This window comes from Sphaerodactylus townsendi, linkage group LG16 (genome assembly GCF_021028975.2).
Source record: "Sphaerodactylus townsendi isolate TG3544 linkage group LG16, MPM_Stown_v2.3, whole genome shotgun sequence".
NCBI classification, from domain to species: domain Eukaryota; kingdom Metazoa; phylum Chordata; class Lepidosauria; order Squamata; family Sphaerodactylidae; genus Sphaerodactylus; species Sphaerodactylus townsendi.
This window is the reverse complement of record NC_059440.1, coordinates 10,458,611-10,596,769: the sequence shown is the minus strand read 5'-3', so window position 1 is coordinate 10,596,769 and position 138,159 is coordinate 10,458,611. Positions and strand designations below refer to the sequence as shown.

General features: G+C 53.1%; 8 protein-coding genes and 2 non-coding genes across 16 annotated transcripts in view; 7 read left to right on the top strand and 3 right to left on the bottom strand.

The window, feature by feature from the left end:
• SUPT6H (SPT6 homolog, histone chaperone and transcription elongation factor) overlaps positions 1-10,993 on the top strand; it is a 50,354-nt gene extending 39,361 nt beyond the window's left edge. The window contains 4 exon segments of the mRNA XM_048518592.1: positions 1,199-1,319; positions 1,412-1,578; positions 7,885-8,075; positions 9,479-10,993. Of these exon segments, the coding sequence (XP_048374549.1) occupies positions 1,199-1,319; positions 1,412-1,578; positions 7,885-8,075; positions 9,479-9,665 (666 nt within the window). The 3' untranslated portion in view covers positions 9,666-10,993.
• Positions 10,994-13,405: 2,412 nt separating this feature from the next.
• PROCA1 (protein interacting with cyclin A1) lies at positions 13,406-15,495 on the bottom strand. The gene is made up of 2 exons (XM_048519323.1): positions 15,287-15,495; positions 13,406-14,519 (listed from the first exon to the last, which is right to left on the bottom strand). Exons 1-2 carry the CDS (start codon positions 15,460-15,462, stop codon positions 13,940-13,942), a joined length of 756 nt encoding a protein of 251 aa, XP_048375280.1. The 5' UTR covers positions 15,463-15,495; the 3' UTR covers positions 13,406-13,939.
• A 16,185-nt stretch (positions 15,496-31,680) lies between these two features.
• Positions 31,681-40,541, top strand: LOC125445804 (adenine phosphoribosyltransferase-like). Its single transcript, XM_048519187.1, has 6 exons — positions 31,681-31,902; positions 32,721-32,880; positions 34,526-34,619; positions 38,223-38,369; positions 39,318-39,413; positions 39,491-40,541. The coding sequence occupies exons 2-6, from the start codon at positions 32,758-32,760 to the stop codon at positions 39,646-39,648; spliced, it is 618 nt and encodes a 205-aa protein (XP_048375144.1). The 5' UTR covers positions 31,681-31,902; positions 32,721-32,757; the 3' UTR covers positions 39,649-40,541.
• Positions 40,542-41,287: 746 nt separating this feature from the next.
• RAB34 (RAB34, member RAS oncogene family) lies at positions 41,288-55,822 on the bottom strand. 5 transcript variants are annotated; one of them, XM_048519182.1, is made up of 11 exons: positions 55,696-55,822; positions 52,805-52,902; positions 51,594-51,685; positions 50,230-50,298; positions 49,021-49,122; positions 48,819-48,883; positions 47,616-47,667; positions 46,872-46,953; positions 44,688-44,778; positions 43,486-43,593; positions 41,288-41,990 (listed from the first exon to the last, which is right to left on the bottom strand). In XM_048519182.1, the coding sequence occupies exons 2-11, from the start codon at positions 52,859-52,861 to the stop codon at positions 41,923-41,925; spliced, it is 786 nt and encodes a 261-aa protein (XP_048375139.1). In that variant the 5' UTR covers positions 52,862-52,902; positions 55,696-55,822; the 3' UTR covers positions 41,288-41,922. The 5 variants fall into 5 exon arrangements, with proteins under 5 accessions (XP_048375139.1, XP_048375143.1, XP_048375140.1 ...); XM_048519186.1 differs by having other exon boundaries at positions 50,230-50,295; XM_048519183.1 differs by lacking the exon at positions 55,696-55,822 and adding an exon at positions 55,365-55,662.
• Positions 55,823-61,348: 5,526 nt separating this feature from the next.
• On the top strand, positions 61,349-65,797 carry RPL23A (ribosomal protein L23a). Its single transcript, XM_048519569.1, is given in 6 exon segments — positions 61,349-61,388; positions 62,366-62,484; positions 62,486-62,568; positions 63,785-63,961; positions 64,500-64,569; positions 65,726-65,797. Coding segments are annotated over 6 exon segments (489 nt in total). The 5' UTR covers positions 61,349-61,363; the 3' UTR covers positions 65,741-65,797.
• Positions 63,610-63,682, top strand: LOC125446104. Its single transcript, XR_007246364.1, has one exon. It is a non-coding gene; the product is annotated as a small nucleolar RNA Z17 (small nucleolar RNA).
• Positions 64,001-64,065, top strand: LOC125446102. The gene has a single exon (XR_007246362.1). It is a non-coding gene; the product is annotated as a small nucleolar RNA SNORD42 (small nucleolar RNA).
• A 10,197-nt stretch (positions 65,798-75,994) lies between the features above and the next one.
• On the bottom strand, positions 75,995-84,021 carry TLCD1 (TLC domain containing 1). Its single transcript, XM_048518471.1, has 4 exons — positions 83,758-84,021; positions 82,902-82,984; positions 78,612-78,694; positions 75,995-76,725 (listed from the first exon to the last, which is right to left on the bottom strand). Exons 1-4 carry the CDS (start codon positions 83,946-83,948, stop codon positions 76,339-76,341), a joined length of 744 nt encoding a protein of 247 aa, XP_048374428.1. The 5' UTR covers positions 83,949-84,021; the 3' UTR covers positions 75,995-76,338.
• A 10,252-nt stretch (positions 84,022-94,273) lies between these two features.
• NEK8 (NIMA related kinase 8) lies at positions 94,274-116,861 on the top strand. Of its 3 annotated transcripts, none has more exons than XM_048519495.1 (15): positions 94,274-94,371; positions 96,674-96,879; positions 100,869-101,101; positions 102,402-102,533; positions 104,798-105,006; positions 105,099-105,178; positions 105,723-105,904; positions 106,239-106,389; positions 108,347-108,423; positions 109,712-109,829; positions 110,020-110,170; positions 112,223-112,386; positions 114,301-114,459; positions 114,551-114,709; positions 116,034-116,861. In XM_048519495.1, exons 1-15 carry the CDS (start codon positions 94,325-94,327, stop codon positions 116,060-116,062), a joined length of 2,097 nt encoding a protein of 698 aa, XP_048375452.1. In that variant the 5' UTR covers positions 94,274-94,324; the 3' UTR covers positions 116,063-116,861. The 3 variants fall into 3 exon arrangements, with proteins under 3 accessions (XP_048375452.1, XP_048375453.1, XP_048375454.1); XM_048519496.1 differs by having other exon boundaries at positions 114,534-114,709; XM_048519497.1 differs by having other exon boundaries at positions 94,281-94,412.
• A 5,113-nt stretch (positions 116,862-121,974) lies between these two features.
• On the top strand, positions 121,975-137,832 carry TRAF4 (TNF receptor associated factor 4). Its single transcript, XM_048519371.1, is given in 7 exon segments — positions 121,975-122,228; positions 130,374-130,425; positions 130,666-130,770; positions 131,163-131,324; positions 132,579-132,740; positions 134,395-134,550; positions 136,289-137,832. Coding segments are annotated over 7 exon segments (1,440 nt in total). The 5' UTR covers positions 121,975-122,085; the 3' UTR covers positions 136,949-137,832.
• Positions 137,833-138,159: the final 327 nt, after the last annotated feature.

Below are 138,159 nucleotides of genomic sequence, written 5' to 3'. Positions count from 1 at the left end.
CCCCCCCCCCCCACCCCCCCCCCCCCCCACCCCCCCCCCCCCCCACCCCCCCCCCCCCCCACCCCCCCCCCCCCCCACCCCCCCCCCCCCCCACCCCCCCCCCCCCCCACCCCCCCCCCCCCCCACCCCCCCCCCCCCCCACCCCCCCCCCCCCCCACCCCCCCCCCCCCCCACCCCCCCCCCCCCCCACCCCCCCCCCCCCCCACCCCCCCCCCCCCCCACCCCCCCCCCCCCCCACCCCCCCCCAGGAGATTGTAAGCCCCTTTGAGTCTCCTTACAGGAGAGAAAGGGGGGATATAAATCCAACTCCTCTTCTTCTTCTTAGGGTTGCAAAGACGTATTTTAAAGTTCTTTCATGACCAGTGCTTCATTTCCAAGGGTATCTGACGAAGAGAGCTTTGACTCTTGAAAGCTTACTCCATCAAAATCTTGTTGATCTCTATGTTCCTGCCGGAATGTAACTGGGCCACTGTTTTAAAACCCTGCCAAAGTTAGCATTTCCATTTTCCAACATACTGTGAAGGTTATTAACTAAATTCTTAGCCAAAAGTCACATAAAAAGTTCATCTGGGACAAATTAACCTCCGCCAAATTAGCTTCTTTCAACACCAGAACACTCTGAACCGAGGGAGAAGGTGGTCTGGAATCATGGTATTGAGACCCACAAACAGATAGTCACATGTCTCCCCCTAGAGGAGTGGTTTCCTTTTGCGTGTGCAGGTGTGCTATCACTTTTCATTAAGTTAATAACTGCAGAAGCATCCAGTCATATCCCTTTTCTCATCCAGCATTATCCTTCTGTTTCTTTTTCTTAAAAATTGTGTACTTTACATTCTGTCATAAACAACTGAGAGCCATAATTGCAGGGAATTATGTAAATCAGCATTCATCTTGCTCTTTTTGTATTTGCTTAATTGTGCTTGTGTGCGTTTAAGGTACATGGCTACGTTTTTAAAGTAAAATTGTAGAATGAGTTTAGCAAAACAAGAGAGGAGAAGAAAGAGTGCATGCAAATTTGCTGGCTTGGCTTTCTCTGTCTGGTTTGGCCACTTCCAAGCCTTGCTCCTTAGATGCCGTCTCTCTTCTTAGCTTGTAAAAGGGTGCTGTCCTCTTTTAATATTGTAAGTCTCCTAGTGTCTGTTTTAAGAATTTGCCGAAGGTGGCGTTTTTCAGCCAGAGGCCTTTTGCATAATGCCAGTTGGCAGAACTAACTTCGGGTCTCGTCTCTGTCCCCCACTCAGGGATCACCCCCAGCAGTAGCAGCCGGACCAGAACTCCAGCCTCCATCAACGCTACTCCTGCCAATATAAACCTAGCAGGTGAGTTGGATCTTCCACCCCACTCTCCTGTGCAAGCGTTCGTCCGTTCACTGTTGCTGCTAGCATGCCCCCTGCGCATTTCTCTTTTGCAGATCTGACCCGAGCTGTGAACGCCCTGCCGCAGAACATGACCTCCCAGATGTTTAGCGCCATCGCCGCCGTGACCGGTCAGGGGCAGAATGCCAACGCCACACCTGCCCAGTGGGCCTCTAGTCAATATGGCTATGGAGGCAGCGGAGGCGGGAGCAGCACGTACCACGTAGGTAGCTGGATGCGGGGGGTGCCGATGACTAAAGCTGCATGGTATCTCCCAACTGGTCTCTTCCACCAACACATGCCCTGACTCAGACTTGAGGGCTGGGTTATCGCTGGTCCTGCCACTAGGGTTGCCAACCTCCAGGTGGCGCCTGGAGAACCCCTGCTGTTAAATTGATCTCCAGGGTCTGCAAACTCTGGCTCTCCAGATGTTTGTGGACTACAATTCCCATCAGCGCTGCGCATTGGCCATGTTGGCAGGGGCTGATGGGAATTGCATCCATGAACATCTGGACAGCCAGAGTTTGCAGACCCCTGCCCTAAACAAAACAACTGCTTTGGAGGGTGGATTTGGTGGCATTGTTACCTGCTGAGATCCTGTTTTCTGCAATCTCCCTCCTGCAAATCTCCAGCTATTTCCCAGCCCAGAGCTGGCAACCCCGTCACTGTGGTTCTCTTTCTGATCTGAGCCTTTGGATATTTGGCATCACCAGGAAACAAAGGACCCAAAATTTGGGTGGGAAGCTGAGCTTTTTAATGGGAAACCGTTAGAGCCCCAAGAAGTTGAGGAACCGTCATTTGTCCCTCACATCTGCCAACCTGGGATAGAGCACCTCTCCCCATGAAAACTGTTCTAGCCAGCTAGCTATTGATCACCCAACCAGTCAAGAAAGAGTGTAGCTCCTCTTCTCAAAGCCTCTGGCTCCTGTCAGCTTTGCAGTGTTCTCTGGAGAAGAAACCACGGGTTTTCCACTGTACTTTTTTTCCATCCTACTTTGCTCCAGTCAGTCCCTGTCTATCCACCCACTTTGTTCCACTTGTCCCACTTGACCCTTTGCAAGCTGTTGGCGTAAATGAAAGGGGAGCTGTCAGGAGGTTTGTGGGTCTGCCCCCCTGCCCCACCCCTTGGAATGCTGTTTGAGCTACTGAGTAGGGGGAGAGCCCAGCTAAGCTTCCAGGCAGGGAGAGGGCTTAGCAGGAGAAAAAAATTGCTGAGCTTACACGTGGGCCTTGAGGGCTGAGCTTGCTAATCACCTGGCAGAGGACTGAGAGCGAAGGTCCCCCCTCCTCCCTGCAAACACAGCCCCACCAACAAGAACCTGGCAGAGCTGAAGGCACCTCTTGTCCTCTTTGAGCCTTGTACCTATCAACTGGACGCTACCTGGAGCTGACTGGGCCCCATTGCCTGAAAACATCTATTGATCCCAGCGGTAGAATCCAGAGTGTTCTTTTTGATTCAAACTAAGTGGGTATGTAGGTTTTCTTGCCGTCAAGTCACAACTGACTTACAGCAACCTTGCAGGATTTTCAAGGCAAGGAGCATTTGGAGGTGATTTGCCATTGCCTGCCTCTGCGCCAGCATTCCATGGAGGTCTCCCATCCAAATGCTAGCCAGGGCCAGGGCTGAGAGGGTGTGACTGGGCCAAGGTCACTCAGCAAGCTGAAAAGGCACAAGTGGAGATTTGAACCTGGGTTTCCCAGGTACTAGTTCAGTGACTTAACCACTACAACATGCTGCTTCTTTATCGGTTTTCTTTAATTGGCCACAAAACAGTGAGAGGGATAGGTTAGACCAGGGGTAGGGAACCTGTGGCTCGAGAGCCGCATGCGGCTCTTCTACCCTTGCACTGTGGCTCCATGAGCTGAACCGCCTGCTTCATCCTTGCCCGCCCTGTAGGCAGCAGGGCGGGCTCACCAGTTGCCCGCGGATGGCTGGGCAGCGCCGCGGGCTTCCCCTCTCGTCTGCCTTGTTCGAGCGGGGTGGGCGCTTTCCCGGCGGCCAGCAAGGCCGAGCCGCTGGCCCCATCCCTGCCTGCCCTGCAGGCAGCAGGGTGGGTGCATCCATGCGCTTCTCAGAATGAGTGGAGTAAAAGGTAAAAAAAAACCCAATATATCCAGTGTTATCTTTATTTTAAATGTCAAAAATTATTTGTGGCTCCAAGTGTTTTCTTTTCCCGTGGAAAACGGGTCCAAATGGCTCTTTGAGTGTTAAAGGTTCCTTACCCCTGGGTTAGACAATGCTAAGAAGGATTGGGCTGTGGCACAATAGAGTGGATTGATATGAGAGGGGCTGGACCAGCTGAGGAGTGGGTTTAAGTGAATTTTCAAGTGCCCATTAAAATGTTGGTCAAAGCCTTCACTGCTATGAAGCTAAGCTTGAAAACTGTGAGGTATGTCTCAGGAGATAAAACTGGATCCCAGCTTGGATTTCCTAATTGAGGACTGGACGCAACATTGGATTCTTCACAAGGATTTATTCCCATCACTGAGCTGGAAGGTATCCTTGAAGGAGTACATCTCCTGGAAGGTGTCCTTGAAGGGTTACATCTCCTCCTGCAAGGCGTAGGCAAATTAAAAATGTTCAAGGTCTTCTGTCTCCCTCTGGAGTCAGATGCTCAGACTATGACTTACAAGCTTCAAGGCATACAACACTGGAAAACTTCAGTGGTAGTAGCCCGAATGGTGTAAGAGAAAGTCAACTGTGACTGCCTTCATAAGAAAGAAATCAGAGAGAATTGAGAAGAGTCCATCTGTGAATCTGGGTACTCAGTAGTCCTTGGCAATAAAAAGAGGTTTGAGAAGAATATTTTGGAGAACCAGATTTGTTTTAGACTATAAAAGTTCCCTTCAGTTACCAGGTGTTCTTCAGATTTCACTGCTGCGGGTTAAGTTTTGTCCCGTGCAAGTAGAATATGAGATGAGAAGAAACCCTCTTGAGGGAATTCATTGTTTCATTCTCCATCACTAGAGGCAGGTATCTGTTAGAGAGTTATTGCAAAGCTTAGCTATCCTGGTCAGGAGGGGCATCAATGAACTATTGTGGTACAGCCTGTTGAAGTAAGTATCTGCCGAAAGCACTTTCAGTGGAGGCATAGGTATTCAACTTGTAATGCCTCACAAAAGGGAAGGCAGATATTCAGGCAGTTGCCATATGCATTTCCTCAAGAGGAGCAGCAGTAGAAAAAGGTGAAGTAGCAGCAGCTTCTTTGGTGGAATAAGCGGTAAAACCCACAGGAGCCGGAGGAGTCATGGGCCAAGAAGATCCATCTGCCGTTATAATAGTGTACCTTATCACCAGCACACATGCTGTCCAGGTTGGGTCCCTCTCAGGGATTCCATATACAATTCAGACATCATTCCTCCTCCTATCCATTGGGGGCAGAAAGTCCCATACAGAAACAGAGGTCTTGGCGGAGCTGAATGCATTCTGCCGAGCTGCCTGCCCCAGTGTCGTCTTCTTCACCTCACAGAAGCCAATCCTGATTTTCTTGTCTTTCTTGGAGCCGGAGATGGTTCGGGAGGCATCACATTTATGACTGCTGGGAGCCACCATTTGGAAGTCACTGCCTCTGTCACTGGCCATTCGTGGTGTGGAACTTCCTACTGTTTTTTTATTGGACTCAGTCCTTATTATTTGAATTCCAAAAGGACCCTCAGACTCAACATTATCGAGGGCTCTTGTGGCTGGAACATTCTTGTGTCCCTCATAAGCCTCTTAAAACTGGGGGAAGATGAGAAGAATTACATAAAATCGCTTATCATCTTTCACTGTTTCAATGTATTGTCGAAGGGTTTCACGACTGGATTCAACTGGTTGTGGTGGGTTTTCCGGGCTGTGTGGCCGTGGTCTGGTGAATCTTGTTCCTAACGTTTCGCCTGCATCTGTGGCTGGCATCTTCAGAGGTGTATCTCAGAGGGAAGTCTGTTACATGGCCACACAGCCCGGAAAGCCCACCACAACCAGTTTCACTGTTTCCTTTCCTACCTTTTTCTTTTCAGACCTTTCCCAGTGATCTTAACTATGAACGTTTGGTGGAATGGCCATTCAAAATCCCCATCCAAATGTTTGAGGATTACAGTAATAAAAGGACATAAATCCGAACAAATAACTGTAACTTTGATGGCTAAAGTAATTAGTGCCTGTATGTTTGTTTTACGTTTATGACATTTATAAAGATAACCCTAACCCAACCACAATAAGGAGACACGAGCAGCTTTATATACAAAGCAATATTGTAAAAGTCTTACACCCGAAGGGTTGCAGCACCTAAACGATTTGAAACTTGTTGTCAACAGAAGCCCAAAGCCAGATAGCAGCAAAGGTTTTGGCAAAAGCTCAACGTTAAATAACAGCAGAGGTTTTAACGATTTGGCAGAAGCTCAATGTTAGATAACAGCAGAGGTTTTTACGAGCTACCCAGTGCAGATTCATTTCATGTAGTATTACACTTTTTCAGAAGTCTTCAGAGTTACAAAAAAGCTAGAACTTCTGTGTAGATCTTAGCATATAGCAAGCGCCTCACTGCAGAGCAGGTGGAATGGACAGGTGACCCACCTCCAGATGGAGATGGAAGACTCGTGTCCTCTTTGGAAGAGCCAGTGTGGTATAGTGGTTAAGAGCAGGTGCACTCTAATCTGGAGAACCGGGTTTGATTCCCCGCTCTGCCACTTGAGCTGTGGAGGCTTATCTGGGGAACTAGATTAGCTTGTCCACTCCAACACACACCAGCTGGGTGACCTTGGGCTAGTCACAGTTCTTTGGAGCTCTCTCAGCCCCACCTACATCACAGGGTGTTTGTTGTGAGGGGGAAAAGAGTTTGTAAGCCCCTTTGAGTCTCCTTGCAGAAGAGAAATGGGGGGATAGAACTCCAACTCCTCTTTGCAGAGCATGTAAGTGCAGCCTGCATGTGGATACCTTCTGCCAGTGATGGAGAATTCATTGCTCTTCCTTACCAGCAGTCACAGAAGGATACTTCTCGCATCTGAGCATTTTGCATGATGATTCAACTTACAGCAGATTTTTTTTTGCAGAGCAAGTAATCCCCAGAGCGTTAGGAAAGGCAGTCTTTGCTCACTTTGCCCTCTTTTAAAGGGGAAACGAGGCTGGAATTCTGACAGTAAAAAAGTTGGGGCTTCGTGACGTATGTAAAATATGCAGACCAAACAACTCTGCACATCCCCTCATATTGCCTAATGTGTTTTTGGTGCGGTTGTCAAGAGGCAGAGACTCCAATTAGGGCACTGAAGTCTCTCTCAACCTCTGCCCCCACCCCGACTATTGGAACTCTTCAGCCTCCGGCTGTGCTTCTGCAGATTTGCCCAGAGTGTTCCTTTTGTGCTTCCAAGGAGATTTTCACAGTAGTGAGACCTAGAAACTTGTCTTTTATTTTATTATTATTTATTTTTCAAATTTATATCCCGCTTTATTCAAGGGGCTCACAGGCGGCCAGGACAACCCTAAAATTAAAATACAATAAACATGAAACAATGATAAATTAATCACTAAATAACATATTTAAAATGCAGCAAATTAATACATGATACAGCAATGCCCACAAAGTCCCTCTTAGACCCTCCCGAGGGGGAAGAAAAAGAGTGGGTCCTACAGATGGAATGGACCCTACCTATAAGATGAAAAGGAGGGAGGGGGGGCACTTTCAGCGGCTGGATACCCCAAAAGCCCTGCGGAACAACTCCGTCTTACAGGCCCTGCGGAACTCACCAAGGTCCCGCAGGGCCTGGACCGCTGGAGGAAGAGTGTTCCACCAGGCAGGGGCCAAAGCTGTAAAGGTCCTGGCCCGAGTGGAGGTTGGTTTCATTTTACCGAGTGGTTTCATTTTACGTGAAAGAAGTGGTTTCATTTTACGTGAAAGAAGCTGAGTTCTACGTTCTGCAGAGGGGGACTGATTTCCGCCTGGCATGGTTACTTTCACTGCAGTGATCTTTTCACTGTCCAAACCAGAATAAATTCTGGGCTCTGTTAGCACTGAAGATATAACAGTAGCAGTACCCCAATCCCAAGTGTGCATGTTTTCTCCTTAGCCTTTAACGGGGATACAGCGAAGGTCCGTGTCCTGTAGTGTTTTGCTCAGGAAAGCCACAGAGACAAGAAGAAGAGTTGGATTTATATCCCCCCATTCTCTCCCGTAGGAGACTCAAAGGGGCTTACAAACTCCTTTCCCTTCCCCCCTCACAAAAAACACCCTGTGAGGTAGGTGGGGCTGAGAGAGCTCAGAAGAACTGTGACTAGCCCAAGGTCACCCAACTGGCGTGTGTTGGAGTGCACAGGCTAATCTGAATTCCCCAGATAAGCCCCCACAGCTCAAGTGGCAAAGCGGGGAATCAAACCTGGTTCCTCCAGATTAGAGTACACCTGCTCTTAACCACTACGCCACTGCTGCTCTACCTGCCTTCCACTCACCCTTGTAGTGCCACATTCTGCAGGCCTTCCACTGAGTCACAGTTAGCATTTTGATGTTCCTGAGACCTGCCTTCAACTGACCTCTCGTTGCCTCCCTCTCCCTCGCAGGTCTTCACAACTCCGGCTCAGCAGCCAGTGGCTACCCCCCTGCTGACTCCCAGCTACTCGTACACAACACCCAGCCAGCCAATCACAACCCCTCAGTATCATCAGCTTCAGGCCAACACTACACCACAATCCACCCAGTCCCAGCCGCCATCTCAGCCTTCGTCCAGTTCTGGGCAAAGACAGCAACCCAAGTGAGTATAAGCTGCGTCGTTCATGGCAAAGGGAAGAGGGCATGGGGTGGGGGGAGGCGGAAATTTGGGATGGACCGCAATGTGCACTTGATTAATCGGTTCGTTTAATCAACGGAAAGCTTTCATGTATTGTCAAAGGCTTTCAAGGCCAGAATCACTGCAATATTGTGGGGTTTCCGGGCTGCAGTGGGCAGTGTTGGGCAAGCATGGATGGAGGCGACTGGGCAGGAGAAAATGCTAGTCGGAACACGGCCAGGCAGCCCGGAAAGCTGGGCAGGACTGATGCAGTCCTGGTTCAGGTGGGCAGCTGTTGACAGAAACCCTGTTAGAAGAGGCATGCCCTCTTTCTCCCACAAGAGGAAACTCTGTTCCGCAGGTAGTACCAGCCACAATGTGTCTTCCTGACCACAAACCGGAAAAATGTTCCTCTCTTAAATCAAACAGGCCCTATAGAAGTCCCACTAAGGCTGCTTGGACTGGGAGACGGCTGTGGTTGGTGGCTTGCACTTGTCTGCCCGGATCACAGTTAGCCCTGGCTGAGAGTAGAGGAGATCCAAGGGAGAGGCATAACCAAAGGCTGAGAAGCCCCCTCTGGCGCCAGGATGGCAAGATAAGGCAGAAACATCATCAAGGGACCGATGCAGGGCAGAGGAAAACTTCTGCCACATATTGGCCTTGAAGGTGCCCGAAAACACGCTGTTGTTTTTACCCTTTACCACCTCCTGTGGTGTATCTGCCAGAGGAACATGGGGGGGTCTCCCATTGGGTCACATGGGGGCACCCATTGGGCCTGTGGCAGGAGGAGCAGGCCTGGGAGGCTACCGCAGGCCACTCCTCGACCCAGTCCCGTCAGGCTGCTCCTTCAGGCTGGGGGGGGGGCGCACCCAGAGCAGGTGTTGCCCTGGGCGCCATCCCCCCCCCCCATACACCTCTGCCCACTCCAGATATGTAGGGATGCCGGTTGTGATTTCTCAATGATGAGAGGGATACCCAGAAACTCTCTCTCCGACCCGCCTTTGTTCATGACCTGAGACTTTGTAGCCTAGCTCTAGAGCAGACCTGGGCATTATACGGCCCGGGGGCCACATCCCTCCACAATATTTTCTGTTTCTTATGCGGCCCCATGGAAAAAATAATTGCCCACCCCTGCTCTAGAGTAAACCTGGACATTTAAAAAAAAAACCAGTCTGAATTCTGAGGCCAGGCTGAGCAACCGACATAACCGTTTTCCAATTTCAAGTAGCAATTAGGAACATCCGGGCTGCAAGCAGTTTTTAGAAGCAGGGGCTCCGTGCACCAGGACCAGTCCCTGTTTTGGAAAGAGGAAGTTTTATAGTGCTTCTCGAGAGACGGCCAGAGAGAATGGCCCGTGTCACGGCATTAACACCCCTGTCTCTGTCCAGATCCAGCGCTCACACAGCCATCGACTGGGGCAAGATGGCCGAACAATGGCTGCAGGAGAAGGAGGCTGAGCGGCGGAAACAGAAGCAGCGGTTGACTCCGCGCCCGTCTCCCAGCCCCATGATCGAGAGCACCCCCATGTCCGTCGCTGGAGACGCCACCCCGCTGTTGGACGAAATGGATCGGTAGCTGTCCCGCCCCTTCGGCTCCCAACGAAGCGAGAGCGCCAGCGGAGACCAGCTCTTCTTCCTTCCTTAGTCTTGTTACTCCCTGTTTGTTTTGTTTTTTCGGTTTTTACATTGAACGGTGGGACACCAGGGACGCTGGGGCAGCGCCGTTCTTGTGGCCAGTGCCTTGGGGCCACGTGCGCAGAAGCAGTGTCCAGATTGGCTGAATCCTTGGTTCACGTTTGGCTGCCATGGCTGGTATGGGCGGACCAAGCCTTCCTTTCTGAGCGAGGTTTTCTTTCTAGCCCTGGTCTTTACTCCTAATAGCTGAAAAATAAAAAAAAATTGAAGCAAGGGGTTATGGGAGCATCCTCTGCCAGCGACTGGGCCGGAGAAACCCATTGGTCAGTCAGTCTGGGAGTCTGTCTCTATTTCTCCCTTGCCTCCCCTCCCCGCTCTTAGCTCAGTGGGCACCATTGTACGACTAAAGGGCTTTGCTTCAGGAGACCCTCCGCCTTGCCAGAGGACCTCAGTTGGAAGGGCACCGGGTGTAGCCTTCGCCCTCAGCTCAGTTCCAATTGGCACTCCTGAGGACAATATTTATTCAGTTGTATTGCTTAAGAACGAACACGAACTTCGGCGCTAAACCCCGGGCAACGGCGGCTTTTGTTGCCGAGCCGGGAGGTCCTGAGAGCTTCTGTGCACCCGGCGGTGTGGCTTGAATGCCAAGTAGTCTGCGTCCCGTCCCCCCCACCTCTGTATCGACTCATAACAGAACCGAAGGAATAAATGGTGTTTCTGCTGAACTTTCACAGAGGTTCTCTCCCCGCTCCCGGCCAAGTGTGGCAGAGGGAGCTGCGGCGTAACCCGATTTCCGCGATCTTCGTACAAGCCCCGGTGAACTAACCGGTGATTTTTCTTCTTCTTTTGCCACCAAAAGTTTGTCTTGGCGTTCAGCAGCTTCGGAAGGAAGCGACCCTTTTGCAGCATACTGGACTAGAATGCGAGAGGGATTCTGAACACTTGGCAGTCGTGAATGCGGAAAGGACGTAACCGCGGTGGGGCGCGAGGAAGCAGGAGCGACCGCCCCTCCTTGCTCATAGGTTTGGTGGGGGCAGCTGGCAGGTCAACTGGGGAGAAGGGATCTGCCCTTGCCCTCCCCGCTGGTGGGGTGGCACGGGCTCCCCCTTTTGCCAGTGAGGTGACCCCGGGAGCTGGCGGATTCGAGGAAGACAAAGAGGTTCTTTGCTCTGGCCACGCTCCTGCAAAAACTATCCACCCGATCTTTGGTGTCCCTTGTGGTTCTCCCCTCCCCTTATCAATAAACTTCCTTTTGGGATGTCGCCTGTACACGGCTGTCAGAGGACCTTTGTCTTTGCGCCCTGTTGAGCGGAGTGAAGCAGCTCCTTTTGTGGCTGTGAGCACAGAGAGGAGAGGGTCCCCCCCATTGATGTAACGAAAGGAGCAGAAAACATCCTTGCCCTATAACTCCACGAGCAGAGGCTTTCTGGAGGAGGTCTGGCCACACTCTCTTCCCACTAGGCTCTTTTGGTAAGCACGGTTGCAGGAACAGAGAATGGGTCATAGGTGCTGAGGTGGATGGTTTCCCGGGGCTTTCTTCCTGCCAGGGAGAAGCCACGCTCGGAGCCGGGAGGGGTGCAGAGCCATGGAGCTGGGCCCCAGCTTTGAATGCGCCTTTGCATCAGAAGGTTCTGATGGAGCGAACCAAAAGGGTTGCAGGGGCGGGGGTAGTAAAGCCTTCTTGTCTGCTATGTTAATTTTCCATTTGCAACGAGTGGTGTGGGGCTTTTTTTTCTCCTTCATCCCAAGGAATATTCCCTCTGCGTTCTCTTGCAACTGCCTCAAGGAGCAGCAGTGGCGTAGTGGTTAAGAGCAGGTGCATTCTAATCTGGAGAGCCGGGTTTGATTCCCTGCTCTGCCACTTGAGCTGTGGGACTTATCTGGGGAGTTCAGATTAGCCAGTGCACTCCAGCACACTTGGGCTAGTCACAGCTCTTCGGAGCTCTCTCAGCCCCACCCACCTCACAGGGTGTTTGTTGAGGGCAGGGGAGGGAAAAGAGATTATAAACCCCTTTGAGTCTCTTTACAGAAGAGAAGGGGGGGGGGGATATAAATACAAATCCAACTCTTTTTCTTCTTCATTCTCGTGTACACATCACCCAGGTTCACTATGTGTGGGCGTAAAGAGTGCTTTCAGGGTCAACCGAGTAGCAAAATGCAGTACCCTTTATCCCTAAGTAGGTTGAGGGGGGGAGGGATTTCAGAGAATAGCTGCCTACTAGAGCAATCGGTCTTTCCCCTGCTGTGAGGAGAATGCTGCTCTGGTGGGTGGAGACTAAAATGTTCTGGCTTTACAGAGCAGCTCCTCCGAAGGGTGCCGTGAATTAGTAGGGCCTGCACCTTTCTCTGTTTAAGAAATGCTGGCCTGTCCTGACAAAGGTGTCAAACTCGTGCTGGCAGGGGACGATGGGAACTGTAGTCCATAACATCTGGACGGCCGCGAGTTTGATCCCTATTAAAGGGAGTGTTGGGTTGGGCTGCTGCCGTGGCAGGAGGCGTAATGCTCAAACATGCCACTTTCTCGGGCTTTGATTGTCGAAGGAAGGGAGTTTTGACTGGCCAAAGCTCTTGATCTCTTAAGTTCAGGGTGGCCAACCTATGGTGCTCCAGGTGTTCATGTTGGCCATGCTGGCAGGGGCTGATGGGAATTGTAGTCCATGAACATCTGGAGCACCATAGGTTGGCCACTCCTATCTTAAGTGCTCCTGGGCTCGAATCTAACAGGTCTTAATTAGAGAGCCAATTGAGGCCCTAGCTGTGCCCGTCTAGGTCCACGGTTGGTCTTGGAGGGAGACACAGCTAGACTGGCACAGGGTTGTTGGTGCTGGAAAGCTGCTTCAGCAATCCATCCCTTGCTCGGCTGTTCTCCCCTATCTGTCAGGCACAGGGTTGCTATTCTGCAAAAGAGAGTGACGGCCACCCTTGGAAGCAGGGCCAGCTCTTTTGTGAATTGGTGGTGCTCACGCTGGAGCAGAGAAGTTGCACAAAATGGCATCGTAGTCCTGGGTGGGGAGCAGTTGGCCGGAAACGTGAGCCTGGGCCGGAGAGGAGGAATTGCAGGGCTTTCTGGCCTCTCGACTGAGGGACGGGGGGGGGGGGGGGCTTGTAATGTCCTCAAGGAGGGAGGGGAGGGGGGGGGGGGGTGGGGGGGGGGGGGGGGGGGGGGGGGGGGGGGGGGGGGGTCTTGTAATGTCCTCAAGGAGGAAGGGGCAGTCGTGGAGTGGCCAGCGAAGCAACTGCTATGAAGCAGGAGGCGGCTGTGGGTCATCGAGAGTGAGAGGAAGGCAGCAGGACCCCAACCCCACCCCGAAAGAACTACAGACAAACCTGCCTCTGGAAAAGAGCTGCAAAAGGCTGTGCATCGCTGTGTTTATTTTACAGCATCCAAACAACTAACCAGAGTTTTGGCTGAGGGTCCCAAGTAAAGTTACCTTTGTCGGAGGGGGGAAAACTGCAGTCCAGGACTGGAAGAGGAAAAGAGGAGGAAAGGACAGTCTTAGGAGCAGCAGTGGCGTAGTGGTTAAGAGCAGGTGTACTCTAATCTGGAGGAACCGGGTTTGATTCCCCGCTCTGCTGTTTGAGCTGTGGAGGCTTATCTGGGGAATTCAGATTAGCCTGTGCACTCCCACACACGCCAGTTGGGTGACCTTGGGCTAGTCACAGTTCTTCTGAGCTCTCTCAGCCACCACCTCTCACAGAGTGTTTATTGTGTAGAGGGAAAGGAAAAGAATTTGTAATACTTGGAGGTCTCCTTGCAGGAGAGAAAGGGGGGATATAAATCCAACTCTTCTTCTTCTTAGTGTGGTGGTGGTAACAGGAACCCCTGGCCGGTCTTTGGCATAGAGGCCTTGTCATCTTTCTCTTCCCTCGGGCCAGTGAGTAGGTAGACTATTCTTGTATCATGCCTCTCTCTAAAGGGAAACCAAAATAGCGGGGGTCCCAGCAGAGGTGGTGGGGGGCCTTCTAAGGGTTCCACTCTGGTCTTGAGCCTTTGAAGAACGGGTGTGTGTGTGTATGGTGCAGAAACAGGCGTCCCGAGAATCTCGCCTATCCAAAACAAAAACAGGAAGTCTGCTGTTTTGAGTTCTGTGTTGAAAACCTTCCCAAAATTCCGTGCTGCTTCCTGCAAGAGCCAGCAAGGTGTACTAGATGGCATAATTTAAGCGAGTAGCGGCACATAGCCGGATCGGTGCTCTGGGTCTACGGGCATCAGCTTCACCAGCGGGGAGTGAGGGGGTTAGTCAGAAGAAGGCTGGCCGTCGGAACTGACTTGCCGATGGCTCGGCCGCCTAGGACGTTCGACTGGGCTTCTGCTTTCATCAGGTGCTTCCTCCTGCCCTTCCTCTTTCTCTCTCTATGGCTGGGAGAGGTTGCTAGGGAGTGCAGTGAGGGAGCCTCCCACACAGTGCCACCCGTCTTAGTCCTATACTTGCTACCAGCACAACTCATGAGGATGGCGTTGAAGGTCTTTTCCTCTGCCGTGGAGGACTTCTGCCCCGGGAAGGCCCCCTTCGCCAACCCTTGTGCATCTAGTGACTTCGCAGAGCCAACCCCTTTGGTGGCCTTCGAGCCTTTCCCCTTCCGACCCTTCCGGCCTTTGCCCTTTCCTTTGCGGCGCTTCGGAGGGGAGCCGCTTGGCCTGGCTTGAGTGCCAGAGGTGGTCAGTTCTCGACCAGGGGCTGCTGACGTGCTCGCTGGCCTCTGAGTGGCCGGGCCATCGATGACCTCCCCGCCATAGTCATACAGCACCGGCTGTTGCGCCTCGGCCACAATCACGGTGCTATAATTCTTGCACCTGGGAAGAGATGAGAAAGCAAGAGAAGTGGTTGAAAGCCCGCTGTGTTGAGGAATGGGCCTAGACTGTCTTTGTAAAAGAACAAGCGACTAGCCCTCATGCCCTGCCTCTGAAGGTGCCCCCCCCCCACCCATGGAAGCGGTGCTCTATTATCTGCTTTGCTTAGCTCTGAGAACAGTAAGCCTTTACAGAGGTGTGGGCTGACTACGAGTAAGCTAGAAAACATGTCTTTACATACAGATAGACTCTTAAGCAGTAGTGTACCGGCCACAGGGGACAGGTGGAGTCAAGTGACCCCAGGCGCAATGGTGGGGGGCACAAAATTTTGCACCACTCCCTCCCTTGCGCTGACCTGGCTTGGAAGAGCTGGATCAGTGCGGGAGAGGGGCCTAAAGACAGCCGACCTACGGCCGCGGTGCCCATCCAAGCCGCCTCCTTCCTTTCCCAGGCCCTTGAGGGGGCTGTCGCTGCAGTGCTCATCCAAGCCGCCCCCACCCCTAAGCCCCGCCCCCGAGTACAGGTGGGGTGCCCGGAGCAGGTGTTGCCCCTGGGTGTCATTCCCCACCCCGTACACCTCTGCTCTTAAGCTCCTTCTTTCAGGCTGAAACCTGGCCTTTCTTGTCCTGCTTTGACCATTTCATTTTGACCTCAAAGTCCGCTGTTCTTGCTTGGCCCAGGGCCACTTTAATTCCCTGCCGTTGCCCAGGCTGTTTGATTAACCCCCCTCTGCCAGGACATCACGGCTGCCGTTGAGCAAGCCCACTTACCAAACGTAGAGATAAGGCTCCACACATTGCTCCCGGGGAACAAACTCAAAACAGGGGATTTGGATGACGTTGAAGAAGGCCTGGCCCACCACTCGGGAGGCCGTGTCGTTCACCTTCCTCAGGCAGACCTTTGAAAAAAAAGAAAATAGGATGAGAAGTTTGTTTAGAGAGTGCATGCATCGCCTTTCCGAGAACCTGCCCGAGGTGATTTATAAAATGAAATATAGTGACAAAACAAAGGATGATATCGCTTAAGAAAGCCAGTGTGGTGTAGTGGTTAGGAGCAGTAGACTCTAATCTAGAGAACCGGGTTTGAAGGGAGCAGCAGTGGCGTAGGAGGTTAAGAGCTCGTGTATCTAATATGGAGGAACCAGGTTTGATTCCCAGCTCTGCCGCCTGAGCTGTGGAGGCTTATCTGGGGAATTCAGATTAGCCTGTGCACTCCCACCAACTGGGTGTTTTGGGCTGAGTCACAGCTTCTCGGAGCTCTCTCAGCCCCACCTACCTCACAGGGTGTTTGTTGTGAGGGAGCAAGGGCAAGGAGATTGTCAGCCCCTTTGAGTCTCCTGCAGGAGGGGGGATATAAATCCAAACTCTTCTTCTTCCCCGCTTCTACATTCCTGCTGGTTGACCTGGGGCTAGTCACAGTTCTCTCAGAACTCTCTCAGCCCCACCTACCTCACAAGGTGTCTGTTGTGGGCAGAGGAAGGGAAAGGAGTCTGTCAGCTGCTGTAGGGCTCCTTACAGTAAAAGCAAGGTATAAATCCAAACTGTTTTTAAAATCCAGCTTTAAAATCTGGGCCCAGTCCTTGTTAGGCCTCTCATCTTGACTCAAATGCCTCCTCAGCCGCTCTCTGTCCAAAAAAAATGTTGACCGCTGGTGATGTAATGATGGTCATTGTTTAGCTTGACCAGAGACACTCCTGGAGAATAGAAAGGGGAACTGGAAAGTCCATCTGCTGCCAAAGACATGGGGTTTTTTGTTTGTTAAAACACTTATATCCCTCTTTTGTTATTGGTTCAAGGTGGCTGACAATAAAAGGCACCTCCTCGCTTGGGAGCTTGTCGCCGAGCAATAGGCGTGCCATATCCTCAACCTGTTATTGTTAGCCACCTGGGACGGCAGCAGGCAGAATATGGTGTTCCGTGGCTCTTCAAGACCCTAGTCTTGGGAAACACCACCAGCTTTCTATGGTAGCAAGAGGCCCACCGAGACAGAGGTCTCCGTCCTTTTCGATCCCGAGGGTACATGTGGCGTTCTGACGGGGCGCGGCGGGCGCGGCAACAGAATGGCTGTCTCAAAATGGCTGCTGCAAGAGGCGGAGCCAGCCACAACACCTTTGTGGCATCTTAACCTCAGTCACAGGGTAGATCCTTGTGCTGCTGTGGTGGCTCCTAGCGACATTTTTTTAAAAATCTTTACAGCCGGTCACATCCCCAATAGTCAAGCAGAGAATCTTTGCTGGGCAAAAGCTCTACCTGGCCCCAAACGCTTCCTAAAAACACCTTGTGGGAAAGTGTGGACGGCACCGTGTTGTAGACCACTGTTGCAGAGACGACCTCTTCTCCCGCTGTCGTTCTCAAAATGGAGGGCCAGAGTGGTGTAGTGGATAAGAGCAGGTGCACTCTAATCTGGAGAACCGGGTTTGATTCCCCGCTCTGCCACTTGAGCTGTGGGGGCTTATCTGGTGAATCAGATTAGCTCAGGCACTCCAACACACCTGGGTGACCCTGGGCTAGTCACAGTTCTTCGGAGCCCACTCAGCCCCATCCACCTCACAGGGTGTTTGTTGTTGGGGGGGGGGTCACCCCCCCCCCCCCCCACCCCCCCCCCCCCCCACCCCCCCCCCCCCCCACCCCCCCCCCCCCCCACCCCCCCCCCCCCCCACCCCCCCCCCCCCCCACCCCCCCCCCCCCCCACCCCCCCCCCCCCCCACCCCCCCCCCCCCCCACCCCCCCCCCCCCCCACCCCCCCCCCCCCCCACCCCCCCCCCCCCCCACCCCCCCCCCCCCCCACCCCCCCCCCCCCCCACCCCCCCCCCCCCCCACCCCCCCCCCCCCCCACCCCCCCCCCCCCCCACCCCCCCCCCCCCCCACCCCCCCCCCCCCCCACCCCCCCCCCCCCCCACCCCCCCCCCCCCCCACCCCCCCCCCCCCCCACCCCCCCCCCCCCCCACCCCCCCCCCCCCCCACCCCCCCCCCCCCCCACCCCCCCCCCCCCCCACCCCCCCCCCCCCCCACCCCCCCCCCCCCCCACCCCCCCCCCCCCCCACCCCCCCCCCCCCCCACCCCCCCCCCCCCCCACCCCCCCCCCCCCCCACCCCCCCCCCCCCCCACCCCCCCCCCCCCCCACCCCCCCCCCCCCCCACCCCCCCCCCCCCCCACCCCCCCCCCCCCCCACCCCCCCCCCCCCCCACCCCCCCCCCCCCCCACCCCCCCCCCCCCCCACCCCCCCCCCCCCCCACCCCCCCCCCCCCCCACCCCCCCCCCCCCCCACCCCCCCCCCCCCCCACCCCCCCCCCCCCCCACCCCCCCCCCCCCCCACCCCCCCCCCCCCCCACCCCCCCCCCCCCCCACCCCCCCCCCCCCCCACCCCCCCCCCCCCCCACCCCCCCCCCCCCCCACCCCCCCCCCCCCCCACCCCCCCCCCCCCCCACCCCCCCCCCCCCCCACCCCCCCCCCCCCCCACCCCCCCCCCCCCCCACCCCCCCCCCCCCCCACCCCCCCCCCCCCCCACCCCCCCCCCCCCCCACCCCCCCCCCCCCCCACCCCCCCCCCCCCCCACCCCCCCCCCCCCCCACCCCCCCCCCCCCCCACCCCCCCCCCCCCCCACCCCCCCCCCCCCCCACCCCCCCCCCCCCCCACCCCCCCCCCCCCCCACCCCCCCCCCCCCCCACCCCCCCCCCCCCCCACCCCCCCCCCCCCCCACCCCCCCCCCCCCCCACCCCCCCCCCCCCCCACCCCCCCCCCCCCCCACCCCCCCCCCCCCCCACCCCCCCCCCCCCCCACCCCCCCCCCCCCCCACCCCCCCCCCCCCCCACCCCCCCCCCCCCCCACCCCCCCCCCCCCCCACCCCCCCCCCCCCCCACCCCCCCCCCCCCCCACCCCCCCCCCCCCCCACCCCCCCCCCCCCCCACCCCCCCCCCCCCCCACCCCCCCCCCCCCCCACCCCCCCCCCCCCCCACCCCCCCCCCCCCCCACCCCCCCCCCCCCCCACCCCCCCCCCCCCCCACCCCCCCCCCCCCCCACCCCCCCCCCCCCCCACCCCCCCCCCCCCCCACCCCCCCCCCCCCCCACCCCCCCCCCCCCCCACCCCCCCCCCCCCCCACCCCCCCCCCCCCCCACCCCCCCCCCCCCCCACCCCCCCCCCCCCCCACCCCCCCCCCCCCCCACCCCCCCCCCCCCCCACCCCCCCCCCCCCCCACCCCCCCCCCCCCCCACCCCCCCCCCCCCCCACCCCCCCCCCCCCCCACCCCCCCCCCCCCCCACCCCCCCCCCCCCCCACCCCCCCCCCCCCCCACCCCCCCCCCCCCCCACCCCCCCCCCCCCCCACCCCCCCCCCCCCCCACCCCCCCCCCCCCCCACCCCCCCCCCCCCCCACCCCCCCCCCCCCCCACCCCCCCCCCCCCCCACCCCCCCCCCCCCCCACCCCCCCCCCCCCCCACCCCCCCCCCCCCCCACCCCCCCCCCCCCCCACCCCCCCCCCCCCCCACCCCCCCCCCCCCCCACCCCCCCCCCCCCCCACCCCCCCCCCCCCCCACCCCCCCCCCCCCCCACCCCCCCCCCCCCCCACCCCCCCCCCCCCCCACCCCCCCCCCCCCCCACCCCCCCCCCCCCCCACCCCCCCCCCCCCCCACCCCCCCCCCCCCCCACCCCCCCCCCCCCCCACCCCCCCCCCCCCCCACCCCCCCCCCCCCCCACCCCCCCCCCCCCCCACCCCCCCCCCCCCCCACCCCCCCCCCCCCCCACCCCCCCCCCCCCCCACCCCCCCCCCCCCCCACCCCCCCCCCCCCCCACCCCCCCCCCCCCCCACCCCCCCCCCCCCCCACCCCCCCCCCCCCCCACCCCCCCCCCCCCCCACCCCCCCCCCCCCCCACCCCCCCCCCCCCCCACCCCCCCCCCCCCCCACCCCCCCCCCCCCCCACCCCCCCCCCCCCCCACCCCCCCCCCCCCCCACCCCCCCCCCCCCCCACCCCCCCCCCCCCCCACCCCCCCCCCCCCCCACCCCCCCCCCCCCCCACCCCCCCCCCCCCCCACCCCCCCCCCCCCCCACCCCCCCCCCCCCCCACCCCCCCCCCCCCCCACCCCCCCCCCCCCCCACCCCCCCCCCCCCCCACCCCCCCCCCCCCCCACCCCCCCCCCCCCCCACCCCCCCCCCCCCCCACCCCCCCCCCCCCCCACCCCCCCCCCCCCCCACCCCCCCCCCCCCCCACCCCCCCCCCCCCCCACCCCCCCCCCCCCCCACCCCCCCCCCCCCCCACCCCCCCCCCCCCCCACCCCCCCCCCCCCCCACCCCCCCCCCCCCCCACCCCCCCCCCCCCCCACCCCCCCCCCCCCCCACCCCCCCCCCCCCCCACCCCCCCCCCCCCCCACCCCCCCCCCCCCCCACCCCCCCCCCCCCCCACCCCCCCCCCCCCCCACCCCCCCCCCCCCCCACCCCCCCCCCCCCCCACCCCCCCCCCCCCCCACCCCCCCCCCCCCCCACCCCCCCCCCCCCCCACCCCCCCCCCCCCCCACCCCCCCCCCCCCCCACCCCCCCCCCCCCCCACCCCCCCCCCCCCCCACCCCCCCCCCCCCCCACCCCCCCCCCCCCCCACCCCCCCCCCCCCCCACCCCCCCCCCCCCCCACCCCCCCCCCCCCCCACCCCCCCCCCCCCCCACCCCCCCCCCCCCCCACCCCCCCCCCCCCCCACCCCCCCCCCCCCCCACCCCCCCCCCCCCCCACCCCCCCCCCCCCCCACCCCCCCCCCCCCCCACCCCCCCCCCCCCCCACCCCCCCCCCCCCCCACCCCCCCCCCCCCCCACCCCCCCCCCCCCCCACCCCCCCCCCCCCCCACCCCCCCCCCCCCCCACCCCCCCCCCCCCCCACCCCCCCCCCCCCCCACCCCCCCCCCCCCCCACCCCCCCCCCCCCCCACCCCCCCCCCCCCCCACCCCCCCCCCCCCCCACCCCCCCCCCCCCCCACCCCCCCCCCCCCCCACCCCCCCCCCCCCCCACCCCCCCCCCCCCCCACCCCCCCCCCCCCCCACCCCCCCCCCCCCCCACCCCCCCCCCCCCCCACCCCCCCCCCCCCCCACCCCCCCCCCCCCCCACCCCCCCCCCCCCCCACCCCCCCCCCCCCCCACCCCCCCCCCCCCCCACCCCCCCCCCCCCCCACCCCCCCCCCCCCCCACCCCCCCCCCCCCCCACCCCCCCCCCCCCCCACCCCCCCCCCCCCCCACCCCCCCCCCCCCCCACCCCCCCCCCCCCCCACCCCCCCCCCCCCCCACCCCCCCCCCCCCCCACCCCCCCCCCCCCCCACCCCCCCCCCCCCCCACCCCCCCCCCCCCCCACCCCCCCCCCCCCCCACCCCCCCCCCCCCCCACCCCCCCCCCCCCCCACCCCCCCCCCCCCCCACCCCCCCCCCCCCCCACCCCCCCCCCCCCCCACCCCCCCCCCCCCCCACCCCCCCCCCCCCCCACCCCCCCCCCCCCCCACCCCCCCCCCCCCCCACCCCCCCCCCCCCCCACCCCCCCCCCCCCCCACCCCCCCCCCCCCCCACCCCCCCCCCCCCCCACCCCCCCCCCCCCCCACCCCCCCCCCCCCCCACCCCCCCCCCCCCCCACCCCCCCCCCCCCCCACCCCCCCCCCCCCCCACCCCCCCCCCCCCCCACCCCCCCCCCCCCCCACCCCCCCCCCCCCCCACCCCCCCCCCCCCCCACCCCCCCCCCCCCCCACCCCCCCCCCCCCCCACCCCCCCCCCCCCCCACCCCCCCCCCCCCCCACCCCCCCCCCCCCCCACCCCCCCCCCCCCCCACCCCCCCCCCCCCCCACCCCCCCCCCCCCCCACCCCCCCCCCCCCCCACCCCCCCCCCCCCCCACCCCCCCCCCCCCCCACCCCCCCCCCCCCCCACCCCCCCCCCCCCCCACCCCCCCCCCCCCCCACCCCCCCCCCCCCCCACCCCCCCCCCCCCCCACCCCCCCCCCCCCCCACCCCCCCCCCCCCCCACCCCCCCCCCCCCCCACCCCCCCCCCCCCCCACCCCCCCCCCCCCCCACCCCCCCCCCCCCCCACCCCCCCCCCCCCCCACCCCCCCCCCCCCCCACCCCCCCCCCCCCCCACCCCCCCCCCCCCCCACCCCCCCCCCCCCCCACCCCCCCCCCCCCCCACCCCCCCCCCCCCCCACCCCCCCCCCCCCCCACCCCCCCCCCCCCCCACCCCCCCCCCCCCCCACCCCCCCCCCCCCCCACCCCCCCCCCCCCCCACCCCCCCCCCCCCCCACCCCCCCCCCCCCCCACCCCCCCCCCCCCCCACCCCCCCCCCCCCCCACCCCCCCCCCCCCCCACCCCCCCCCCCCCCCACCCCCCCCCCCCCCCACCCCCCCCCCCCCCCACCCCCCCCCCCCCCCACCCCCCCCCCCCCCCACCCCCCCCCCCCCCCACCCCCCCCCCCCCCCACCCCCCCCCCCCCCCACCCCCCCCCCCCCCCACCCCCCCCCCCCCCCACCCCCCCCCCCCCCCACCCCCCCCCCCCCCCACCCCCCCCCCCCCCCACCCCCCCCCCCCCCCACCCCCCCCCCCCCCCACCCCCCCCCCCCCCCACCCCCCCCCCCCCCCACCCCCCCCCCCCCCCACCCCCCCCCCCCCCCACCCCCCCCCCCCCCCACCCCCCCCCCCCCCCACCCCCCCCCCCCCCCACCCCCCCCCCCCCCCACCCCCCCCCCCCCCCACCCCCCCCCCCCCCCACCCCCCCCCCCCCCCACCCCCCCCCCCCCCCACCCCCCCCCCCCCCCACCCCCCCCCCCCCCCACCCCCCCCCCCCCCCACCCCCCCCCCCCCCCACCCCCCCCCCCCCCCACCCCCCCCCCCCCCCACCCCCCCCCCCCCCCACCCCCCCCCCCCCCCACCCCCCCCCCCCCCCACCCCCCCCCCCCCCCACCCCCCCCCCCCCCCACCCCCCCCCCCCCCCACCCCCCCCCCCCCCCACCCCCCCCCCCCCCCACCCCCCCCCCCCCCCACCCCCCCCCCCCCCCACCCCCCCCCCCCCCCACCCCCCCCCCCCCCCACCCCCCCCCCCCCCCACCCCCCCCCCCCCCCACCCCCCCCCCCCCCCACCCCCCCCCCCCCCCACCCCCCCCCCCCCCCACCCCCCCCCCCCCCCACCCCCCCCCCCCCCCACCCCCCCCCCCCCCCACCCCCCCCCCCCCCCACCCCCCCCCCCCCCCACCCCCCCCCCCCCCCACCCCCCCCCCCCCCCACCCCCCCCCCCCCCCACCCCCCCCCCCCCCCACCCCCCCCCCCCCCCACCCCCCCCCCCCCCCACCCCCCCCCCCCCCCACCCCCCCCCCCCCCCACCCCCCCCCCCCCCCACCCCCCCCCCCCCCCACCCCCCCCCCCCCCCACCCCCCCCCCCCCCCACCCCCCCCCCCCCCCACCCCCCCCCCCCCCCACCCCCCCCCCCCCCCACCCCCCCCCCCCCCCACCCCCCCCCCCCCCCACCCCCCCCCCCCCCCACCCCCCCCCCCCCCCACCCCCCCCCCCCCCCACCCCCCCCCCCCCCCACCCCCCCCCCCCCCCACCCCCCCCCCCCCCCACCCCCCCCCCCCCCCACCCCCCCCCCCCCCCACCCCCCCCCCCCCCCACCCCCCCCCCCCCCCACCCCCCCCCCCCCCCACCCCCCCCCCCCCCCACCCCCCCCCCCCCCCACCCCCCCCCCCCCCCACCCCCCCCCCCCCCCACCCCCCCCCCCCCCCACCCCCCCCCCCCCCCACCCCCCCCCCCCCCCACCCCCCCCCCCCCCCACCCCCCCCCCCCCCCACCCCCCCCCCCCCCCACCCCCCCCCCCCCCCACCCCCCCCCCCCCCCACCCCCCCCCCCCCCCACCCCCCCCCCCCCCCACCCCCCCCCCCCCCCACCCCCCCCCCCCCCCACCCCCCCCCCCCCCCACCCCCCCCCCCCCCCACCCCCCCCCCCCCCCACCCCCCCCCCCCCCCACCCCCCCCCCCCCCCACCCCCCCCCCCCCCCACCCCCCCCCCCCCCCACCCCCCCCCCCCCCCACCCCCCCCCCCCCCCACCCCCCCCCCCCCCCACCCCCCCCCCCCCCCACCCCCCCCCCCCCCCACCCCCCCCCCCCCCCACCCCCCCCCCCCCCCACCCCCCCCCCCCCCCACCCCCCCCCCCCCCCACCCCCCCCCCCCCCCACCCCCCCCCCCCCCCACCCCCCCCCCCCCCCACCCCCCCCCCCCCCCACCCCCCCCCCCCCCCACCCCCCCCCCCCCCCACCCCCCCCCCCCCCCACCCCCCCCCCCCCCCACCCCCCCCCCCCCCCACCCCCCCCCCCCCCCACCCCCCCCCCCCCCCACCCCCCCCCCCCCCCACCCCCCCCCCCCCCCACCCCCCCCCCCCCCCACCCCCCCCCCCCCCCACCCCCCCCCCCCCCCACCCCCCCCCCCCCCCACCCCCCCCCCCCCCCACCCCCCCCCCCCCCCACCCCCCCCCCCCCCCACCCCCCCCCCCCCCCACCCCCCCCCCCCCCCACCCCCCCCCCCCCCCACCCCCCCCCCCCCCCACCCCCCCCCCCCCCCACCCCCCCCCCCCCCCACCCCCCCCCCCCCCCACCCCCCCCCCCCCCCACCCCCCCCCCCCCCCACCCCCCCCCCCCCCCACCCCCCCCCCCCCCCACCCCCCCCCCCCCCCACCCCCCCCCCCCCCCACCCCCCCCCCCCCCCACCCCCCCCCCCCCCCACCCCCCCCCCCCCCCACCCCCCCCCCCCCCCACCCCCCCCCCCCCCCACCCCCCCCCCCCCCCACCCCCCCCCCCCCCCACCCCCCCCCCCCCCCACCCCCCCCCCCCCCCACCCCCCCCCCCCCCCACCCCCCCCCCCCCCCACCCCCCCCCCCCCCCACCCCCCCCCCCCCCCACCCCCCCCCCCCCCCACCCCCCCCCCCCCCCACCCCCCCCCCCCCCCACCCCCCCCCCCCCCCACCCCCCCCCCCCCCCACCCCCCCCCCCCCCCACCCCCCCCCCCCCCCACCCCCCCCCCCCCCCACCCCCCCCCCCCCCCACCCCCCCCCCCCCCCACCCCCCCCCCCCCCCACCCCCCCCCCCCCCCACCCCCCCCCCCCCCCACCCCCCCCCCCCCCCACCCCCCCCCCCCCCCACCCCCCCCCCCCCCCACCCCCCCCCCCCCCCACCCCCCCCCCCCCCCACCCCCCCCCCCCCCCACCCCCCCCCCCCCCCACCCCCCCCCCCCCCCACCCCCCCCCCCCCCCACCCCCCCCCCCCCCCACCCCCCCCCCCCCCCACCCCCCCCCCCCCCCACCCCCCCCCCCCCCCACCCCCCCCCCCCCCCACCCCCCCCCCCCCCCACCCCCCCCCCCCCCCACCCCCCCCCCCCCCCACCCCCCCCCCCCCCCACCCCCCCCCCCCCCCACCCCCCCCCCCCCCCACCCCCCCCCCCCCCCACCCCCCCCCCCCCCCACCCCCCCCCCCCCCCACCCCCCCCCCCCCCCACCCCCCCCCCCCCCCACCCCCCCCCCCCCCCACCCCCCCCCCCCCCCACCCCCCCCCCCCCCCACCCCCCCCCCCCCCCACCCCCCCCCCCCCCCACCCCCCCCCCCCCCCACCCCCCCCCCCCCCCACCCCCCCCCCCCCCCACCCCCCCCCCCCCCCACCCCCCCCCCCCCCCACCCCCCCCCCCCCCCACCCCCCCCCCCCCCCACCCCCCCCCCCCCCCACCCCCCCCCCCCCCCACCCCCCCCCCCCCCCACCCCCCCCCCCCCCCACCCCCCCCCCCCCCCACCCCCCCCCCCCCCCACCCCCCCCCCCCCCCACCCCCCCCCCCCCCCACCCCCCCCCCCCCCCACCCCCCCCCCCCCCCACCCCCCCCCCCCCCCACCCCCCCCCCCCCCCACCCCCCCCCCCCCCCACCCCCCCCCCCCCCCACCCCCCCCCCCCCCCACCCCCCCCCCCCCCCACCCCCCCCCCCCCCCACCCCCCCCCCCCCCCACCCCCCCCCCCCCCCACCCCCCCCCCCCCCCACCCCCCCCCCCCCCCACCCCCCCCCCCCCCCACCCCCCCCCCCCCCCACCCCCCCCCCCCCCCACCCCCCCCCCCCCCCACCCCCCCCCCCCCCCACCCCCCCCCCCCCCCACCCCCCCCCCCCCCCACCCCCCCCCCCCCCCACCCCCCCCCCCCCCCACCCCCCCCCCCCCCCACCCCCCCCCCCCCCCACCCCCCCCCCCCCCCACCCCCCCCCCCCCCCACCCCCCCCCCCCCCCACCCCCCCCCCCCCCCACCCCCCCCCCCCCCCACCCCCCCCCCCCCCCACCCCCCCCCCCCCCCACCCCCCCCCCCCCCCACCCCCCCCCCCCCCCACCCCCCCCCCCCCCCACCCCCCCCCCCCCCCACCCCCCCCCCCCCCCACCCCCCCCCCCCCCCACCCCCCCCCCCCCCCACCCCCCCCCCCCCCCACCCCCCCCCCCCCCCACCCCCCCCCCCCCCCACCCCCCCCCCCCCCCACCCCCCCCCCCCCCCACCCCCCCCCCCCCCCACCCCCCCCCCCCCCCACCCCCCCCCCCCCCCACCCCCCCCCCCCCCCACCCCCCCCCCCCCCCACCCCCCCCCCCCCCCACCCCCCCCCCCCCCCACCCCCCCCCCCCCCCACCCCCCCCCCCCCCCACCCCCCCCCCCCCCCACCCCCCCCCCCCCCCACCCCCCCCCCCCCCCACCCCCCCCCCCCCCCACCCCCCCCCCCCCCCACCCCCCCCCCCCCCCACCCCCCCCCCCCCCCACCCCCCCCCCCCCCCACCCCCCCCCCCCCCCACCCCCCCCCCCCCCCACCCCCCCCCCCCCCCACCCCCCCCCCCCCCCACCCCCCCCCCCCCCCACCCCCCCCCCCCCCCACCCCCCCCCCCCCCCACCCCCCCCCCCCCCCACCCCCCCCCCCCCCCACCCCCCCCCCCCCCCACCCCCCCCCCCCCCCACCCCCCCCCCCCCCCACCCCCCCCCCCCCCCACCCCCCCCCCCCCCCACCCCCCCCCCCCCCCACCCCCCCCCCCCCCCACCCCCCCCCCCCCCCACCCCCCCCCCCCCCCACCCCCCCCCCCCCCCACCCCCCCCCCCCCCCACCCCCCCCCCCCCCCACCCCCCCCCCCCCCCACCCCCCCCCCCCCCCACCCCCCCCCCCCCCCACCCCCCCCCCCCCCCACCCCCCCCCCCCCCAACCCCCCCCCCCCCCCCCCCCCCCCCCCCCCCACCCCTTCCCCCCCCAACCCCCCCCCCCCCCCCCCCCCCCCCCCCCCAAACCCCCCCCCCCCCCCCCACCCCCCCCCCCCACCCCCCCCCCCCCCCACCCCCCCCCCCCCCCACCCCCCCCCCCCCCAACCCCCCCCCCCCCCCAACCCCCCCCCCCCCCTCCCCCCCCGCCCCCCACCCCCCCCCCCCCCCCCCCCCCCCCCCCCACCCCCCCCCCCCCCACACCCCCCCCCCCCCACATGCCCCCTCCCCCCCAACCCCCCCCCCCCCCCCCCCCCCCCCCCCCCCAACCCCCCCCCCCCCCCCCCCCCCCCCCCCCACCCCCCCCCCCCCCCACCCCCCCCCCCCCACTCGTCAGGGAGCGACCGCACGGAACGGCAGCCGGAACCGGAGTATTTAAATATTTATATCCTGCTTTTCTCTCCCAAGAGGTCCCAAAGCAGTTTACAGCACTGGTCTCCAATCCCCCCATTTTACAACAACCCTGCAGGGCATGCCAGGTGGAGAATAACTGGCCCATCAAGCAGAGGCGGAGAGAGGGGAAACTGCGTCCCGCGCCCCTGCTGCGCCGCCACCCACCCCTGCCCCGAAACGCCCCTGCCACAGTCCGGCCACGCCTCTGCTGCTGCTGCGCCTGGGATTTGGTCTCTGGCGCTGTAAGCCTGTCCTCAGAGCCGCCCCAAGTGCTCTTCTTGGGGCCGGGCTTGTGACTTGTGAGACTGATAGCTATAAAATGTGAAGATGGGCGGCAAGTTGAGTTGGCTTTGGAAAGGGATTAGATGGCAAGGCTGACGGCAGTTATAAAAGACGAGAATACGGACAATTCTCTGAAAGACTAGAAATCCTTTGCGGACTACTTTGAGGAAGGAGCAGTGGTGGTTAAGAGCAGGTGTACTCTAATCTGGAGGAACCGGGTTTGATTCCCCGCTCTGCCACTTTTGCTGCGGAGGTTTATCTGAGGAATTCAGATTAGCCTGTACACGCCAACACATGCCAGCTGGGTGACCTTGGGCTAGTCACAGTTCTTCTGTGCTCTCTCAGTCCCACCTACCTCACAGGGTGCTTGTTGTGAGGGAAAGGAGTTTATAAGCCTCTTTCAGTCTCCTATAGGAGAGAAAGGGGGATATAGATCCAACTCTTCTTCTTCCTCTTCCTACTACTCTAACAGGAAGAAGACTAAAATAATTTTGAAATTCTTACTGAAGCAGGAAAAATAAGATAGTAGGATTTCAGGTTGTGATATGCCCTTTAATCTAGTTAAATATTGGGGAACAAACCTGACTGGACAAAATGATGCACTATATAAGGATAATTATAAAATGATATGAATGAAGACTCAAGATGGCATAGCAAAGATAGCCCAAACTAAAGATTTCACAGCGGGGAAGAATTTCCACTGTAAAAATGAATGCCAGAATTAGTTATTTTATTCCACGTGTTCGCAATTTATGTACAAGAAAAAAACCCAAAGGAATGGAAGGAACAAATAAAGATATACAGACTGGCAAAAAAACAAGAATCAGATTTAAAGTTCAGCAAGACGAGAAAAAGAGAGGAGGACTAGCAGTACTTGATATTATATTACTAAGCAGCTGGTTTGGTTTGACAACGGAGCCGAGAGCCCCTAGAGCGGCATGTCTGAGGCGCCGCACGAGGCCACACGTCGAGGTTGTTGCGAAGGCGGCGATCTAAGAAGCGCCCTTTGGCTCCCCTCTGCAAAGGCCCTTTTGCGCCAAAGAGGTCCGGACACGCCACAACCTAAGCCTGCGGTCTCGTGCGACGGCAGCTCAATGAAAAGCGCGTCTCGGGGCATTGGTGCTCCTCGCCAATTGGACTTCTAGGAGCTTCGCCTTCGCACGAGACCGCAGGTCGAGGTTGTGGCGTGTCGGAGCCTCTTTGGCGCAAAAGGCCCTTTGCAGAGGCGCCGAGAGTCTGGAAGGCGCTTGTAGTTCACGCCTTTGGCCACCGGAGGGCAGCAGCAGCAGCGTCCCCAGCAGCTCCCATGCCTAAAGAGACTCCTATACGCCACAACCTCGACGTGCGGCCTCATGCGACGGCGGCTCCCGAGAAGCCCTTGGGGCTCTCAGCTCCATTGTCCAAAGGGTCCATAACTTTGGACCCCCTGAACCAAACTTCACCAAACCTGGATGGTATCATTAGGAGAGTCTCCTAAAGATACCTTAAAAGTTTGGGGCTGCTAGTTTAACAATTGCACCCCTAACAGCAGGCACCCCCCAAATTTCCCCAGATTCTCCTTTTAAATCCACCCCCTTCTGCATGGATTTAAAGGGAGAATCTGAGGTCCTCAGTTTAGAATAAGAAGAAGAGTTTGGATTTATATCCTCCCTTTCTCTCCTGTAGGAGACTCAAAGGATCTTACAATCTGAGGTGGGTGAGGGCCAGAGTTTTCCCAAAAAGCTGCATCAGGCTCATGTCACCCCAGCTGGCCTCTGTGGGAGTGGTACAGGCTAATCTTGGGACTCCCAGAGGCTTCCCTCCCCCCCCCATTGTGCCCAAGCGTAAGTAGAGTAGGGAATCAAACCCAGTTCCTCCAGATTAGAATTCGTCTTGCTCTTAACCACTACGCCACATTGAAAGTGCATAGCTGTTTCATGGTGGGGGAGGTTCTGAGCCCAGGGGCCCAGCATCACTTTCAATGTTGTTTAACTGGGGACCCCAGATTCTCCCTTTAAGGTGGATTTAAAAGGAGAATTTGGGCGCTCTAGTCTAAACACCATTGAAAGTGATGCTGTTTGGGGGTGGATTCCAGCATCACAGTGGCTGCCGGGGAGGGGGGGGGGGCGCAAAACTCAGATTTTGCACCGGGCTCCATTTTCCCTCTATACCTCTGGGGACTGTTCTGTTCAAGACAAGCACAGGTGCCCAGTCCAAACTCTGCCACTAAGAACTTCTTTTTGAGACTTCCCAGGAACTCTGTGTGACCACAATGTAAAGATGCCATGTTTCCTATTCAAAGGCATCTTAGGTAGAAGCTGTGAGGTGGGTGGAGCTGAGAGAGCTCCGACAGCAAAAGAAATAAGCAGATGGCACCCCCCTGTGGCAATCTGGCTTATTTTTCCTCAAAAAACCCATTTCATGTATTTAAATATTTATATCCTGCTTTTCTCTCCCAAGAGGTCCCAAAGCAGTTTACAGCACTGGTCTCCAATCCCCCCCATTTTGCAACAACCCTGCGGGGCATGCCAGGTGGAGAATAACTGGCCTGATTGCCAGAGGCGGAGCTTAGGTGGAAACCTGCTTCTAAGCCCTTGCTACCACTCACACCATCCCCACCCCAAAACACCCCTGCCACAGTCCGGCCATGCCTCTGCTGCTGCTTTGCCCAGGGCGTCATGCCCCCCTCGCCTGTTGGCGCTACGCCACTGCCACCAAGAGAGCTTTTATAGCAGAGTCTGCAATTGATCTGGGCCTTCCGAGAGTGGAGTCTGACCTCCCACCACACTGAATCTTTCTTTTTTTTTCTGAGTTCAAAAGGGAGGATTATTTAAATATTTCTATCCCACTGGCTCGAGGTCACCAAGAAAGCTCCCACAGAGAATCTGCCTTTGAACCTGGGATTCCCATATTGGAGTCTGACTTTTCTCCACACTGAATCTTGAGTTTTTCTGCATTCAAAAAAAGAGGATTATTTAGAAGAAGAAGAAGAAGAAGAGTTTGGATTTATATCCCCCCCCCCTTTCTCTCCTGCAGGAGACTCAAAGGGGCTGACAATCTCCTTGCCCTTCCCCCCTCACAACAAACACCCTGTGAGGCGGGTGGGGCTGAGAGAGCACCGAATCACTGTGACTAGCCCAAGGTCACCCAGCTGGCGTGTGCGGGAGTGTACAGGGTAATCTGAATTCCCCAGATAAGCCTCCACAGCTCAGGCGGCAGAGCTGGGAATCAAACCTGGTTCCTCCAGATTAGATACACGAGCTATTAACCTCCTACGCCACTGCTGCTCCTAAATACTTATATCCCACTTTTGTCGCCCAGGAGGACTCAAAGCTGCATAAAACACCGGTCTCCCATCCTCCGTTGTATCCTCACTACAATAACCCTGACAGGACGGCTAGGTGGAGAGTGACTGCCCCAAGATCACTGAGAGAGTGTCCACAACGGAGCCTGCATTTGAATTTGGGATTCCTGGATCCTGTAGTCTCTGACCTTATACTGCACTGGTCCTTGAGTTTGTCTGCATTCAAAAGAAGGATTATTTAAATATTTATATCCCCCTTTGGTCATCCGGGAGCCCCCAAAGTACCTGACAGCTCTTGCTCCCTGTCCTCCATTTTATTCTCACTCCTCCTCCGTAATCTTAGGGTGCGTGGGTGGGTCATGACCACATACTCAGCCTCCCCCTCCCCTTTCAGGGTGGGTGGCCCATGACCAGATGATGGCCCCCTCCCCCTCTCCCCCCCAGTGTGGAGGGTCTGCGATGATGATGGGTCCCCTTTCCCCCCTCCTGCTCCCTACCGCCCCACCCTCAGGGTGTGTTGGCCATGACCATATGACAGCCCTTTCCCCCTTCCTTACAACAACCAGCGTGGTGTAGGGGTTAAGAGCACGTGCACTCTAATCTGGAAAACCGGGTTTGATTCCCCGCTCTGCCACCTGAGCTGGGGAGGCTTATCTGGGGAACCAGATTAGCTTGTGTGCTCCAACACATGCCAGCTGGGTGACCTTGGGCTAGTCACAGCTCTTTGGGGCTCTCTCAGCCTCACCCACCTCACAGGGTGTTTGTTGTGAGGGGGGAAGGGACAGGAGATTGTCAGCCCCTTTGAGTCTCCTGCTCCTCCTCCTCCTCCTGCGAACTTGGCCATCCTAGATCGGACCCCCACCTTCCCCCACGCCGGTCCTGGACAGTCTCAGAGCCCCAAAAGGAGGACCCCTCCCCTCCTTCGTCCCCCGGCCCACGTTGTGCCTCCCACTGGCCCAAGGGTCGAGGAGGGGATCCCCCCCTCCGCCCTGCGCCTGGGACGGGCTTGGCGGTCCCGAAGTGTCAAAGCCGGCCCTCGCAGCTTCCCTGCGGCTCTTCCCGGGGCCGGACTTGGCAGGCGCCGCCGAGGAGGGGCCGCAGCTGCCCTTTGGCCCCTCCAGGCCCGTCCTGGCCGAGTGCGTTGCTCCGGAGGCCCGTGGAAGGGAGCACCGAGGCCCCCAGGTACCGGGCGCGGGGTGGGGGAGGCCCCCTCTCGCTCCTCTCTGCGGGGTCGGCGTCCAGCGCCACGTGCGAATCCTGCCCCGCAGGAGGCTTCCTTGGGGGGAGGGGGGGACCTTTTTGCCAGGGCTGACCCAGCCCCTTTGGCTGTCGGGGCCTGAAATTCGAGCCACGCATCGCTTCCCTCGCTGGTTTTTCGGGGTCGGCTGCATCTCTTACAGGAGCCTCTTTGTAACTGTTCCTGTCACGAGTGTCTGGATTCCAGAGGTGCCCCCCGGCCCCAAATAGCTGAGATCTCTGGACTAAAGGCTTGCAGCTAATGTCAAGGAGCCGAGGCCCACGGGATGGTTCAATGCGGCCCCGAACATCAAACTCCTTGGGTGTAAATTGTGATTATGGGTGCGCATTGTATATATGTCAGGTTGTCCCAGCTGTGCAGAGCGGCTGTTGACAGAATAATAATAAAAGAGTTTGGATTTATATCCCACCCCCCACCCCCCGTTTCTCTCCTGTAAGGAGACTCAAAGGGGCTTGCAATCTCCTTTCCCTCCCCAGCCCCCCAACAAACACCCTGTGAGATGCGTGGGGTTGAGAGACCTCTGAAGAACTGTGACTAGCCCATGGACACCCAGCTGGCATGTGTTGGGGTGCACAAGCTAATCTGGTTCACCAGATAAGCCTCCATGGCTCAAGTGGCAGAGCAGGGAATCAAACCTGGTTCTCCAGTAACCACAACGGCACTGTGTTGTGTTACTTTCTCACCGCCTAGTAGGACTGGGCTGCTCATCGCTATTTGCATTGACTTTCCCTTTCCTTTGTAGCTGGTTCCTCTTCACCCAGGGCTCCCGGCTTTTCCCCATGGACCTGCGACGTGTCACTGCCTCCCAAGAGCGGGGCTGGTATCTGAAGCTGATGGCGCCCAACATTAAAGGGCCGGGTTACGCCTGGCTGGACCCCTCTCGTCTCTACTGCCACCCACAAGTAGGAATTGGGGTGAAGTAACGGAGAAGAGAGCTGCTGGGTGGGAGGTCCAGAACAGTTGCTGTTGGGAGCAAGGGAGTGAAGAAGAAGAGTTGGGTTTATATCCCCCCTTTCTCTCCTATTGGAGACTCAAAAGGGCTTACAAACTCCTTTCCCTCCCCCCCCCCAACACCCTGTGAGGTAGGTGGGGCTAAGAGAGTTCCAAAGAACTGTGACTAGACCAGCAGGAATGTAGGAGTGCGGAGACACATCTGGTTCACCAGATAAGCCTCTGCCACTCAGGTGGAGGAGTGGGGAATCAAACCCGGTTCTCCAGAGTAGAATCCACCTGCTCTTAATCACTACACCACAGAGGCTATTGACAATAGAGTGGAACCTCCATGTTCAAGGGGGCAGTCTACTTCTAAACACCCGGGGCTAGGGAGAAACGGCAGAGGCTGTGCCATTGCTTTTGTGCTACACTGGTTCCTTCCCCAGTTGCTGTTGGGAGCAAGAGAGTGAAGAAGAAGAGTTGGATTTATATCCCCCTTTCTCTTCTATAGGAGACTCAAAGGGGCTGACAATCTCCTTTCCCTTCCCCCCCTCCCAGCAAACAGCCTGTGAGATAGGTGGGGCTGAGGGAGCTCAGAAGAACTGTGACTAGCCCAAGGTCACCCAGCTGGCATGTGTTGGAGTGCACAAGCTAATCTGAACTCCCAAGATAAGCCTCCACAACTCAGGCAGCAGAGCGGGGAATCAAACCTGGTCCCTCCAGATTAGAGTACACCTGCTCTTCACCACTACGCCACTACGTTAGAGATCTTAGCTGCTGGGGAAAGTTCCCTGGGCTCTTCATAGCAACCCCAGTAGTGTAACTGCTTCGTGGCACCAAGATACGCCCCTGGATCACTTGCAGTCTTGTGGACATCTTCCACCTGGTTCTGCCTCTCTTACTCCTACCTGGCCAGGTAGGTTAGGTTGTGAGCTTGTCTAGCCCAAGGTCATCCAGGACCCTTTGTGGCTGAATGAAGCACAGTCACGATCCAGCACTTCAACCACTATGCTGCTGTCATAGCTGTGAGACTTGCGGAATGGCATCTTCTGCAAAGTCTCAGGGATGTTCATTGCAGAGCAGAGGCCCAACCAAGTTGTTGTGTTTTTTTTTGAGCAAGCTTAGTGCAGAGAGAAAAAGAAAAAGGAGAATTTGGATTTAAATCGCCCCTTTCTCTCCTGCAAGGAGACTCAAAAGGGCTTACAAACTCCTTTCCCTTTCTCCTTCCACAACAGACACCTGTGAGGCAGGTGGGACTCAGAGGTGGTTTTGCCGTTGCCTGTCTCTGCATAGCCACCCTGGATTTTTGTGGTGGTCTCCCATCCAAATACTAACCAGAGTTGACCCAGCTCAGCTTCTGAAATCTGATGATGTGGAGCGAGGCTCGTGTAATTTAACAGATAGGGCAGCCAACATTTCACCTGGCTCTAGCTCCAGTTGAGCTTCAGGGGATAATTTTGATGCAGAACAGGCACCTGTCAAAGGCAGAAGAGGGAAGAATAGCTAACGCGATTTTTGTCCTAGTTGGTTGACAGTTCCGTCAGCAAGTCTCTGCCGTTTTAACGTGGAACTTTCTTCCCCACACCCTCGCAACCCCTCCTCCAATTTTACTAGGCCTTGCAGGACTGCATCGAAGATCTGGTACAGCCATTTCAGGACGAGGCAATTGACCTGGTTGGCGGAATTGATGCCATGGGATTCATTCTAGGTAAGTGTCTTAAACATCAGCCCTACCATTCCTTCCCCCTTCCTATCCTTCCCCCCAAGGTGGGTGGGCCTCAAGCTCAACCTTGCTGAGGGAGCGAACAATGACAAGTGGAGACCTCTGAGGATACATTTCTTTCTTGGGAGCAAACAGTGGCAAGTGGACATCTCTGAGCATAGACAGAGTGCATTTCTTTCTTAGGAGCAACGTCCCCACTCCCCAATGCTCTTAGGATGATGGAGGACTCTTTATCACGGGGCATGACTTCCAAGCCGAACTGAACAATGAACTCTCTCATTCTTAGTCCGATACTAACTTTTTACAGGCCTTGTCTTTGTGCCATTATTACAATGACAGGAAAATACACTGTACAAAGTCCACAATCCGTGGCCAGTTAAAATGCACGAATTATTGTTTGCAGTGACAATGACATCATGTATACAATTTTTTTGGTTGAGCATAAATTGTTGTTTATAATTAACAAGACAGGATTCTGGATAGTTTGCTGTTTTGACTGTTTTCTTCGGCTTGAGTGAATTAATGATCTGTAGTATGGCAAGAATGTGTACCTTAAGCTTGAATATCCTAACTGGGGTTGAGAGCATGCCAGCCAACATCGGCTGCGCTGCGCTGTGGTTATATTTGTGCTCCTGCCTGTGTGACCTCTATCTGTGGATTCTGTGGGGCAGAACTTGGAATGAGTTTGCAACAACAAATTTTAAAAACAAAATGGTTTACTTTCTTAACATATAACATCAAACATCAACATTTAACACCACACTTCAAGGTCCTATTCAGGTTTCATTTCAAGTCCTTCTAGTTACAGTCTTCTGATACAGCCAAGTCCAATTCTTCTTTGCAAGAGGGTTGGCTCCTGAAGACTCCAAGGGCTTGGTGAACAGGATTCGACATGATGAAGGTTTCCAGGAGAACTCTCACCCATTACAAACATAAAAAACCCTTGTAAAAACCAAGAATCGCGTCACACACTAAGGCGGAAACTAAATAAATGCAAAACCAATAAATCTCTGAAGTTACTACTATAATTCATAAAGTGTTGTATACCATACAAATAGACCAAAGTCATGATTCAAATTCATCAAAATAATTATCTTAAATCTCTGTAAGTATCTAGAGTCTCTCATTCAAATTCTTATAACAATTCATATAGTGTGATATTATATGCAAAAGGCCAAAATAATGGTTCAAAGAGCATCAAAATAAATATCTCCAGTCTTTATAAATCATTTAGAGTCTCTCTCTCAAATCCATTAGAGTCTCTCTCTCAAACGCCTCACGCGTTTCAAAAAGCGTTTTCGTAGATATCTTCCTCAGGAGAAGAAATTCATAAATTCTCTTTTTCACATTTCTTAATTGCCATATGGATTTTCTACAACAACAACAACAACAACAACAACAACAACAACAACAACAACAACAATAATAATAATAGTTTTTTGTTATACACACTTACTTTTAAACATTAACTTATTAGAATTTGAATCATGACTTTGGTCTATTTGTATGTTATACAACACTTTATGAATTATAGTAGTAACTTCAGAGATTTATTGGTTTTGCATTTATTTAGTTTCCGCCTTAGTGTGTGACGCAATTCTTGGTTTTTACATAAAAAACCCTTAACAAGGTGTTAAGGGCTTATACAACCAAGATCCGAGTCTGGTAGCCTTGTCTCCTCCAACTACATGAGCTCTGCAGCCTTCTCCTGCTTTGGGTCTCCACTCCTTTCTGGGTCAACCCATTCTGAGCATGGGGGTTACACCTGCATTTAAAATACCAGCTCCTCTTGCCCTGGGTATCCCCTGCTCGGGAAGCAGGGAAGCTAAATATTTTCCTCAACTAATCTCGCCCAGGTCTCTTGGAGCAGTGATGCTGACCCACTTCAATGCTCTTCCATCAGCTGTGTTATCAGGGAGGTTTCCCAAAACTCCCTATCAGCAAAGGCATTGTGCATATAATGGGGACTGTGTAGATTCTGTAGCACCTATTCAGCAATTCAACCACACCTGACGATAGGGAAGCTCCAGGCTTTAAAAGCAAAAAAGGAAAGAGGCTCACTAGTCGACCCCACTATCGTGAAAATATTATAGATTTTAGACTGTTTCAAAAAGATCACCGTGGAGGATTCTTTTTTACAGTCTGTCTTAATAAAGTTGCAACGGAAGATTTTAGGTTAAAAGAAAATGCTAAAAGATAAAAGTTAAAAACTACAAAGGGTGGGAGAAATTTAAAACTTACCTTTAAAAGGTGGGAGAGATCAACAAAGAGTGACCGCTTGGCACGCCGACCAGAAGGAGACTCCCTGTAGTAGCTATTTTATTATACTGTCCCTTCCATACTGCAGCTGGAGCAAAATGGCTATCACTGCTGTTAGCAAAAAAAAGAGCACGCTTCTGATTTGCAGAAGATCGTCTTTTTATTAGATAACACCAGCAGCGAGGTAACAGATCCAGTAGCCACATTTCTTGACCTATGTATACTCCAGAGATCCAAGGGTCAACTTGTCTAACCCCCTCTCCCCTTCTTATAGCTCCCATTTTATATACTGATCTTTATTCTAAATGTTATTTCGTTACCTGTTTGGCAACTGAATTTTCTGCTGATAGAATTGTATTTTATGCCAATAAAGGTTATTGAAGTTGAAATACCCAGGAATGAAGACTAGCAGACCTCCCAGTTTCCCAATTAGGATATTCAAGTTTGAGAAACACAGTCTCACCATATTATGTATTGTCAATTGGCTCAAGCAGAAGAAGACAGTCAAAACAGGGAAATACCAGAAAATCATGACTTGTTACTATAAACAACAATTTATGTATATTTTAAAAATTGCATACATTAAAAATCGCATACATCATTGCCAAACAATAATTCATGCATACTAACTGGCCACAAACTGTGGATTTTTCAGTCTGTCATCTTTCAGTAATTGTTTTATACACTGTGATCCCTTGTTTATTCCCAATATCAGAAATGAGGCAGGCGAAACATTTTCCAGCTGTTATTTCCATCCCCAGAAAGGTTTGGTAGCTAATAATAAGTGCAGCAAACCACCATAGACGGCTCAGGGGTAGGCCCAGAACAATTTAGCCAGGAGCAGCGGTGGCGTAGTGGTTAAGAGCAGGTGCACTCTAATCTGGAGGAACCGGGTTTGATTCTCCGCTCTGCCACTTGAACTGTGAAGGCTTATCTGGGGAATTCAGATTAGCCTGTACACTCCAACACACGCCAGCTGGGTGCCGTTGGGCAAGTCACAGTTCTTCAGAGCTCTCTCAGCCCCACCTACCTCACAGGGAGTTTGTTGTGAGGGGGGAAGGGAAAGGAGTTTGCAAGCCCCTTTGAGTCTCCTATAGGGGATATAAATCCAACTCTTCTTCTTCTTCTTCTTCTTCTTCTTCTTCTTCTTCTTCTTCTTCTTCTTCTTCTTCATTGTACCAGATTTCTTTTGTGCTATAGATCTAGAGTCCTGAAACCCCATGGTCTGATTTAACCAAAGGAGCCACCCATGTTTTGACCCAGGGACACTCCACAGCCCCCCCCCCACCAAAGTAGCCCTAAGCAACCCACTTCTCCCTCTATCCTCAGGTGCTGCCATTGCCAGCTTCCTCCAGAAGGGTTTTGTGGCCATCCGCAAAGCTGGGCACCTGTGCGTGGAGACCGTCATGCAGCCTTACAAGGATTACTCCGGCCGGGACAAGCTGATGGAGATGCGAACCGATGCCATCGTTCCAGGTAAACTTCTGACCATTTCAGCCGAGCACCAGAATCAAAGTGAAGAAGAAGAGTAGTTTTGGATTTATACCCCACTTTTCTCTCCTGTAAGGAGACTCAGGGTGGCTTACAAGCTCCTTTCCCTTCCTCTCCCCACAACAGACACCTTGTGAGGCAGGTGGGGCTGAGAGAGTTGCAGAGAACTGTGACTAGCCCAAGGTCACCCAGCAGGAATGTAGGAGTGCAGAAACACATCTGGTTCACCAGATAAGCTTCCGCCACTCAGGTGGAGGAGTGGGGAATAAAACCTGGTTCTCCAGATTAGTATCCACCTGCTCTTAACCACTACACCATGCCGGCTGTCAGTGAAAAATAAAAGCAGTCCCCTGCGCAAGTGCTGGGTCAGTACAGACCCATGACGTCACAGGACAGACTCTGTTTACAGGATGGTTTGCCATTGCCTCCCCCAGGCATTTAAATTTTACGCCCAGCAAGATGGGTACTCACAGGTTGGGACAAAATGTCCCCTGCCCAATCCTCCACTCCAAACACAGGGATTAGCAGCCATCACCCTGATCTACCAATCTGGACCACTCAAGACGGGCAGAAGGAGGAACACAAACAGGAAGGGCAGAAGAAGAAGAAGAGTTTGGATTTATATCCCCCCTTTCTCTCCTGTAGGAGACTCAAAGGGACTTACAATCTCCTTGCCCTTCTCCCCTCACAACAAACACCCTGTGAGGTGGGTGAGGCTGGGAGAGCTCCGAAGAACTGTGACTAGCCCAAGGTCACCCAGCTGGCGTGTGTGGGAGTGCACAGGCTAATCTGAATTCCTTAGATAAGCCTCCACAGCTCAAGCAGCGGTGCCGGGAATCAAACCCGGTTCCTCCAGATTAGAGTGCACCTGCTCTTAACCACTATACCACTGCTGCACACTGACATGTCCTTTGTGGTGCTTTCTTCTGAAAGGCCTCCGAGTCTTGCTGGTGGACCAGTGGGTGGAGACAGGGGGCACCATGCGAGCTGCCATCCGGATGGTGGAGGAACAAGGAGGCGTGGTGGCAGGTATGGAGAAGGTGGGCTTAGCCGGCAACCGCCCTCTGGGCGAGTGCTGACTGCCACCTCTGCTTCCTCCCACCCAGGAGTGGCTGCCATCTGTGTCGAAGACAGCGAGGGAGGGCAGTGGCTCAAGAGGAACTACAAATGGTCCCACTGTGTCCCGCCCCACCTGATGCCCCAGTTCAACGCTCACTACCTGGACTCCTTCCAGGCCTTCGAGGCCAAGCGAGGGCTGCAGTAGGAGAAATGGAGGGGAATGCCCCCACCCTCCAAGGGTTTGCCAGCTCTCACACCCTGGCAGTGAATAATCCATACTGTGAAAACGAAGCTTCCTAACCTGAGCTTAAAAGCACTCCTCCATTTTAACTCTTCTGGCGAGATATCCTATAAGGCCAGAAAACAGAGCCACAGAGATCAACGGAGCCCCATGGTTGCTGTACTCTCCCCACCAGACAAGCCACTGAGAGACGTCTCCCAAGTCCAATCCTGCGGCAGTGAGTTCCATAAGTTAAGGGATGGATATTAATTTCCTGCTACCAGAAGGGGCAGGGTAATTTCCACCAGTTCCTTCTTCCTGCGGCAGACCCCGTTTTCCTGCCATGCCATTCCTGAGGGTTCTCTCTCCCCCACCCCCAGGAAGATTAAGAACATAAGAAAGAGCCTGCTGGATCAGACCAGAGTCCATCTAGTCCAGCACTCTGCTCCTCGCGGTGGCCCACCAGGTGCCTTTGGGAGCTCACGTGCAGGAGGTGAAAGCAAGGGCCTTCTGCTGCTGCTGTTGCTCCCGAGCACCTGAAGATTGGTGGGCTGTTGCGGGGAGAAAGGAAATGATGGGAGAGTTGTGTTCCACTGGCACGAGCTTCTTCCTTTAGCAGAAAGCTTAAACAAGTCCCAGTTCTGCATTTCCGGAACAACCGTCCTGACTCCACTACTCCTCAACTTCATTGGGTGCCCCTGAGTTCCAGTATTTTGTGGGAGTGAAAAACAGTTCTCCGTCTCCACTTTCCCCACCTGCATATCATGTCTTTTCAAGGGGGGCGGGATCTTCCATGGGGCAGCTTTCCCCATGCAGCAGCCTCAAAGACGTGCAACTAACCAGCCCCAGCAGAAATCAATAAACCAGACTGAATCTTTTGTTTTTGTAATTATTATCACTGCTAGGAATGTATAAAGTGCTGGATGTGGTTCAAAATTTGTTCCATGATATTGCCAAGTTTGGAGGAAGGAGGGGTGGGGATCCAAAGGCGGCAGAGGGGTCTGCTGTTGCTGGCACCTTAGGGTGAGGCATCGCTCTCCAACCTTGGTTCATGGGCCCCTGCCCACATGGGACACTCAACGTTCCTTTGGGCAAGGATGCCAGCACCATGGCTGACAGTCTCTCCCAGAAACTATGCCCGGAAAACCGTGGCCACTCCAGGACTGGTTCTTGGAGCTCCCCATGGGAGGTGGCATGATCTTTGTGCCCAAGCTGGGGGGGTATTTCTGTCCCTGACTATGGCTGGGTGAGGAGCTGAGGTTACCAACTACCGTGTTTCCCAAAAAATTAGCCCTACCCCAGTGGTGGCGAACCTTTGGCACTCCAGATTTTATGGACTACAATTCCCATCAGCCCCTGCCAGCATGGCCAATTCGTCATGCTGGCAGGGGCTGATGGGAATTGTAGTCCATAACATCTGGAGTGCCAAAGGTTCGCCATCACTGCCCTACCCCAAAAATAAGCCCTAGCACAGGGGTAGGGAACCTGCGGCTCTCCAGATGTTCAGGAACTACAATTCCCATTAGCCTCTGTCAGCATGGCCAATTGGCCATGCTGGTAGGGGCTGATGGGAATTGTAGTTCCTGAACATCTGGAGAGCCGCAGGTTCCCTACCCCTGCCCTAGCATGATTTTTTGGGATGGTTGGAGGATGCGTGAAATAGAAGCCCTGCTCCAAAAATAAGCCCTACCAGTAGTTACAGATCATGAATCGCAGACAACGTCCTATGCTCCTTGCCAATGAGGATGCGGCTTGTGTCACACGGGATGGGGAAGCAACAGCTTGCCAAGAGCCTGCCTTGATGAATTGGGAAGGTACCATATTTCTCTGAAAATACATCCCCTGAAAATAAGCCCTAATGCCTCTTTTGGAGCAAAAATTAACATAAGACCCGGTCTTATTTTCTGGGAAACACGGTAGGAGGAGTACAGAGCATGGCCAAGAGAGTGGGTAAGCTGATTCTGGCTAAAACCCTAGGCTAAAAACCTGCTGTGATCTACCAAGAGGCAGAAGATGGTGGCCAGGGCAGGGCCCATTCCCAGATTGGACTGGACCCAGGAAGGGAGTGGCAGCAGGACCACGGAGGCCAGGAGGGGCTTCTCCCACAGGAGGGCCCCCCTCGCCTGCCTGCCGGTCATCAACCACAGAAATGGGGCCACACGGCTTGGGAGAGAAGAATGGGTGGGGTTACTGTCCTTTGGTATCAAAACGAGTTCAGTGCGAAGACAAGGCGGACAACGGGGGTCCGGGCAGGTTCCATCACTGACAGCATTTGGCACGCCGTCTCTTCTCCGTCAGGTACAAGTCCCGTTCGTCATTGACGATCCCTGGAAGAAGCAGTACAAGGCATGATCTCGGCAACACCGAACCTACCTCAAATCCTACGCCCCACAGGTCAGCTGCTCGGCTTTCGTGTTAGGCTCTGATAAACATCTCAGCTGCGTGGCCGTAAAGATGCCCATGAAAGAGGCAGGCTGCTAAACTGTGCCGCTCATCGGCATCGACTCAAACACCCACGGGTTGATTGCATTGTCGGTTGGTTTTGCTGCTTCTTTGTGCAAATCAAGCCTGTGAGTCTTTTAATACCGTCTTCTGTTTCCTCAGGACAAATATTCTCTCTTAAGAGTACCCAGCTTGTAAAGTTATTTTTCACCCACTGCACACAGATGCTGTAAAAACAGCACTGAGGACATCAGTCATTAACAACACCTGTGAAAGTGGTCAAAAATGAAAGAAAATAGGGCAAGTTTGAGCTCTCAAGTGGCTGGGAGCGGCCAGTGGCAGCTACAAGTGAAAAAGTTGGCCACAAGTTCCCACCGTTGAGGGTGGGTCTACACAACTCCCCTCCCATGGCTGGCAGAACTGTAAAAAATGGCTGAATGGTACTATCATATGCAAACTGCATAATTTATATGAATTACAGAATCAAAAGCAGAACTTATGTGGCTGTGATTTCAGCACAGCTGCAACAGAACCTGGCCTAAGAAATCAGGTCTATCTTGGCAGCAGCGTCCCCTCTAGGAAGAAGAAGAAGAGTTGGATTTATATCCCCCCTTTCTCTCCTATAGGAGACTCAAAGGGGCTTACAATCTCCTTGCCCTTCCCCCCTCACAACAAACACCCTGTGAGGTAGGTGGGGCTGAGAGAGCTCAGAAGAACTGTGACTAGCCCAAGGTTACCCAGCTGGTGTGTGCTGGAGTGCACAGGCTAATCTGAATTCCCCAGATAAGCCTCTGCAGCTCAGGCAGCAGAGCGGGGAATCAAACCCGGTTCCTCCAGACTAGAGTGCACCTGCTCTTAACCACTACGCCACTAAGGACAGGAATGGTCAGTGAAAAGGTCTGAAGAGATGGTGCAGCTACCAAGAAGATCCTGCTTCAAATTCCTGCCAATGACCCCTCTAAAAAGAAGAGTCCTTTGCTGGCCTCAGGGGATGGGAAGAAGTATGTGGGGAAAGATTATCCAAGTAGGTGGTAGAGTGGCCCGCTCATTCACAATGAAACCATTTGGGAGGATGGCCTCTGGGTACACATGGTCAGGAGGCTGAGTAGCGTGGAGCCCAGGAAGCTGCCTCATACTCCCTCCCTCCCTCCCTCCCTCCCTCCCTCCCTCCCTCCCTCCCTCCCTCCCTCCCTCCCTCCCTCCCTCCACCCACCCATCCATCCATCCATCCATCCATCCATCCATCCATCCATCCATCCATCCATCCATCCATCCATCCATCCATCCATCCACCCACCCACCCATCCATCCATCCAGCCTCTGCCCGTGAGAACGAGGCATGGTTGGAAGCTGGCTGTCCTCACATGGCATGGCACTTACGCACTATGTCACCGATCCGGCGAGCGTTGCTCTTCTCCAGCTCTGCCAGCACACTGCCCTCAAAGGTCTGCGCTGCCACCCGGAAGAAGAATTCCCTTACGTTCTCACCTGTAAGGAAAAAGCAAAGAGGGAAATCACCTGCCCAAATACTACCAGCAACTGAGTACAATATCCACGTAGGGCAGCCCCAAGTCATTGCGGGAGCAGTCAATCTGCCGGGAGACGGCAGCTTCAAATGTTGACACCAGGGCAGGTCTCCTAGGGCAGTAGCTTAGCATTTCCCACCTAGCGATTGCTTTTGGGAGCCAACCGAAAACAGGAGGATGGCTCGAGAAGAGGTGAAGAAGGGCAGGGGGCAATCAAAAGGTGATGAGCCCTGAGGTGGAAGGGCCCCGTTGCCTTAGGTGCTCCAGCCAGGATTGGGAAGTGCTCACCTGCAGTGGCGTATGGCCCTAGGGACAGCGGGTACCCTCTATCTCCGGGCGCCACTAATCTGGTCACTTGGTGGGGCGCAAAATCAGCCCCCCACGTGACCAGGAAGACATGGGCGGGGCCAAGAAACCCGAGGACCCCGCCCCCCCAGGCTCCCAGCCAGCTGCTGGCAGTCCCTTCTGCCCTCCCCTCTGGGGAGAGTAGAAGCAACTGAGGCTCCATCCTAGCCTTCCTTGCTTTTATAAGCACGGGGCAGGGCTGGAGGCAGAGGCATGCCCCTGAGGGGTGGAGCCCCGCCCCCGTACTTATAAAAGCAAAGGAGATGAGGACGAAGCCTCAGAGGGGAGGGCAGAAGTAATTTCTGGCTGCGGCTGGGAGCCAGGAGGGGCAGGGCTTGGGAGCCCCACCCCCCTGAGCCCCACCCCCTGAGCATAGTGGGGGCGCCCTGGAGAACGGCTGTCATCATCATCAACCTTTTATTGGCATGAGTTTAAAATACAACAGAGAGGTTGAGGAGAATCAAGTTAAAATAAGTAAATAAAATAAGTAAAAGACATTTCCAGCAGTTAAAACAATAAATAAATAGACTAAAATCTGTGGCGAATCTGTTGGGCCAGCGCCAGGAATTTGGCAACGTCTAGGGATATCTGAGGAGACTGATCACAAAGCAGATAGAAAGATTTGACCTTGTCTGATGAGTAGGCATAGTTCTCAGTATATGAGAACGGCTGTCTCCGGGCACCATTTCCCCACCACATGCCTCTGCTCACCTGTGAGTGATGAAACAGCCCAGTATTCTGCTTTCATCTCTTTAGCTACCTTGAGGGCATCCTTCTCGATGAGGCTGTACTGTGCAGGTGACTGTGGGGAAGGAGGGAGGGAAAGGGGGAAGTCAGCAAGGGGGTCACGATGAGTCTCAAGGGAAGTTTGCAACATGGCACATAGAGGGAGGAACCATACTACAAAAAGCAAGTCGCAGCACCTAGGAAATCCCCCAAACACTTTCCCGAGTGTATAAATATTCAAGTATTTAATCTAAAGTGCTCAAAGCATTCAAGAAAAAGTTACAAGCGAGTAGGCGCATGTATATAAATAGTACAAATCAGTTCGTGCAAAACGACGAGGTTTCTTGATCGCTTTGTGAGTTAATATCCGCTTCTTCAGTTCATGCAGTCTGCTCACTTAGGAGACACCTTTCACACAAATTAATGTACGATACACATTTGAACGCTCAGCAGTTCTTTGATGTGTTCTAAAGGTGTCTGTCAAGAACACCTGCTAGAAACAAAAGCGGCACATCTAAAGCCCCTTCCCACATGCAGAATAATGCACTTTCAATCCACTTTCAATCCACTTTGCAGCTGGATTTTACTGTGCGGAATAGCAAAATCCACTTGCAAACAGTTGTGAAAGTGGATTGAAAGTGCATTATTCTGCATGTGTGGAAGGGGCCTTCGTTTGCACTCCAGTGTCCTATATAATTGGGATCTTAATACTCTACAGAACAGAGGGAGGCATCATGGCAACGGGCCCAGCCAGACAAGAGCCACCCTGAGGTTCCTGAGAATATAAGCTGCCTTATAATGAATTAGAGACTGGAAAGTGACTCTTCAGCATCTCAGGTGAAGGTTTTTTACATCACCTATTCTATCGTCTCCAATCTGTCTAATCTGCATGGTAGGATACCTATTGCTGTATCATTTTGCTTTTAACTTGCTAAACAGATCTATTTTTATTGCAATTTTATATTAGATTGTATTTTTACGTTGATGTGTAGGGGTATTTATTTAACAACCAATCAACTGAAAGTTACATTTCTCCCAAACACTGACTGTTATGAGGCGTCGGGAGCTGTGGCTAAATTTTCAACTGGTGTATTTTCAACTGCGTTCTAAATCATGGAAGGTTGCGATGCTATGTTTTTGTTTTTTATATGCCATTAAAGGTATTTGAATTGAATTGAATTTACATCACCTATTCCTGGTTCTTTCTAAGTGGCTGCGCCAAGGATTGAACCTGGATGCTTCCACGTGCCAAGAAAAAGAAGAGATGGTTTTTATACCTGCTTTTCTCTACCTTTAAGGAGTCTCCAGGCCGTTTACACTTGCCTTGCCTTCCCCACAACAGGTGAGAGAATTCTGAGAGAAACATGACTGGCCCAAGGTCACCCAGCAGGCTTCATGTGTAACTGCGGGGAAACGTAGTTCCCCAGATAAGAAACCGCCATTCACGTGGAGGAGTGGGGCATCAAACCCGGTTCTCCAGAGTACAGTCTGTTGTTCTGAACCATTACACCAGGAGTCCGCAACTTGTGGCTCTCCAGATGTTCATGGACTACAAATCCCAACAGCCCCTCCAGCATGGCCAACTGACCATGCTGGCAGGGGCTGATGGGAATTGTAGTCCATGAACATCTGGAGAGCCACAGGTTGCAAACCCCTGCACTACACCATGCTGGCTGTCCCCAAAAGATGTTCTACCACTGAGTCTCGGAATCACTGAGTGGCTCTTCCCTTGCTCAGCAATTTGCCCTAATGGACAAATGAGGGCACATCCCCTAAGAACCCAGTATCCTGGGTCACAGCAGAGAGTAGTCATACATATTCTCAAAGAAGAAGAAGAGGAGGATGAGAAAGAGGAGGAGGAGGAGTTTGGATTTATACTCCACCTTTCTCTCCTGTAAGGAGACTCAAGGTAGCTTACAAGCTCCTTTCCCTTCCTCTCCCCACAACAGACACCTTGTGAGGTTGGTGGGGCTGAGAGAGTTCCGACGAACTGTGACTAGCCTAAGGTCACCCAGCAGGAATGTAGGAGTGCAGAAACACATCCGGTTCACCAGATAAGCCTCCGCCACTCAGGTGGAGGAGTGGGGAATCAAACCCAGTTCTCCAGCTTAGAATCCACCTGTTCTTGACCACTACACCACACTGGCTCTTTGCTTCCTTCCCTCTTACACTGAGATCCTTCTTGGTGCCCACTAAGAAGAGGATGACGTTGGAAGGGTCGTTCTCTTTCAGGGCATCTGCCAGCCACTGCCTGCAAGGGAAAAAGTGTCAGATTATTATGTGAATTGTTATTGATTGTGTTTCATAGGATGGAAGCCACCCTGATCCCATTAGGGGAAGGGCGGCATACAAATGTTACCACCACCACCATCATCATCAATTAATCATAAGAAGAAGAAGACAAAGACGAAGTTGTTATCAGGGTGCTGCAGGGAAAAGATAACCTTAAAAAGTTAGAAATGTTTCAAAAGACAATAAAACATTTTATAGTTTTTGGTATTATAACAGCAATAAGCAGGAAGTTTGGCTGAACTGTCTTCTTCCTCCTCCAAGTGTTGGTTATTAATTTTCAGAATACTGAGATAAATCTAACCCAGGCCGGGGGGGGGGGGGGACGGGACGACAGAACACTGATTATAATTTGCTTGTAAAAACTCATTTCCTGCCTCTAAACTGGCTTTCTGAATAAATTAATGTCCCCAATTGGGGGGGGGGGGCAGTAAAGGGCTCAAAAACCCAGCAAAGCTGTAAAGCAATCCATATGGGTTTTTTACCCATTAACATTTTAGAAGAAGAGAAACAAGTCCGGCCCTGTAACAACAACCCTGTCCCTCATCCCACCCACCCCTTCCGTTTCCCACCAGATCGCGGTCAACATTCCATATTCAATCCCTTTCTGCCCCGGTGACATACCTGGTGTGGTCAAGCGAAGTCACATCGTTCACGTCAAATACAATAATGATGGCTGCAGGAACAGAAATGGGGGGGGGGGGCTTCAGAGGAGGATGAAGCATTTCGATTGGGCCAGCATGTGCATTGCCCTGACCCATAGATCCAGCTAGCGTGTAATAGCAACAGGCCAAAAGAGTAATCAGAAATGCTGCCAGTAATCAGTAATCGGACAGTCTGGTCTACTCAGACCGGCAGCAGCTCTCCGGGATCTCAACTAAAGATCTTCTGCGCTCCCTACTGACAGATTCTTTAACTGGATACACAGAGATTGAATCTGGGCTTTTCTGCATCCCAAGCAGATGATCTACCATGGAGCCACTGCCCCACCCCAGAGACAAAGGAACTCACTGTATGGCCCTTCAGGTTTCACTCGTCCTCAACTTCCCAAGCAAAAAGAGTCCCTTCCCCCTTATCCTTAATCAGCAACCTGCTGTCTAACCAAGGGCATTTTCTAAGCAGAATTGCTGGGAGAAGCTGGGGCTCAGTGGAAGAGTATCTGCTTGGCTTCTGGAAAGTTCCCAATTTAATCCCCGGCATCTCCGGTTTGGAGTCAGGTGATCAGTGAGGCTGAAGACCTCTATCTGAGTTGCTGAGAGCCAGCGTGGCGTAGAGCAGGTGCACTCCAATCTGGAGAACCGGGTTTGATTCCCACTCTGCCACTTGAGCTGTGGAGGCTTATCTGGTGAACCAGATTAACACTCCAACACATGCCAGTTGGGTGACCTTGGGCTAGTCGCAGCTCTACGGAGCTCTCTCAGGCCCGCCCACCTCACAGGGTGTTTGTTGTGGCTTGGGGGGAAGGGAAAAGATACTGTAAGCCCCTTTGAGTCTCCTAATAGGAGAGAAAGGGGGGGATAGAAATCCAAACTCTTCTTCTTCTATTGAGCCACTATCAGTTGGTGTGCACAAAACAATGCTTTGAGTAGACCAGTATGAGACAGCTTTAAGAGTCATCTCTGCCCTTCCTGGAGGAGACACCTGGTAGGTCTCCCTTTCCCAAATACCCATTTGGTTCCTTTCAGCCATCTGTTTATCCCCCAGTGAACACACAAACAACTTAGGTAGCCATTTGTCTGGCCTGAGCAGCAGCTTGAGACAAATCTCTGAGCACCAGTAAGGTGTCAGTTAAACGGCCCCCCAAGGATCTCTCTGCGAGCAGCTCACCTTGTGCTCCTCGGTAGTAGGTGGACGCAATGCACTTGAAACGCTCCTGGCCAGCAGTATCCCACCTGGTGCCAAGGAAAGACGCAGCCCGTTAGCTCATGGCCCCACAAGGGGGGGGGGGCAGCAGCAATCAGGATTGTCTCCCCGTGGCAAGAAGGCTCCAAGGAGGAGAGCCCAAAGTGGGCACAGCTTTCATACTTACAGCTGCAGACTGAAGGGGACCCCCAACACCTCAAAGCGTTCCATCTCAAAGTCCACTCCAATGGTGGCCTTGTAGTTTTTGTCGAAGGTGTCTTTGCAAAATCTGGGGAGCAAGAGAGATCCTGGAATCTGGCTTCTGCTCCCCCAGTCCCTTAGGACTGCCCAAAGAAGCCACCCCCACCCTACCCCACCCCACACCGCTTTCTTGCCCCATCCAAATTTCTCATTCAAATGGCTGTAAAGGTAAGTGTGTGTAAGGGTTGAAATTATTTCTGGATTGTTAAAAACAGATTTGTTGTTTTACAACAACCAGAGCAAACACAAACGTTCCCGTATGAACTAGAATTAGTTACCATATCTAAATTTCATACAATGCTGCTATTGTTAGTAACACAGTTTACTTCTTGATTTAAGATGAGACGTGTTCTGTCTATAAACACAGCAACTCAAAGCATAGCTGAGGCATGCACTTGGCAAAAGTCTCGAAGAAGCACAGAAAGAGCGAAACGGATTTTCAGGCTGTCTGTTGTCTTCTCCTGAAGGCAGATTTTTCTTTCCCTTTATATTCACACAACTCCGCATTTTCGTCTTTAAATATAATTGTCTGAAGTATTGCCATTTGTTCAATTGGTTTTCTTCAGTTAACAAGATCTTTTATCTTACCTGCAATGGCGTATCTAGAGGGGGACAAGAGGGGGCAGATGTCCCAAGCACCATTTGTCTGGGTCACAGGAGGGGGGGAGGGTGCAGATGGCAAGCATTTAATGCACAAGACCCTAAGCCTGGAAAATGATATCATCCCCCTCCCGACATAGTTCAGTTACCAAATTGTCATGCGGGGTGGGGGTGAAAGGGGGCACAATTTAAGAAGCGCATGTTGTAAAGTGGGAAGCCAGCAAGATGAACATTCAGACAATGAGTAGCCTCAACCAAAAACCTGTGGAACATTTCTGTCTTGCAGGCCCTACAGAACTGTTTAAGGTCCTACAGGGTCCTGAGGTCCTCTGACAGAGTTCCACCAGGCTGGTGCCAGGGGCAAAGAGGCCCTGACTCTGGTTAAGACCAACCAAACGTCCTTGGGGCCAGGGACCCCCAGGAAGTTACTGTTGGAGGAGTGAAGAGCTCTCCATGGGCAATACAGGGAGATGCGGTTCTGCAGATTCAAAGGTATACCTCTGAGCTGCCCTTCCCCAAACTGCCCAGAGATTACCTGTTGATCAAGCAGGTCTTGCCCACCGAGAGGTCACCCACCACGATGATCTTAGATATTTTAAACCTGCTGAGAGAAAAAAAATAATAATTAGCTCTCCTCCAGCCCACTGCCCAGGAAGAGCCATTCCTATGGGGAGAAAGGGAAAAGCTGCCGGCTAGACTCTGGCTCAGTGGAAGAGCCTCTACCTGGCATGCAGAAGGTCCCAAGTTCAATTCCTGGCATCTCTAGTTAAAAGGATCAGGTCACAGGTGATGCAGGAGTCCTCCCCCTGAGACCAAAACACAGTCTGAATAGACAATACGAATCTTGATGGACCAAGGGTCTGATTCAATAAAAGACAGCTTTGTGTGTGAGTGGAACTTGGGGCCTTCCCAACATGCAGTATTCTTGCTAATGGTGCTCCTATTGCTGGTATTGGACCAAACCAAGGTGTTGTCCCTTTCACCAGATTCCAGGGCCTCCCGGTAACTCTGATTAGCAGTTTGGGACAAGGTTCCGGCAATACCTTAAGTAATCAAGGGCTTGGTGGTGTGTCTTCTGGGCCCAAATTAGAAAAAGAAGAAGAAGAGTTTGGATTTATACTCCACCTTTCTCTCCTGTAAAGAGACTCAAGGTGGCTCACAAGCTCCTTTCCCTTCCTCTCCCCGCCACAGACACCTTGTGAGGCAGGTGGGGCTGAGAGAGTTCCAAAGAACTGTGACTAGACCAGCAGGAATGTAGGAGTGTGGAAACACATCTGGTTCACCGGATAAGCCTCCGCCACTCAGGTAGAGGAGTGGGGAATCAAACCCGGTTTTCCAGACTAGAATCCACCTGCTCTTAATCACTACACCACAGAGACTATTGACAATAGAGTGGAACCTCCATGTTCAGGGGCAGTCTACTTCTAAACACCCAGGGCTGGGGAGAAACTGCAGAGGCTGTGCCATTGCTTTTGTGCTACACTGGTTCCTCCCCAGAGGCATTTTTCAGTGGAACGTGGCTGGGCTTGCACCAATTCACACCTCCTGGCGTTTCCCTGTCCTTTCTCTGGAAATGGGGATAGGATCGTTGGATGTGAGAAGTGATTTCCGTTAGAAGGAGGACTCCCAAGTCCACGTACCCCACCCCTCCCTGCGGCTGCATTCCTACTCCATGACAAGTCCTCGGCTTGTTTTGACATACTCCAGGCACCAGCTCGCCTGAACCACTGGAGAGGCAAGCAGGGCAGGCAAAGCAGCTAGGAATGGGACGAACACAAGGCCGCAGCCTGCCCTGGAGTTTTCTGCTCGTTCAAAAGTGACGCTATGACGGCTTTCTAGAGACTTCTATTCACGACTCCCCTTTTTTTCCACCTCCTCAAGGGAGGGAGCGTTACGTACCCCACAGTGCCGGTGCGCTGGGCCTGGCACATCCCAACCACTTTGGGGTGGAAGGAGGTTCTGGAGTGCAGGGCTGCCTCTTTGGTAAAACACTAAAAACAAAAGACGAGGAAGGGGGCAGAAATCACCAGAAGGCAAGAAATCGGGGCATTTTTAGATCACACGATGGAGCCCCCCCACCCCTCACATGGACCCAGGGTGGGCAGGACGGACCCACAGGAAAAGATTTCAACCCAAACATAAGCATTTTATTGTCATTGTGCACGCACAACGAAAATTTACAGCAGCATTCCTCGATGCACACAATTTCAGACTCATACCCCATCCCCACTTTCCTCTTCCTCCACCCATCCCTTCACAGCCCCAAACACATCAACACGAAGCCACGGAGTTTAGCATAGCCGCAGCTCTAGAGTAGAAGCTGTCTCTAAGCCTCTTTGTCCTAGTTTTGACAGACCTGTATCGTCTGCCGGATGGTAACAGTTCAAAAAGAGAGTGTGCTGGATGAGACGGGTCTCTCAGAATATTTTGGGCTTTCCCTGAAGGATTTTGAAGGAAGAAGCTGCAAAACTATCTAGGATATTGCCCAGCGGCTGAATTGCCAAGAAAGATGGACCACAGATAAATAACAGCAGCGAGTAAAATTGTTTTGAAATGACCAAGGAACAGTTTGTATTTTCCCATGGCATGTTCTGGACAATGAGGTCTCTGGACAGCTACGGAGACTCAAGGGCCTGCAGGTTCCCAGCCCACACCCTACCTCAGGGGCATCCTATGAGTAAGCTGTGATTCTCCCAAGACACTGAAATGACTGAAACAAGAGGTTCCTAGAACCTTGGGCGACTGCCTAGCTTTGTCCCTGCTCTGGACCCCCCAAAGAAGCCTCAATGTCCCCCTCCAGGGCAGCCTGGCTGTCCCTATCTAATGTCAACAGTGCCCTGGACTGCTCACAAGGGAGCGTCTATCTAGTCCCGTGGTGGCGAACCTTTGGCACTCCAGATGTTATGGACTACAATTCCCATCAGCCCCTGCCAGCATGGCCAATTGGCCATGCTGGAAGGGGCTGATGGGAATTGTAGTCCATAACATCTGGAGTGCCAAAGGTTCGCCACCACTGATCTAGTCCCACAAGTGTGGCTCCTTCTCCAGCTCCATTCCGGTCTCGTGACACCCCCCTCCCCCACAGCTCCCAGGAATTGCGGTCTCCTTACTGGGGGCAGCTCAGCAATGACCCGGTCCCTCCTGACGGGGGCAAGCAAGCTCATCATGAAGACAGAAGGGTGACTGCGGAGGATTCAAGCGTTCATACCTGAAAACGAAAACATGGGCAGAGGTGGTGTGGATTTAAACGCAGGCTTTTTGGTTGCTGTTTTTTTTAAACGATACCTCAATTTTAAACGATACCTCTATGAGCTGGGGAGGTGGCCCGAGACATCCCCCTTGGGTTTCCCACCATTGGTACAGACAGCACCTTTCCGTTGGGTTTTCATCTGGTTGGCAAAGCAACGAGGTGTCCCACGTGAAACCATCTCCCCAGGCTATTTTGCATCGCAGCCGCCACTGGTGGCAACGACACAGCTCAGCTAATCCAACCGGAAGCCAGCCCAGAAAGAGCCGGGAAGCTCAACCCTGCTTCGCTTCTGAGATCTGACAAGATTAGACTAGCCTGGGCTACCCAGGTTTGCTATTGTATACCAATTAAGAAGAGTTTGGATATATACCCCACCTTTCTCTCCTGTAAGGAGACTCAAGGTGGCTTACAAGCTCCTTTTCCTTCCTCTCTTCACAACAGGCACCGTGTGAGGTAGGTGGGGCTGAGAGAGTCCTGAAGAACTGTGACCGGCCCAAGGTCACCCAGCAGGAATGTAGGAGTGCGGAAACACATCTGGTTCACCAGATAAGCTTCCGCCACTCAGGTGGAGTGGGGAATCAAATCCGGTTCTCCAGATTGGAATCCACCTGCTCTTAACCACTACACCACGCTGGCTCTAAAAAGTTAGACATTTCTCCAAAACTTTCATAAGAGAATGAACTTTCGTTCTCTTACAAGGTTAGTGCATTTTAATGAGAATAATGCCAGTGAAGGATGTTAGCTATTGCTGACCTGAAACTAAGACCCCAGCTGCCGACTGTTGGAGACTGCAGGAATTCCGGCACATCCACCAACCCAGTCCACACATCTTGCTGTCTTAGATATACACATGCACAAGCTGTTCTAAGCATGCATCTAGGAATGAACGATACCTGTGAGTCATTCAGGAAACCCTGGCAAAAAACCCACAGTCAGCTCTGGTTCAGCTTGGATGCACAGTTGGTAGTAAATGCCACCAAAATAACTATAAGACAGAGACTTTGACCCTCAAACTGGACAGAGGAAACAGGCAACCGTTCCACACCCAATTGCCGTATGCAATTCAGCAGCACAAATTTGACCGTTTTTGAAAGGGGGTTGAGAAATTCTTGCCTATCAATGATTAGCCATACTGGCCAAATGGAACCTTCATGTTCCAAAGCAGTATATCTCTGAATACCCCTTGTCAAAGGCAGCAACAACAGGAGAATTTTGCCTCTGTTTCTCAAGGTGTGTGGCCGGCCGGCCACTATGAGATAAAGATGCCAGTCTAGATGATTCAGAAGGGGAAATATTATGTTCTTATGAACTTGCTAGAGAGCCAGTGTGATGTAGTGGTTAAGGTCTTGGACGAGGTTCTGGGAAACTCAAGTTCAAATCCTCACTTGAGCCATGGAAATGGGTGACCTTGGGCCAGTAACATACTGGGAGACCTCCAGGGTTGGGACACAGCGCCAGGGAGTGGCAAACTACCTCCCACCTTCTCTTGCCTTGAAAACCCCACTGGAGTCGCCATAAGTCAGACTTGCCTGCAAAAAAAGAAAAGAATTTGCAGCTTCAAAGCTGCAACTACAAGGGAAATTTCACAGCTGCTGTTTCTTGATTGGGGTTTGGGGTCTGATCCAAAACCAACACTATTCTTTGTGTTTCCAAGAGGTTCAGGGCCGGGTGTGTTGGTATTTGCGAGTGCCTGTCACAACTCAGTTATAAAAGGGTTAACTGTTTGTATGTAAACAAGTTGCTGAGGTCACTGTTTATGAGCTGGTCTATTGATTAGCTATTGGTCAGTCAGACAGCCATTGCTTGCATGTTAGTGAGCAGGAAGGTATAAAGTTAACTTGTTGTCTTTGTTACAAAGGAGAAGACCACATGGGCAGAGAGAAGTCGGAAGGGAGAGCAAGATGTTGCCTTAAATATACTGTAAATATGTAACAGAGGAGTCCAGCGTTTACTTGTTTTATTCCAAGTAACCCTACCCTTTTAAATGAGTAAACTTTTACATAAAGCAACTCAAGGGATCTCTGGCTCTCTTCTTTGCCACTGGATGCCGCTTCCGCATCTCTGCTAATAAGTATCTCTTTTAATCGAATACCCTTCAGGGTGGCATACACTGTCCCCCCCCCCCTTACTTTATCCTCACGACAATCCCGCGAGGTAGGCTACGCTGGGAGAGAACGCCTAACTTCGGGTCCCCCAACGGAGCACAGATGTGACTCCGGCTCGCTGCACCAGGACATCTATAAGCAACATCAGACGGCCGGCTCCACAGCCGCCGGCTGGACCCTCGCGGGCCTCGCCAGCCCTCTGGCATGTTCCCCTCGCCCCCGGGGCGCAAGAGAGAAGAGGGCGCTGCAGGGGATCCATTGGGGGGCATCGCCCTCCCTCCGGGACCCCCACGCCTCCCGCCCGCCCCGTCTTACGGGAAGTTTGGAGGAAGCCACAGCGGGTAATCCGATCCCCGGAAATTCCAGCGGACTCTCCGTCCGGGTGGCAGAGGAGGAGGGGAGCGCGGGAGGTCCGCCTAGATCAGGCAGGGGAGACGACCCATCCGTCGCAAGGAACCGTGCCTGCCGCGGGGGGGGGGGGGGTTCCTTCCGCCTAACTTTACAATGGGGTGGGGGCCCTTGCAGGCGCTCTGCATATGCCCAGAGGCGCTCTCGCCTTCTTGAGCCGCGGGGTCGCGAAGCGTCCCGGGTCGCGGCGCGGGGGCCCCGTCGAGGATTGGGGCCCCGGCGCACCGTGCCCCCCTACCTTCTCCGGCGGCGCAGGAAGCTGTGGGCCTCGCCGTCCCCCCCCCCCCCCGGAGGCATCTGCTCCCAATTAGTGACTCAGAGGCTGGCGGGGGCGGGCTGAGCCCCCCGCGGAGAGGGGAGGGCGGCGGGGTGGGGCTCGGGGCCGGCCCGGGGAGCGCGCCTGCTAAGCCGGCGCTCCCGCTTGCGAGCGTGGCGGAGTTGGGGGGTGGCTGCCAGCCCCGAGCAACTCCTGGAGAGTTGAGGATGCCGCCTAGGGAGCGACAGTGGGTTGCAATGGGGCCTCACGGGGTTGCAGTGCCCTAGATTGCCCCCTCCAAAGCACCCATCTCTCCAGTCTGGAGATGAGCTGTGAATCTGAGGGATCCCCAGGGCCCACTTGAAAGCTGGCATCCCAAGCTGGGTGGGAACCAAGTGGGCCCTTCTTTCCAGCAGGGGCCAAATCCTCCCCCATTTATCCGCCCGCAAGTACCATTCAGAGGTTCCAACCCTTTGCATTTTGGTATTGGGAGCTTTTTCAGAGCAGGGTGAACCCCAGAGGTTTCCTGTTCCTGCTCTGCAAAGGGAAAATGCCAGGAGCACCCCTTGGCAAGGTGCAGAGAGCTCAGGGAGCTGTCTGCAGCCTATACCAGCTCTGCTGACATCCACCCATCCCCAGGTGGAGTGGCACCGGCATGCCCATGAGGAGCAGTCAAGCTGCTTGTGTTGAAGCCCTCCACATCAGGTGGTTCCTGTCCACGTATGGAGCATCCCAAGAGAGGGAACAGCAGGAGCACTGCATTTCCCCAAAGGAAGGAATGCCCTGGCAGGGGCCTGTAGCAAAGAAGCTGCAGGGAGCATCGCCAAACTGAGTTGCAGGCTCAAGTCCCCAACTGCAGCCGATTCCTCTTTGGGTCATATCATCAAGAGAGTCTCCTAAAGATACCCTGAAAGTTTGGTGCTGCTAGTTTAACAATTGCATCCCAGACATCAGGCATCCCCCAAATTTCCCCAGATTCTCATTTTAAATCCACCCCTTTTTGGCATCGATTTAAAGGGAGAATCTGAGGTCCCCAGTTTAAACATTGAAAGTGATGCTGTTTCAGGGTGGGGGATAACCTACCCCAAAACAGCATCACTTTCAATGTTGCTTTAACTGGGGACCCCAGATTCTCCCTTTAAGGTGGATTTAACAGGAGAACCTGGGCTCCCTAGTTTAAACACCATTGAAAGTGATGCTGTCTGGGGGTGGATTCCAGCATCACAGCGGCCAGGGATGGGACTCAGATTTTGCACCAGGCTCCACTTTCACTAGCTATGCCTCTGCCTGGAGGGAATCTGCCAACCCTGGCCTCGGAGAGCTGCTTTTATAAGCGCTGAGGCCAGGGACGGGGCTTGGGGAGCCGTGGCTACATCCCCAAGGGTGGGTGGGGGCGTGGGCCCACCCACCGAACCACCGCATAAAAAGTCTATACCTATATCACTGCCCAAGGGCCATCAAGTCCAACCCCCTGCAATGCAGGAACACACAATAAAAGCACTCCTGACAGACAGCCATCCAGCCTCTCTTTTCCCTGATGTTTAGGTGGAATCTCTTCTCCTTGAACCCATGACTCCTGGTCCTAGTCTCTGGAGCAGCAGAAAACAAGCTTGCTCCCTCACCAACATGACATCCCTTCAAATATCTAAACCTGGCTATCATGTCACCTCTTCACCTCCTCTTCACCAAACTAAACATCCCCAGCTCCCCAAGCCTCTCTTCATAGGGCATGGATTCCACACCTTTTACCATTTTGGTCGCCCTCCTCTGAACCCGTTCCAGCTTGTCAGTATCCTTCTTAATACAACACAGTCAAGGTTTGCCACTAACAGACGTCTGAAATATGCCATTGTTGCTATTAATTTCCATCATAAGTCCTTTCAAGATAGGGTTTAGGAATGGGTTGCTAATTAGGTGAGCGGGCAACAAAATGGCAAATGACGACAGTGCTAGAAAATGCAAGGCGATGCACATCATGGCAAAAAAAAATTAATTTAATGTATACACCAATAGGATAAGAGCTAGTGATGATAGGCAACCTTTGGGTTGCCTTGGAGAGCGTAGAGGAAATGTCAGTTCCATCCGCAGTGACGATTTTTAAAAGGTCTACTTGATGCTAGGGATCATCAGGAAAGGGAGAGACCGAGAATAAAATTGCTAGTACAGTCATGACTATATTCAAGTCCCCGATGGGGTCACATTTGGAATGCTGTGTACAATTCTCGTCACCACATCTCAAAGGGGACATTGAAGACATGGGGAGAAGGCAACCAAAGAATGCACAGAGTGGGCCAAACGCTAAAGCAACTGCAGCCTTTTCATAGCTTTGTGGTTAAAAGTGGTGGACTCTAATCTGGAGAATGAATTTGTTTCCCCGCTCCGCCACACGAAGTCTGCAAGTACCTTGGGCTAGTCACAGATCTCTCAGAACTCTCTTAACCCCACCTCCCTCACAAGGGATCTGTTGTGGAGAGATGAAGCGAAGGCGTTTGTAAGCCGCTTTGAGACTCCTTCCAACCACTGTTAGAAATATGCGGTTGCCAACTTCTAGGTGAGGTCTGGAGATCTGGAATTATAGTGTCAGGAAGAGCCTTCCGGACATCACAGGGACTTTGTATATTTTGTTAATGGCCTTCACACTTCTTTACTTTCAGTTTCCCACATTCCCTTGATTTGCAACATGTAACAAACTAAGAGTGCTCAAGTGCTTGTGCCTGGCACTCTCTCTTTACACCAGCCTTGGAAATCTAACAACTGTAACATTCCTGCCTTGTTTTCTCTGCCTTTGATATGGGGTGTGAAAGTTGGAAGGGGGGGGGGGCTCAAAAAAGGTTGTACCCAGTGGTGGGATCCAAAAATTTTAGTAACAGGTTCCCATGGTGGTGGGATTCAAACAGTGGCATAGCGCCAATGGGGCTGGGCGGGGCACGACGGGGGTGTGACCCGGCATTGCTGGGCAGGGCTGTGGCAAGGACGCAGCCGCTGCGCTGGTCCTTGGGCGGGAAACAAAATGCACGCAGGCGCAGGCTGCCATGCATGCCGGTGCACCTCCAGCTAGACTGCTTCAAGTTCTGCGCGCTACTGCTGAGGAGCGAAGGAGGAGCGTAACTAAGGCAAAAATCATGTGGCAAAATCACCAATGAGTAACCCCCTCTCGGCACACACAAATAATTAGTAACCTACTCTTGGGAACCTGTGAGAACCTGCTGGATCCCACCTCTGGTTGTACCCAAAGAGCTAAAGAACTGGCGTTCTCAGCCATGCCGATGCCTGTCAATAAAGGCTTCTGATCTGAAATCTAGAGTCAAATATTGCTCTGCAGATCCGAGGCTTGACATATAGGTGGTCTCCAGCTGACAGAAATCAGTTTGCCTTGAGAAAATGGCTGTTTTGTAGGAGGATTCTGTGGCATTGTACCCTGCTGAGTTCATAATTGCTTTTATATTATGACCCACCCTGAGCACTGCGGGGATAGGGCGGGATATCAATCCAATAAACAAACAAATAGAAATAGTTCTATGCTGTGTATCTTGTCATCTGAGCTACGCTCCGCATTCTCTAGTGCTTAGGTGGGCTGTGATTGGCTGCAGACTTCACCATTAGCGACTGAAGTTGTGAGGGGGCTTCAAGGCTTCGAAGAAGATGGGCAGTGGGGGGGGGGGATTTCTATTTTTACTCTGTATGTATTCCATGATGACTTTCAAAGGTGTGTTGCTGCTGCAGTCAGCATGGTGCAGGGGTTAAGAACAGTGGACTCTAATCTGGAGAATCAGGTCCGATTACCCATTCCTGCGCATGAGCAGGGGACTCTAATCTGGAGAATCGGGTTTGATTTCTCGCTCCTCCACATCAGCAACGGACTCCGATCGGGTGAACTGGATGTGTTCCCCGCTCCTACACACGAAGCCTGCTGGATGACTTCAGGCTCGTCACAGTTCTCTCAGAACTCTCTTAGCCCCATCTATCTCACCGTTGTAGGGAGATGAAATGCAAGAATTTGTAAGCCACTTTTAGATTTCTTATGGCTGAGGGAAAGGGGTATACATCCAGATCTCTTCTCTCTCTGGCATGGCCAAGACTTGATGAAGCCCCACTCCTCCATCGGTATTTCCTTGACGCCACCTCATTCTGTGCTGGTGCAATTGTGTTCCATGGTGCAAAGTTTCAGCTTGGGCCTATAATGCAAGAGTGATATATAGTCACCTTTTCTCAGTGAACTGTCAGGGGGTTGATACCGCTGCCTTTTGTGCATGTGTAGTTGTGGGTTTCCTTCTTGCTGCTGTTTGTATTCTGTTTGCCCAGCAACAGACTGGTGCTCCTGAGCCCCACTCAGCCCATCACCTGAACCCTTGTCTAGGAGAGGCTGTCTGAGTGAGCTGCAAAAGCACATGACTGACGTGGATGCAGTAGTAGCCGTGTTTCCTTCCTCATGTGTATGCCTGGCACAGGAAACTTGGTTATATTCGTTTTTAATGTGTCACAGGTTTTGTGTTTGATTTTGGCTGCGAAAAGGAATTTAAAGCCACTTCTGCAGAACTTGCTTGAGGATGTTCATTCCTCCAGGTTGTCACATGGTGTTTTTTTTCCAGCAGAGGGTGCTGTGTTTCATTTGTTCTCTCCCTTGGTGTATGGCGCATGTAGGGTGGCCAACAGGCCTGGAGAAACATCTCCTGTTCCTTTATATATTTATCGATTGTGTCCCCCACCTTCCCCAATGGGGACCTCAAACGGCTTACATTATTATCTCCTCCATTTTTGTCTTCACAACAATCTGGTTTGGTAGGCTAGGCTGGGAGTGTGACTGGCCCAAAGCAAGCTTCCAAGGCACAAATGAAGATTTGAACCTGGGTCTCCCAGATACTAGGCCAACACACTTAACCTCTACATCATATTGGCTTTAATAGAGGCTTGATGGGATCTTATTTATCAAGCACTGTTATTTACCTTCATACCCTTATTAAAGGGACATTTTCCCAGTCCTGGAAACCCTGCATGGGATGTGGCTACATTAGACTGTCTAATTCCACCTCTTATAATTAGCAGCACATTCTTCTGTGATTGCTGGCTATGGGTGCCAACCTCCAGGGACAGCCTGGAGATCTCCCAGACTTATAACTGATCTCTAGACGACAGAGACCAATTTCATTGGAGCATCATGCCTTGCTAACCCCCGCCCCCCCCCTAAATCTGGCCATCCCTAGGATCCACCCCCAAACCACCAGGAATTTCCTAGGTCAGTCGGCAACACTACCTTCATACAAGAGAGGTCAATGCCGTTGGATAAAACGGCTGCTTTAAAGAACGGGCTCGTACTTTGCACGGGCCTGTGCTTCCTTCCCAAGCCCCAAATCCTACCCCAAATTTCCACTTCACGTCCCAGCTAGGATTCTGACACGTAACAAAAAATGACAGCTGGGAACTACAACTCCCGTCATGCACTGCACACGCCGTGAGGCCTCCCGGTGGGATAACGCGCATGCCCTCCTGACGCCACTCGCGCTTGAAGACACTGCCAAAGGCAGCCTTCTTTTTCCCCCGGCATGCCTTGCGGTTTTTTCCGCCGCGGAGTTACGGTGCGTAATCTCGCGATATTCGGGTGCTATAACCCCGTGGGAGGCGCACGCGGTCTTCCTTTTTTTGCCTCCCCAAGATGGCGCCGAAAGCCAAGAAGGAGGGTGAGGCAGGCCGGGGTGGCGACGCCGGGAGGGGGCTCGAAAGGGCTGGGCTGAAAGGCTAAGGCGGGAGCTTTCGACCGGGGGAGGGGGTTGAGTCTCGGCCTGCCACCCCCTGCTGGGGCGGGAACGGACCTCGTCTGTCCAGACCTTCCTCGCAGACCCAGGTGGCTGAACGTGGCTCGTGTTCTGTGGCCCCTTCGCAGGGAAAATGGGGAAGAGGCCTGAAGATGACTTCAAAATCAGGCTGGTGCTGATGCCGGGGTCCGCCTAGCTTCGATGGGGAGGGGGTTAGAAGGGTCTAGGTTTCCCTAATAAGTGGCCGGTCGTCCCTTTCTGGTATTACCCACCGGAAGCAAAGAGGCCGCAGTTTGAGAGTCTTATAGCACAGGCCCGTGCAAAGTTCCTCCAGTCTAAACCCATTGCAATGAATGGTCTTGGGCTGGAGTAACTCTCCTTAGGGTGTACTGTCAAAAGTATGGGATACGCTGCAGATTTAATTGGAGTCAGTGATGCTGAGTGTGAAACCCGTTTCCGGATGCAGTTTGTAGGCCTATGCATGATGCTGAGTGCAAAACACGTTCCAGATGCACATGGGATACTGGGACAGAGGAGAGAGAGAGAGAGAGAGAGAAATAACACTGGCTCCCACTGAGAATCTGAATGCCAGCTATTAGCCAGATGCCTCTCCCTGTACCATTCATTATAAATTAATTTTCAGAAATGCCTTCAATTATTATTTGTATCATGTGTTTAGGCCTGTGTTGTAAATATCTCCATTTCACTCCTTTTGCTTTCTGTGGTGCCTAGATCACATGCCCGGCATAAAAAGCACATGTTGCGTCATTTCAAATGTGGAGAGGGAGAATAAACTTCATAGGAAGAGGGGTTGATGCACAGAGCTTGGAAACTGTATTGGCTTGTTACTTGCAAATATTAAATACACATGCATTCTTTTTCAACTGTGTCTCTTGTTGTAGCTGTCCCAGCTAAGACTGAGGCAAAGTCCAAAGCCCTGAAGGCTAAAAAGGCAGTCTTGAAAGGTGTCCACAGTCACACCAAGAAGAAGATTAGGACGTCACCCACCTTCCGGGACTCCAAGAAAAACCACCAAGCGGCTAATGCGGAGTGTTTCCTCAGCCTCAACTGGCTATCCGCGGAAGAGTGCACCAAGACGAAACAAGTATGTTGGACATTAAAGCAGTGCATGATCCATTTAGTAATAGCCAGAGAATGGACTCTGATGAGCTGCAGAAACTAGCCATCATCTGGTAGCCTTAAATATGCTGCTTATGAATCTAGTGCGCTTATACCTATTAGTTGTGACTGATAGCCAATGACAGGCCCCCATTTGTCTTAAGTCTTCTTTATCAAGTCCCTGCCTTGGTATCTGCTGAGAAATTGGTCTCCAATGAGCTTCTTTAATCATGCTTTGAAATAATTTGTCAATACAATATAGCGTGGCAGAAAATATCATAGACAGCAAGGATCGTATTAGGTATTCAAGCAGTGATACAGTTTAGCTAATTACCGAGATGAACAATAAAAGACTGCTTTGATAATTGCTGGCAGTGTAGTGGTTAAGTGGATAATTCTGAGAATTATCAGAAATACAGTCCACTTACCAGCCTGAGTGCAGTGCGTTGTTTCTTACAGTACATTTTACATTGCACTCCCATTTGGTTTTGATAGTGTAGTGGTTAAGAACCAGTGGACTCATCTGGAGAACTGGGTTTGATTCCCCACTCCTCCACATAAGCAATGTACTGCTACCCGGTAAACTGGATTCATTTCCCTGCTCCTACCCATGCAGCCTGCTGGGTAACCTTGGGCTAGTCACAGCTCTCTGCTAACTCTTTCAGCCCCACCTACCTCACAAGACATCTGTTGTGGGGAGAGGAAGGGAAGGAGTTTGTAAGCCACTTTGAGACTCCATATGGTTGAGAAAAGTGGGGTATAAACCCAAACTCTTCTCCTTTTCCACAGCAGAGTTGAACAAAGGAGATTATATTGAATGCACATAGAATCAGATTGTATATTTTTTGTTTGTATGGCAGCCCTCCTGTTATCCATAACAAACTGCTTATTTTTTAAAAAGCAAGTGTTACAGCTGATCTTAGTGTAGTCTTTTTAAAATTCTCTATGAGGATGTGGGGCTTCTTCCCTCCTCCCTGAACATTTTAGTTCTACACAGCGAATATTCTGGTCCAAGAACTGGACCGGAGGTGCACATGATGATTCTCTAGCGACCAAAGCCTGATTGCTTGTGATTAGAGCTTATTAGATACTGATGCACCTGGATCTGAAAGCAGAGATGAGTAACTCAAGAGGCTACCTAACCATCAATATCCTAACTTTGGTGAGTAAGCACAGTTTCCTTTTCCTGTACTGATCTGCAGGTTGGACCACTATGCTATCATTAAGTTCCCACTGACTACAGAGTCCGCTATGAAGAAGATAGAGGACAACAACACATTGGTCTTCATTGTGGACGTGAAAGCAAACAAGCACCAGATCAAACAGGCAGTCAAGAAGTTGTATGACATTGACGTGGCCAAGGTCAACACGCTGATTCGGTGAGTAATGGCCGAGGGAGCTGGGAGTGGGGGCACTCTGTGCAGATGATGGAAACACTTTCGAACTGAGCCATGTGATGTTTTCAAAGGAACCACTGATGCACAGAGATCCCTCCAGAGATGACGGTGGACAGACACATGATTTCCAGAAATATCAAATACTGCTTTGTTAGTTGAATCTAGACATGATTTTGTTTGAGCCTGGAGTGCATTGCGTATAACTTCGTGCACACGATAGTTTGATGTACCTAGGAAGCTTTTTAAGAAAGAATTGTTTTTTGTTCAAACAAGCATTCGTGACTTGAGATGAAGCCACTCAATCTTTAAGGGTACCTAAGCAGTTTTTCTTGCCATTTAGTAGGGAAAAAAATGGAAGCTGGAAACTAAATTAAATACTGTGAATTTCCCCAAATTAGTCTTTTGAATGTTTTGGGGAGAATAGAATGTTTGGGTTTGTCTGTGTATCCTCGTGCCTCTCAAAAGCAGGATTATGCAGTATGAGCCATCCCAAAAGTTCACACCACTTGTCTCATTCTAGGCCTGATGGTGAGAAAAAGGCTTACGTCCGCCTTGCTCCCGATTATGATGCGCTTGATGTTGCCAACAAGGTAAGGAGGCTGAATCTCTAATCCATTCCTTCTTTGCTGTAGTGTCTGTTTTGGTGTGTCCCCTCGGTAAGGGTAGAAATGACAACCGGGCAGTTGTACCTGGCTCTGCAGGCCAGTCCTCCAACCTTTCTGTACCTGTGTTCAGATCCTTTACTGCAGCATGGGGCCCATTGCTGCTTTTACACCATGCATGCCTGTCTTATTTAGGGTGATCCAAAGGGCAACACACCTGCGTAGAAATAGGCATTTTGGTAGGTGCAGTTTGTCATGCACCTATATCAGTGGTGGCGAACCTATGGCACGGGTGCCAGAGGTGGCACTCAGAGCCCTTTCTGTGGGCACACATGCCCAGAGTCTGTCATGTGGAGGGGCGGAAAATCACACACACACACCCCACACATATCTAGGCTGGCCTGGGCGTGATCGTTTACCTGGGAGTAAGCTCGGTTGCTGGCAATGGGGCTTGCTTCTGAGTAAACCCTCCTAGGGTCGTGATTCACCCATTGGAAGTGTTGCATGGTTGCTTCACCAAGCTTACTCCCGAAGAACGCGTTTCTAAACTGAAACTTCAGTATTCTGGTGAAATTGCCGGGTTGGCACTTTGCAATAAATGTGGGTGTTGGGTTGCAATTTGGGCACTCGGTCTCGAAAAGGTTCACCATCACTGACCTATATCTTTCAGAATATTTTCTTTTCACCGACTATGGCCTTGATTGTCCCTTACATCTCTTTCTGTTTGTTTCTCTCCTTTTCAAAAAGATGCCCCCCCCCCCCCCCAAAATCCCCAAACTAATAATGGTGCCTCAGGTTTAAGCCATTTATGAATCGTAACCCACCAGTGCTCCAGAGCGCATGTGAGAACAAAGGCAGTTCTTACAGTGTCCGTGAGATGCAAGATTATCAGCGTGTGGGAGTTTCAGTCCCTGGAATGTGTTGTTAGCCATGGAAGCTGGATACTGGTGGGTTTGTGCTGTGTGGACTTTGCTTCCTCAAAGGCATCTTATGTGCTGCCTTTTCTATTGGAATATGGGGAGATCTTTCTTTAAAAATTCCTGGGTGCTGGGAGGGGCTTGAGTCTTTGAGGTGGTGGTCAGAAAGCTTCGTCCTTCTGCGGCCGCTGCCAGACAATTCACAGTTCTTTTTTGTTTCTTTTCAGATTGGGATCATCTAAGCAGAGTATTGCCAGAGCTGTACAATAGAGTTGCACAATAAATACTTATTACTACCATGCAGACTCCAGATGTGTTTTCAAACCAAAGGAATTGCAAGGGAGGTGGGTGGGAAGCAGAGACAGACAACCTGAATAACCCTCTTTTCTCCTGTGCGTTGGGGTTTGGAAGTGTATTTTGCCCCATAGATTGCCTCTGCCCACCAACTCTCAGACAGGAAGTGCCGTCTAGCAATAAAGGTGTAACAATTCGAGCATGTGAGTACAACTGGGACTTTACATGCAGCACCCCCACACTGATGGTCATCTTGATTAATACTTGGTGTTATCAGCAGGAGCCAGGTAAATTAAGATGGAGTTAAGAAGCCTGGGAAAAGGTGTGCCGTTAGGAAAAGTACACACTTTCCTTTCAGTGCTGTTTTAGCCAGCTCCAAGTGAAGGTGATTGTAGCGCCCCCTCCTTGCCTTCTCTTTCCTGTATCTCTTTCGGGTTTTTTTTCTCTTATCTTTATTTTGTAGGCTGCCACCAGGGATAAAATTCCAAAACCCCTTTTATTTCCCTTTTTTATTTTATTCTTTTCTTCGTAGTGTGTACAAGAGGTAAGGCAAATGGATGGCATTTGTGGTACTAAGGAAAATCAGGGGGGAAGTTCCAATATTTCATTGAACCAAACTAAGATTTTATAACTGGTAGGTAACTTCAAGGTTCCAAACAAATTATTTAAAAAAAATTAAATATAACTGAGGCCCCACATACTTTGAATAACTTCCAATCAGCATAAAGTCATTCTGACCCTTTTCACATCTGATCTCTCTCTCTTATACTATTCTCTCGCACTAGAATTTAGTCCTTGCACTCTTACAATGAAACCTTGTCAGCCTTGGTCACACCCATATAGCTTTTGTCCCTTTCTGACTTACTCCCAATTCTTCCTCAGAGAGAGTTCTGACACTAACTCTGACAGTTTCTATAATCCCCACAGATTTAATACACCTCAAAACTAATTTCAATTCCTCCTCTCTTTGTAAAAACCCAGCCAAGATTTTTCTCAGTTTCAACCCCACACACACACAGATCTCTCACTGATTCTCCTCGCTTTTTATCCCCACCCAGGTACTCCTCACAAAAACCAATCATGGCTCAACTACTTTTTTCTGGCCACTCCCTCTCCTATTCATCACTGTTTAAAGGCACACAAACCTACCATCATTTCAGTCCAACATTAAAAATTGTTACAGTGATCTTAATGACTGGGGTCATGAATATGATCAGCAGGGGATGCTTTTCCTTTTCTGTGAGTTTTGCAACATCGCCTTAGATGATTGGTGTATAGCATCGTGAATAATCCATTGCCTTTGGCCCTTGATTGGCTAGGTTCACATAATGGCAGAAAAAAATGAGTTCTTGACCACAGCAGATATGGCAGCAAGAGCTGCCAGCCAGTATGACCAATGCAAATTGTGAGCTGGCGGAGTGGGATTGTTGGTGCTTTTTTGTGCTGGAAGTCAAAACTAAAGATCTTAAAATGCTGGAAATTCTTCAAGTCAGAAATGAAAACATATGCAGGGTTGACTTATAACTTAGCATATAAAATTATACTAATTGGCATGCTTGTAAAATTTTAAAGTACAATTGCCTATATTCCAAGTAAACTGAATATAGCTAGCTCTTGAGCATTGGCATATATAGTGATTAGGTGTTTGACTAGTCACTAGTGTCTGTGAGACTCAGGTTTGAATCCTGCCTCTGACATGGAGGGTCACTGGGTGATCTTAGGACATTAAATTTGAACCTTTGCAGGGTTGTTAGAATAAAATAGGGGGAGGCCATAACCAGTGTGGTGTAGTGGTTAAGAGCAGGTGCACCCTAATCTGGAGAACTGGGATTGATTCCCCACTCTGCCACTTGAGCTGTGGAGGCTTATCTTGTGTACTCCAACACATGCCAACTGGATGACCTTGGGCTAGTCACAGTTCTTCAGAGCTCTCTCAGCCCTATCCACCTCACACAGGAAGGGGGGGAAGGGAAAGGCGATTGTAAGCCCCTTTGAGTCTCCTTACAGGAGAGAAAGGGGGGATATAAATCCCAAACTCTTCTTTGGTTGCCCGTTTGAGAGAGAGGTTGAGAATACAGAGTTCCTTGTACAGCCACTCAATCACAAGAAGTCCTGACGACGCCATGTGTGCTGCAGTCCTCTTGCAGAAAATATGGCTAAGTGTTGGTAACTGTCACAGTGTTATCTGCGCCAGCATTTAGGAAAGCCTATAAAATGCTTCTTGGATGACAGGAGTTTGTGTGCTACAGCTTCAGCTAAGATTGCCACCTCTTGAGTTGGGAAATCGCTGGAGATAAAGGGGCGGAGCCCGGGAAGGGAATGTATAACAACCAAAGAACAGCGTAGTGGTAAATGATAGCCAAAACTAAGAAAGAGAAACTTACTATGTGTAACGAACTGAGTCCAGACAATCAGAATCTCCATGAAAGAATGGGATCTTTATTGAAAGGCTGAGAGTCCATTCAAAGGCTTGCGAGGAAAAACTACAAAGCAAAGAGAAAGTAACTAAGAGAACTCTGGTCCGTCCCCCATACAAACTTTCACAGTCTGGGAGAAACGCCAAGAACGAACAGATAAGACAAACAGCAAAACATCAAACAGGTGGCAATCTGTAACTGACCAACATTCCAATCCCCTCTTCACACTATGCATAGGGAAAAGACAAGACCAACCAATCAAATATGGGGTGCACGTTTAATGTGTACTGCATGCTATAGTGAAAATAAACAGAAAAAAACATATAACAGCAACACAGACGTTCAGACACTTGAGTCCACGAAAGGCAAGAAAAAAACCTGCTACTTAGATACACAGAAGTAACAGTCAAGACCTCTGTCGTCATAAAATAATCAGGTGATGTTTTCATAACAAGATCAAAGCAGACAAGTACATGGGAATTCTGGATATTAGTGCCCGTTTCACAGCCCAAAACAACTTCCTCAGCGATGAAACAGTCCAATTATAAATAAAAAAGCTTGCCAAAGATGGGGATAAATATCCTCCTGTAATCATACAAAAAGGCTTGTAAATTTCCCCTAGTTCTTTCCTGCTAAGGCTCACAGTGCAATCCAAAGGAGAGTTACTCAAGTCTAACTTTAACTTTCATATGTGTAATTCTGCACACAGCTGCGCTATCAGCTCCATTAATCCAAATGCCTGCCCCAGGCAAAACCGGTCAGATAACTTCCAACATTAAAGGTCTCAATAACTGCAGCAGATACTGTCCTCTTGATTAATTGGTCCTAAATGTAGATAGTTGCCCCGTAGTGCTGACTGCTGGAGTTCAGAACTAGTTGAGCAGGAAACTAGGCGGGGGGGAGGGTATTTACCTCCCTTTTCCTAAATGGAGTGTGGGAAAGGATAGAAGGCCTCCTACTCGCCAGCATACAAGTGAAGCACTTAAGCAGGTCACTTGCTCTGCCTGCTTCAATTCTTCCTCCCCCCCCCTCCGCCCCTTTCAACAGTGGTTCATCTGCCCTGAAACTTCTGTACCTTCTGAAACGTGCTCAGCTCTGACTGGGCCATTTTGTCTTGTTTTTTCACATGTCTGAACTGATATTTTTGTGCATAATTGGGACATCCCCCCCCGCCCCCCAGGCTGCAGAAAACCCTTCCCAGGGCAGTGGGAGGCCACAGCGTGACCCGTTAAGTCTGCTGCTAGAAGGAGCAGTGCTTGGCAGAGAAGATCCTTCACTGGAGCAAAGTCAGGGAGAGCAGTCCTCTGAAAAGGTATCACTTGACATATTATGCAAGTCTATATGTTGTCATTGTCGCAACCAACTTATGGTGACCCCAACAGAGGGCTTTCAGGGCAAGTGAGCAGAGGTGGCTTGCCATAGTCTTCCTCTGCAGTCTTCCTTGGTAGATTCATTGAATCATAGAGTTGGAAGAGTCCCCAAAGCGCCATCAAGTCCAACCCCCTGCAATGCAGGAACACACAGTCAAAGCACTCCTGACAGATGGCCATCCAGCCTCTCTTTCAAAACCTCCAAAGAAGGGGACTCCACCACACTCCGAGGTAGTGCATTCCACTGTCAAACAGCCCTGACTGTCAGGAAGTTTTTCATGATGTTGAGGTGGAATCTCTTTTCCTTCACCTTGAACCCATTACCTAGTCTCTGGAGCCGCAGAAAACAAGCTTGCTTCCTCACCAACATGACATCCCTTCAAATATCTAAACATAACTATCATGTCACTTCTTAACCTTCTCTTCAACAAACTAAACATGCCCAGCTCCCTCAGTCTCTCCTCACAGGGCATGGATTGCAGACCTTTTCCAATTTTGGTTGCCCTCCTCTGGACCCATTCCGGCTTGTCAATATCCTTCTTGAATTACGGTGCCCAGAACTGTACAAAATATTCCAGGTGAGGTCCAACCAATGCAGGAGAGGTACAATATTCCAGGTGAGGTCCAACCAATGCAGGAGAGGTACAGTTACATCCCTGGTACCGTGTTTCCCCGAAAATAAGACAGTGTCTTATATTAATTTTTGCTCCCAAAGATGAGCTATGTCTTATTTTCAGGGGATGTCTTATTTTTCTGTGTTCTGTTTGTCGGGCATGCTTCCAAACAAAAACTTTGCTACGGCTTACTTTCGGGGGATGCCTTATTTTTCGCACTTCAGCAAAACCTCTACTATGTCTTATTTTCAGAGGATATCTTATATTCGGGGAAACAGGGTAGTCCCATCCAGGCATTGACCCAACTTAGCTTCTGAGATCTGGCCATACCATACCTTTCCACACCCCAACTTGACCTGGTGGTGGAAAGTCACAGTCACGTAAAGTCACAAGTAACTTATGGTGACCCAGTAGAGTTTTCAAAGCTGGAGGTGAGCAGAAATGGCTTGCCATTGCCTATTTCTGCGTAGCGACCCTGGACTTCCCTGATGGTCTCCCTTCCAAGTACTAACCACAGCCAACCCTGCTTAGCTTCTGAGCTCTGGTGAGATCAAGCTGGTCTGGGCTATCCAGCTTGAGCACTTGACCTCTTCAGCACTGTGTATTCTTTGGGCTAGGCCTGGCCTCTGTTCCTGAGTCTAGTTAGCATTCTGAGCACTGGGAGGCAGACTCTGAAAGCTGTTTGCAATGGTGCCTCTTTTCTCTTTCCAGGACAGCTGTACTTTCCCTGGCTGCTCTGGAGAAAAGCCAATTGCCTTGAGTCTGTCTATAAAAGTTAGAATACTTTAGCAAGCTCAAGCAGGTCTTTTTGCTGACCGGCTGCGTAACAACCGTGTGCTGGAAACTGCCCTGGAGCTCCTGGAATTTGCAGTATCGGCAAGGCAGGAGGGGCTCGCTTTATTTCAAGTGGAAACTGCTTTTCTGACACGACCTGGTCACAAAGTGTTTTGCTGCTAACAGTGGCACAGTTCAGCAACAGGGAGACTGAACGTGGTCCTCTGCTATTCAAGCAAGGGGCTACCGGTGTTGTGGTGTAGTGGTTGAGAGCACGTGCATTCTAATCTGGGGAACCGGGTTTGATTCCCCGCTCTGCCACGTGAGCTGTGGAGGCTTATCTGGGGAACTAGATTAGCTTGTGCGCTCCAACACATGCCAGCTGGACGACCTTGGGCTAGTCACAGCTCCTCAGAACTCTCTCAGCCCCACCCACTTCACAGGGTGTTTATTTGGGGGGGAAGGGAAAGGAGATCCTTACAGGAGAGAAAGGGGGGGGTATAAATCCGAACTCCTCTTCTTTCTGGAGCTCCCTTCGTGAATCAGGTTCAGGTTGTTGGTCTGTTGCCTGGCTTTGGCGGACAGGTGCCTTTCCCAGCAATTTTAACCTGAGCTGCAGGGGATTGGGACAGGGAGGCAGCTCTGGAAGGGCACCAGGTGCTCTTAACTCTTGAGTTACAGCTCCCTATCGGCAAAGAGCCGCTGAACCACTTAAGCTGGGGTGAGAGGGGGGAGACCCTTGGTAAACCTTTGCGACTTCTCACCCCTGGGCTGATGCAATTGGCCCCGTGCCTGGAAGAAGTAATGCCCCAAGGCCCTTTGGGGGAGCCTGCCAATGAGAACTGAAGGTTCTTCTCCCCCGGAAAATGTAGACAGACCTCTTCCCTCTGTCAGCTGCGCGGGGGGGGGGGGCAATCTCCTGCGCCATTTATTGCTCTTCTATGGATGCCTTTTTCCATGTGAGGCCTGGGAATCCTCTGGAATTACAGCAGCAGTGGCATAGTGGTTAAGAGCAGGTGCATTCTAATTTGGAGGAACTGGGTTTGATTCCCCGCTCTGCCACTTGAGCTGTGGAGGCTTATCTGGGGAATTCAGATTATCCTGTGCACTCACACACCAGCTGGGTGACCTTGGGATAGTCACAGCTCTATGGAACTCTCTCAGCCCCACCTACCTCACAGGGTGTTTGTTGTGAGGGGGGGAAGGGCAGGGAGATTGTAAGGCCCTTTGAGTCTCCTACAGGAGAGAAAGGGGGGATATAAATCCAAACACCACTTCTTCTTCTCATCACCAGACTACAGAAATCAGCCCCCTGGAAAAAATAGATGCGTTGGGAAGGTGGATCCTAGGGCACTGTGCCCCACTGAGGTTACTGGCAATCCCCAAATGTGCATAGGGTTTCCCAATCTGGAGTGGGCAGCCCTGCCCCCCTCCACCCCTGCTAGTAGCCGGGAGGGACTTGGCACCTTTATGGTTTTGGCTTGTCTGAGTTTGTAGGCAAGAAGGCTGTGTAGTGGTGTGTGTGTGTGTATGGGGGGGGTGCCTGACCTTCCTTCACCCCTCCCACCTTTTAAGCCCTGGAAGATCTGAAAGCACTCGCTGGTTTTCCTTGGTGGGGCTGGGACCGTAGGAAGAGGGAATGGCAGGTTTGATTTGAGAACTGAAGGCAGAGGCGATCTCTCCAAAGGTGGCATTTCGTAGGCAGTGGAATGTTACTCAGATTGGGGGAACTGCATTTAAACAGGATCATTAACTGAAGGCAATTCAAGTATGGACCAAATCTGCATCGACTATCATTTGCATTCTGTATTTTTTCCAAGTGGCTCCAGCTGGCAGGGCTTACCCCATTCTGTGCCCATCGCAACTCTACCTGGTAGCTTAGACTGGGAGAGCAGCAGCAGTGGCGTAGTGGTTAAGAGCAGGTGTACTCTACTCTGGAGGAACGAGGTTTGATTCCCCACTCTGCCGCTTGAGCTGTGGAGGCTTATCTGGGGAATTCAGATTAGCCCGTGCACTCCAACACATGCCGACCTTGGGCTAGGCACAGTTCTTCGGAGCTGTCTCAGCCCCACCTACCTCACAGGGTGTTTGTTGTGGGTGTGGGGAAGGGAAAGGAGATTGTCAGCCCCTGAGAGAAAAGGGGGATATAAATCCAACTCTTCTTCTTCTTCTCTTTGCTAAAGCGCCCTGGTGTGCAGGCAAGTTTGGTTTTCAAGGGAGAGCAAGGGAGGTTCAAGAACGCGAATATGGACAATGGGAGATTCTGTATCGGAAGCCAAATTCTGCAATCAACAGGCAGCCAAACAAAACATGGGGCCAAGATGCAAAAAAGCTGGAAAGGAGTGCAAAGAAATGGCAAACAGATTTTTTTTAAAAAAGACAACCTGTTGCGTTAAAGAAAATAAGTTTTGTGTTGTGGGGAGGGAAAGACCAGGAATGCAGAGGTTGAAGGCAAGAATGTGGGCAAGAGTGACAGTCGTCAGTTTGCTCGGTGAACCGGGGCGGGGCGGTTGAAGAAGGGACAGTTTTCTGACATGAGGGCTTACCTGTTCTCATGCATTTTTGGCATTACCAAGAATCTCTGTTCAGGTGGCTCCAGGTGACTTGCAGGCTCTGGAAGCCTGTAAAGAAAATACTAAGCACATCTCAAAAGCAATTGTGTACATGCGTGTGTGTGCATGCTTCAGAACTGATCCGCCCGGTGATTTTTCCAGTTCCCCTCCCAGGGCTAAGCACGCACTGTCCTTAATTTGGTTCTGAAAGGGCGATTTCACGCATACATTTGGGGCTGTGGCAGAGAAATGTCTCAAACCCAGACCTCCTGGAGCCAGCTCCTACCATTCAACCACGGATTCCAGGGGAAAACTTTTTTTTTCCTTTAAAGAAAACCAGCTCTGTTGTGCTGGGAGGACATCAGAAGAAAAAATCGCAGATACACTGCTGGAAAGAGGAATCCTAGAAGGACTGTGCCCCTTTTTTCAGGTGCATTCTTGTATTCTGGTTGGCTTTCCCATCTAAGTCAATGACAGAATTTGAACTTTCCCTCCCACGGCTGCTACACCAAAAACGTGCCCAAGGAAAGTAATAAATTCTGGGGGGAGGCTGCCAATACCACCCTAAGCCATGTTAGATCGCCATGTTAGAGCAGCAGTGGCATAGGAGGTTAAGAGCAGGTGCACTCTGATCTGGAGGAACCGGGTTTGATTCCCCGCTCTGCCGCCTGAGCTGTGGAGGCTTATCTGGGGAATTCAGATTAGCCTGTGCACTCCCACACACGCCAGCTGGGTGACCTTGGGCTAGTCACAGCTTCTCGGAGCTCTCTCAGCCCCACCCACCTCACAGGGTGTTTGTTGTGAGGGGGGAAGGGCAAGGATATTGTAAGCCCCTTTGAGTCTCCTGCAGGAGAGAAAGGGGGGATATAAATCCAAACTCTTCTTCTTCTAGACTCCTTAACATCAATGGACATAGAGAGGGGTCATTCTGCTTACACAGGAAAGATCGGTTTTCTTCCAAAGTTCAGCATCACGTGCCTGTTTTCTCACTCACTGCCACAGCCAATCCAGCTGGCTGAGACAGGAGGGTTAACAAAAACCTGGCTGCTGCGAAAGGGCGCGCACTCTGCCCCCCGCCCAACAACGCACCACTTCCAGCCAAAGTCACTACATTCAAATAAGGCTGTTTGTGCCACGCAGCTGCCGAATTTGCTTTCTGAGAATCCCAAGTTTCATTTTTAAAAAGAAAGTATCTAGTCCTCACGGACACATGAGTGAGGGAGGAAACAGTGGAACGGTCAGTGTTCCAAAACCGCAACGTTCACTCTGTCGCCTTAGACCAGCGGGCATCACTGGATTGTTGAGAAAATAGTGACGTGAGCAGTAGGCTCCATCACGCTTAGAAACTCAAAAGGGATCGAGCCGTTTCTTCCCAGCCTCCTCTGCAAAACAGGGGAAATTATGCTGGTCTGCTTTGCAGGGCTGTCACAAGGGAATGTGACACTTTGAACACTGGAAGCAAGCGGCTATTTCTCTGCACAGACCTTGTGTTGCGCTTCCGTGTGCCTCTCTTGTTATTAACACACGACAAAGGCATTGTAATAAGCAGAAATGGCTGTAGGGTACCAGCAAATTGGATCCAATTCCTTTACAGAACAGTGGTACAGAATTGGATGATTTTTTTTCCCCTTCTTTGGTTCGAGAGACAGTGTGGTGGTATAGAGTGAGTATTCAAACCCGGGAGATCCAGGTTTGAATACCCACTGTATCATGGAAGCTTAATGGGTGACCGTGGGCGAGTCATGCACTCTCAGCCCAGCCTACCTCGCAGGGGTGGTTGTGAGAACAAAATGGAGGAGAGGAGAATGCTGTAAGCCGCTCAGAGTTCCCCCTGGGGAGAAAGGCAGGGAGCAAATGAACTAAACTAAGCGAATGTTAGAGCAAAAGAGCACCTCTGCCAAGAAAGTCTCTTGGCCCAGCAAATCTGGCTCCCAGCCATCCTGGCAGGCAGGCAGAGGCGTCCTTTCCACGCTCCCCAGGAGCTGCCTGCTCTGGTGGCTCAGGTGAGGCAATCCAGGGCCGGGATTGGGTGGGCAGCTCAGGTGAGGAGCTGCCAGGGGAAACGGCTGGCCAACCAGCTCCGAGTTCACTCCAAGCCAGGCGTCCCATCGGCATGGCAACAGGTCCATCCCCTCGGCTGCCTTCCCTTCCAAGAGAGCAGAAATGTGAAACTTTCCTTTTCCCCTTCAAAGCCAGGCCACCTCCTCCCCCCTTTCCAGGGTTCCAGCACAATCCCTCGGCTGGGCCCCTTAAAGAATTGCCCTGATAGATCCAGCCCCACCCACCCGCTTTGTCTCACCGAAGCTGAATTCACCCTCACACCCTCCAGAAGTCCACCACCAGGAAATCAAAGGGTTGCCCCATTTGTTACTTTTTCTGTCCTCTGTCAAAAACTGAGGGCTACTGAGCCCCGAGCGCCACGCAACGTATCAGCCGCATCCTGACCGTGCTGGAAAGACAGCCCTGATCCGTGGATCCAGGGTGTAAACAGACTTTAATGGGTGGAGTAACCCCCTGCAACAGTAAAGACAGATGATTGGTTCTTTCTCCTTTCTTTGATCCCTTCTGAGCTCAGATCAGCGTCGATGGTCTGGTTCCTTCCAGAGGGCAGGAGGTTTTATCTGAGACTCAGATTCATAAGGCTGGATCTTCCTGTCCACCCCCCACCCCCAGCCGAAAAGGAAGGAAATGGCTTAAGGAACAGCGCGGTGTATACAGAGTCTACGAAAGTTAAGGCACTTGGGTAATAAGAGTTTGAGTTCAAGGCCAGACCTGTGTGGTCTCCCCCTCCAACGTCGGGGGCTGCCTCTGGGGCACGCTCAGTCTATGAGGAACTTCTTCTCGCTGTCGGGGCCCTGCTGCCGCGTGCCGGGGCAGAAGTCAGAGCGCAGCAGGCGCGAGAAGTACATCAGGATCATGGTGTCGAGGAGCACTAAGTTGACCATCAGGAAGGCACCCTGCCCGCGCACCTCCACGTACCGTGCAAAGTACCAGCTTAGGTAGGCCTGGGGCGCCAGGCGGAAGACGAAGTACGCAACCAAGTTGACATACTTATTGACCTTGTAGACGGTGGGGAACTGCAGGTTGCCCAGCCGTATCATCATCCGGATGGTCAGGAAGATGTTGCTCACCTCCACGAAGAGCACAAGCAGCCCAGCCCCGACGAAGCGGTTCAGCAAAATCCCTGAGAACAAACCAGTGACGGCCTGAGAAGAGACGGGAAGGAGGAGGGTTAACTGGAGCCGTGGCCTCCTTCCGTCCATTTTAAGACAACCGATCACGAAAAGGCCCACCCGAGAAAAGAAGCAGGCAGTTCATACTCGCTAAGAAGCATATGTTAACGTCGTTCCTGGCAGACGAACGCAAAACAAGCAACGTTCGACAGGCTGCACAACAAGGGAATCTGGTTTATCGAGACGTGGAATCAGAGCTCATCAGCATTTCTGGCTGGCAGCTCCTGTAATCTTCAGTGAATCAGATCTTGCACAAAAGGATACAAACCTTGAACGGCAGTGACTTTTCAAACTGTTTTTGGGAGAAACACCCCCCCCCCCCTTTGGAAGCTGTGCAGAGATTGCTCAAGGAGAAGATCGAGGAGTCTGGCCGGTGAGTGAAGAATTGCAAAATGGGATCCTCCACCTGTGTTCTCTGCCTCAACGTTCTGAACCTCATGAGGGGCAAACCAGAAAGCAAAGAGCCTCTTTGCTGGAGCTCGAGATGCATATACCCACGCAGACTATTTTGCAGCTGTTTACAAGATGGTTAAGGGTAAAGAGACAGAGAAGAACTCTCTGGCAAAATCCCAGAGGCACCTCACCTCTACAAAACCACTTTCCTTCCTTCCTTCCTTCCTTCCTTCCTTCCTTCCTTCCTTCCTTCCTTCCTTCCTTCCTTCCTTCCTTCCTTCCTTCCTTCCTTCCTTCCTTCCTTCCTTCCTTCCTTCCTTCCTTCCTTCCTTCCTTCCTTCCTTCCTTCCTTTATTTAATTTATATCTTAGATTTTAAACCGCCCACCCCTAAAGGGTTCTGGGTGGTGTACAGAAGGCCAAAACAATATTTTGGAGCATCAGAGACAGAATGAGTGGTACCCAATTTCATGGGGGGAGGGGGAAATCAGCACTTTGGTTCTGCTGCGGCTGAAGAAACCATCCGGCTTAACTGGACAGAAAACTTCCCACCGACACCCCTAAAGTGGCCGTCCTTCCATTCTGCAGTTCTGCGCGCTCCCCGGAGTTGTCTGGAGCGAATGCGCAGGGATGACGAGAGCTTTACGCATTCAGGAAATGGGAGATCGTGCTGTATTGACTGCACTTCCCAAGAATTCTGGTTTCCAGAAATACACGCTCAACAATAAAAGCAGAGCAAGCTGCTAATCCCGGTGCTGCGCCACAGCAAGAGACAACCGGGGGTCAGCGTAACAAGAAGACAAACGCTCGCACAATTACGCCGCGTGGCTCGCAGCCAAACTGCTGAATTGCTTAAAGGAATTGTTTTAGGAACGAACAGTGCCCCTTGAAAAAAAATCCAAACACTTCGAACTCCGTGTGCTGCAGACATGAGTTTGGAAACGCAGGAGTGGAAATTCGGGAGCAGGATGAACCCTGGGCAATCCCCACAACCGTTTGCATAACTCCATTTGTATAGTGCAGTGAAGGCAAACCTTTTAGAGACTGAGGGGCAGAGCGAGGGGAAACTGCACCTGGGTCACGCGTGCACATTGTGCCCCTGCTGCGCCCCTGCCCGGAAATGTCCCAAAACACCCTTGCCCCGCCCCCGGAACACCCTCGCCACACCCCCACAGGGGCATGCGCCCAGTGCGTCGCGCACCCCTCAACCCCTTGGCACTATGTCACTGCCGAGTGCCCAAACTGGGGCGACAGCTCGCGTGCCCACAAAGTAGGCTCTGAGTGCCACCTCTGGCACCCGTGCCATAGATTTGCCACCACTGGCATAGTGCACTGCTTGTTTTCTGAATTCTAGCGCCAATCCTGAAGTTTCCAGTGTGGTGGGGAGTGTTTCAAGGGGTCGTGCGGAAAGTCTCTACCCCAGAATTATCTCTACCCACCCGATCCTACCACCCCACCGATACTTGCCATTAAATGGTGAACCAAGTACTCCCAAGAGGCCCGGGACTGCCGGCAGACGATGATGTCAAGGGAATCATGGATGAAATAACCTGGCAGAGGAGAGAAAGCCGTTCCATTGGTGCCATGGCCGCACATGCAAAAATCCCACCAGTTCCGCCTACATCAAGCCAGAAATATGGGGCAAAAAAGGCGGGTTTTTGGAGAACATGATCAACAATGGAAAATTTGCCAATGCTTTATTTTTTTCTATGCAAAGAACACCTACCCATTTCTCATAAGATTAACACTAATGAACAGCTGCTGTCGCCAACAGGTTATTAGGCAAGCTGGTAAGTATTAGGCAAAGTGGTAATTAATGTTTACCACGTTATTATCCTTAGGAAAGAGTGCATGGGAAAGAGTATGTCTTATTTATTTGTAAATGGAATGTGCGACAAAACCACAAAGACATAAGAAAGAGCCTGCTGGATCAGACCAGAGTCCATCTAGTCCAGCACTCTGCTACTCGCAGTGGCCCACCAGGTGCCTTTGGGAGCTGACATGCAGGATGTGAAAGCAATGGCCTGCTGCTGCTGCCCCCAAGCACCTGGTCTGCTCAGGCATTTGCAATCTCAGATCAAGGAGGATCAAGTTTGGTAGCCATAGATCAGGGGTAGGGAACCTGCGGCTCTCCAGATGTTCAGGAACTACAATTCCCATCAGCCTCTGTCAGCCAATTGGCCATGCTGGTAGGGGCTGATGGGAATTGTAGTTCCTGAACATCTGGAGAGCCGCAGGTTCCCTACCCCTGCCATAGATTGACTTCTCCTCCATAAATCTGTCCAAGCCCCTTTTAAAGCTATCCAGGTTAGTGGCCCTCACCACCTCCTGTGGCAGCATATTCCAAACACCAATCACGCGTTGCATGAAGAAATGTTTCCTTTTATTGGTCCTATTTCTTCCCCCCAGCATTCCCCTCCAGTGTATGCCCCCTGGTTCTAGTATTGTGACAAAGAGAATATAATCGAATTTTTAAAATTAAGTTATAAATTCGCCAGATTGGCAAATCGAATCCACAAGTGATGCTACGGAGTCACAGTTCTGCAGTGTCCCAGGACCACAACAGACAAAACCCACAGACAAAACCCACATGTTCAAACAGATGAGCAGACAAGTACATGCACAGTGCATTATACCCAGTTCTCTGGGTGTGCTAAAATTACAGTGTGGCAAAAGTTTTCAGTGTCTTTTGCTTTTTTCCTTAAAGGTCCTTCTTATCTCAATAAAAATTGTTTCTGCATAACGTTTTGAAGATAACATTTAAACTACGCTTGATTTATTTTTCCCCTGCTCAAATGCATTTGTTCAAGCATTTGTTGCTCTGAGGACATAAAATCAGCGCGAGGAACTTTTCAAATTTACTGCAGATCACTCCGAGTAAAGGCACTAGATTAGATCGTGTTCAGTTTGCGGTACCAAACTTCCCCTGTTCACATTTTTTCTAGAAAACCCACATCCTTTGGGATTGGGTCACATCTCTCTCAACCTTCAAAGTGCTCTCTCAAACAGTAGCAACTGGATTGTTGGATCAGACCGTGTGATCCAGTGTTCTGTCTCCAGATGACGACTCTGCTAACCTCCAACAAGGCCCAGAGGTATTGTCGAAGGCTTTCACGGCCGGAACCACTGGGGTTTCCGGGCTGTATGGCCATGTTCCAGTAGCATTTTCCCCTGATGTTTCGCCTGCATCTGTGGCTGGCATCTTCTGAAGATGCAGGCGAAACGTCAGGAGAAAATGCTACTGGAACACGGCCATACAGTCCAGAAACCCCACAACACCCCAAGGCCCAGAGGCCCCCGATCCTCCCTAGTATGGGGATATAGTGCCTCTCTGTAGATTAAAATCTTGTCAAGCTAATGTGGCCCCTAGCTGTTCATTCATTCATTCATTCCATTTATTTATTAGTTTTATATACCGCCCTCCCCGAGGGCTCAGGGCGGTTTACAACAAGATTAAAACATACAGTAAAACATAATTTAAATATTAATTACATAAAAAACAGAACATTTAAAAATGTGGATGGCGTCTGGCTACCCCCCTCCCCCCCCTTGTGCCCACGGGAGGCCAGATGAAGTGGTAGATATATTTTTAACCAGGCTGGCCAAACGCCTGGCGGAACAGGTCTGTCTTGCAGACCCTGCGGAAACTCTGTAAGTCCCGCAGGGTCCTGATCTCCCTAGGGAGCCTGTTCCACCAGGTAGGGGCCAGGGCTGAAAAGGCCTTGCCCCTCGTCGAGGCTAGCCTGATCATTTTTGGGCCAGGGATCACGAGTAGGTCCTCCTCCGAGGAGTGGAGGGGCCTACCGGGGCAATATGATATGAATTTCTTATTTAAAAACAAATAAAAACATCTAACCCAGAAGCAATCGCCACATCTTGTAGCCGTGAGATCCATAAATTAATTCCACAACTTGTGAAGCCGCCGTCTCTCTAGAACACTGCTATCAATCAACTTCAACGTGTGTCTCCAAGTGCTAATATTTTCAAAGCGCGAGGGGGGGGGGGGAGCTGTCTTTCATTCAGCTTTCCAAAGCTCTCTCATCTTTTTTTGTATAAACTAAAAAACTCCCAGTTGCTTGACCTCGTTTTCCTCAGGAAGACCGTTTTGGTGCTTTGACCTGAAAGTGTTTTTAATGAGCGGCGTACCCCTTTAGCTACCAAACACCAGTTTTCATCGATGCCCCTATTCAGGATTGTCTCCTGTTTGCTCGCAACCTTCTTTGTAGCCTTAGGAAAATCCTTGTTTTGAGCAGGTCTATTAATCAATGCAGCGAAACACCCCCCCATGCAAACCGGAGGCTGCATCTGCTGTGCAGGTTTGAGGTGCTGTCCGAAGAAAAACCCCACGGCCACAGAATCCAGTGCCACGCGAGAGTGCTGAACCAACAGAAATATTGAGTAACAGCCTCCACAGGCAACTGGAGATGACTGGCAGGAGCCGAGTTCAAGAAATCAAAACAGGGAAGGAGCTGTAACTTCTCAACAGTCCCAGACAGACTTTATTACATCTGGCCTTGTCTGTCGATTCAAAGCATCGGAACACGATGCTCTTGATTCTCATGTGAGAGAATTCGAGACTTTTCAAACATCCACCTTTTGCCTGCCCCCCACCCCCTGCACCTTTAGACCATCGCCTCTTCATTTTGTGCATGCTACACAATAAAGTCCTCTGGGGATCTTAAAAATCTGCTCGGTGCTTCGTGCCATTTGGGGTTGTTCCTTTGGCACAACTGTTGCCTAGGGGGATTTTCTCCAGACTGATATAGTTTCCCTGCAGGCCCTGTTTGTTTCACAAACGGAATCTCTGCCAAACCCAGAGAAGCTTCAGGGAGTAAGCGGATCCGCCAGTACCCAAAGTTCACATTTGTTAACTGTCCAATTAAAAACCTGCAATCTTCTCATTATTTCCCTCTTAATTTCAAGATCTTTGTTTTTGCTGAGAAACCTCCCGTGGGAGATTTTGTCAGGGGACACCTGGGGGCACTAGAGCATCCTGGGTAGAAAACCGTATTTGCATTTAGAAATCAGTTTTGTTGCTGGATGATTTACTCTTTTGTACAGTAAGCTTTTCATAATGCCAGTAAAAGGGATTTGGAAAGTCAGAGAGTCCAAGTGGTGGGGAGTTCCGCAAGCCCCACCAAGCCTGGGCCCAAGGGTTCTCTGCTGGCGCACCCCCCACTCTAGTGGCAGTGGGTGTGGTCGCGCCCTTACTGCAAGGTGGGAGGGCAAGAACCGAACCCCAGTCTCTGTGCCCAGCTTTCCCTACTCAGCTGATCCTGTTGAATTGGACCCAAGCTGAGATGCTCAGAGAAGAGTCGCTGGGCTGAAAGAGATCCATAAGAACAAAAGAGAGGCGCTGTCGGGTCAGACCAGTGATCTAGCTAGTCCTGCATCCTTTTTCACACACTGGTCGACCAGTTGCTCTGGAGCAGTGATTCTCAACCTTCCTAATGCCGCAACCCTTTAATATAGTTCCTCATGTTATGGTGACCCCCAACCCTAACGTTTATCCATTTAACAGATGGAGAACACTGATGCAGACAGTCTTAGGTGACCCCTGTGAAAGAGTTGTTCGACCCCCAAAGGGGTCCCGACCCCCAGCTTGAGAACCACTGCTCTGGAGGGAACAGAGGTCAAGACCTTTCTCTGATGTTGCCACCAGTACTGGGATTTAGAGGTTGCCTGCCACTGGCTGTGGAGGTTCCCTTTCGTCACCAGAGCCAGTAGCCATTCGAAGCCATCCGCGCTAGGTCTTACCTGAAGAAAAGGCTAGCAGCAGAGGTCCCGAAGGCGGGCTGATGTTGATGATATCCGAGAAGACGTCCGGATTCTGCCAAACCCTGCAGCAGGGAGGCAAGAACAGCCAGGCTTTAGGAAAACAAGCTTGCCTTTTATACGGTGTTCAAGTAAGCCAAGAAGCCGTGGGAGCGTTCCATTTCCTTGCTGTCCCCAAAGCTGTATCCAAACTGTGGGATCCCATATTTGCCAGGATCCCATATTTGCCAGGAACCCCCCAAAAGACCAAATCGCAAAGCCCAGGTTGCGAACTTCACACAAGCAGAGAGCAGGTGCGTCACCAAGAAGCACCTACAGAGCGTTTAAGCCCCTGCATTCAGTCAGACTCCAGCGTAAGTTCGATTCCAGCTCTGACAACAAGCTTCCCCTTAGGAGAGCAAAACGCACCCCGGAGATGGTTTGGGATTTCCAAAGGCTTTTCCTCTCCAAAACCCCAAATCTTTTCTTTTTGAAAAGCCTTCGCACCAGAAGAAAAACAAATACGGCTCCTCCCCCAGAACAGAAAAGTATTGTTAGCAGAGTTGTTGAAGAGGGGGCGGGAGAGAGTCAAGGCGCGTTCCTGTCTCCCCCCCCCCCGCGCTAAAGGGTCCAGATCTAAGGGTGGGGAAGGAAGGGGGCTCGGCGATCCACCCTCCCCGGGAGCCCCGGGACCCGCCTTGCCCGGCACTGCCCACACCGTCTGCGCTGGGGGTGGCACAGCTCAACCGAGGGATCCCGCTGCGCACAGGGGGCACCGGGCACAAAAAGGCGAGCCCACCAGGGAGCAAAACAGAGCCAGGCTCGGGGAAGGGGAGGTCGAAGGGATCGGGGCTCTTACCCCGCCACGGCCCAGATCCCGGCCACGACGGAGTGGGCGAAGGAGACGAGCAGGTTCCTCCAGCGCCAGGTGCGGATGGCTTCGCGGCGCACGTGAGCCGGCAACGGGCACCGGCCCAGCCCCCAGCGGAGCGCCCCGAAGAGCAGCGTGGAGCCCCCCACCAGCCCGGCCGAGCGCAGCCACGGGGCCATGGCCACGGCCGCCGAGAGAGGGCGCCTGCCTGCCTGCCTGCCTCCCTCGACGGGCGCCTCCGCCGGCCACGTGCGCGCCCGCCCCGCGGCCCCGCCCAGGGGAGGAGCCCCGCCCCGCCCTCCCCACGCGCGACCACGCCCCCCCGCGGGGGGCTGCGCCAGGGAAGAGTCCTGCGTGGCGGTTGAGCGCAGCCTGGACGGCGGGGCTTGCGGAACTCCCCGCCACTTGGATTTGCTGACTTTCCAAATCCCTGTTGTTGGCGTTATAACGAGTCTTATTATACAAAAGAGTGAATCGTGTTGTAACAGAACGAATGAAGCTACATAATCTAAAATACCATCTTGTCTCTCGGCGGGGTTTGATGTGAGAATCAGTTGTTCAGTGACTATAACAGAGGCGTTCCTCCCATTGGGCAAAGTGGGCAGCTGCCCTGGGCGCAGCCTTGTGGGGGGGCGTAGGTTCGTTTGTGGGATTTTTTTGTATTTTCAGTGTTTTTTCCATTTTTGGCCTGCAGGGGGCGCATTTTTTAGTCTAGCAGCACCAAAATTTCAGGGATTCTTCAGAAGACTCTCCTGATGATACCACCCAGGTTTGGTGGGATTTGGTTTAGGGAGTCCAAAGTTATGGACTCCCAAAGGGAGTGCCCCCATCCTCCATTGTTTCCAATGGGAGCTAATAGGAGATGAGGGCTACACCTTTGAGGGTCCATAACGTTGGACCCCCTGAACCAAACTTCGCAAACCTGGGTTATTATCATCAATGAGATCTCAAGAAGATACTCTGAAATTTTGGTGCTGCTATCTTAATAATTGCACACCTGACAGCAGGCACCCCCTAAATTTCCCCAGATTCTCCTTTTAAATCCACCCTCTTCCTGCCAATTGCTTGTTTTTTCTTTCTTTCTTTTATTCTCTCAATGCCTAATAAAGGTTATTATTATTAAATCCATCCCCTTCGGCATAGATTTAAAGGGAGAATCTGAGGTCCCCGGTTTAAACATTGAAAGTGATGCTGTTTCAGGGTGGGGGAGAATCCACCCCAAAAAGAGCATCACTTTCAATAAGATTTAAGCTTCAGGGACCCCAAATTCTCCCTTTAAAATGTGAATTTGAAAGGAGAATCTGGACTGCCTAGTTTAAACACCATTGAAAATAATGCTGTTTTGGGGGTGGATTCCAGCATCACTTGTTTAAACTAGGGAGCCCAGATTCTCCTTTTAAATCCACCTTAAAGGGAGAATCTGGGGTCCCCTGTTTAAATAACATTGAAAGTGATGCTGTTTTCCCCAATTGGGGGGGATTGGATACAACACCATAAAATGTTTTCATAGCAGTAATAAAACATTTCGAGAGCATTTTGAAAATGTTTTCAAAAAATATTTCTGCTGTGTTCAGATTTGTGAGTTGGGGCATGTTCTATAATGGGATGGTGACTTTGAAATGACCTGGTGGAAAAAATCATTGTTTGGTTACCATGGGAGAGGTTGGCCGCCCGTGGGGGGGGGCACCAAACTCAGGTTTTGCCCAGGGCTCCAGTTTGCCTAGGTACGCCCCTGGACTATAAGCATCAGGTTCTCGTATTTCATTGCGAATGTTGTTTCGTAGCAAAACGCAAGAGGCTTTCCAGTTACCACACAAGACTCGTTATTTAGTAACAGACCGATCGGCTGTTGCTCCATAAATCCTTCTTTGTTGACCAAGGAAGGGGTCAACAAGGAGTGTCTGCTATGAAAAGGACAATATAAAAGTATGTGACCAACAGTTTCTGCATGGATTGCGTTGCAAGTACGTTCTTTCCTGACAAGAGAATGTCTGAATATCTTCCTAGCATAACTGCTGATGGCAAAACCTTTTTCAGATCTTTAAACCTTGCTCAGATCGCTACCGTAGGGCCGCGAGCATCAGTGCCAGGACATACTAGACATGTAATCAATGAAACCATCCAGAAAACAGCACATTTCAACGTAACGTCCCCATCATCGTTTGGACCTCAAAACACTTGGCCAAAATAAAACTTTGAACATTCCCTGTACTGCAAATACCGGAGGGGGCCTTTCCAAGGGACCTTGGCGGATGGGCTCCACATCCCGGACCTTTAAGACGAGGGAGCAAACTGGTCTCCCTGCTGCCTGCAAGGGTGAACCCTCCTAAGCAGCGAGGAAGAGACGAATAGGATTTCCAGGGGCTGGAGAAGGGGTGCCACCTCTGGGTTGGGAAAGACCTGCAGATTTGCGGGGTAGGAGTCTGGGTAGGGTAGGGCAGTGATGGCGAACCTTTTTGAGACCGAGTGCCCAAACCCCACTTATCTATCGCAAAGTGCCAACCCGGCAATTTAACCTGAATGCTGAGGTTTTATTTTAGAAAAAACCAGTTGGCTCCCTCTTCTTCTGTCCCACCCACTCGAGCAATGGCCAGACTGCTCTAGTCTCCAGCAAGTCCTGCACGCACTGCTCTGTGCCTCTCTAGCATCTCTGCCTCCTCTGTGCGCCCCCCCCCCTCAGCCAGCAGCCACCTGGAGCACAGGCACCAGGCCTGCCAGCCGAGTCCTCCCTGCTCACCGCGGTGCATACATGTTGTGCTCAGTGGCCTAGGCCAGCCTAGATGGGTGTGTGTGTGTGAGTGTGATTTTCTGCCCTCCACATGATGAACTCTGTGTGCGCGTGCCATAGGTTCGCCATCACTGGGGTAGGGTATTTCCAGGAGATCTCTAGCCGTCCCCTGGATACTGGCAACTCTATGGGGAGTGTAGAGCAGAGCAAAATTCCTGGGGACTGGAGGGTGAACTTCTGCAGAGAAAAGTGTGGTCTTGCGCAGTTAAGCTGAATTTGGCTTGGGAATCTTCCTTTCCTATAGTTGTCCCAGTGTGCCACTCCTCCCCACTAGCCCTGTTCACACACTCCAGTAAAGGCAGGTACACGCTACATGTACACAGAGCCAATGACTGGGCTGTCTGTTTTTGGCAAGATGATAGGTCCGGATCCTGTTCTAACTGGGCTGTGAAACAGAGACAGATCTGGCAGCCTAAAATGAGGCCTTCTGGTCTCAATGTAGACAAAGGCTGTTGTTTAGTGGCTTTCTCTTCAGTGTTGGATCAGATGGATCTTGTTGAGAAGCTGGAAGGCAGAAGGAGGTATCAAAGGGCATGCTTTGGATTGGTTTCATTCATTCATTGGAGCCGGAGGGTTACGTTTCTTCTGTTAGATCACCTGGCGCTTCTGTAGCCGTCCTGAGTCAAAGGGGCATGATGGACAAGAGAAATTGAATCTTACTGAGCTTTTGAAACATGAATCTTGGCTTTTTATATTGGCTTTTTATATATGTCAACAGCAGCAAGCATACTATACGCACAAAAATGGAAAACTCCAGGTATTCCAGCAATTGAAGAATGGTGGGTGAAGAAGAAGAAAACGAAGCTGTCGGATATATATCCCCCCTTTCTCTCCTGTAAGGAGACTTAAGGGGGCTTACAATCTCCTTTCCCTTCTTCCCTTCCCCCCTCCCCACAGCAAACACCCTGTGAGGTGGGGTTGAGAGAGCTCCGAAGAACTGTGACTAGCCCAAGGTCACCCAGCTGTCATGTGTTGGAGTGTACACACTAATCTGGTTCATCAGATAAGCCTCCACAGCCCCAACTGGCAGCGCGGGGAATCAAACCCCGTTCTCTAGATTAGAGTGCACCTCTAAAGCTTTCTCTACCATTTTCCCAATTTGAAATTGCTATGGAAAGCTATTAAGTAAATTTATTTGTCTATTAAGTAAATTTATTTATTTGTAGCATTTAAATATTTATTAGCCACCTTTTTGTCTTATGGAGATTTAGGAGATACATTCTTTCCAGGCAGCCAAAGACTTTTTTTTTTGCATTTATGGAAAGTATAGTTAGTCATTTTCCCAACTGTTTATGATGATTTAGAATATTTAAGATGTTGCAATTAACATCAACAGAACCCTGTGTTGATATAAGTTAAAGCCATTTTGATCTTTGTACATAGTGAGTCATGATGCTGTTCTGCCAGGATGCTATCAAGAAAGGATTTAGCATCTTGGGCTCATTCTGCACATGCAGAATAATGCACTTTCAAACTGCTTTCAGTGCTCTTTGAAGCTGTGCGGAACAGCAAAATCCACTTGCAAACAGTTGTGAAAGTGGTTTGAAAATGCATTATTTTGTGTGTGTGGAAGGGGCCTTGGTTAAGAAATTAAATTCATCTGTAGTTTTTTTTACTCATGAAAGTTTTGCTTGTATTGTGACCAGCTGCTTTTGTTCTGGTGAGATGACATAGAGATCTGCTAAGTAAAATAAACGGTCATTTCAGGCTGAGCCAGGGAAGTTGGAGAAGCAGCCTCTTTTCCTTCCATTCCCCTGAAATGTTTGCCACAGGCAACACAGCCGGTTGTTGCTTTCTCCTGAAATGCAGCTGCTGCCCCTCCCTGACCCGCAGCAGGTCTCTTGGGGACTCGGATTCGGAGCCTCAAATGGGAAGATTTTGTCCTGTGACACCTGGTGGCAGCATCTGCACACGGGCCTCATCCAGCGGGTCTGCAAATGTCCAACTTGGCTGATGGAAGCGTGGCGCTGGACGGGCTTGCACAGGAATTCTGGGGGCTGGAAGCCAGGAGAAGCAGAGCTGTGTTTTTAGTAGGACCGGCCCAAATAATGCAGAGCATTGTGGAAGCTTTTGCATGCTCTAGAACACTTCTGCATATGCCCCTTTTTAAAAACTGTTCCAGTGAGTTCGAGAGCACTTTGAACTTTGCACAATGGTGTGTGTTACTGTGCTTAGTCTCGGTCAAAAGTAGTTTTGTTCTTGGCGTCAGTTTGCAGTCTCCACTGAGGCCTGGGAGTTGACTGAATTCCCCCAGGGGCTGGTAAAAAAACCCAGAAAGGCAATGAGGTGAATTGCTAATTCTTGATTAAAAGTAATGGGGCTTGACAAAAGAGGGACCTGCTAGTTCGTGCATTGTTTCATTCTCCTAGAATGGGTTGTTCTCCTGGGCCACATTCCTCCTCCTCAGTCCTGCCCAGCTCTGTTCTGGCCCAGGTCAAGCTCCTGTGGATTGCTATTGTATAGAACTATCCCAGGAATGCATGGGATGGGCTGAGAGGTCTGAGGAGCCTCTCTTGGTGCAAGAAGGTAGGGCAGACTTGGCTGAGACAGTCTGATGCGAAGCTCCGCTCATACTGGTTCTGGTGGGTTTTCCGGGCTGTGTGGCCATGGTCTGGTGGATCTCGTTCCTAACGTTTCGCCTGCATCTGTGGCTGGCATCTTCAGAGGTGTATCACAGAGGGAAGTCACAGCGTGTAACAGACTTCTATCTGGGATGCGCTGCACAAAATGCCAGCCATGCAATCAGCGAAGCGTTAAGTAGAATCTGAACCAGACCACGGCTCCTACCAGATTCAGTTGAATCTGGCCGTGAAAGCCTTCGGCAATCCTCTCATGTTTATCATAAACACCAGAGGTTTCCCCCACAAGCTGCATGTAAAGGCAGGAGAGCAGGGCAAGAGTGGAGCATGTGTAAGAGCTTGGATTGCCAGCTGTGGGTTGGGAATTCCTGGAAAATTTGGGGGTGGAGCTTTCTTTGGGGAAGGGGGGGATCTCAGTGGGGGAATGCCATGGAGTCCACCTTCCAAAGCAGGCGTTTTCTCCACGGGGAACGATCTTTGTAGTCTGGAGATCAGTTGGAGATTGGCAACCAGAGGTGGGATCCAGCAGGTTCTCACCAGTTCCCGAGAGTGGGTTACTAATTATTTGTGTGTGCCGAGAGGGGGTTACTAATTGGGTCCGCTTTTCCATCTCCATGCCCTTGCCTCCCCGAGAGGCATCCTGCCTTTGAAAGTGAAGGTTCCATATAGCAATTGGGACTAATAATGTAACTCCCTGAACTGGGTTAATCCCTTTCAGGTACTGCAATTCATTGATTCTCAGCCTTTCGTACCTTTTATCTCACCAGTCTCTATCAACGAACCTGTGTGTTTCACCATTGCTGTGTTCAGATTTGTGAGTTGGGGCATTTTCTGTAATGTGATGATGATTTAGAAATGACCTGGTGCAAAAAAATTTTTGGGGTCGTGGTGGGGTGGCTGCCCATGGGGGGGGCATCCAACTCAGGGTTTGCCCAGGGCTTAGGTTTGCCTAGGTACGCCTCTGCCCCCTTTGCTGAGGGGGGACTGGCGAGGGAACCTGTTACTAAAATTTTTGGATCCCACCACTGTTGGCAACCCCTACGGGAGCCCTTCCCAGTGGCTTCTTCCATCCTCTTGTCTCGCTGATCTATTTTATTGACACAACCACCCTGTGAGGTAGGTTAGGCTGAAAGCGTGTGACTAGCCCAAGGTCAGGCAGTGCGCTTCCATGGCAGAGTGGAGGGATTCAAATGTGGGTTTCCTAGTCCCACACCTTAACCACCACGCTGGCTCTCTCCTGAAAGCGGAGTTAAAACCAGCATCCCAATAAGCCCCCGCCACCCCCACCCCCCCACACACACTCTGTACTGCTTCCCATCCTGCTCTCAGCAAAATGTTAGGAATGGCAGCTGGCCTCTCTGAGTTCAGATGATTCAGCAAAAACAAGCCATAGTCTGAGAACACCTGAAAGACCAATGAATTTAGCTTTGGATCTGCTCATCTTCCTGGGTGTTTTAGCTTTTTCAAGACTTCAGCAATATTTTGGAAAGAGATAGCTTGACTGTGTGGAAGTTAGCAACACCCCACCCCTGTTCCCATGTGACCTCCCCCACACACACCCGGCCCCACCATTCTGTGTCTTCAAGAACAGTCTGGTGTCACCTTAAAGGCTTACAAACTTAAGAAGCGGAAGTTTTTCTCAAACGTGTTGGAAAGTGCCATAATGTCACAGCTGACTTATGGTCAGCACCCGTGGCACAGCTGACTTACGGATTTTCAAATGCAGGAAGTAAATTCATGTTCAGTATGCATGAGGAGGAGGAAGTTGGGCGATAGAGGGTTTACAGAAAAAAAAGAGCAACTCAAAAGCACCCAAGATAAGCTCGGCAGTCGTTTGCAAAAACCGATAAGAGTGCACTCGGTTACCTTAAGCTTACAGCAATTAAAGACGCGCTCCTTCTATTCAACTTTCGGTCTGTCTCTCTAATTACAAGTATTGATAAATTCTACAGCAGCCATTTTTCGCTGTGGTCTGCAGAGGGGTAGCCATGTCAGGCTGTTGTAAAAAATAAAATAAAGTCCAGTGGCACCTTGAAAGCTAACCACATTTATTTCAATATGGCCTTTCATGAGTCACACCCCACTTGGTCAGACAGATATGTCTCTGGAAGGCTGCCTTTGAAGCTATTCTGCTGAGGAAAGGTGACTTTTAGATCAGCAACAGAGTAATTTTCTGCCTTATCTCCTTGCATGCGGTCACTGATAGACTATGCTCCTGCAAGTCTCCCCCCCCTGCTGTGTCTGCTTTTCCTCAGATGTTTTGACTTCAAGTTACTTTATCAAAGGGACACTTCAACAATCCACACTCTTTCTGAAAGGCAGTGCCAGCTGCATAGAACACCTGGCTTCTCCCATAAAGGGAATGTCCTTTATGGGAGAGCCAGCTGGCACAGCTACTCAAATCCTCTTTCTGAAAACCTGGGAGATCTTTCCAGGCCTTGTTAAGAAAGGAAATCTATACACTACTCTTGAGGTGTCTGTGGTCACCTGCATAGTTTCATTCACAGAGAGTCCAGAGACTTCTGTGTCCTTATATGTTCCTGGCACTTCCAAGCTTGCAAGTAGTGATTTGTTCAAAAGGAAACATCCGCAATTCAAGGGTTTTTTGAGGAGTCTTCCCCCCCTACACACATATTAGGGTAGCTAAGTTCCTCTTAGCGCTGGCAAGGGATGAGGGAGTATGGATGCTAAATCCAGGTTGGTCTACTCCTGGAGATTTGGGGATGGAGACCTCAGTGGGGTGCAACACCATAGAGTCCACCTGCAAAGCATTCCTTTTCTCCAGGGAAATGGATGTCTGTAGTCTGGAGATGAGCTGTAATTCCAAGGGGATCTCCAGGTCTTACCTGGAGGCTGGCATTCCTGTCCTCATGATAAAAAAAATGTTGCTTTGGCCAGCTTAACATGAAGTTATTGTTACCCGCTGCCAAGGGAACAGTTGGTGATGCTGAACTGAAGCAGTAATAACTGGGGTGGCAGCTAAGCCCGGGCTGGCAGAAGGGGGCCTTCGCAATGTAAATGAGGACAGACACAAGAATCTTAGATGCAGGAACACTTGCACCAAACAAGGCACATGCAACACCATTTATAGAGGGAAAATTCAAACATATAGGAGGAGGGTAAATAATAAAAAGTCCTATTTTCTCATTGGCGGAAGGCAAAACCAGGGGTGGAGCAGGGTGATCTCACGGTTTAATCCCATCAAGGGACAAAAGGTGGTAGCCACTGCTAAAGGTATTCTTCCTGGGTGCAGTTGGTAAAAACAGTCACAAGTCCAGCACCCTTTTCATGAGTCTTTTATGTCCCAACTGCAGGAACTTTAAAGTGGGGGGGGGGGAGGGAGGGAGTGTAGCTTCATAAATCAAGCCTGAATGCCTCCAACAGTCATGTACACGATGGGGACCTTAAGGAATAAAAACCTAACTAAACTACCTAAGCAAACATGGCTAAATAAACATAAAATAATACAAGAAATAAGATTAATAAAATAAAATTGAGCTTCTTTCATTTCATTGCGGGTATCATTATTCGTGTTTGAGAAAGCGAGTTACTCCTGTTTAGGCTGCAGAGGCTTTTTAAAAAGATTGAGGTAAATAAACCCACAATCTGCCTAACACCATTAACTGCTGTTAGCCACGAAATCTACATTTTGAACACAGTGTGCCACCACCTGTAATGATTCTGTGCTACAAACAAACACTCGCTGCTTCTATGCCAATGCCATAGCCAGGCCTCAAGTGCCACAGGGTGTCACACTGGTACAGTTTAATTCCCTTGCTTCAAAATGCATCGCAAATGTTGCTTTCCCCACAATTTTTATTAATTGCAAATACTTCCATGTTTTTCTTACAAAATTAAACTGGACTGATACTTCATGTGTTTGGTACCAAAAATGTGACGTGAACAAGTGTCAAGCCTACACTGTGATGTGACCCTCTCTTTTTGACAAGGCCTCTTCCTTGTTTCTAGCGTCACTTCAAAAAGTGCTAATGTAAACCCAAAACTGCATCTGTAATTTTTTGCAGGCTGAGGACAAGGGGATTGAATGAGATGTTTTCCTAAAGAAATAATGCAAATTAATGAGGTAAAAAGTAATGCACATTCTGATGGTCCATTTCATCTCTGAAATGATGGGAGTGTGAACTTCACTTCTCATTTTAGAGACTATGGCTCATTCCGCACATGCAGAATAATGCACTTTCAAACTGCTTTCAGTGCTCTTTGAAGCTGTGCGGAATAGCAAAATCCACTTGCAAACAGTTGTGAAAGTGGTTTGAAAACGCATTATTTTGCGTGTGCGGAAGGGGCCGATGCTCTTTCTTACTTGTTTCTTGACCTCTAAGTCACCTAACCCTCAAGTTTTTACCTGTCTTTTTACCTGACATCTGTTAGAAAAACTGATTCGTTCTCGTATCTTCCGGCTATATTAGCAGTAACTAATTTTAAAATGTATGGTTGCTGTTGCACGTTGCGCTGAGGTTGAGAAATATTGTTATTGCTGCCGTTTTGTTGCCAGATATGTCTGTTTCACTTTGGCACTTTTTAAATAAGCTTGTTTTATTCTGCTGCTTGACACCAATTAGTCATGTTGCTTTCAGTCACCTCCAGGGCAGAAGGGAGAAAGAAGGTTTAAAATTAAACAATTTAGCTGCTTGACATGTCGCTCTGGTATTTATTGGTGGTTTTGTGATGCTTGAGCCCCCAATCTCAGTCCTTGGTATATATTATGACAATTATTGTCCTGTTTCAATGACCTTCCTTCCTTCCCCTTTTCCCCTACAAATGTTGCTATTTTGTGCATTTATTATTATTGTCTCTGTTTCAAGCATGCATTAATCATTTCAACTTAGTTTTAAATTGGGTAAGTATAGTATCCCGTTCCGGATGCTTTCGAGGAACAATGGAAGCAACAGCGACTAGCTGTGGCAGAGTGCATGCAAAATGTGCTTTAAATAAGCTCGTTTTTCGGCACTGTGGCGCTTTTTTCTGGATTTCTTGTGGGCATTTTTTAAACGACGTTACAAGTCACCCCTGGAAACCGAAAATCAACTCATTAAACGCCACCTAAAAGCGACCTGGGCACGGGCGAGAATTGACTCTTGCCGGCCACCGTAGCCTATACCGGAAGCGTCTCCAAGGCGACGCGGGACTCCCGTGGTCGCGGCCTACTCGAGGACAGCAAAGCCTGATGGAGAAATATGAACGTATTCGGGTGGTGGGGAGAGGGGCGTTCGGGTGAGAACATCTCCGTGTCTTAAACCGGGGTTTAAAAAACCGTACGCAAATTTGCATTTAATTTGCATGTGTCACATCTAGTTGCTATTATTGGCGGTCAAGTTACGGCAGACTTAGGCGACCCTGTAGGGTTTTTAAGGCAAGAGACGGAGGAGCTTTGCCGTGCCCTGTCTCTGCAGCATGCCACTGGGATTCATTGGGGGCTTCCCATCCAAATACTACCCAGGGTCAGGGCTGAGAGGGTGTGACTGGCCCAAGGTCCCCCAGCAAGCTTCCATGGGTCAAGTGGGGATTTGAACCTGGGTTTCCCAGGTCCTGGTCCTTACCTTGACAACACACCACATTGGCTCCGAAGCAAAAGATGGGGCCTTTTTTTGACGGGTGGAGTTTGCTCCCAATAACCCTGCAGGCATCCTTGGAAACGTGCTCCACAGAGTTCAGAGGGTCTTTCGTCCCACGTGGAGACTTCTGTGCAACTTTTCTTGGGAATAAACTCCACTGGACATAGTGGAGCTTCCTTTCGAGTCGGCTTTCCTAGAATGACAGTGTAATTCTGTTTCTTCAAGGCACACTTATGGCTGGCTTCAGCCTGGCTTCAGCAAAATGCAATTTGGCTTGTAAAACCCACATTGTTCAGACCACACATTCACTTTAAAACTGGCTTTTCTTTTTTCCCCTTGTTAACAGAGATGTGGAACAGGAAATTGCTGGGAAAAGTTTGGTGCTTAATTTTTTTGCCTCAGCAGAAGCATTTTCACTTCTTGTCGAAGGCTTTCACGGCCGGAATCACTGGGGTGCTGTGCGGTTTCTGGGCTGTATGGCCGTGTTCTAGCAGCATTCTCTCCTGATGTTTCTCCTGCATCTGTGGCTGGCATCTTCAGAGGATCTGAAGATGCCAGAGAATCCTCTGAAGATGCCAGCCACAGAGGCAGGCGAAACGTCAGGAGAGAATGCTGCTAGAACACGGCCATACAGCCCGGAAACCACACAGCGTCCCATTTTCACTTCTGTTTCATAAAATTAATAATGATTGGGTGTCATGGCAAAATTACATTATTGAAGTATAGGTGACATCCATTTCACAGATGTAATTAGTGTTTTTTTCAGGTGATTGCACCTACTAGTTGTGTGAAAGAACATGCAGGTATTATTTATTTGTAAATGAGGGGAGGGAGCATAAAACCACAAATAGATATAACAATCCAAATTAAAATGCTCATGAATTCATCTGTTTAAATGTGCAGATCAATTTAAAACACCAAAGCTAAAATTCTTATTTCTTTGATTCCTTTCACATGGTGGAAAAAATGTTGTAATAGCAAGTGATGAAGTGTGCCGGTGAATTCTGTGTGAGATAAATTCTGCTGAAATAGATGAAAGACATCCATTCCATGCCATATCACAAACAGTCCTTTGACTATATTGCAACTAACTAGTACATCAACACTTTTCAGTGCCTTTAGTTTTTCCACTCTTAAATTTAAACAGGTAAAGAAGGTACATATTGTTTAAGATTTTACAGAAATTATTCCAATAAAATTAATTTCCACATTAAAATTTGCATTTATTTGAATGTAACAATCTAACTGCACTTGATTTGGTTTTTCTCCTAATGCAGAATTCATTTCTACTGGGATATAAAATCAACCCTGCGCACATTTATCCAGTTTTTGCTGACAAGTCAAAACAAATACCATGTTTCCCCGAATATAAGACGGTGTCTTATATCAATTTTTGCTCCCAAAGATGCACTATGTCTTATTTTCAGGGGATGTCTTATTTTTCTGGTGTTCTGTTCGTCGGGCATGCTTCCAAACAAAAACTTTGCTATGTCTTACTTTCAGGGGATGCCTTATATTTCGCACTTCAGCAAAACCTCTACTATGTCTTATTTTTCGGGGATGTCTTATATTAGGGGTAACAGGGTATGCGTAGGTCAGATCTTGCTCTGTTTATAGAATCTGAAAAGTTTCAGTTTTGTGAAATAACCATCAATATGAACGAGTAAATGTATCAAATCAGAAACTGGAGTCTTTTGGCACCGTAATGGTTATGTGTGTTTTAAGCACTATCAATTGATGGGTCAATTGATGGCAGCCTTATGAATCAATGTTCTCTAAAATGTTCTATCATTTGCTCAGGTCTTGCAAACTGAGATTTGACATAGACAATCTCAAATTCAGTTTCTTGTTAAAGGATCTTGGAACCAGGAAAGATCTGGATGGGCCAATGGCCTGACTCGATGAGAAGCGGTTTCGTGGGTTCAGGAGCCATTGATCTGCTTCTCATGTCCACCCCACAGGATTGTACACCTCTGCCGGCGCAAAATAGACCAGAAGCTGGTGATCCTGAAGCAGATTCCGGTGGAGCAGATGACCAAGGATGAGCGACTGGCAGCGCAGAACGAATGCCAGGTGCTGAAGCTGCTCCATCACCCACATGTCATTGAGTACTATGAGAATTTCCTGGAGGACAAAGCCCTCATGATTGCCATGGAGTATGCCCCAGGTGAGGCTGTTTGCCCTTGGTGAAGGAAACCTCCTGTACGTTAATGACTTCCAACCTGTTTAATCTCTAAGATAGATGAGGAGTGACAGGAAGGCACCTTTTGCCATCTGATTCCGTGCATACTTTGAACTGTGTATTCGAATGATGACAACGATGATCATTTTTAATATTCTTCTAGGCTAGGTCTTTGCATGGACCATGTAGTCTGATGTGGTCCCTGCCTTCATTCGAAAATCAGTGTAAGAGAAGACACAAGGAAAGGGAAGGAGGTAGATGAGACGAGGATGCTAGAATGCCGTGCCTTGCATAAAAGAGGCTGTCTAGTTTGCTTACTTAGTCTTGGTCCAGGAGAAAGGCATCTGTAGGCCTTTGGCAACACTGAAAATGCTTCTCTGGCTATCGGGTTTTCATAGGTCTTTGCCCGTTTTCTCTCTTTGCTTTTTGTCCGTCAAAAGACAAACATGCCAAGTGTTTTGATGGTGGGAGCATTTCCTTATAACAAGGTACAAATACAGCTTTCAGCATGGCCTTGAGGGCTAGCAATATTTTCCCCACTGGGTGGTGAGGATTATCACACATCAGCAGTCTGTCAGAAAGCCAAGGAAGCAGGAGAGTAGCATAATTTTTGCTCTGCAGAACACCAGTGGGTTTATCTTTCTGCAACCAGTGATCCCTTGGTCAGCAGTTGACTGAGTTTACCAGTGCTGCAAGCCACTTAGGTTCTTTTTGTGATGTGTATCACCTTTCCCCTGTGGCCCCTTGGGGCTTCCCAGAATGCTGTGGATGTTTGCAGGCATGAATATTATCTGTTCCTGATCTGTGCTAACCAGTGCCCCATCCCGTGGCTGCGAGGTCTGAGTTTATCAAGAGCTGCCACCCGCTGACTCTCCCACTTCCTTCTCTGTCTGCTCCCCCAACCATTTCACTTCAAAAGACCTTCCCAGCTTGAGCTGCTTCCTAGCAACACCTGGGCTCCTTGCAACAGGAAAGAATGCCATTGTTCACAGCGCCCTGTGGGTGCAGCAGGGTCACTTTCAGGTTGAGCTTTTTCTCCTTCCTTAACAGTAGTTTCCCTTCTGTCTTTGACTGCAGCTGCCTGGTGGTTCTGGCTTTCGCTGCTACATAAGGAAGAGTTGGAACTTGCTGGCCTCCAAGTGGTTTGGAAAGACAAGCATATTTGGGGTACTGCTGGGTTTGCAAGAGTTTCCCCAGACCACCAAGGCCTGGAGGCAGATTCCCCCTGCAGAACAGGTTCAGCTTGTTCGCTCTGGAGAAAGACTGTCTCTCTGCCAGCAACTGAGGGTGTTAACCCTTTTATGGCCAGATGCTTTCCACCAGTGCCATTCGGGATGGGTCAAAAAATAACATTTCTGGAAATTTTGTAGGTACAAGGGGGGGAATTCCTGTTAAAAGACAAACAACCGAATTTTGAAATACCTGCTTTCCATTAAGACCTAAAGATATTGTAGATTATTGCTATAAGAGCATGAAGTGCATTGCTCATAACTTAACACTTTAAAATGGCACTGTTTGCATATTCACAAAATTTAGAAATATAAATGCCTTTGTATACTACAAGGAAAATTGAAAATGTCCCTGGTTCACAGCTGTCTGTGCTGGCTTAACACAGGTATTTTAATTTTTTTCGATGTGGGAGGCAAGGGAAAAAAAGGTTAAGGTGTTACAGCAGGGTAACGGGTTCAAAATATTTAAGCCAAAAAGCTTAATCCAACAAAGGAATAAAATTTAATATTTTATTCACGCCAACAACCGGGCAAACAGAATCAGGAGAACCACACAAGATGACAGTGTGTTCTTACTTTTATAGGTTACATCAGAATAGCAGTAAAAAGAATACACCCCAAAGTTCATCATCATCAATCAGTCATAAAGAAAGGTGGAGATTTTCCCTTTTCCTAAAACATTTGAGTATTCTAAGACCCTTATTGGAAGATGGGAGCATCTGATCCTTTGACGCAAGATGAACTAGGACCTGTTTCTTTCCTATCTCTATTGCCTTTTGTTGTCCTTCTTCCTAGGAAAAGAGCCTAAACATTTTCATGTTTCTTTCTTCTGTCTCCAGAAGAAGGGCAAATTCAAGGCATCTAAGACCTTAAAACAGTTGAATTTGCACATTTTGTATAACTCTGGACAAAGGGCACTCTGCTTAAACTATCAAGCTTGCCTAGTAACAGAAAGAGAATAGACTTTCAGGCCTGCATCTTTTCTTTGCTCAACTGCATTATTTATTTATTTATTTATTTATTTATTTATTTATTTATTTATTTATTTATTTTTTAAGCTTATATACCGCCCCATCCCCAAGGGGCTCTGGGTGGTGTACAACATTAAAAGACAAGAAAATTATGGTTGCCAACTCCCCATTACAGAAAGAAAGTAATGGGGGGCAAGAAGAAAACCTTTGCATATAACAAAGTATATCCTTTATATGCCTTCTGCGCCTACAAAGGTAGAAAATGAGGTAAACAAAGTAAACAAAGGTGTATTATTTGGACTGATACACTCCCATACAGTCACACTTCATAAAGCTACCTGGATATTTATATATTGTTAAAGATTATAACACAGAAAACACTGAACTCTACTATAATTGAGCACATTAGACCATATTTATTGTTGTCAAAATTATTCACACTTGAGCAGTGAACAAATCCTTACAAGTATGTTGTTTATGTCTACAGCAGGGGTCCCCAAACTACGGCCCGGGGGCCGAATGTGGCCCCCTGAAGGCATTTATCCGGCCCGCCAGGCATGGCAGTGATGGCTCCATTCATTTGCAGTGGGGGCTTGAGGGAGAGGAGGAACTGGCCCCAACGGCCGTTGATTGCAGTTACATGATGGCACCCCCAAATCTCCATGCATTTTCTGACCCAGAGTTGGAAACCTTACATGTGGCAACGCCTGCTCCTCGCCTCTTCCTCTCACGGGCTACTCCATGTGTTGTTTCACGGCTTTCTGTTCCACTAATCCCAGGGTTGGCATCGCAGCCAGGCTGGCTAATCGCTCGCTGGCTGCTAGGATAGGAAAGAACCCAGGAAGATACCTGATCCTGGGTTAGATGGAATGCTTCATTGGGAAAGTTCTGCTTTTTTTTTTACAGGGGAAGGTATTCCACAGCCTCCCCAACAATATTTGGAGCCCACCCTGTACTTGACATACTTTGGTCACTGTTCTAAAAATAGACCATGACAGAAAGGCTGAAAGGTGAAATCAAACATTTTACAATCATTTGTGCATAGGAATTTGTTCATAGTTTTTTTTAGTCCGGCCCTCCAACAGTCTGAGGGACAGTGAACTGGCCCCCTGTTTAAAAAGTTTGGGGACCCCTGGTCTACAGGTTATCATTATCTAATGCTGTAGATTAAAAGTAAAGGTAGTTCCTTGTGCAAGCACTGGGTCAATACTGTGGGTTTTAGCGGTGGGTTCTTATCTAGTGAACTGGATTTCTTTTCCGCATCTACACACAAAGCCTGCTGAGTGGCCTTGGACTAGTCACAGTTCTTTGGAACTCTCTCAGCCCCACCTACTTCACAAGGTGTCTGTTGTGGTCAGAGGAAGAGAAAGGAGTTTCTGGGATGCTGTGTGGTTTCCAGGCTGTATGGCCGTGTTCTAGCAGCATTCTCTCCTGACGTTTCGTCTGCATCTGCGGCTGGCATCTTCAGAGATCCTCAGGAAACCACACTGCACCCCAGTGATTCTGGCCGTGAAAGACTTCGACAATACAGAAAGCAGTTTGTAAGTTGCCTTGAGTCTTCTTACAGGAAAGAAAGACAAGATGTGAATCCCAACCCCACTTCTTCTTGGGTTCTTACAACCAACTGGACTTTTGCCTACCAGGCAACTCCGCTCTTAGACATCTGGAGCTTTTGCCAACAGACCTTGTTGCTCATTCCATGGTTGCTTTGATGCAGGACAAATCAGGACTGCTTCTCTCTCCCAACCCTCTCCCCTTCTACCTGCCCCTCCAGGTGGTACCTTGGCAGAATTTATCCACAAACGTGGCAGCTCCCTCCTGGACGAGGAGACCATACTGCACTTCTTCGTGCAGATCTTGCTAGCTCTGCATCACGTCCACACCAAGCAGATCCTCCACCGCGACCTCAAGACCCAGAACATCCTACTGGACAAGCACCACATGATCGTCAAGATCGGCGACTTCGGCATTTCCAAGATCCTTTGTAGCAAAAGCAAAGCCTACACGGTGGGCCTTTTCTGCCACTCGAACTGGTTGCAATCAATCCGCTACTTTAACAACATAACACGTGTCTTTTATAACTTAGGTATTGTATAAGATTGCGCACTTTGTTATTTTTTTTTTAATTTAAAAGTGTAAACAGAGTGCTGCCCTTGGAATGGCAGCTGGCAGCAAGGGAATCTCAGAATGCACTTGCCTGTTCCAGGGCTTCCCTAAATTTGGAGCTTTCCTGTCTCAGTACTGTTCAGGTCAGTGGGCCACTATTTCCCTATCCTTTGGAGAGGGTTCTGAGAAACCTTTGTTGTCTGGTACATCTGGAGCTCCTGTTGTGACCTCCCAAGGTGGTAGGTGTAATGAGCAGCAGTGGTTGTGTGGGGCAGGCTTCCATTTCCCCTTCTTGCATGAGAGCCCCATGACCTGCCACTGATGTGTTGCTTCCTTACCTCCAAGGGAGGCACCCTCGGATGATTTAGGATGGATTTTGCCCCATCTGAGTGGAGACCGTAGTTGAGATGAGTCAGCAGAATCTTCCCATTGGACGAGCAATTTGGGTTTTTCCCTGATCATGTTCCTTAAATTATCTGGAACTCTTTGCTCTGGAAACTCCCTTCTGCAGCAGGAATGCCTCTCTGCTTGTAGATTCTAAGGTCTGGATTATTGGGGGTGGGGGTAATCTCTTGGAAAAGCCAGTCTCGCGTTTGGATAGTGGCTTGGACTTGAGTGTCCTTGGCTCCTTCCTGTTCCGTGTTTTGTAGTGGTAGCAGTGATGGTAAATGCCATCAACCACAGCTGACGTGGGGGGACCTCATAGGATTTTCAAAGCAAGAGGTGTTCTGAGACGGTTTGCCGTTGCCTGCCTTTATGTGGGCTGAGAGAGTTCTGAGAGGACTATGACTGGCCCAAGATCCTCTTAATAAAGAGGAGTGGGGAATCAATCCAACCTGGCTCTCCAGATTAGAAGAAGAGTTGGATTTATATCCCCACTTTCTCTCCTTTAAGGAGACTCAAAGGGGCTTACAAACTCCTTTCCCTTCCCCCCCTCACAACAAACATCCTGTGAGGTAGGTGGGGCTGAAAGAGCTCTGAAGAACTGTGACTAGCCCAAGGTCACCCAGCTGGCGTGTGTTGGAGTGCACAAGCTAATCTGAATTTCCCAGATAAGCCTCCATAACTCAGGCGGCAGAGTGGGGAATCAAACCTGCTTCTCCAGATTAGAGTGCACCTGCTCTTAACCATTTCTCCAGGCTGGCTCTCACTGTGTTTTGCACCCACCTGTGTTCTAATATGCCTATTCTGATTGCCCTAGGTAGTGGGCACCCCCTGCTACATCTCTCCAGAGCTGTGTGAGGGCAAGCCGTACAACCAGAAGAGTGACATCTGGGCCCTGGGCTGTGTGCTGTATGAACTTGCCAGTTTGAAGAGGGCCTTTGAAGCTGCGGTAAGGAGTCGGGAAGCGGAGCAGGTTGACCCAGCAGGCTGTCTGAACTGCTGCCCATGAGAATCCTGACTGCTGACTCGGTCTTAGACCAAAGGTCCATGCAGTCTGCCCTTGACGGTGGCCAGCTGAGGATTGTCAGCAAGGCCCTAGCAGCTCTGAGGGGGATGGGGGTCCCCAGAGACCATGCAAACTTGAATTACTGGGATGGTCTATATGTACTTGAGCATTCTGAATTCTGACTTTTATTTCATAGTACCCTGTGAACTGACTGAACTGTTGTGCTGAGGTCTACAGAATCATTGTGTGTCTCATTTTCTTTAAAGGTTAATTAAAATGGAGGGAGGGGTGGCATGCAAGGGAGGGGAGGGAGGGGGGCATGCAAGGGAGGGGAGGGGACCCGGCATCTGGACCTGGCCCACCCACCCTAGCGGAGGGAGGGGGAGGGGAGGGAGGGGTGGCATGCAACGGAGGGGAGGGAATCTTTTAGGTTCAAGATGGAGAAATGGGTCTTTGCTGTATGCTAATGGACCGTGATATTGTTGTGATTGTTCTAACCTCTGTTTTTGGAATGGTTTTACATAACACTGTAGCCCACCCTGAGTCCTTTTGGAAAAAAGTGGGGTTAAAAGTAATTTTCATAAATAAATACATTTGGGGGAATGGTGGAAAATGCCAAGTAAACTGCATGAGGTAGTTCTTGTTGCTTGCTCTGGGTTCGTCAGTTTCCTTCCATCCTCCCCTCCCCCTTTAAAAAAAATTAGCTAAAACCCATCCCCTCATTCAGCTTGCCTGGCTCATGCAGGGCTCATAGCGCTTCTCTGTATGAGGGCAGGTTGGCAGTAGTATTCTGCCCCATCTTCCCCTGACCTGATTGTGGACTGGGTCCAGTAAGAACATAAGAACGTAAGAATGAGCCTGCTGGATCAGGCCAGTGTCCATCTAGTCCAGCACTCTGCTACTCACAGTGGCCCACCAGGTGCCTTTGGGAGCTCACAAGCAGGATGTGAAAGCAATGGCCTGCTGCTGCTGCTTCTCCTGAGCACCTGGTCTGCTAAGCATAAGCATTTTATTGTCATTGTGCACGCCCAACAAAATTTACAGCAGCATTCCTCGATGCACACAATTTCAGACTCATACCCCATCCTCACTTTCCCCTTCCTCCACCCATCCCTACACAGCCCCAAACACATCAACACGAAGCCACGGAGTTTAGCATAGCCACAGCTCTAGAGTAGAAGCTGTCTCTAAGCCTCTTTGTCCTAGTTTTGATAGACCTGTATCGTCTGCCGGATGGTAACAGTTCAAAAAGAGAGTGTGCTGGATGAGACGGGTCTCTCAGAATATTTTGGGCTTTCTTTAGGCTTCGGGAATTATAGAGTTCTTCCAAGGCATTTGCAATCTCAGATCAAGGAGGATCAATATTGGTAGCCATAGATCGACTTCTCCATAAATCTGTCCAAGCACCCTTTAAAGCCCCTTTAAAGACAGGGAAGGAGGCAATCCTGATAACTCTCCCTGTTTCTACTTTTATTTCCGTCTTAAAATTTATTTTTTTTATTTTATTTTTTTATTTATTACACTTCTATCCCCATCTCCCAAGGGGCTCGAGGTGGCTTATATATGTACAAAAATATGAAATTATGAAAGCAATACAAAATGTAAACATGAAAAACCAGTTAATAACAAGATGGCCTAAAACTTGACAAAGCAACCTAGAGGGGATCAGATGTGCGTGTCACACCTAGGTGACGGCCATGGAATGATATTAAAGGAAGGGATGCCCGGCTGACTCAGCAGAAAAGGCCTGGCGGAACAACTCTGTTTTGCAGGCCCTGTGGAACTGAGACAGATTCCACAAGGCCTGGATGTCTTCAGAGAGAGCGTTCCCCCAGGGCAGGGCTGTAAAAGCCCTGGCCCATGTCGATGCTAGCTGGACATCCTTGGGGCCCAGGACCACCAATAAACTCCCCTCCACAGATCAGAGGGGCCTTTGAGGACAGGAAGGGGAGAGGCGGGCGGTCTCGCAGATATGGCCTTAAAGGTCAATCCCAACATTTTTTTGAGTTTATAAGGGGCTTTTCTGTTATATGGAGCAGTCTCCTTCTCCAAACTATCTACTAAAGCCAAAAGAGGTTTTGCATCCTGAACAGATCAGTTGGACTGTCGGTATCTTAATTGGACCGTCTCTATCTTGCCAAGTCAAGCAGGAATGAAACAAAAGCAAAACTGGGTTCCAACAAGGAACGTCTCTCTGTCCGGCCCAGAACCTGCCAGCCTTAGTGCTGAAGATCATGAGCGGGACGTTTGCGCCCATCTCAGACCGTTACAGCCCCGAGTTGCGGCAGCTCATCCTCAACATGCTCAACCTGGACCCTTCCAAGCGCCCCCCGCTGAACGAGATCATGGCGGAGGCCATCTGCGTCCGGCCCCTGCTGAACCTTTACACGGATGTGGGCAGCGTCAGGATGCGAAGGCAAGTGCCATGGCTCCGCCTAGCCCTTTGTGGGGCCTGCCTCCTTCCCTCTCTTGCTACATGATGAGAGATCCTGTTCGTTCTTTCCACAGGCCTGAGAAACCCTTAGCCGCGGTGCCGTCAGTGGCTCACGGGAGGGCTGGAGGAACAGCTGTCAGCGCCAGACTCCGGGGTAAGGCTGGGGGTGCTTGATGGGAAAGGCTGGCTGGGACCCTTGCCCTGATAGCTCCAGCTTACCTAGCTTGGGGCCGCACCCATCTTGGAGACATAAGGTCCTCCACCTCCCACAAGATGTTTCCTTTTACACCAAGGATCCCCGATGTGGGGGCCCGTGGGCGCCACTGGACCCACCAACACCTTTCCTGGTGCCTGCCAAGTGTTTCTAGGAATTGCACCTGGCCAGGTAGGGCTTTTGCCCAGCAAACCTTCTGACTGACTATTGGAGATTTGATTGGATGTCCAATTTTTTTTAAAAGTTGCTTTGGCAGCAGCTGCCAAGATCCACACTATACTACTGAAGTTCAAGCTACAGCGATGATTTTGTGACTGGCTCCGCCGCCTCCAGCAGCCATTTTGTGGCAGCCATTTTGTTTCTGCCCTCACCGTGCTGTGTTGGAATCCCAAAGGTGCCCACCGGCTCCAGAAGGTCGGGGACCCCGGTTCTGCGCTTTGGCACAGCCAGGACCCCATTAACAGCGCTTTTCTCTTTGATTCAGGATCTCGAGCCCGGTCGGCCAGGCTCAGCGTTCCTCTAGCCCCATCCGCAGTCTATGCCTGGGGGAGCGGGATCACCACGCCTCTCCTCCTGCCTCTGCTGAACACGGAAGTGGTGCAGGTGGCCACTGGCAGGACCCAGAAGGCAGGCGTGACCAAATCCGGGCGGCTTATCATGTGGGAGGTGAGAGGGCACAGATGTCGCCAATGCACGGGGCTGAAGGCCCATTTGTTTCCCAGCAGGCAGAGGTGGGGAAAGGGAAATGGCAGCTAAGCACACAGGTGCTTGAGATCACACTTTGTGGCCCTGTGAGTCCATCCTGTGAATTCCCGGGTTTTGAGAACAAAACCCTGGCGTACCAAGACAGTACGGTGCTTCCTGTTTATGCTCGAGGCACACCGACATTTGGTGGCTGAGCCCCGGCACTGAGGCCAGACCGAGCTGGAACTCAGCAGTCATCATGCTAGGGTGAGCGTTCGCACGTGACTCTGCTGGGAACCTCTCCCCCCTTTTTCAGCCTCCCCCAATGGGTGCAGCTGCAGGGCCCTCGCTCCCTGGAGCCATGGAACAGCTGCAGCCCCAGCTCGTGTGCCGTTTCCTGGAGGGCCAATCTGGGGTGACCATCAAACACGTTGCCTGCGGGAACCTCTTCACAGCTTGCTTGACAGGTATGACTGGCGAGGGGCAATCTGTGGGAGGGTTGGATGGAGCCCCTGCTGGGTGTAGTCCCAGCATAGCTGTCCAGGGAGTGCAGTTGGGTTGTGCATTTGCGTCTCCATTGGCTACTGGCAAGGGTATCGGTCATCAACAGACCCACTACATTCCTCCTCCTGGCAGTAATATGATCCAACAAACAGTGAAAGTGCTGCTTTAGTAAAGTGCCTGTTGTATCTAGAATCGTAAAACGAACAAGTGCACAGTATAGAAGAAGAGTTTGGATTTATATCCCCCCTTTCTCTCCTGTAAGGAGACTCCGGGTGGCTTACAAGCTCCTTTCCCTTCCTCTTCCCACAACAGACACCCTGTGAGGTGGGTGGGGCTGAGAGAGTCCTGAGAGAACCGTGATTAGCCCAAAGTCACCCAGCAGGAACGTAGGCGTGCGGAAACACCTCTGGTTCACCAGATAAGCCTGTGGAGGAGTGGGGGAGGAGTGTGGGAATCAAACCCGATTCTCCAGATTAGAATGCACCTGCTCTTAACCACTACACCACACTGGTTCATGTACAACGAACGTCCACACACATTAGCGACTAAGCACTCCATATTTGAAGTAACATACATGGAAACATACAATCACAAGCATATGTCTAGATACACTACATAAGAAAAATGTAAGGGTCCAGAAAAATAATACAGGTACAATCATTAAATCTTCAAAAGCATGAGAAAGACCAGGTCTCTGATAACCTTCCTGGTTCCCGGCCGCTTGACCACTTGGTCAGTGACACAGTATTATTTCTTGCTTGCCCGTAAAGTGTGTGGACGTTCATTGTATACTGTGCACTTTATAATTACACTTTCTTGAAGTAGCATTTTAACCATTCGTTGAATCGGATCCTTTCCAGTAGCAGTAGTGTAATAGGTCTGTTTGTTTCCTGATACTGGCTTACGAAACATTACACATAAAATCTGGTACTGTGTTTCCCTGAAAATAAGACCCACCCCAAAAATAAGCCCTATCATGATTTTTCAGGATTTTTGGAGGAGGCTTAAAATCTAAGCCCTACTCCAAAAATAAGCCCTACCGCTAGTTACCAATCAGGATGGTGTGATCCAGCAGGGTGCTCCCTGCCAATGAGGATGCAGCTTGCATCACATGTGACGGGGAAGCAGAGCCCGCCTTAATGAATTATGAGGGTACCGTATTTCCCCTAAAATAAGCCCTCCCCCGAAAATAAGCCCTAATGCATCTTTTGGTGCAAAAATTAATATAAGACCCTGTCTTATTTTTGGGGAACGGTATTTAATGGGCATTTTGGTGCTCTGAAAACCACAATACAGCATTCCTTCCTTGAAAAGAGCACACACCTTTAGTTCTCATTGTTGCAAGGAAACTTGGAAGCATTTGGAAGCACCCTCTTTCCTTAGAACAGAGATTTTTTTGGTCCTGTTTTTAAATAGAACACAACCCATCTCCTTGATCATGCAGCACCTGAGACAGAGTTTGGGATAGGGGACTTCAGAATGAGGTCTTTTGGTGGGAAAGTGAACTGAACACCAAGATGTTGGGAATAGGTGAGTCTGTGGACCAGTAAGTCCTCTGCTGCTTCTGCTGCAGCCCGTTGCCTGGAAAAGGTTGCTGGGTGTGTGATCCCACTCCTTGCTTGCGGGAGCTGTGGAATGCGGTGGAAGCACGCTTCTTATGCATCCCAAGGCATGTTACTTGCTGGTTGGTCTGATATTGCAGGTAGTTTCTCGAGACCGACTTGGAGCTCTTTCACCTCCAGCAAGGTACTCCCTTGTATCCCAAGGCCTGTGTTATTAGCCCAGTAGTTCTGTTGGGTCTCTAGGCTCCTGTTCTTGCTTGAGGTCTGTGCTGAAGGTGTTGGGGTGCTCAAAAGAAGAATGGCAGCCAGTAGACTATGCTTGCAGAGAAACATCAGCTGCTTTCCTTTGCGTCCACAGACAGAGGAATCGTCCTGACCTTCGGCAGTGGGAGCAGCGGCTGTTTGGGGCATGAGACTTTTGTGGACGTGATCCAGGTCCGTAGGTCCTGAAGGCCAGGTTTTGGGGGTTTCTTCAAATGCGGAAGGTGCCTTGATCTCTTCCAGCTGTTGCTGTCACCTACATATTGAGGAGAGGACAGAGCAGGGGGTGAGAAAGAAGTCCTGGCTTGTGGACTGGAAGCCAGGAATCCAAATCCTGACTGCTGTTTCCAACTTGGCCCAGTTCCACCAGAGGCTTCTTTCAGTTTTTTTGGGGGGGGGTGGTACTGGGCTGCAGCATGGTATAGTGGTTGTGGCAGACTGTAGTCTGGAGAACCGGTTTGATTCCCCGTTCTTCCACATGAGCAGCAGATGTTGAACTGGTGGACCAGGTTTGTTTCCTCACTCCTACACATGAAGCCTGCTGGGTGATCTTGGGCTAGTCACGGTTCTCTTCCAACTCTCTCAGCCCCGTCTTCCTTACAAAGTGTCTGTTGTGGGGAGGGAAGGAAGGTGATTGTGAGTTGCTTTGAGACTTTTAAAGGTAGAGAAAAGCAGGGTATAAAAATCCACTGTTTTTCTTCTAAAGGGACCTCAGCATGGGCCTCTGAGGTGGTGGCTTAGCAGTCTGTTTGGGGCAGATCTGGGGGTGGGGTTGGTGGAGCTCCTTTTCTGTTGGAAGGCAGCTGGCTGCTTACACAAACTCGCATCAGTTAATACGGGGCTATAGGAAGTGTTTCTCGCTGGAGGAGATCCATACACAGCACTGGCAACCTTAACCGTCTGATGACTGGGTCCAACCTGGATGACAGAAAGTGGGAAATCTAACCCTAACCCCTAACCCGCTGCCCCCGGGACACCAGTTCCAAGGGAAAAGAAAAGGAAGGAAGGAAGGAAGGAAGGAAGGAAGGAAGGAAGGAAGGAAGGAAGGAAGGAAGGAAGGAAGGAAGGAAGGAAGGAAGGAAGGATGGAAGGAAGGAAGGAAGGAAGGAAGGAAGGAAGGAAGGAAGGAAGGAAGGAAGGAAGGAAGGAAGGAAGGAAGGAAGGAAGGAAGGAAGGAAGGAAGGAAAAACACACAGAAACATTAAGGCACTTACCTGAGACACCAGTCCTGCAAAGGAGGCCACTAGGCCAGAAACAGCCTCACAAGCACACAAGAAACACAGGGATCAACAAGAGTCAACAGGGGTCATGAGTGGTCATGGGTGATGGGTCCCCTAACCCTAAGCCCTAACCCTGACTGGGTCAAACATAGATGACAGAAAGTGGGAAGGGGGTGGTATTTGTGGGATCCAGAACGGCTCTGGCTAGTAGAGCTGAGGAGCTGTTCATGTTCTCTCCGCAGCCCAAGATTGTGGAGGCCCTGCTGGGCTATGAGATCACGCAGGTCGCTTGTGGCGCTTCTCACATCCTGGCTGTTTCCAATGAAGGAGAAGTCTTTGCCTGGGGCAGAGGGGAGAACGGTGAGCGACTCGTGTTGTATGCATGCGTCTCAAGGAGGGTGGGTTTTATGCTCCCTGCAAGCCTCTCTGGTGGACTGTGGACCAGACACTTCTGGCCCAACATGCTGTCGAGAGGTCTTTAGGAGCTCTTCTTTCATCCAAAACACCTGAGCAACTTTCAGCTTGCCAAGACCTTCTTTCCTTTTGCCAGGACGCCTGGGGCTGGGGACACAGGAGTCCCACAATTCCCCACAACAAGTGGCCATTCCCACGGAGCACGAGGCACAGAAGGTCCTTTGCGGCATTGATTCTTCAATGATCCTGACGGCAAAGAATCAAATTCTCGCCTGTGGAAGCAACAGGTCAGATACGAGGGACGTGGTCCCATGTTCTGCCACAGGAGATCTGGGGCCATGTCTCCTGCTAGGCTATCCGGGATTGTTGGTGGGGAATGCGGGGTGGGTAGTCCTTCAGCTCAGCATCTTCAGTTCAGGGAGCGTAAACTACAGCAGGCATTCTATTCTTTTGCCTGAGCAAGGATAGAAATTCAGCCTTCTGGTATTAATACCAGGGCTCTGTGGGACTCCTTCCTTGTTCTGTTGCATGACCGAAGCGAACTTGAATTAGATACCATGAAAGTTGAGCAGGAAACAATGTAAAAATTAGTTAAAATATATAATTTTTAATACAGGGCGTTTAAAATACACATTAGAAACATAGGCCTTGAATTTAGGCTCTGGACTGAAACTCTCAGACTAAGAAGAGTTTGGATTTATATCCCCCCTTTCTCTCCTGTAGGAGACTCAAAGGGGCTTACAATCTCCTTGCCCTTCCCCCCTCACAACAAACACCCTGTGAGGTAGGTGGGACTGAGAGAGCTCCGAGAAGCTGTGACTAGCCCAAGGTCACCCAGCTGGCGTGTGTGGGAGTGTACAGGCTAATCTGAATTCCCCAGATAAGCCTCCACAGCTCAGGCGGCAGAGCTGGGAATCAAACCCGGTTCCTCCAGATTAGATACACAAGCTCTTAACCTCCTACGCCACTGCTGCTCCAGGGGTCCTCAGTGTACGTTAGATAATCAGCAACTGTTTTTAGCTAATCAAATCAACAATTGTCCTTGATGTGTATGTGTACCTACGTTTTGGTGACCGCTGATAGGGCCAAAATGCATTTGGTCTTGTTTACTGTGATTGTGGTCTCCTTTCTAAGTCTTCAGTTTGCAGATATTAATTTATATTATCTAACCAATGACGACTGATTCACATTTTATTCTGTGTGGCCAAAGGGTGACATAGGATTTTGGATTGTTTGTCAAGTTGGCGATTGATTCATACATACGCGCTACAAGGAAATGAACTGCCAACATTAGATATAGTTTACCATTCTACAGGTTGTGAGAAACTGTGAGCACCATGGAACAAGATCCAAGATCCTGCAGTAATAATGCCACCATTTGGCCACACAGAATAAAATGTGAATCAATCGTCATTGGTTTTGGGTTAGTGCAACAACAATTGTTCTTGGTGTATATGTATATATGTATTTGTGACCGCTGAAGAAGGCCCATAGGATCAAAACACATTCAGCCTTATTTGCTGCTGTTGCAGTCCTATTTGCATGTCATCAACTTGTGGATATTCATTTGTATTATTTAATATACACTGAGAACCCCTTAGTCCTGTGGTTTAGTCCTGTGAGCTCCCAAAGGCACCTGGTGGGCCACTCCGAGTAGCAGAGTGCTGGACTAGATGGACTCTGGTCTGATCCAGCAGGCTAGTTCTTATGTTCTTATGTTCAACCTAGAAGTGAAATCCAAGGCCTGTGTTTGCATTTTAAGTGTGCTACATGGTAAATTGATTTATTTTAATTCATTTTCGCATTGTTTCTGCTCAACCTTTGTGGTACCCAGTTCAATTTTGAGACTGGAGTTTTATTCCCTTTTTGGGGGAGTGGGATATATTTGAAGAAAGCTCAGTCCCAAGTGGCCACCCTGCTATCTCGTGCTATCCTGGTCCAACTGCCTGAATTCCAATCAGCGGACAGGCCCATTCCCTCAGTGGTGATGAGCTGTGGGCTTTGGTGCCCAATGGCAGCAGTGGTGTCCATCGCTACGTTTAAGGCAGGCAGGGGCAGTTTTACAAGTGATGCATGGGGAATGAAGACCTGGGCAAAAGCTAGCTGGAACCGAGGTGGGGGAGACTGGTGTAGCAGGTCCCGTCTGGTTTGTCATCCAAGCGACCAAGGTAGGTGTTGGATGTGAGTGCAAAGAGTGAGCCACCCAAGACTTGGCTGGCGTGAGCAAGTTGAACCCTACATTCTTCAGCCTCTCCATACTGGTCAAAGCCCCAGTGACTCCGCTGTGCTGATGTTGGCTCTGTAAACCCCTGAAATGTGCTCTCCCTCCTATTCTCCAGGTACAACAAGCTGGGCTTGGACAGGATCTCACCTCAGGAAGAGCCTCTTGTGGCGGACCAGGTGGAGGAAGCCCACGTTTTCAGCCCTGCCCAGTCGGCTCCCTTGTGCCAGGAGGCCATTGTCTGGGCTGACATTGGAACGTCCCATTCATCAGTTGTGACAGGTGGGAACGGGGAACTCGCCTTCTGGAGGCCTGTGTGGCAGTGTTGGCCTGAGCCCCTGGTTGGAGGCAGGATCCAGAATTGTGAAGAGAAGGGGGGGTTAACAAGAGTGCTTCCGAGGATGTGCAAAGAGCTGTTCGTTTCGTACTGAGCAATCACAGCTCCAGACAAGCATTTTGCCTGCCCCATGTCCAAAAATTAGGATCAAAAACGCACTAAATACCTTAACATATCATAAGAAATCTCACATCAAAATGTCACTCCTCTTCCCTTCCCCGAGCTCTTAGCCAGTTTGATCATAACAGTCATCCCCAAAAGCAATTAGCAGGTCCTCTTTTCCTGTATCTTTTTTTGTACCTCAGATACTTCCGCTGATTAGTCAGCAAAAAAGCTTGAGTTGACTGATCTGCCAATTTGAAAGAAGGCACACTTTCACACAATGCATGATTAACTTGCAGAACTCCCTGCCCCATGATGACCACTGTGTTATATGACTTTAAAAGGGGGTTAGACAAAACCATGAGGGAGGAGGAGTCCATCAGCGGCTATTAGCCACAGTGGCTGAATAGAACCTCCATGTTCAGAAGCAATATACCTCTGAATAACCACTGATATTATATATCAATGGAAATTCTTGACCTTGATATCTTTTCTTGTGGACTTTCTGGGGCATCTGAGAGCTAGCGCAGTGTAGTGGTTAAGAGAAGCAGACTCTGTTCTGGAGAATCAGGTTTGATTCCCCACTTCCTCGCATGAGAAGTAGACTCTAATCTGATGAACTGAGTTTGTTTCCCCACTCCTCCACATAAAGCCTGCTGCGTGACCTTGGGCTAGTCACAGTTCTCCCAGGACACTCTCAGCCCCACCAACCTCACAAAGTACCTGTTGTGGGGAGGGGAAGGGAAGGCAACTAAATGCTGCTTTGAGACTCCTTACAGGGTATAAAAACCAACTCCTCTTCTGGACCGGAAGGGCCTTTGGTCTGATCCAGCAGGGCTTCCCTCGTGCTCTTATGCCAAAGCCTGATAAACTTTGCAGCTGGACCTGACAGTTTTGCAAAAGATGTTTAGGACTGGACACTTGCGTGCCCAAAATTATTCCGTTAAGAAATGTTAATATTGTTGATATGCTGTGTTTAGTGATGTTTGATGATTGATGAGCTGGGACTGTGGTTTTGGGGTACTTATTGCTGTTCATATATATATATATATTTATTATTAGTTTTATATACCGCCCTCCCCCTGAGGGCTCAGGGTGGTTTACAACAAGATTAAAACATACAGTAAAACATAATTTAAATATTAATTACATAAAAAACAGAACCCATTTAAAAATGTGGATGGCGTGTGGCTAACCCCCCCCCCCCCCTTATGCCCACGGGAGGCCAGATGACATGGTTTTAACCAGGCTGGCCAAACGCCTGGCGGAACAGGTCCGTCTTGCAGGCCCTGCGGAAACTCTTTAAGTCCCGCAGGGCCCTGATCTCCCTAGGGAGCCTGTTCCACCAGGTAGGGACCAGGGCTGAAAAGGCCCTGCCCCTCGTTGAGGCCAACCTGATCATTTTTGGGCCAGGGATCATGAGTAGGTCCTCCTCCGAGGAGCGGAGGGGCCTACCGGGGCAATATGGGGAGAGGCGGTCCCTCAGGTCCCTCAATTTATTTATTGTTCATATTTGATATTTGATTCTGTTATTCTGTTTTGTTGGTTGTTAGCCGCTCTGAGCCCTATGGGGGAGAGCTGGATACAAATTGAATGAATGAATGAATAAGTGGAGTTCCGCATTGTCAGGGCAGACAGCAGGTATTTGTCCTCCAGTATCCTTGCTGCTCTGTAGTTACGTGTACGGATGCCAGGGATTCTCTTGGTTAGTGCAGAGCAGCAGGGCTAACCTGCCTCCTCACCTTTCTCACTGGCAGCCTCTGGCCAGTGCTATACCATTGGCAGCAACCAGCACGGTCAGTTGGGCCCCATCCCTTGCCGTGCCAGCCGGGTGCCCTACCTGGTCGAGGGGCTCCAGGCCATCAAAGTCATCATGGTGGGCTGCGGCGATGCTTTTACGGTTGTCGTGGGAGCAGGTGAGTAGGAGAGGGGAACCGAGGTGGGCTTATTGGGTAGCCAGGTCATGGCCGCCAATAAGAGTCACCCACAGCTGCCGCCCTCGTGCAGATGGCGAAGTGTACACCTGGGGGAAGAGCGCGAGAGGACGCCTTGGAAGGAAGGACGAAGAGATGCAGAACCCTGGCCCTGTGCAGCTGGAAGAGACCCACCCGTACGTGGTGACGTCCGTCTCCTGCTGCCATGGAAACACTCTGCTGGCTGTGAAGCGTAAGTCAGTGAGATCCTGGAAGGGGCATTTGCGTTAGGATGGCTCCGCATTCTCTTGCAGGATTTGCTTACTACCAGTTGGCGAGCTGAGGCAAAGCACCATCTTTCTCTCTTTCTCTGTGCTGATGAGTGGAGGCAGGAATGTGATTCAGAAGGCAACTGATGGCGTATCCCAGCCCACTTCTGCTCAGAGTGTCAGTCTCAGATGCTTCAAGCTATCCATGGCCAAACAGCACATTCTTACAAGACTAGCCCCTTGCTGAGCTGGAAGAGTTGTCTGGACTCTGAGTGTAGCGTGGATAATAGAGAGCCAGCGCGGTGTAGTGGTTAAGAGCAGGTGGATTCTAATCTGGAGAACCGGGTTTGATTCCCCACTCCTCCACCTGAGTGGCAGAGGCTTGTCTGGTGAACCAGGTGTGTTTCCACACTCCTGCATTCCTGCTGGGTGACCTTGGGCTAGTCACAGTTCTCTCAAAACTCTCTCAGCCCCACCTACCTCACAAGGTGTCTGTTGTGGGGAGAGGAAGGGAAAGGAGCTTGTAGGCCACCTTGAGTCTCCTTATAAGAGAGAAAAGTGGGGTATAAATCCAAACTCTTCTTCTTCATATACAAAGCAATTACAGTTTTTAGCTTGAAGCGAGAAAATATCTAATGAATGGGGTCGCTAGTTTGAATTTCAGGTGGTTTCTTCTGGGGTCTTGGGTGCAGGACAGCCTGTATCCAGGCCGGGTGGTAATTTTGGGAACTTTCTGACCTGGTGACAGCCTGCCTCTGTGGCCCCCGGGCACTTTGAGAAATTGAGCTGGGCTTTCTTGTTAGCTCCGAAGTCCGTGTAATTCTCGTTGCCTTGCCTTGCGCGACCACCCTCCCGACTGCCTCCTCTCCTAAATCCGGCTTCAAATTGGCTGTTTGTGCCTGAGGTCAACCCCAGCTCGAAACACTTCTGCTGTGGAATCCTGCTCCTTATTTTCGGAGCGATGAATGAACGGGGACAAGGCCGGAGCCTGCCCTGGAACTTGGCGTGGTGGTGGTGGGGAGGGGCTGAAGCTGAAAAGGCCAGGCAGGAGGGGGCGCCAGGTCCCTAAGAGCCTCCTTGTTCCAGCCCAAACACAAAGCCCCCTACTGTGCTGGTCCCCCACTGCTCGTGCCAACCACTGTGCCCGTGCCAGTCTCATTTCCGCTGTCATGGATCCCAATGAAGTATCTGTAAAAGAGAGAGAGCAGAGCCTGGCAACCAAAGCTGCCTTTCTGTCAGAACACGAACACACACACACACACACACACACACACACGACTTCTAATGTCTGTGCCTTTCTGTTTCTAGCGGCAGTGGAGGAGCCCTGCCCACCGTAAAAGGAGCAGGCAGGGTTGGGAGGCAGCAGCAAGGTCACCGTGACTCCCCCAGGCCTCAACGCCGCTTCTGTTCTCTGGGCCCTTCCGCATGGAGCCCTGGCCTCTACCGGATCTCAGCTGCATTGCCCTGGGGCCGGGACCAAGCCTCTGCTTTCTGCTTTCCTTGCTTGGGGCGAAGCAGAAGAGGACATTTCGAATTGCTCATGTGAAGAAAGCACGCGGAGTGCCCCAGGAGAAAGCAGTGCACTCTGGGGGAGGGACTGTCTCTGCCAATCACTTCACAGCCTTCTCTTTTGCACGACTTCAGGAAAGGAGCAGCCAGTCCAGACTTTATCTTTACGGCTCTCTGCCGCTGACACAGCCTCTGCGGCGTGGGCACAGAGGGAGCAGAGTGCCTGTTCTTACATCACCGTGGGCACTGCCCAGGGTGATTCAGTGCCCAAGTTTACAGAACTCCCGAAAGCTGGCTTTCCGGGTGTTTCTGAATCCACATTGCCAAATCCTTCTTATCTCAGCAGAGCGTCACCCTTGGCTACTTGGGATCTTTACTGTTTTCCAAAGAGTCTCCCAGACTGACAGACCCACTGGGATGAATCCTAGGATTTTTGTTTCAGGCTTAAAATGCCAACAAAACAACAGAGCATTTGCCAGCTCTTTCCTTGCTTGGTGTTGCGGTTGAGCAGGTGCACTCTAATCTGAGGAACCGGGTTTGATTCTCTGCTCTGCCACTTGAGCTGTGGAGACTTATCTGGGGAACTCGATTAGCTTGTGCACTCCAGCACACGCCAGCTGGGTGACCTTGGGCTAGTCATAGTTCCGCGGAACTCTCTCCACCCCACCTACCTCACAGGGTGTTTGTTGTGTGTCGGGGTGGCCTGAGTACTGGGGGATGGGAATTCTGGTCTGTGTGAATCTAGGGTGTGAAACTGTTCTTCTGCTGACATGGGGGGGGGGGGAGGGAAAGGAGATTTTAAGCCCCTTAGTCTCCTACAGGAGAGAAAGGGGGATATAAAGCCAAACTCTTCTTCTTCTTTTAATACTTCATCATAAAGGTGGCAGTATTATCGATGCAGAACAAATGACTTCTTGTCTAATTCAAGCTAAAGAATCTGTGCCTTTGACATGTGCTTGGTGCACATGACCCCACACAGCTATTTCTGCTGCAGCCGCTCAGGGAGTTTGACCCCCTGAAGCAGCCTTGTGTGGAGTTCCGGAGCATTGGTCTTCCTAGCTGAGCACTGGCTGGCTGTGGCTCTCCAAGGCCTAAGCCCACAGGAAGCCCTCCGCCCATTTTTGTTCACTTGCCAACAATGTGTCCTAAGGTACTTTCACTGCCGCTTCAAGAAACACTAGCCTGTTCTCCTTAAATATCATATAGGATAAGTACCAAGCGTATGGAAAAGGGATGGTATTTTTAAAAACCTTTTCTTTATACCCCGGCTCAGCCTGAATACTTGGAACAGACCTACGTGCATTCTTTTTATTCATTTATTAAACTTCCTTATATTTGTAATGCTCTGTCTGATCTCTTGAAACCCACCAAGCCTATTCAGTCGTGCTATCTGAAGTGTGTCAGCGGGGAGCGGCAGTGGATAAATCCGCCGTTCCTAGAGTGCCCTACCTTGACGTTGTGATAGATCATCCCGTGCTCGCTCGGAGCGAAGTGGGAGGCGCAGCAGCTAGGCACAGCTGCTAACAGTCCACGCAGGTACCGAGCACTAGACACACAACTTGTTGTGAGTCAGTGGTGACTGTGGTGGTTACTCGGTTTGTTTTTGGTGACGCTTGGAGCAAGGGAAAGATCGTGTTGCTATGTGGAGTCTTGGGATGACTGCAGGGTTTCTAACCTCCCAGCGATCAACCCAGAAGAACAGGAAGGGCTTGCAAATCTGTTTCTTGATCATGTTTGCCTACCAGAGCCTGAAGGCGGTTGGACAGTCTTATTGACCTAGCGTTGCAGATAAACAGAGAGGGCGTGGCTTGGGGCCAAATGCTGATGGCCTCCGGTGAAGAGAGACTTAAGTAGGCCTCTGATCCTCCCACTAGAGCAGAGCCCCGAGGGCCTTTCCCGTTGCTCTGCAGCATGCCACGTATGCTTGGGCTGTTCTGTGGCCAGCAATAATAAAGGTGGTTTCTCAGTTGATGAACGGTGATGGGAAACCCTGGAGAGGACGTTCCTTGTGTTTCGGAACGCCAGAAATCATTTAAATTGACAGGGAGGTTTGGGATGCGTTAAAGGAAGCGTTTTATTAATGCAACGTGTTGAAAGCTTACAGAGTTTGTGACCACAAGGAATGCTTCTAGCCTGAGAAGCTATTAAAAGGGGTGGGAGGTCAACAAGCTGACGTAGTAAAAAAAGAATCTGGACGTCTCTGGCGCCTTCCGCACGTGCAAAATAATGCACTTCCAATCCACTTTCACAAGTGTTTGCATGTGGATTTTGCTATTCCGCACAGTAAAATCCAGCTCTGTATCCACCATTCCTAGAGTGCAGTACCTTGGCGTTGTGATAGATCATCCCGTGCTGCAAAGTGCATTGGAAGAGGACTGAAAGTGCATTATTCTGCATGTGCGGAAGGGTCGTCTGACTTGATTCTTGCCTCTGCTGTGAACTCACCCCCTTCCACCTTCAATATGGGATTCCTAGTCCTCTCCTATATTATACTTCTTTGTTGGGGCCATGACAGCATTAAGTGTGGGGTGTGCTTTCAACAGTTGAAATTGCCACCACAATGATGTGCCGGCCAAGCATTAAAAAGGACCCTCTTCTCTTGTCAGTCAAAGTGTCAGGGAGAGAGACAGGCAGTGTTTACACCAGGGATTCCCAGTCTTTCTGAACCAGCCGGCACATTTGGAATTCTGACGTAGGGTGATGGGCGCAACCACAAAAAAGGCTGTGGCAGGAGGCGGAGCCAATCACAAAATGTCAGGGAGGGAGGTTATGCACAACCCTGATAATAAATAGCTGGGCTGGGTTTTTTTTGCCGGGGGGTGTGTGTGTGTGTCAGGCTGAATAGCCGTAATCAGGTAGTTTCTGCTCCTAATGTTTTGCGTGCAGGTAAAATGTTAAGAGCACAAACTACCAGATTGCGGCCACGCCACTTGAAAAACTCACAACAGCCCGTTGATTCCAGCTGTTGACATTGTTTCCCCCAAAATAAGACCTCCCCCGAAAATAAGCCCTAGCATGATTTTTTGGGATTTTTGGAGGATGCTTGAAATATAAGCCCTACTCCAGAAAGAACCCCTAGTTACCAATTCCCTGGTGCGGCTGATCCGGTCACGCGGGTGGGGGGGGGGCACAAAATCATGGGGGGGAAAATAAGACATCCCCTGAAAATAAGCCCCAACACATCTTTTGGAGCAAAATTTAATATAAGACCTTGTCTTATTTTGGGGGAAACACGGTAATAGGTCTTCGGCTTTTCAGGCAGAAACTCTTCAACAAGATGCCTTCCCACACATTCTTCAAAATTTTTTTTGAAAAGTCAACAGCATTTGAGGTGATGGCGCTGCTGTCAATTTCCACCCGACTGATAAAAATACATTAAAACTGGGACGAAGTTCCAGTTAGGTGTGTGAAGTGTTTTAAACATGCAGCCCCCGCTTGCTCAGTCAGAATCAAGTCCCACTGTGTGTTTAAGAATATGGCTCTGCCGTTTGCTTGGGTGCCCAGTCCTGGACAGCCCAGGCTAACCCAATCTTGTCAGATCTTGGAAGTTAAAAGGCTCAGGAGACCGTCAAGGAATACCAGGGTTCTGACACAGGCTTGTGACTCCCTTGCGGTGAAAACCCTACAGAGTTGCCAGACAGCAACTGATTTTGATGGCAACAGTAAAAACTGTTCAGGCAATATATTTTACAGAAGGCCACTGTCTACATTATACCATAAACATAAACATCTCAAAATGATCCACTTCGTCTATCCAACTTTATAAAAACATTTGACGGAGTGGATCATTTTGGATCATCAAAAAAAGGAGTGGATCATCAAAAAAAAGGTCGACAGTTGCCCTGGTGTCTAGTTAGGGATCCCTTGTTTAGGCTCACTTTGTGATCCCTGGGTTGCCAGTAGCACCCCGTGGATTTTTGGGAGCAGCCCCGAATGAAAAGCGTGCTGGCCTTCACCGTGTGTGTCCTACCACAGCCACATTCAAGTACAGAAACACCTTAGAGATCAGCCAGGGGCCAGCGGAAGGGCGCTCCAGAGTCAAAGCTCCCTTCAAAAGCCTATACCTTGAAACTCTCATAGGTTTCTAAAGCATCACTGGACTTGAACCTAACTGTTCTACTGAAAACCAAGATGGCTGCCCTGGGAAACTGTCTGACAAAAGATGTCTCTGCAGGAAGGTCTTGGAAGGAAAGATCCAGGGGCTCTGGATAAGCTGATTCCCCACCCGTTAGGTCAGTAGGGGCAGTGTGGTGTAGTGGTCAAGAGCAGGTGGATTCTAATCTGGAGAACCGGGTTCGATTCCCCACTCCTCCACCTGAGTGGCAGAGGCTTATCTGGTGAACCAGGTGTGTTTCCGCACTCCCACATTCCTGCTGGGTGATCTCGGGCTAGTCACAGTTCTTCGGAACTCTCTCAGCCCCACCTGCCTCACAAGGTGTCTGTTGTAGAGAGAGGAAGGAGCTTGTTAGCCACCTTGAGTCTCCTTACAGGAGAGAAAGGTGGGATATATAAATCCAAACTCCTTCTTCTAGATAAGCTCATTCCTCAGAGGGGTTGGCAGCATCCTGCCATGCTCCTCACTGGTCACCGTGTTTTGGGGAGAAGTAGGGATATATATGGGGGGGGGGGGGGGCGACCGGCCAGCCCTACTTTCAAAGCCTGGCAAGAGCTGTGCTTGGCTGGAGCCTGGTGGTGAAAGGGTCTCAAATCCAGTTCTGGTTTCCAAACAATCTCCAGATTCACCCTGGGAAGAAAAACGAGGCACAGAGAGCGTCTCGGTGGCGTCCTGTGTTCCATGGGGAGAATGGTGTGGCTAGTGGTTAGGGCAGGGGTGTCCAATTCTGGTGCCCCAGAAGTTCATGGACTACAATTCCCATCTGTCCCTGTCAGCATGGTCAATTGGCAGGGGCTGATGGGAATCATAGTCCATGAACATCTGGGGCACCAGAGTTGGACACCCCTGGGTTAGGGCTTCCTGCACAGCTGCAACAACCACCTAGGAAAACCACCCTGATGAACACACAGACCCCCCCTTCCAAGAAGTTATTCATTAAAATCCAGTGGAAAACAGCCAGATCCTCTATGGCATGTGGCTCCAGCCCCCCCCCCCCCAATGGCTCTGCAGTGTGGAGTAAAGAGAGGGGAAAGGGCATGGGTCTGGGTCAAGCAGGCGCTTGAGGAATATTCTGAGGCCAAATCCTGCGCAGGGCTTCCTCTCCCCCTCCCCATGGCCTTTCCCAACCCACACAGGCAGATCTATGCCTGCAATTTGGGGTGGGGGGGGGAGGAGTGAGAGCCTCTTCCTTCGAAGGGTGGGGGGCTGCTGGGGCGCCCGCTTTTGGGTCCAGCCGGGCTCAGAGGTTCAAATTCCCAGGTTCAGCACTTGGGGGATCTCGCGGCTGGCGCAGGAGCGGTAGAGTGGAGCAGTGGTTAGAGCGCTGGCTGGCAACGCGGGTGAGCCAGGTGCCACTGCTCGGCTTCGTGCTTTGGTGGCCAGCGTGGGCGCCCTCGACTGCACGCCCCGTTGCAGCCGCTTCCCCTTTCGGCGGGCGGAGGCGGCCGCGTGGTCGGCCCGCGTTTTCCTCCCTGGCGCCCCCGTGCGGCCGCGGGACGCGCTTCCCTTAAAGGCACCGGAGCCGCCTGGAGGGCGCCGCGTTGGCAACCAGGCTCTCTGGAGGCGCGCGCGCGCGAGGAGCGCTAGGACCCGGCCGGGCCGCCTGGCGGAGGAGGAGGGGCGCGGCGCGGGGGCGCGCCCGGGCGGAGCGGCAGCAGCTGCAGCTGCAGGCGGCGGGGCTGGAGCAGGAGCGGGTGCGGGAGGCCCGCTCCGTGCGCCCGGCTGTCTGGCTGCAAGATGCCGGGCTTCGACTACAAGTTCCTGGAGAAGCCCAAGCGGCGGCTGCTGTGCCCATTGTGCGCCAAGGCCATGCGCGAGCCCGTGCGCGTCTCCACCTGCGGCCACCGCTTCTGCGACACCTGCCTCCAGGAGTTCCTCAGGTCGGTGCCCGCCGCGCGGGGGGCTCTTTCCCGTGCCTGCTGCCGGTAGCGCCCGTCGACCGGGGGCGCACGTGGCTCTCGGCGCCCGAAGGGGGCGCAGCGGCCCGGCTGCCTCTGAGCGTGTGCAGAGCGGCGGAAGGGGGGCGCCCTCGGCAGATTCAGTCGGGACAGCGGGGAGTCCGGGCTCGAGGCTCCCCACCGTCGGTCGCGGCCAGCCCGGCCCTTCGGGCTTGCGGGGGGCGTGGCTGCTGGGGGGGGGGGCGAGGCGCACGGCTCCCCCTGTTGAGGTGGGGGCTGGAGAGGCTGCGGGGGGGTTTCTTTTCTCAGGGCGCGGAGGGGGGAGGCGGCGAGGCAGCGCTTAACCGGGGGTCGGACCCCGGGGCGAGGGGCTGACCGTGGAGAGTGGTTGAGTGGGGGGCGCCTCTTCGCAGCCAAGCCCCCCCGACAAGGCCTCGCCGGCTGCTGTCGCCGGTGGTGCGGGAGAGATCCGCGGAACAATAGCTGCCGGGGGGGGGGGTTGGGGTGTGGAGACGGGCTGCCCCCCCCCCCCTTGGGCGCCCCTCGCTTGGCGACACTGCGCCGGCATTCGGGCGCCGCCGCCTGGCTTCACACCCCCCCCCCCTTCAATCCAGACGATAGGAGGGGGCTGGCCCCTCGGAACAACTGGGGGCGACGGTCGGCGAAGAGCGCTGGGCAGGCGACAGTCTCCATCCCCGATAACGGGGAAGGTGCAACCTGAGCGCGTTGGGGGGCGGGGGGGGGGAGAGGCGTCGTGCTTTCTCTTCCCTCCTGCCTTCCCGTCGGAGTTGCACGTAGCCTGAATGGCTGCCCCTCCCTCGCGACTACCCCAAAGGAATAAGTGCCCTGGCAGAGCGGGGATTCGATCCTCGGTCTCCAACCATTGGGCTGTATTGCCTCTCTCCCAGCTGCGTGGCAGCTGCTTTCGGGGCTCCAGGCCCCTCCTCCCCTCTTTGCCGTTTCCTCCTGTCTCGTGTCTCAGTTTCTGACTTCCCCCTCCCCTCCCCAAGGGGAGGCCTTGCCATCCATTGCCCCTGCCCGCCCGCCTGTGAGCGCTTGGTGGGCATCTTTTCTCTTCCTTGGGTGTGGGGCGGGTGGCCAAACACGCCTGAGCTTGCCCCAGCCGGAGGAACATAAAGAGCGTTTGTGTCTTCAGGAATGCCTGCAGAGGTATTTTTCTGGTTTTCGTGGCTGCCACTTCCTTCATTCCAAGGGGGGTTTGTGTGTGCGCGCGCCTTTGTGTATCCCTTTGTGTGTGTGTGTGTGTGTGTGTACAGGCACAGGCACAGGTGTTCAAAGCCAAGGGCACAACCCCTGACGCGTTCAGTAATCGATACTTGGAAAGCAGAATTCTTATTTGCTGATTACAAGCACGGAAACGTTGATTACTTTTTATTGTGAGAACTGAACGCAATAAAACGGGCAAAGCATTATATTCCCCCACAGTGGCAACGTCAGTCCTGCACACGCCCCGCTCCATCTTTGTGCGGGAAAGCGCACTCGCAAGTGGTGTGCCCATTGTGCGCCAAGCACCCCTTGGACAGTGAGAAACGGGCATCCAAAACCTCCCCCTGCTCCCAGCTGCAGACCAGTGAGATAAGAGACAGGTTGGTACAAGCTGGAATCAGAGCAAACACCTCCCAAGGCTGCCCTCTTAGTGATCCCCAAAGAAATATGACAGGGCCCTGGCTAACATACCACTAGATCCGGGCTGGTGGGGACTAAGGTTTAAATCCCTGATCTGGCTTGGAAGCTTGCTGGGCGACCTAAGCCTAGTCCTACACTCAGCCTAGCCTACCTTGCAGGGCTGTTGGGAAAGTGAAATGGACAAGTGGAGAGCTGTATGCCTGAAGACACTAAGAACGGGGCTGGCCGCTCAGCTGCAGGACTCGCAGCAAACTGTGTGGCCTTTTACTTAGCCTAGAGCCCAGGATTACTTTTTGGGTACGTTGGCTGGCGTGGGGAGTGCAGGGGCTTGGCACGCAAATGATGTGTGAGGGCGCATGCGCGCACATGTGCTCTTCCCCTGCCGAGCGGTATCTTCTGGCCTGTATCTGGGTCCTGATGTTGAACGGGTCGACGCACAATTGGGAGGCGTGGCCAGGCCGGAGTTGCCGGTTCCGAACCCCAGAACCTCTCATCTTTTCAATGCGGCCCCAGAACGGGGCGAAGCTGCCACCGCGGGTTCTCCTCGTGCATGCGCAAAGTGCCTTTCCTGTTACTCCCTGCCACTGGAACCGGCTGCCCCCACTGCTGGGACCGGTTGTTTGTTTCTAGGTGGACTTTGAGCCCCGCCGGGTGTTTGGACTGGAGCGCTTTATAGTGACCTTTGGGCAGTAGTTCTGCAGGGAAGGTGAAAGGCAGGAGGCCGGCTCCTCCCCACAACAAGCACAGCGCTGCCTCAGCACATTCTGTGCCCAGCGAAGCATGAGGGAGAATGAACAGTCTTTAGAGGGGATTAATCCTTTGCCCCCCCCCCCCCCCCCACTTTCTGGCTCCTTTAGCTGAAACATATGCTCTCTACCGCTTCTCCACCTTGGGGTCCAGAGAGACCTCCGTGCTGTGCGGAGGCAGCGGGCGTTTCATGCTCCTTCTGGAGAATTTGAACCTTCTCACCACCTGGCTGGCCGGGGTGGAAGAGCAGCATTAGTCTGGTCTAATCCAGCAGGGCTTTGCCGGTATTTTTACCATGTGGAAATTGGCCTCCCTTTTTGTGGCTACTATATTAAGACTTAACTAGGCCAGGTATACCCTCCAGAGAAGATACCTTGAGATATGGGTGGGTTTGTGGCTGCTCAGGTATGAGAAGGCCCTGTAGGAAAGAAAAGGTTTTTAAAAATCTTTAGAGAACATGTGTTTTTCCTGAGGACTTCCCCCTCTAGTTTTTTTTCCCAACTGCCAAACTAGAAAATATAGGAAAGCACTGAAATAAACTAGGGCCCCTTCTGCACACGCAAAATAATGCTTTTTCAAACTACTTTCACAACTGTTTGCAAGTGGATTTTGCCATTCCGCACAGCTTCAAAGAGCACTGAAAGCAGTTTGAAAGTGCATTATTCTGCATGTGCGGAATGAGCCTAGGATTTTGTTTTGTTCTCTTTTGCAATGAAGGACAATTCTTTTCCAAACAATAGTTCATTCAATTAGTGTCTTACATAATTTTTCATGCTCAAGAATCTGTAGCCTTTAGCGATGAGAACTCCTTGGTAGGCCGTTTACATACAAAATGTATTTTCTAAGATACGGTTATTTTTAGTTTTGACAGCCATATGCCTCCATGTGGCTTGTAAAAACCTAGAGTTCCACGTTTCCCGCATTATAAAATGTAACTTGTCATCAAAACAGTTGAATGTTCTCATTGTTTACGATTGTTTCTGTCAAAATAGCATGGTTTGTTTGCATTACCACAACATTTATTGCCCCATTTCAACTTTTCATTCCCTCCCTATCTCTTCCATGGCAGAAACCGAAATACATGTCATAGGGTAGCAAAATGTAATTTTATTGCAGCTGTGTTTGAAGAAAACAAAGGCAGGTACACTTTTAAACATTGTAAATATGCCAATTAGTGCCTTTCATATGTGGAGCAAGTTAGAAATTATGCATTTTATGTTGTTGAAGCAGCACAATAGGTTCAGGTTTGATAGGAAGATGACTCTTTCATCTCAGTTCCCACCCCCTCAAATTCTGTGTTTTTTGGGGGAGTGGAAGCTTGGCTTTCATTTTTTCTTCAGGCTGCAACATTTTCAGCAGTTTTATATCTTGTTTTCCACCAAAGCTTGTTGTTTTGTTGGTGGGGAGGATAGGGGAGATTAATTGAGGACACCCCCTCCCCAAATTTGGCTAAGATGTTCATAGGATCATAGAGTTGGAAGAGACCCCAAGGGCCATCAAGCCCAATCCCCTGTAATGCAGGAACACACAATCAAAGCACTCCTGACCGGTGGCCATCCAGCCTCATTCCACTGTCGAAAAGCCCTTATTGTCAGGAAGTTTTTCCTGATGTTGAGGTGGAATCTCTTTCCGTTCACCTTGAACCCGTTACCCCTGGTCCTAGTCTCTGGAGCCGCAGAAAACAAGCTTGCTCCCTCCCTTACCAACATGACATCCCTTCAAAGATCTAAACGTGTTGCTCCGTGGGTCTTTCTCTCTTGCGGATGCTCTTTCTCTTGAAGCCCAGCCTAGGTATACTGAAAACCTGCTTCTGCCGGTGCTCAAGAAGCACTCTGGTTTTTAAAAATTAAATTTCAAAATCTCAGCCCTTGAAACAGGTTCCTTGGCTTGTCTGGGGACTCTTTTTGTGCCAGCAGCTCAAAGGAGCTGGTCGTTCCTGGACAAACTGCCGCCAAGATCCTGTTTGTATTGGTTTAGGAAGATAAGCCTTTTTCCTCCCCTACGTCCCTCCCTCCCCCATTTTCCCTTCCCTTCACAAAAGGAGGGCAGCTGTCAGATTGAGAATCTCTCTGCCTTCTTCCTTTCCTCACCTTGCCAAAGAGGAGAAGAGAACTGTCTCCGAGGCGGACGCCCAGCTTAAATTCTTGCTGTAAAAATAGTTCAGAGCGTATAACAGGAAATGGAGTCCCTGTGGCAAGGGCAAAATTTAGCCTGACATTCTTGCCCGGGTATGGCCGCAAGGAACAAAGAGGAACCAGGCGTACCTCTCTGATGCTTCACCTCACCCCAACATACGACCCTTTGGTAGGGTTAGAACTAAAGGATTGGAAGAGACCAACAGGACCATCAAGTCCAACCCCGTGCCATGCAGGAACACAGTTAAGGCACCCTTGACAGATGGCCACTTAGCCTCTGTTGAAAAACGTCCAAAGAAGGAGGCTCCACCACCCTGTGACGCAGCGTATTCCACTGTCGAACAGCCCTTACTAATGGTTAGGTGGAATCTCTTTTCTTGTAGCTTGAATCCAATGCTCCATATCCTAGGCTCTGGAGAAGCAGAAAACAAGCTTGCTCCTTCTTCAACATGCCATCCAGATGTGGACCAGATGTGTTTCCGCACTCCTGCATTCCTGCTGGGTGACCTTGGGCTAGTCACAGTTCTCTCTGAACTCTCTCAGCCCCGCCTACCTCACCAGGTGACTGTTGTGGGGAGAGGAAGGGAAAGGAGCTTGTCAGCCACCTTGAGTCTCCTTACAGGAGAGAAAGGTGGGGTATAAATCTAAACTCTTCTCGAGGACTTCCCTGTCCTGCTGGCATCATCCCCAGCTGCCGGGGGAGCTGTCTTTGAGCCCTCATGGACCTGCCAAGCTTTCTAGGTAGCTTTGGAGGCAGCAATCTGATTGGTTGGGATGTTTCCCTTCCTGCACTGCTGTTGACCCTTTCACATTGGTGACCTTTGGTCCCAGGTGGCTGTCTAGAGAAAAGCTGGTCCAAAGTGGACATTTGAGGAGGGGCGGGGAGGTTGAAATGAGCTTGCAAAGGGAAGGAGACCGTGGAGATTTTTTCCCCATGCTTGCTTAAAAGGTTTCTGGGGGACACTGGATTTGAGAACACGTAGACACTTGGAAAACAGCAGGAGGAATGCAGCTGTGTTTATTGAAGGGGTTGGCTCTAGCTTTTCAGGGAGGGGGGGTCTGAGACAATTGCACGTGCCTGGGGCACGAGAAGAGGGAGGGGCCGGAGCGCTCGAATTTGCTGTCTCAGGCGACTGGGGGGGGGGGGCTTCCCTCCACACACAGATGATGACGGAGTAATCCTGTGTCTAGACTTGGCCACTTCAGATTGGGGGCGGGAGGGGGGGGGGAAGAGTGTTTTTATGTGTCTGAACTCTCCTCCCTGCAAAAAGGAGATTCCTCGCTGGTTGAACTGGTGATGTGGGGCAGGGCGTCTGGCTTAGGGGCCGCGCTCTGCAGCGCTTGTTTAGCGTTTGAATTTTGGTGTTTGGTGGAGGACGAATCAGCCTGGAGGGTGTCCACCTGTCATCACCCCCTGTGGTGAAGGAGGGCTCACTTGGTTCAGGGCTGAGACAGGCAGGGCGGGGGGGGGGGGGTTTCCAACCAGGCCCCACAGAAGCAAACTTGCGGGCTCGGCTGTGGGCCGGCCGGCCCCTGAATGGCAGCTGCGTCCAAGCAGCTGACGGCTCCTGCTGGTGGTCTCATTTCAGCAGCTGTGTCTGCTTTCCTCTCACGGTGGGTGGGTGTGTCAGAGTGCGAAAGGCGCTGATGCCGACCAGGAAGGACAGCCCATGAAGTGTGCTGGAACCCTGCTGGATCGGACCAAAGGGAGCTTATCCATTTGCCCTCGGGAAAACCACAAGCAGGGCACAGAAGCACCGGGTTGATTGAATCGCCCCGGTCTTCTCTGGTCTGGCGGCCGGACTGTCCAGGGTGGTGGGCAAGGGGGCCTCTTGCCGGCACCTTCTGATGGGGTTGAGTGGCCCGTCAGTGGTTGCTTCGTTGGCATCGTGCCAGTGCCCAGCTGGCCTCGTGAGGCTTGGATGGGTGCCCGTGTGGAACCAGGGGGTAGAGGCCTGCTGAGATAATGGGGTGGGGGTGGAGTTGGCTTAGCAGGGAGTTGCTGGGCTGGCTAGGGAGGGAGGGTTTAGGCAGATGGAGGGGATTAAAAGAGGGGGAAGGTGACCCCACATTCTCCCAGCTGGACATCTGGGTGGAAGGGAGCAGAGTTGCCAAGTTCTCCATGGCCATCGGGGGTTGGGGTCTTACAAGGCTTAAAATGGTGCCTAGGCCTCGATGTCTTTTGTGGGATGATGTCACTTCCGGAAGGGACGTCATCATGTCGATGATGGCGAGGGAGATGCTCTGGTGTTTGGGCAGAATCTCCGTGGCAGAAGCTGTTTTTGCTGTGGAGTTTTGCCTAAATGCCCGAGTGGTTGACCTGTCATCATTGTATGATGATATCTCTTCCGGAAGTGACATCATCACAAGCGCTGCCCAGGCCGAAGCCTCATTTTAAGCTTGGTAAGACCCCTGCCAGACAGCTGGACAGCACGGAGAGGAGGGGACTCAAAGCGGGGAATCCACCACCCCTGGAAGGGTTTGGCACCCTATTCTAGAGAGTTCTGAGTTAGGCTGAGGAGGTGGTACCATCCTATTTAGGCTGGGGGGGGGCGTATCTACAGAAAAGGGCACCCAGGGCAAGCACTGAAATTGCACCTCCCACCCCCAAATCTGGCAGATCTTCCCCATCTTCTGAAAGACAGTTAGACCAGCTCTCTGGTGGCCAGGTCTATCCATAGCTTTTGACCACAGAGGGCCAGGTCTATCCATAGCTTTTAATCACAGAGGGCCAGGTCTATCCATAGCTTTTAACCACAGAAGGCCAGGTCTGTCCATAGCTTTTAACCACAGCTCTCTGGAGGGCCAGGTCTATCCATATCTTTTAACCACAGAGAGCCAGGTCTATCCATAGCTTTAAAACCATGGTGGCCAGGTCTATCCATAGCTTTTAATCACAGAGGGCCAGGTCTATCCATAGCTTTTAACCACAGAGGGCCAGGTCTACCCATAGTTTTACAACCATGGTGGCCAGGTCTATCCATAGCTTCTGATCACAGAGGGCCAGGTCTATCCATATCGTTTAACCATAGTGGCCAGGTCTATCCATAGCTTTTAACCACAGCTCTCCGGAGGGCTGGTTTGCCTGCCTGAGCAGTGGAGCTGAGCAGCAGAGCATCTATCGAAGCCCTCCTCATTCCTCAAAGGGGCCCCCGAGACACCCCCATCATTTTGCATCTGAGGCAAGTGCCCCGGCTTGCTCCACCCTAGTTACGCTCCCGACCTTAGGCCTTCTCCATGCCTACCACATGTTCCATTGCTGAGCCGTGGCCCACCCTCAGCTGCATCCTTGACTGGAAGGAGTCAGGGTGGTTTTGTTTTGCGATTGCTCTGCGGAAGAAGGGAAGTAGGTCTTGCCTGCTGGGGTGCCCTGGTGTCCCAAGACCAGTTTGCAGAGGAGAGGCTGAGTTTCCGGTGGCCAGAAGCGCTGCAAAATGGCGACAAAGAAACAGCAGTGGGCAAATGAACTGGTGGAATATGGCTATTCTCAGAGCACAGTTTTTGCGTTTGGGGGGTGGGGGTGGGCGTTAATCCTGTGTCTGCAACATGGACTAGGTGGATCTGTCTGGATTTTCATGCTGTTCATTGCTCTTTGCAGTGAAGGGGTCTTCAAGTGTCCAGAGGACCAGCTGCCCCTCGACTATGCCAAGGTGAGCCCTAGTGGTTGTGGACTTGCGGACGGCCAGCTCTTCCATCCCACATTATCCATCCCTTGGTCAAAAGTCCAGCTGTCTGCTTCTGGGGACAGGGAGCGTGCCTCTGCACCTTTCTGCAGTGTGCTAAAGGGCGCCATAGAATGGGGGAGGGGGCTGTCTTATTGGCACCCAGTGATGTTTTGCTTCCAAGCCCCTACAGAGCTGATTTTTTTCTCCTGCCCCCCCCCCTTCCAGATCTACCCAGACCCTGATTTGGAGGTTCAGGTGTTAAGCCTGACTATTCGATGCATACACAGTGAGGAGGGCTGTCGTTGGAGCGGCACGATCCGGCACTTGCAGGTCAGCGGCTAGATTGCCTGTTCCCTGTGCAGCATTTTGGCACTGTGCACGTTGAGATGGAGGAGGGTAATTGGGCACCGGGCATGGGACGTGTGAGGAGCGGGGTGGTTTGGTCTAGTTCAGGGATCTGCAACCTGCGGCTCTCCAGATGTTCATGGATTACAAATCCCATCAGCCCCTGCCACCATGGCCAATTGGCCATGCTGGCAGGGGTGATTGGATTTGTATTGCATGAACATCTGGAGATCCATCTGTATTGCATGAACATCTGGAGATCCATCTGTATTGCATGAACATCTGGAGATGGTCTAGATCCAGAGGAGGCCAGACTGGCATGGCGCTAACCGATGCCCTGTTCCTTTCTCTTTTGTCTCTCTTCCTGCCTTGCACAGGCGCACCTTGGCACGTGCAGCTTCAACGTGGTGCCGTGCCCCAATCGCTGTGGCGTGAAGCTGAGCCGCCGTGACCTGCCTGCTCACGTTCAGCATGACTGTCCGCAACGCCACCTCAAGTGCGAATTCTGCGGCACCGACTTCACCGGGGAAGCTTACGAGGTGAGGCTGCAGGGTCTGGTCCAGCCACCTGTGGGCAGGTGTGAGATGAATCTTGCTCGGCTTGTGGTGGGCCTTCGTCAGCTGCGGCAGGGCCCTCTTCCCCAGTGGCTGCTCAACCAGGCCTCCGGGCTGTGTACGCGCCCCCAGAAACCTCTCCCTTTGTCAGGACGAAGGCTGAGGCTGAGCTTCCGAAACCTTCTGGCTTCTTGCTAGCTTGTGCGGCTCCTGTTTTGTGCCAAGGAACCTTGGCTGCCCTCCTGTGTTGTCACACAAAGTACAAGGCAGGGGTAACTTCTCAGGAGGAAGCTGTTGCTGTTGCAGGTGGGTAGAAGAAGAAGAGTTTGGATTTATATCCCTCCTTTCTCTTCTGGAAGGAGACTCAGGGTGTCTTACAAGCTCCTTTCCCTTCCCCCACCCCCCCAACAAACACCCTGTGAGCTAGGCGGGGCTGAGAGAGTTCAAAAAGAACTGTGACTAGCCCGAGGTCACCCAGCAGGAATGTAGAAGTGCGGAAACACATCTGGTTCACCAGATAAGCCCCTGCCACTCAGGTGGAGGAGCGGGGAATCAAACCCGGTTCTCCAGATTAGAATCCACCTGCTCGTCACCACTACACCACGCTGGCTCTGGATAGTTTTGAGGCTTGGTGCAAAAGAAGGGAGGGGGTCTCCTCGGCTTGGAGAAAAACCTGCACATGGTCCCTGAAGTTGAAAGAAGGGAGGAGGCCGGGAAGGAGCAATGAAATCTGGCTGGTTAAAAAAAAGCCCATTATAGCACAAGATGCTAATTGGTTGTGGGTTGGAGGGTCTCTTTTCTGTCCGGCTTCGAGCACTGCCTAAGGCCATTTGGAAAGGTGCCGCTAAGTCACAAACCAAAGAGAGTTTTAAGGAATGAATAAATTAAGGAGGGAAGATCTTGAATTTGGGCTTTGTTGTTGGAAGGATATAGTCCAATTTTTGGCTGTTGGGGACCACGTCTCCTGCCAGTTGTGCTCAAAGGAAGCCAGAGAGAATTTGGGGCGTCCTCTGCCGAGCTGCCGGTCCCCTTTCTGAAGATGTGTCCTTCAGGGGAAAGATACGTAGCCAGCAGCTTGGATGAATTCCTGCTGTTATTAGATGCCTGGGGGAAATTAATCCTTTCTCGGGATCGGGTGTGGCATTTTGGAGGAAGGACTTTCAGGCAGGTGTGACCTCAGGTAACACGTTGCTCATCCTTCTTGGCAAATAACCGCTGATGTTGTGACTCTCTTCCCAGAACCACGAGGGCCTGTGTCCCCAGGAGAGCGTTTACTGCGAGAACAAGTGTGGGGCGCGCATGATGCGCAGGCTGCTTTCGCAGCATATGCTTGTGGAGTGCCCCAAGCGCACACAGCCCTGCAGCTACTGTGCAAAGGACTTCCTGTATGATACCATCCAGGTGAGGATTGGCTTTGAGTAAAGAAGTCCTGGGGCAGGGGTGAGGGAGCTCAAACAGGTGTTGGCTGGGGATTGTAAGGGCCTCCTGTGGCTTGAGAAAAAGAGTCCAGGGCTAGTCCTTTAGCATTTCAGGCTAAATTTCCCTACTACCTGCCTTTTTAAAAAAGACACAGGGAGACGTGAGAGGTCGTGTTTTTGAGAGATGGTTCTTGATCAATGAAACTGATGGGTAGGTTGATAAGGACTGGTGCAGGGGTCTGCAACCTGTGGCTCTCCAGATGTTCATGGACTACAATCCCCATCAGCCCATCAGGGGAATTGTAGTCCATAATTTTATCTGAAAGCAATTGAACAGACAGTAGGCTCAGAAGGTTTCTCCGCACCGTGCATAATTTAATGAATGGGATTCTCGCCCATAAGTTGCAGCAGCGGCTGTTTTCTTGAATGGCTTTAATAGGGGGATGTGAACTTTGAGATCTGTCTGAGAGTGTTAGCTGGGATTGCTAAACAGCTCTGCTTGTGGGGTTCCTGGCATTACCTGGCTGCCACTGTTGGAAGCGGGTTGCTGGGCAATTGAGAAGAGTTTGGATTTATACCCCCCCCCCCTTTCTCTCATGTAAGGAGACTCAAAGGGGCTGACAATCTCCTTTCCCTTCCCCCCACTCCCCAACAAACTGTGAAGTGGGTGGGGTTGAGAGAGCTCCGAAGAACTGTGACTAGCCCAAGGTTACCCAGCTGGCGTGTGTTGGAGTGCACAAGCTAATCTGGTTCCTCAGATAAATCTCCACAGCTCAAGTGGGTTTACTAGCAAACCTTTATTGGCATAGACAACAATACAACAATAGTAAAAAACTGATTTAAGAAATCTACTGGCATTTAGTAATTTCCATAAGAAAGTCTGCCACTATCATACAGAGAGAAGGATCAGGATTGTCCAGCAAGTAGTGTAATCTAGATAAATCGGGGCGATCGGGTAAATGTAAAGGAGTAAGATTCACATACTTGGATCTGATTTCCTTGAATCTGAGACAGTGTAGTAATTGATGGGCCAGAGATTCAACTGAGCCATCATTACACGGGCACAATCTTTTAGCCTTTTCTTGCTTGTTAAATCTGCCATGTAACAAGGCAGAACACAGCTCAAGTGGCAGAACAGGGAAGCAAACCCGGTTCTCCAGATTAGAGTGCACCCGCCCTTAACCACTATGCCACGCTGGCTCTCTCTCAGAGATGGTCTGATCCAGCACGCCAAGTCCTCCCCCCATTTCCTCCAATTCTTTCCTTCTTTTCCCAGTGATTTGAGTGCCCCTTCTGGTGAGGGAAGGAGTGGGAAATGTCAGCTGGCCAGGTAAAGCTCCAGCACTTCACCAAGCTCCCCTTGGTGAAAGTGTTGTGGCTTCTTGAGAATCGTTTAGTTCCCAGACATCATGGCTGTCAGTGAACGTCTTTGGAAATGTGTGAACTCCATCGCTGTTCTGACTGGGGCTTATGGTGTAGATGTCCTGCAAATTCTTTGTCTCTCTGAACCGTGCCAGGCCCGCCAGTAGAAATAACACCACGTTCTGCAGAAACTGGCAGCTGTAATTTAGAATACCTGCGGGATATATATTTTTTAAATTGAGGCTTGGAGTTGCATCCGCGTTTCTTCTCCCTAGAATCATGAGTACCAGTGTCCACGATACCCTGTCCCTTGCCCCAACCAGTGCGGGGTGTCCAGCATTGCCAGAGAAGACCTTAACGGGCACTTGAAAGAAAACTGCACGACCGCCTTGGCCCTTTGCCCCTTCAAGGACGCTGGCTGCAAACATCGGGTAAGCCTCAACACTCCTGTTTTCCTTCCATCCTAGTCTGAGTGAGTTGCAGAGCGGTGTGTCCAGCCGTCTCTTAATGCTACCATTTCCTGCTGGTGACATAAGCGTTTTAACTTCTCAACTGCTGCCACTCCTTTGTTTGGCTGCTGGCTTTCGTCTTCGCTACCTTCGCTGCGAATGGATAAACAGTTGTCAGTTCGCCCCGTTAATGGGCGACATTAAACTGGGAGGTGTTGCAAGTGCTCAACCATTCTCCCTTGGAATTTGGAGAACTGTCTTCTGTTGTAGAAATCACGTTCCAAGGACAAATTTCCTAGCGTTCAGCTACTGTCTTTGCTACGACCTTTAACACTGGTGAGTTGTTGTGTGGGAGCAGGAGTGGTGGTTCGTTAATAAACACTGGATTTTGATAACGGCGTTAATGATTACGTTGGGGCAAGGTCAGAGCAGACTCCGTGAAATGCTACTTCTGCACAACCGAGTTAGGGAATTCACAGCCACAATATGTGTGTTCTAGCTTTATTGTCTTTTCCAGCAACTCTTGTCTTTTCAGTGACAAAAGTATGGTAGACTCAGTTTAGGCAATTTAGTTTCTTGGGGATGTTCAGGCTTGATTTGATCTAGAAATCTGATTTGTCTTTTTGGCAATCCACGATATCCATAAAACTCTTCTTTTTTTTAAAAAAAAAGTTTTTTTTATTGAAGTTAAAATACATACACATTATATAAACAGTAAAGCAGGAAATAGAAGAAGAGAAGAAAGAAAAGCAGGTGTAGCAGTGACTTTTTTAAAAAAGATGAGATAAATTCATGCAGGATGCTGCTGTCTATGGTAGATAAACAGAAGGTGTCTACCTGGGAATTCTAGAGCAGTGGTGGCGAATCTTTGGCACTCCATATGTTATGGACTACAATTCCCATCAGCCCCTGCCAGCATGGCTAATGGCCATGCTGGCAGGGATGATAAGGAATTGTAATCAACTCTTATATGGAATTAACAAGTCGCTTTCCTACAATTCTAAAAGGTTGGCAAAATTAGAAGGGATCTTATTTGAGGCTGAAACAATTAAGTAAGAATAATAATAATAATAGTAAGAATATTAATTTGTTATTAAGATATAAGTAACTCCTTTTTAGGTATTGCTGTTTTATAATTGAATGTCAGAAAGTAACGAATTTGAAAACTATGGAATGTTCTCTCTGAATGATGTTAGTGTTGCAATTTAAAGATCCAAAGTGTTGGGTAACTGAATTTTCTTTTTTCCCTTTCTGTTTTTTTCTGTTTTTGAATTATATATTTTTTAAAAAATTAATGCAAACATTATTTAAGAAAGAAAAATAGAAGGGTCACTTTATACCCTGATACATCTGGCTGGCCACTCTTGGAGACAAAATGTTAGTGAAGCAGATCTAGTGCCCCCCCCCCCTGCCATGGGCCGCTGCCCTCCCCCACCACAACCAAACCATTTTTTTTTGCACCAGGTCTTGAAGTCAGTGTATGGACCGGGAAGAGGAGATGCTTGGTGATTTCCACCCCCATGTGACTAAATGGCTGCAGCCCAGGGACATTTGACCCCATGTGCCCCCTGGATGGTACGCCTCTGGCTGGCTGGAGCCTGAGTCTAGTCCAGTAGCTCTTCAGTAATATTGTGAGCCACCCAGAGCGGTCCTGCTTTCAAAAATGTCCGAGGGTGAGTGGGGAATCCTTCTGACTTGCTTTCGTTTCTCCTCTGCCGAGTGCCAAAGCTGTATCCACTTATCTCGCCACCTGGACGAGAGCACCAAGCTCCACCTGGGCCTGATGGGCGGCGTGGTGACCAGGCAGCGGCAGGAGCTGACAGAGCTGCGCAGAGAGGTGGAGGAGCTGGCCATGGGCAGCGACGGCGTGCTGATCTGGAAGATTGCCGACTACAGCCGCAAACTGCAAGAAGCTCTTAAGAGACCAACTTCACGTGAAGTCCTTCTGTGCCCCCGGGTTTCTACACCCACCCAGTGCACGGGCTACAAGCTGCAGGTCTCCGCCTTCCTCCAATGAGAGCAGGAGGCCGGCGAGGGCACTTGCTCTCCCGTCAATACATCCCGAGGGTGCCCGGCTGTCCTGTAACACAACCTCTTGGAGTAGCTCCTTTCTCCTCCCCGGGTCACCTTCTCTCTGCTGGACCAAAGCGACCCCTCGCTCTCCAAGCCGCAGCACATCACGGAGACGTTCCTTCCGGACCCCAACTGGAAGAACTTCCAGAAGCCGGGCCAGGGCCGCGCCTCCCTGGACGAGAGCTTGCTGGGGTTCGGCTACCCCAAGTTCATCTCTCACGAGGACATCAAGAAGCGCAACTACGTGAAAGACAATGCCCTCTTCATCAAGGCCTCGGTGGAGATCCCTCAGAAAATCATGCCCTGAATTTCCCCCTTCCTTCCCCCCCTCCCAGGGGCTGGGTGAGGGCCGTGCCTTGTCCTTGCAAAGGTGCCCCCCGGAGTAGTCGAGGGCTGGATCAGGGTGCGCAAAGCCACCCTTCCCTCCAGGCACCCTCCACCCAACCCCCTAACCGTGGGCCTCAGCTGTGAACGGGTCTCTGTGCTCCCTACTCATCCTGCCGACGGTGCTAATTGTTTCGGCCCAGCCCCATTGGGGACCCCCTCCGCTTTCCCAAGAGCAGCTGGGCTGCCTCTGCACCCACCCACCCACCCCCCATTTTGGGGCCTTCCTTCCTGGGCATCCAGCCCTGCCTTGGTGCTGAGACCTCTGTGAGCAGGCAGGGTGCTGCAAAGGGAAAGTCCGGGGCCCCCGGTGCTGTGCCTTGATTCCCCCCCCAGCAAAAGGCCAGGATTCTTGTGTGCGAGGGAGAGCCCTCTGGCTGCCGCCTTCAGGGCCCAACAGTCCCCGCCCTTAAAGCCGGTTGGCGGTCCCTCTGGGGCATCTATCGACCTCTGACCCCCCCCTGCCGCTGGCCCCTGCAAATAATTCAGTGAGTGCCTGAAGACCTCTCTAGCCAGAGCCGGCAGGATCTCTTGGGATCAAGCATTACTTTCAGGGGGAGGCCCATTCTGCCCTGCTCCAAAGAGCCATATTTTCTACTCAGAGATTCCCCCCCACCCATCCCGAGTGTGGAATGGGGCTGGCCCTTCCTCACTTGCTTCCAGGGGAAAGGGCCTTCTTGATTCAGTTCCAAATCTGGAGCCGCTCTGACTTTCTGGCCCCACGTTGGTGTGTTTCCTTCTTCCTCTTCTGTCTCGGTGTGTATTTTGTGTGTGTTTTTTTTTAAATAAAAAATTTCTTGTATTTATTAACCGGGTTTGATTGCTGGTGAAGGTCACCGAGGTGGCTTCTCAAGCCGGGTGGTGGGTACTTGAGCCGGCCGACTCCTGGAGCTGTGCCGGTCTAAAGGGCCTCTAGGAACTGAACTGTGTGCTGGGCACGGCCTGCCTGCCAAGGGCATGGATGCCTCCTCCCCACTGCGATCTTGAAACTGGCACGGAAGCGTGTCTCGCTTTGTGTTCTGTTGGAGGCAGAGTGTGTATGTAATTGGTAGAGGCTGGAAGCTGCCAAGTCTAGTGGCTCAAGTGCTCGGTTGTTCCGGATGGGAACAAGGTCAGGAAAAGCCAGGCTCCAAG

Excerpts from the sequence above, each read along its gene's own strand:
- PROCA1 (XM_048519323.1), bottom strand. The coding sequence starts at position 15,462 with ATGCACTCTCTAAACAAACTTCTCATCCTATTTTCTTTTTTTTCAAAG. Across the intron at positions 14,520-15,286 it reads GAGCCTTATCTCTACGTTTG|GTGCAAGAATTATAGCACCG; the intron begins GTAAGTGGGCTT and ends ATCTCTTCCCAG.
- LOC125445804 (XM_048519187.1), top strand. The coding sequence starts at position 32,758 with ATGGACCTGCGACGTGTCACTGCCTCCCAAGAGCGGGGCTGGTATCTG. Across the intron at positions 32,881-34,525 it reads GTCTCTACTGCCACCCACAA|GCCTTGCAGGACTGCATCGA; the intron begins GTAGGAATTGGG and ends CAATTTTACTAG. Across the intron at positions 34,620-38,222 it reads TGCCATGGGATTCATTCTAG|GTGCTGCCATTGCCAGCTTC; the intron begins GTAAGTGTCTTA and ends CTCTATCCTCAG.
- RAB34 (XM_048519182.1), bottom strand. The coding sequence starts at position 52,861 with ATGATGAGCTTGCTTGCCCCCGTCAGGAGGGACCGGGTCATTGCTGAG. Across the intron at positions 48,884-49,020 it reads GTCCCCTTCAGTCTGCAGCT|GTGGGATACTGCTGGCCAGG; the intron begins GTAAGTATGAAA and ends CCTTGGCACCAG. Across the intron at positions 46,954-47,615 it reads ACTTCGCTTGACCACACCAG|GCAGTGGCTGGCAGATGCCC; the intron begins GTATGTCACCGG and ends TTTCCCTTGCAG.
- TLCD1 (XM_048518471.1), bottom strand. The coding sequence starts at position 83,948 with ATGGCCCCGTGGCTGCGCTCGGCCGGGCTGGTGGGGGGCTCCACGCTG. Across the intron at positions 82,985-83,757 it reads GGGATCTGGGCCGTGGCGGG|GGTTTGGCAGAATCCGGACG; the intron begins GTAAGAGCCCCG and ends TCCCTGCTGCAG. Across the intron at positions 78,695-82,901 it reads GCTGCTAGCCTTTTCTTCAG|GTTATTTCATCCATGATTCC; the intron begins GTAAGACCTAGC and ends CTCCTCTGCCAG.
- NEK8 (XM_048519495.1), top strand. The coding sequence starts at position 94,325 with ATGGAGAAATATGAACGTATTCGGGTGGTGGGGAGAGGGGCGTTCGG. Across the intron at positions 101,102-102,401 it reads GCAAAAGCAAAGCCTACACG|GTAGTGGGCACCCCCTGCTA; the intron begins GTGGGCCTTTTC and ends TGATTGCCCTAG. Across the intron at positions 108,424-109,711 it reads CTTTTGTGGACGTGATCCAG|CCCAAGATTGTGGAGGCCCT; the intron begins GTCCGTAGGTCC and ends TTCTCTCCGCAG.